The sequence below is a fragment of the Oncorhynchus mykiss genome, chromosome 18, assembly GCF_013265735.2.
Source record: "Oncorhynchus mykiss isolate Arlee chromosome 18, USDA_OmykA_1.1, whole genome shotgun sequence".
Classification (NCBI taxonomy): Eukaryota; Metazoa; Chordata; class Actinopteri; order Salmoniformes; family Salmonidae; genus Oncorhynchus; species Oncorhynchus mykiss.
The window spans coordinates 18786026-18903418 of NC_048582.1; the positions used below are offsets into that span (position 1 = coordinate 18786026).

The window sequence follows — 117393 nt, forward strand, 5'->3', positions numbered from 1 at the left end:
GTTCCAAAACCTCCATAAAAAAAAGCCAGACCACGGTTTGCAACTGCACATGGGGACAAAGATCGTACTTTTTGGAGAAATGTCCTCTGATCTGATGAAACAAAAATAGAACTGTTTGTCCATAATGACCATCGTTGTGTTTGGAGGAAAAATGGGGAGGCTTGCAAGCCGAAGAACACCATCCCAACCGTGAAGCACGGGGGTGGCAGCATCATGTTGTGAGGGTGCTTTTCTGCAGGAGGGACTGGTGCACTTCATAAAATAGATGGCATCATGAAGCAAGAAAATTATGTGAATATATTGAAGCAACATCTCAAGATATCAGTCAGGAAGTGAAAGCTTGGTCGCAAATGGGACTTCCAAGTTGTGGCAAAATGGCTTAAGGACAACAAAGTCAAGGTATTGGAGTGGCCATCACAAAGCCCTGACCTCAATCCTATAGAACAATTTGTGGGCAGAACTGAAAAAGCATGTGTGACCAAGGGGGCCTACAAACCTGACTCAGTTACACCAGCTCTGTCAGGAGGAATGGGCCAAAATGTACCCAATTTATTGTGGGAAGCTTGTGGAAGTCTACCCAAAACATTTGGCCCAAGTTAAACCATTTAAAGGCAATGCTACCAAGTACTAATTGAGTGTATGTAAACTTCTGACCCACTGGGAATGTGATGAAAGAAATAAAAGCTGAAATAAATCACTCTCTCTACTATTATTCTGACATTTAACATTCTTAAAATAAAGTGGTGATCCTAACTGACCTAAAACAGGGAATTGTTACTCGGATTAAATGTCAGGAATTGTGAAAAACTGAGTTTAAATGTATTTGGCTAAGATGTATGTAAACTTCCAATTTCAACTGTAGTTGGGTTCAAGACCAGAGAAACTGGAGAAATTATCCAGGTCCTCAATGAGCCCCTTCAAGGTTGAAGATTGAGGACCCAAGAGAACTTGAGTCAATAGCATACATTGTTATTTTTGTCTTTAATCCCTTGACTTTTAGGCCCTCAATTGTTTATGGTTCATTGAACAAGCATGGGAAACAGTGTTCAAACACTTTACAATGAATATCTGTGAAGTTCTTTGGATTTTTACAAATTATCTTTGAAAGACAGGTTCCTGAAAAAGGGACGTTTCTTTTTTTGCTGAGTTTATTTACTAAAAACATATATGGGTGATTGGAAATGATACAGACAATTACATTGATAGAAGCCACAATCTATCTGCAATATTAAAGTTACGGTTGCTATGACATCACTCACAAACACATCTTCCCGTCTTAAGTCAGGTTCATCATACACAAACACACACACACACACACACTTCTCCTCTCATAGATCCGCTCTCCACCGCAGTCAGGCCTTCCCACAATCCCCCAAGGGTTCGACTTATGACCCGAGAGAGGTGTATCCTGGGTAATGTTGTTTTCATAACTCCTACCACCCTGGCTCTACAAACACACAGGACCACGGAACATATGCACCACATTACACACACACACACACACACACACACACACACACACAGATCCGCTTCATCTGAAGCAGTCAGAACTAGTCTAGGTAGATAAATACTTCTCAATACCACACACAGACACCCCATGACTCCCTCTCCTAACAATGTGTTGATCAGTGTGGTCAGTTTATAGTAAAATGTGGATAATGGTTATCAAGGAGACCTTGACTAATAAGAAAAACAATGCTGTTTCCCCGTCATTTTACTGATTCGTTTATTTTCAGTTAAACCGATGCCGATTACAAATGAACTTCATGTTCGTACAACATCCTAATCTTTATGTAAGTCGTTTAATGTTAACAATTCAATGGCCATAATAAAATACACTGCTCAAAAAAATAAAGGGAACACTTAAACAACACAATGTAACTCCAAGTCAATCACACTTCTGTGAAATCAAACTGTCCACTTAGGAAGCAACACTGATTGACAATAAATGTCACATGCTGTTGTGCAAATGGAATAGACAACAGGTGGAAATGATAGGCAATTAGCAAGACACCCCCAATAAAGGAGTGGTTCTGCAGGTGGTGACCACAGACCACTTCTCAGTTTCTATGCTTCCTGGCTGATGTTTTGGTCACTTTTGAATGCTGGCGGTGCTTTCACTCTAGTGGTAGCATGAGACGGAGTCTACAACCCACACAAGTGGTTCAGGTAGTGCAGCTCATTCAGGATGGCACATCAATGCGAGCTGTGGCAAGAAGGTTTGCTGTGTCTGTCAGCGTAGTGTCCAGAGCATGGAGGAGCTACCAGGAGACAGGACAGTACATCAGGAGACGTGGAGGAGGCCGTAGGAGGGCAACAACCCAGCAGCAGGACCGCTACCTCCGCCTTTGTGCAAGGAGGAGCAGGAGGAGCACTGCCAGAGCCCTGCAAAATGACCTCCAGCAGGCCACAAATGTGCATGTGTCTGCTCAAACGGTCAGAAACAGACTCCATGAGGGTGGTATGAGGGCCCAACGTCCACAGGTGGGGGTTGTGCTTACAGCCCAACACCGTGCAGGACGTTTGGCATTTGCCAGAGAACACCAAGATTGGCAAATTCGCCACTGGCGCCCTGTGCTCTTCACAGATGAAAGCAGGTTCACACTGAGCACATGTGACAGACGTGACAGAATCTGGAGACGCTGTGGAGAACGTTCTGCTGCCTGCAACATCCTTCAGCATGACCGGTTTGGCGGTGGGTCAGTTATGGTGTGGGGTGGCATTTCTTTGGGGGGCCGCACAGCCCTCCATGTGCTCGCCAGAGGTGGCCTGACTGCCATTAGGTACCGAGATGAGATCCTCAGACCCCTTGTGAGACCATATGCTGGTGCGGTTGGCCCTGGGTTCCTCCTAATGCAAGACAATGCTAGACCTCATGTGGCTGGAGTGTGTCAACAGTTCCTGCAAGAGGAAGGCATTGATGCTATGGACTGGCCCGCCCGTTCCCCAGACCTGAATCCAATTGAGCACATCTGGGACATCATGTCTCGCTCCATCCACCAACCACAGACTGTCCAGGAGTTGGCGGATGCTTTAGTCCAGGTCTGGGAGGAGATCCCTCAGGAGACCATCCGCCACCTCAAGAGGAGCATGCCCAGGCGTTGTAGGGAGGTCATACAGGCACGTGGAGGCCACACACACTACTGAGCCTCATTTTGACTTGTTTTAAGGACATTACATCAAAGTTGGATCCGCCTGTAGTGTGGTTTTCCACTTTAATTTTGAGTGTGACTCCAAATCCAGACCTCCATGGGTTGATAAATTTGATTTCCATTGATTATTTTTGTGTGATTTTGTTGTCAGCACATTCAACTATGTAAAGAGAAGTATTTAATAAGAATAATTCATTCATTCAGATCTAGGATGTGTTATTTTAGTGTTCCCTTTATTTTTTTGAGCAGTGTATATGAAAGCAGCTGCCACTTCATTAAATCAGTTAGATGCAGTGTATCATAGCACACTGCGCTTTATTACGGGCGACAATTTTAGTATTCACCACTGCATGTAGGTTGCTACATTGCTATGTTTTCATTTATAAAAGCCCTTTTACAAAAAGGCCTACTGTACCTAACATCGTTACTAAACTTTAGACATACTAGTTGCTAGTCACCCAGTCTCAGCTAAGTCTGGAAATTAATTTGGTCTCAACTGAGTTCACTAAAAGCAGATTTATCTTTCTTGCACCTTATTTGTGGAACAATCTTCAAAATGTTGTTAAATTGTATGTTCTGTTGCTTCTAGGTCAATTGAGAAAACTGAGCACCATATTACTGATGAATGTGTTTTTTTTATGAGCAAGTTTTTCTTTCTACTTGCATTTTATGTAATTCAGGGCTCATCTGTAAGAGACCTTGGTCTCAGTATGACTCCCTGATAAAATAAAGGTAAAAGTTAGGTTAGGGTTAGGTTTTAAATCACATTTTCAAAAGTTAAATTGTAGAAATGGGCAGGGTTTATGACTGCGGCCATAGACGCTAGTAACGACCAAATTACAGCTCTTGATGTGTTTGTCACTGAATGACGTATGCCACATTCACGTGCTGGTAGGAATTAGGAAACTCTGAAATTTCATAGTGAGCAATTTCAAATAAGATTAAACCAGTCACATAGATGAAAGACCGCATCCATGCAAAGAATGTGGCAAATGCTACAGAATGAAGGCATGCTTGACCAGACATTCAAGTGTGCACTCAAGGAAACCAAATTACTGTAAAGTCTGTGGCAAATGTTTTGAAAGAAAGGAAAACTTGGCGAAACATACAGAGATACATACAAGAGAGAAATTACATTGCTGCAAAGACTGTGGCAAATGCGTCAACCAGAAACTAAACTTAACGACACACATGATATCTCACAGACTGGAGAAACCTTATATTGCTGCATAGACTGTGGGAAATGCTTCACTCAATCACAGGGCCTTAGAATTAATAAGACCATACACACATGGAAGAAATCATACAGGTGTCCAATATGCAATAAATGCTTTGCCTTCCATAGCCATTTAAAATACCATCAGACTGTTCACACAGGGGAGAAATGTTATAGTTGGCACCAACCATGGGTTGTGCCGTGGCGGAGATCTTAGTGGGCTATACTCAGCCTTGTCTCAGGATGGTAAGTTGGTGGTTGAAGATATCCCTCTAGTTGTGTGAGGGCTGTGCTTTGGCAAAGTGGGTGGGGTTATATCCTGCCAGTTTGGCCCTGTCCGGGGGTATCGTCGGATGGGTCTCCCGACCCCTCCTGTCTCAGCTTCCAGTATTTATGCTGCAGTAGTTTATGTGTCTGGGGGCTAGGGTCAGTCTGTTATATCTGGAGTATTTCTCCTGTCTTATCCGGTGTCCTGTGTGAATTTAAGTATGCTCTCTCTAATTCTCTCTCTTTCTTTCTTTCTTTCTCTCTCTCGGAGGACCTGAGCCCTAGGACCATGCCTCAGGACTACCTGGCCTAATGACTCCTTGCTGTCCCCAGTCCACCTGGCCGTGCTGCTGCCCCAGTTTCAACTGTTCTGCCTGCAGCTATGGAACCCTGACCTGTTCACCAGACGTGCTACCTGTCCCATACCTGCTGTTTTCAACTCTCTAGAGACAGCAGGAGCGGTAGAGATACTCAATGATCAGCTATGAAAAGCCAACTGACATTTACTCCTGAGCTATTATTATTTGACCCTGTTAGTCATTTATGAACATTTGAACATCTTGGCCATGTTCTGTTATAATCTCCACCCGGCACAGCCAGAAGAGGACTGGTCACCCCTCATAGCCTGGTTCCTCTCTAGGTTTCTTCCTAGGTTCTGGCCTTTCTAAGGAGTTTTTCCTAGCCACCGTGCTTCTACATCTGCATTGCTTGCTGTTTGGGGTTTTAGGCTGGGTTTCTGTACAGCACTTTGAGATATCAGCTGATGAAAGACGGGCTTTATAAATCAATTTGATTTGATAGTAGACAGAGTGGCAGTTGCTTCTTTTTCAAAGTAAACTTAAGACATATGAGATGCTTTCACAACAAATAGAAAACTGTCATTGTGTCATCATTTTCTGTATATTATTTTCTGTTTTCACACATCACAACATGAATACGTTAGGAATACATGAGTAAAGGTGCCAAGGTCTGAACTCAGTGGGCTCCTTGTTTGTATATATTTGAAAATGAAATAATTTGTAAAGTCTTCTCTTTTTACTTGTGACAACACAACACCATAGATGAAGCAAGAAGGTGACAACTTGATAGTGCCCCTGTGTTGAGGGAAAAGTGTCAGAACCAGATTTTTGTTGAGGGAAAAACATCAGAACCAGATTTCTAACAACATTCTACCTTCCACTTGCAGCGACCTACCCTCCAGGACACTGCTGGCTTCAGTTAGCCCACACCATTGTGTATTACTCATAATATTTAGTGATTTCTTAAGACTGCAACAAGACCTGCGACATTTGGGACACTGTCGTCTATATGTACAGAAAGCCCACCAAAACTGATATTTGTTTAAAATACAGTATTTAAATAGGTCACATCTGTTTTTGACTGAATTCATCAAAGTACATATCTTGCTTTATTAAAGTAGTTTTTTAATGGATGTCATATGAATGCCTCCGTTTCCGTTATTGTACATTATTACTATGATGGATAACATTGGACATGTTTGATCATATCTTTATTCTTTGGTGTGGTTGGTTGGTTAAAATACTGAGATCTACATCCTATTCCTAAACTGTTCGTCTTGTTAAATTAAAGTAAATCATATTTATTCAAGTACTTTTTTTTGTGGACAAAAAATATACGCTAATCTGTTCGCTATAACATTTAGCATTAGCAGTACAACTTTTATTGTGAAATTCATGGGAAAATACTACCGGAAGTTCAACCTGGTGTTGTTCTAATCTTCCTGCAACCGAGTTCACGACCGAACCGCCCATTGCACGTTAGAACCTTATGTACCTCAATGGTTAGAAATCATGTTTGCTTTTGTCAATTTGTGAGAAGCTCTTCAACTGTTGAAATATATTAAAATGGCTGATGAAGACAAGCTTCAGCCGTTAATGTTTCTTATGACCTATATGCTGATGAAGCGCCGAAGAGACATAAACAACGCGGATACACAGAGACTCAATGAGGTGAAGAGACGTATCCGCCACAGACAATACTTCTTCCAAAGACAGAGGCGAATGCTCATGGTACTGTAATCTGACAAAGCTAAACCAAGCCATTTATATTGAAGTTCATTGGACTGCGTTCCATACACGAATAGCTAAACGTACACGCATAAACAAAGCAATAAACTCTGTGTCACATAAGACGTTCAACCGTGTTTCTCAAAATTCTAATTTCGAAGTGGTTGTAAACGTCAAATTAAGAAGTGTTTAATGTTACGTTTAGGCATTAACGGTGAAGGTTTTGGATAGGCTTGAAACGAAAGTCTCAAAAGTAACTTTATATTGCTGGATTCAGACATGTAACATTTTGCACCAGATGCAGATACTTACCAGTCAACAATGACCTAGCAAAACGTAATTTAACAGCGCCCATAAGCAATAAATCACGAGAGCGTGTGGTATATGGCCAATCAGTGGCAATTTTAGCATGTAAATCTTGGAGGGGCAAACCCCACAACTCAACACAATACATTAATTGCACTATAACGGTGACAGACGGTGCCCACAAACTGTTAGGGCTTACAGTGCCTTCGGAAAGTATTCAGACTCCTTGACATTTTTCACATTTTGTTAGGTTACAGCCTTAATGTAAAATTGATAAAAAATAAAAAAAAGCTCATCAATCTACACACAATTACCGAAATTGACAAAGCAAAAACAAGTTTAGATTTTTTTTGCTATTTAATAAAAAAAAATAATATCACATTTACATAAGTACCCTTTACTCAATACTTTGTTGAAGCAGTGATTACAGCCTCAAGTCTTCTTGGGTATGACACTACAAGCTTGGCGCCTGTATTTAGGTTGTTTTTCCCATTCTCTGCAGATCCTCTCAAGCTCTGTCAAGTTGGAAAGTTGGAAGATTGGAAAATAACAAGTGACGAGCTTATTGTGCACCAATTATATGACCACTGTCTCGTTGGTTGACTGTATTTTAACCCAATGACCACTGATCGTCTTGAAATCTAGCTGGGTAGATAGCCAATGAGCTGAGGTAAGCGCCAATATGCAATGGTTGTGTGTTGGAAGACCAACCCATGTCGTAAACTCCAGCGTAAAGAGTAATTCGCTGTTGAAGTTTTATTCCGGAAGGAGCTACGCATTTTACGCACAGCGCTGTTTTTGGTAAACGCGCAGATTCAGCTGTTCATATATCAATCCGTATAGCGACTAAGTCAGGGAAAGCTAAATCTAAGTCTAGCTGTACAGATGTACACACAATTTTAGAAGAAATTGATCGGAAAAGTGAGACAGAGATTGTTGTAGGACGATTACTTTAGCGATTCCCAAGTGGAGGAATATTTTTTGAACTGAGAGGACAGCGTTGTAGCCACTGTGTATAATCTGTAAAGTGCCTGCAGAAGAGGAATAACGTCACCGTTTTGGACTGGTAAGTTCTTCTCATGCTAATGCCGTTGTTTGAAATTAATAATATAAAATATATTTGTGAAATGAAATAGCCTATTTGAGGCTGTTGAGGGGAGGGCAGGCCCACAACAATGGCCAAAGTGAAATGGAGACAGTATATACATCTGGTCTGTTGTAATATAATAAAGACAGTAGATCTAGCTGGTTTGTCATAATATAAGAGACAGTAGATCTAGCTGAAATGTCATAATATAAGAGACAGTAGATGTAGCAGGTCTATAATAATATATTCAACCTTATGTTCCCTGTACTCTCTCTCTATATATATATATATATATATATATATATATATATATATATATATATATATATATATATATATATATATATATATATATATATATATATATATATAATCTGTTTATTATAACTCGGCAGCACAATATAGTGTAGAGCTTTGGCAAAGTGGGTGATGTTATATCCTTCCTGTTCTGTCCGGGAGTCTCATCGGATGGGGCCACAGTGTCTCCTGCCCCTCCTGTCTCAGCCTCCAGTATTTATGCTGCAGTAGTTTGTGTCGGGGGGCTAGGGTCAGTCTGTTATATCTGGAGTACTTCTTCTGTCTTATCCGGTGTCCTGTGTGAATTTAAGTATGCTCTCTCTAATTCTCTCTTTCTCTCTCTCTGAGGACCTGAGCCCTAGGACCATGCGTCAGGACTACCTGGCATGATGACTCCTTGCTGTCCCCAGTCCACCTGGCCTTGCTGCTGTTCCAGTTTCAACTGTTCTGCCTGCGGCTATGGGACCCTAAACTGTTCATATTTACTCTTGAGGTGCTGTCCTGTTGCATCCTCTACAACTACTGTGATTATTATTATTTGACCCTGCGTGTCATCTATGAACGTTTGAAAATCTCGGCCATGTTCTGTTATAATCTCCACCCGGCACAGCCAGAAGAGGACTGGCCACCCTTCATAGCCTGGTTCCTCTCTAGGTTTCTTCCTAGGTTTTGGCCTTTATAGGGAGTCTTTCCTAGCCACCGTGCTTCTACACCTGCATTGCTTACTGTTTGGGGTTTTAGGCTGGGTTTCTGTACAACACTTTGAGATATTAGCTGATGTACGAAGGGCTATATAAATACATTTGATTTGATAGAGGACTGAGGGTCTTCCAAATATTGAAAGTGTGTAAATAGTTACCCATGTTATTTTGTAAATGTATATATTTTTTTCTCAATTTTTGGGGGTGTGTGTTAGAATACCATTTTGGCATTTTGTATATAGTTATTTGTATACCTTCACCAATTTGGCCACTTGGGTACATTTGGGCTACTTGTGTGGGACACCTGGGTGACTTCATGATAAATGTCATGTAAGCACACTCATTTTGGAAGTTATTCTGAAACTTTGCACAAGTGCTGTTGCCCTCTTATATTTTTCACTGAAAGTGTCCCCATCATCCTATCTGAATGTTTATTTTATCTTGTTCATTTTAAAGATGATAATACAACAATAAAAATAAACGTATGTTTTTTTTCATTGTATTATCTGAACCAGATCTATTGTGTTATATTCTCCTACATTCAATTCACATTTACAAAAACTCTAGACATACAATAAACCCCAGACAATACAAAAACTAGCGTACCCACCCTAGTCACACCCTGACCTAACCAAAAGAGAGAAAACATATCTCAGGTCAGGGCATTACAGTACCCCCCCCCCCCCCCCCCCCAAAGGTGTGGACTCCCGCCCGCAAACCTGAACCTATAAGGGAGGGTCCGGGTGGGCATCTGCCCTCGGTGGCGGCTCCGGTTCTGGACGCAGCCCCCCCTCTTTACGCTGATCCCTCCGCCTTTGTGGAACTGGACCGTGGATCATCGCCTTAGGCCCCGGACTGGGGACCGTCGTTGGAGGTTCCGGACTGTGGACCGTCGTTGGAGGTTCCGGACTTGAAACTGTCGCCAGAAACTCCGGACTGGAAGCTGTCGCAGGAAGCTCTGGACTGGGAACTGTCGCCGGAAGCTCTGGACTGTGGAGGCGCACTGGAGGCCTGATGCGTGGGACCGGTACTGGTGTTACCGGGCTGATGACACGCACCTCAGGGCGAGTGCGGGGAGGAGGCACAGGACATACTGGACTGTGGAGACGCACTGGAGGTCTGGAGCGTAGAGCTGGCATAACCCGTCCTGGCTGGATGTTTATTTTCGCCCTGCAAATGCGGGGCGCTGGCACAGGACGCACTGGGCTGTGCAGACGCACCGGAGACACAGTGCGCAGAGCCGGCGCAGGATATCCTGGTCCAAGGAGGCGTACTGGTGACCAGCAGCGCTGAGCCGGCACCATCCGTCCTCCATTTGTGGATAATGGCTCTCACGGTGGTTAGCTGGAGTCCCAAAGCTTTAGAAATGGCTTTGTAACCCTTTCCAGACTGATAGATGTCAATTACTTTGTTTCTCATCTGTTCCTGAATTTCTTTGGATCGTGGCAAGATGTCTTGTTTTTTTAGATCTTTTGGCTACTTCACCTTGTCAGACAGGTTCTATTTAAGTGATTTCTTGATTCAACAGGTCTGGCTGTAATCAGGCCTGGGTGTGGCTAGTGAAATTGAACTCAGCTTTCCAAAAAAATCTGATTAACCACAGTAAATTCATGATTTAACAAGGGGGGGGGCAATTACTTTTTCACATAGGGCCATGAAGGTTCGGATAGCTTTTTCCCTTAATACATTAAAGTATCACTTAAAGACTTCATTTTGTGTTTATTTGTGTTATCTTGGTGTAATATTAAAATTAGTTTGATAATCTGAAACATTTAAGTGTGACAAATGTGCAAAAATATAAGAAATCAGGAAGGGGGCAAATACTTTTTCACAGCACTGTATGTGAGAATGCTGTTGATCGACTACAGCTCAGCGTTCAATACCATAGTGCCCACGAAGCTCATAACTAAGCTAAGGACTCTGGGACTAAACACCTCCCTCTGCAACTGGATCTATATATGTGTGTGTGTATATATATAATTTATTTTGCTAAACAGTTGGGGCTCAAAACGGGCCCCACCTGCCAATAAGCATTCAGGGCTTAATAAACCACCCGGTTTATAATACTGATTTGTATCACTGGTAAAACAAAGACCCCCCCCCTCTCTTTCTCTCTCCAGATGCTGACAGCTCGAGACGTACGCTGCAGCTGTGACATCCGTACCCGACCCTGGACCAGCACGGAGTGCACTGATTGGTGGGAGCGGGTAGTGATGACTGAGTTCCAGCCCTCTGATTGGCTGGAGAAGTTCCGCATGAGCCGGGAGACTTTCTTCTTCCTTTGTGGCAAGCTGAAACCCCGCCTGGCTCGCCAGGACACCCACTTCCGCCGGGCGCTTCCGCTGGAGAAGCGTGTGGCGGTTGCCCTGTGGCGGCTGGCGTCCAACATTGAGTACCGCACCATCAGTGGGCTGTTTGGCGTGGGCAGCTCCACGGTGTGTAAGTGTGTGAGGGACGTTTGTCACGCCATCGTCACACTACTCCGGCCCGTCTACCTATGCTCGCCCAGCGTACAGGAAGTAGAAGACTCTGCACGTCACTTCCTATCTCGCTGGGGCTTCCCCCACTGCGTGGGCGCCGTGGCAACCCTCCACACTGCCATCCTCACGCCGTCCGCTAACGTGGCCAACTACGCCAACCCAGATGGGTGGCTCTCTGTGGTCTCCCAGGTAGGACAGGACCTCTGCTGCAATAAATAGCCCAGGCTTTTATTTGCTTCAATCGCTGAACACAGCCAGCTCTTATTAGAGACAAGCTTCTAAATGAGCCAAGCGTCTATTTTTGCTAAAAAAAATGTTGAAAATACGATCACGCCATTTATTGTGACCAGTATGACCAATATAAACATTAGAATAAGATCCTTCGCAGATCAGACTTGCAAAGACTAGGCTGCCTATCATAAACCCCCGATTTTGCGGTTCAGCACCATGGAGAGTGTGTGCCTATAACAATTAATTTAGGCACACATTTGCTGAAATTTGTGCCGATGCCCGGCTATTGAAAGGGTCAGGTGGCTATTTGAGACTCTGCATTTAATTGAAGTGTTACAGTATATGTTTGTGTCTGACTGCCTGTCTGTCTGTGAGATAGTAACATTCATCTGCCTGTCTGTGAGGTAGTAACAGTCGTCAGTCTGTCTGTGAGATAGTAACATTCATCTGCCTGTCTGTGAGGTAGTAACATTCATCTGCCTGTCTGTGAGGTAATAACATTCATCTGCCTGTCTGTGAGGTAGTAACAGTCGTCTGTCTGTCTGTGAGGTAGTAACATTCATCTGCCTGTCTGTGAGGTAGTAACATTCATCTGTCTGTCTGTGAGGTAGTAACACTCCTATCTGTCTGTTAGGTGGCTGTGAACGGGCTGGGTCAGTTCTGGGACGTCTGTGCTGGTTTCCCTGGCAGCACTGAGCCGACAGCCATCTTGCAGAACTCAGCACTTTGGGCGTCGGCCTCTGAGGGCATGCTGTCACCTGATCCACCCCCGAGCTTCATGGGAAAACCCCTGAGGTATCATTGATGTTATTATTTACCCTTTTAGATAGTGCTATCATTATTACTTGTATAAGTATGAGCAGTAATAGTAGTCCAGTGATACAATTACTATTGTTATGCCTCTGGTGACCTGTGTCCTACCAGCCTAATAGACTGAGAGCACATTGTCTTGTCCAGATATGTGTTGTTGGGGGAGCCAGGGTACCCCCTCCAGCCCTGGCTGATGAAGGCCTATTCCAAGAAGAAGAAGGAGGAGGATGATGTGGAGGAGGAGGAAGGGGGGCACGCGGAGGCCCAGAGGGCCTTCAACCAGGCAGGTTTTATTTTCAACAGCGCAAAACAGAATCACTCATGGATTAAACTCAAAGTAGTAACGTGTTAAAAAATAAAAATCCACAATTTCAGTGAACATTTCAGACGTTTTACACAGTTGTGAGCTAAATTGACACATTAGACTGTAGTAGACCCAGAGTTTTGCTGCAGTAAATAAAAAAATAGTTGATCAACGTTTAACCTGGTTACTTTGTCTCCTGCTGTAGCGATTTGTGCGGGCGTGGCGTGGGGCGGCAACGGCGCTTCTTCGCCTGCGGGCGCGCTGGCAATGCCTGAGCAAGAGGAACGACTGCAGCCTGGACGTGGTGCCCACCATGATCCTGGCCTGCTGCATCCTGCATAACGTGTGTGAGGCCCATGGAGATTTGTTCCGCGGGGAATGGCATGGCGAGGTGACCAAGGGTGAGAACCCCCAGCCTGGTCACACTGCGGGACACGCCCCCTCTCCCTCTGGAACTTCAGACCACCTCCAGGGTGAGGAGGTCAGAAAATTGTTCTGTCACTACTTCCAGCAATCACAACTACAACAACAGGACTAATGGAATGGACAGTGTTGTGATGGGGAAAGTATAGAATTCTCCACAAGATTCTCACGACTGTATACATAGCCCTGGCCAGCATTCCAGTTACTGTCCCTACAATCTCTATCAGCCTGTATTCATAAAGCATCTCAGAATAGTAGGTAGTGTTGATCTAAGATCAGCTTGGCCTTTTTAGATCATAGTGAACAAGATTATGGACAGGGGGGACCTGATCCTAGATCTGCACTCCTATTCTGAGATACTTTCTCTCGCTTTTTTTATTTTTTTATTTTTTTCTCTCTTTTTCTCTCTTTCCTCTCTGTTCTGTTACTGTTTTTTGGGGGGTTTTGTTCTCTCGTAGGTTGTTAGTGTGTCTAAATAGTTGTGTAGCTCAGTGTTCATGTGCATAAGGTGTATATAGTCATTATTTTTATTGATGCACAATACAAGTTACATTTTCTGTTCTGTCTGTCACTACATTTGTATCTACGGTTACACTGACATTGTTCTATGCCCTGATTTAAAAAAGAAAAAAATAGAACATTGTTCTAGCTACCTAGTACATACACTGCACTTTTTGTAGCTGTAAATAAGATATATTGTCTCCAATCTCCTACTCTTCCTCTACTGGAAGAAATCCTAGGGGAAACACTTCCAGCTAACGGAGCTGCCCTCTTAGCAGAGAATGTGGACATTCTTGTCTTTCTGAAAAATAACTTTCAAATAGAATGACTGTCATTGAATATAAGCTGAAGGTGAGCAGGCCTAAAATGCATTCGGAAAGTATTCAGATCTCTCTACTTTTGACACATTTTGTTACATTGCAGCCTTATTTAAAAATAAATATATAATAATTATTCTCATCAATCTACACACAATACCCCATAATGACAAAGCGAAAATGTTTTTTTCTGAATGTTTGTACATTTATTATGAATAAAAAACAGAAATACCTTACATAAGTATTCAGACCCTTTGCTATGAGACTTGAAATTGAGCTCCGGTGCATCCTGTTTCCATTGATCATCCTTGAGATGTTTCTACAACTTGATTGGAGTCCACCTGTGGTAAATTCAATTGATAAGACATGATTTGGAAAAGCACACAGTTGACTGTGCATGTCAGAGCAAAAACCAGGCCATGAGGTCGAAGGAATTGTCCGTAGAGCTCCGAGACAGGATTGTGTCGCGGCACAGATCTAGGGAAGAGTACCAAAAAATGTCTGCAGACTTGAAAGTCCCCAAGAACACAGTGGCCTCCATCATTCTTAAATTGAAGAAGTTTGGAACCACCAAGACTCTTCCCAGAGCTGACCACCCGGCCAAACTGAGCAATCGGGGGAGAAGGGCCTTGGTCAGGGAGGTGACCGAGAACCCGATGGTCACTCTGACAAAGCTCCAGAGTTCCTCTGTGGAGATAGGAGAACCTTCCAGAAGGACAACCATCTCTGGAGCACTCCAACAATCAGGCCTTTATGGTAGAGTGGCCATACGGAAGCAACACCTCATTAAAAGGCACATGACAGCCCACTTGGAGTTTGCCAAAAGGCACCTAAAGGACTCAGACCATGAGAAACAAGATTCTCTGATCTGATGAAACCAAGATGCAACTTTGGCCTGAAAGCCAAGCATCAAATCTGGAAGAAACCTGGCCCCATCCCTAAGGTGAAGCATGGTGGTGGCAGCATCATGCTGTGGGGATGTTTTTCAGCGGCAGGGACTGGGAGACTAGTCAGGATTGAGGGAAAGATGAACGGAGCAAAGTACAGAGAGATCCTTGATGAAAACCTGCTCCAGAGCACTCAGGGCATCAGACTGGGGCAAAGGTTCACCTTCCAACAGAACAGCAACCCTAGGCACACAGTCTCTGTATATCCTTGAGTGGCACAGCCAGAGCACGGAATTGAACCCGTATTGTGTGTAGATTGATGAAAGGAAAACATAATTAAATTCAATTTTTAATAAGGCTGTAACGTAGCAAAATGTGGAAAAAGTCAAGGGGCTTGAATACGTTCTGTATGTGCTGATGATTTGAATTGATTGTGGTCTACTGCAGTTAAATGTATGTTGTAATGAACATGATTTCCCTTCTGTGCCGAACACCCGTTATACCCCTAGACTAGACCTTTTTACAACATTTTAGTAATTATCAGACGCTCTTATCCAGAGCGACATACAATAGCAATTAGGGTTAAGTGCCTTGCTCAAGGGCAGATCAACATATTTTTCACCTAGTCGGTTCAGGGATTCTAACCAGCAACCTTTCTGTTACTGGTACAACTCTTAACTGCTAGGCTACCTTCCATCTTTAACCCAGCTGCAGACTGGCTTCACAGAGCGATAAATAAGGGGGATCCTCCCCACTGGCGTCGTGAAACTCAGGACCCCACTAGAACCAATGAGAGTTCTCCTGGTGCAGCCTGGCCCGCAGGCCGGGATTCGGGAGCACTGAGGTGTCGTAGCTCTCAGGGGCCCCGTCCCTGACGACGGTGTTGTCCAGCCTCTCTTGTTCTTATAAAGCACCACTGGTCCAGGAGCCTTCTGGAGATGTCCGTCCATCTGATCTGGGCTCTCCCTCTCTGTGTGCTCTTTGTTTCCAGCTTCAGCCTGACAGTTGTTGCTCATTACCTCAGCACCCTGCAGTCCACCGTACAGACAAATGAAATCCTCTCCACCGAATACAAAAATCAGCAGCAGTGCTATCCCTGCTGAGGCACCCCAGCTGACTCACATCTCTTTTGTAGCAGCTTTGGATTTCACCTGGCGTCATTCCAGGGAGTTCCCGGAATCTTTGGATCTCCCGTAGGAGGTTGTGTGTGACCTCATGGGTGTTCCGTGGGTTGTATGCAATTCCTTGTGCGTGGCTGTATGGATGGTTCTGTGTTATGTAGAGCTTGTCCACTCTGAATCCCATATAGCCTTCCTGTCTGACTCTGAATACAACTCGGTCTCTTGTTGTCCCTAGAATCCAGGGAGTTGTAGCAGCGTTTAGTGACATAAGCAAGAAGTGCGTTGTCGTGGTTGAGATCTCCCAGTGTGTCGTATTCATCCCCGTCTGGATAAGGTAACATACGTTCATAGTTGTAATAGTGATGAAAGCCGTAGTCTCCCCTGTCAACGTAGACTTTGGTTGGCCCTTCCCTCACTACGGCCATCACGCTGCTGCACTTTTAAAGCTCCTGCTGTTCATTAGATCTCTGATTAGATTGAGCAGATAAAAATTCCTCTTTCCAGGGTCAAAAGTGAAGTGTAGGCTGAAACGGTTGAACTAACCAGGCATATTTATGTCTTAAGTCACAAAACTTTGGCAAACACTCCTTCTTTAGATTTACTGGGTGGCAGGCTTTTACTCCAACCCTTCTCTAACAATCAGCGGCTCATCAGGACCTTTAGGTTTGGCCACCAATGGTGGAAAGAAACCAACTCGATGAGAGATTTCTGCGATAGTGTACTATGGGTATGCGGTTGAGTTACGTTCTCTTATCTCCCATTTCTCTAACCCCCTCAACCCCCAAACCTAGTGGCCTATCAGAGCCGAACTAGGTGCAACTCCTTTGCCCACGAGGCCCTGCATGATAGTCCTAGAGGGTTGCTACAATATAAACAAATATATAAAGACATATAAACTATATAGAAACTATAATACCGGTACCCTGAATGTCTTACCTTGTTTATGTCTGCAGCAGGCTTGTAGTGAAGTGAGCAGACTACTGACTGAGCCTATTGATTCTTTGTTGTTTGACTTTGTCCTCTCTTTAGCTGTAGCCTCCCTCTCAACCCTCAACAGGGTCGTCACTAGTTACCACCCCGCCTACTTCTAAAATGTATCTTCTGAATAAAATGTGATTTTAAACCTAACCTTAATCCCACTGCTAAACGTGTGCCTAACCTTAAATTATTACCAAAAATATAATTTTAGTTTTCAGGAATTTTTATGATATAACCTAACTACAGACTACAGATTTATACTTTGTGGCTGTGCTATCTAGTGGACACCCCTCAACAGTCGCCTCAGAATGGAAAGGGAATGTGGTCTACGCTTGGAAAGTGAAACTCAAACTCCCCTTTCTAGTGATGTGTATCCCATCATACCCAGGTCCCATACCCATCATTGTATCCCATCATATCCAGGTCCCATACCCATCATGGATGGCTTTATAAACACTGCATATTTCCCTTGGCCTTGATTCAAATGTGTGTGTGTTCCCTTGACTCAAATGTGTGGTTGATATTTTAAAGCTCCTGCTGTTATTTTCAATTTGTTATTTATCTCAGCTTTTTCAGGGACCTGAAAGCTCTCGAGGGCCTGCCCCGTTTGAGACTGTAATTATGCAATATGGCCACAAGATGTCATTACACTTCTTCAAAAGTTTTGCTCTCTACATTTGCTTTATTGTCGTGGTGGTTCTGTTTATTTATTTATTATGTTGTTGTTTTTTATATGCTGTAATGGTCTCCAAAGAAATTGTCATCAGTGTTCTAACCTATTAAAAATAGGGTACTGGGTGGTATCTTGCCCCCTGAGGGTAACTTCCCCCACCCCCTGTAATTCACATTAAGACCACAAGATGTCACCAAATTATTTTCCCAACACTTTTCCTGGCTGCCACTGCTCTTGCTCAGCACATTGTTTTTATTTATTTTATTTAACCTTTATTTAACTAGGCAAGTCCCTCTGTGTCATCACAACTTTGGGAGATATTTCAACTAAACGATTTTGAGGTAAGTTTCTCTATAATTGTTTTAATTTTGAAAAAGTTGTAGATATATTCTAATGAAGTTAGAACTATAATGTTTTTAATATACAAATAGGAACGGTTTAAGATAAATAATCCACTTGTTTAGAGAGAAAATGTAAATATTTTTTTTGTAAAGTAGTAATATGTTGGATGAGTGTGGGTAACTGACCCCTGGGGGCTAGTTACCCCTTTATGGTTATGGATGGGTTTCTACCTGTCATTTAGACAATGACTAGAACAGCTAGTGCTAGTTTATCCTAACTTGCTAACTAGCAACTTCACTATCAGTAAATGCTAGCCAGCTAGTTAGTTAGCATTAGCTGCTAGGAGTGCTAGCGAGCAACCTTACTACCAATTTTGCATTGTTTATCACTTATTTTGTACATGTTGCTGCTACTGTCTCTTATGATCGAAAAGAGCTTCTGGATATCAGAACAGCGATTACTCACCTCGAACTGGACAAATATTTTTTCTTTAATGAGTCCGACGCAAAGGATATACTGTTTCTCCGAGACCAGCCCCAAATAATTTGCGTGAGGAAAAGACAGAGGTACAGGGGGCGGCGATCGGGGTTCCTTGTGAGAATTCATCTGCAAGTGGGTACCCCGTCTCTAAATCAAATCAAATTTTATTTGTCACATGCGCCGAATACAACAATACAACACTAATGTAATCTGCCTAAATGACTATCGCCCCGTAGCACTCACGACGGTAGCCATGAAGTGCTTTGAAAGGCTGGACATGGATCACATCAACACCATCATCCTGGAAACCCTATACCCACTCCAATTTGCACACCGCCCTAACAGATCTACAGATGATGCAGTCTCAATCACACTCTACACGGCCCTTTCCCACCTGGACAAAAGGAACACCTATGTGAGAATGATGTTCATTGACTAAAGCTCAGCGTTCAACACCATAGTGCCCACAAAGCTCATCACTAAGCTAAGGACCCTGGGTCTAAACACCTCCCTCTGCAACTGGATCCTGGGCTTCCTGACAGGCCGCCCCCAGGTAATAAGGGTAGGCAACAACACATCCACCACGCTGATTATCAACACGGGGGCCACTCAGGGGTGTGTGCTTAGTCCCCTCCTGTACTCCCCAATCACCCACGACTGCGTGGCCAAGCACGACTCCAATACCATAATTAAGTTTGCTGACGACACAACGGTGGTAGGCCTGATCACCGACAACGATGAGATAGCCTATAAGGGAGGAGGTCAGGGACCTGGCAGTGTGGTGCCAAGACAACAACCTCTCTCAACGTGAGCAAGAGAAAGGAGATTATCGTGGACTACAGGAAAAGGAGGGCCAAAAGCATCCATTCACATCGACAGGGCTGTAGTGGAGCGGGTCGAGAGTTTCAAGTTCCTTGGCGTCAACATCACCAACAAACTATCATGGTTCAAACACATCAAGAAAGTCGTGAAGAAGGCCTTTCCCCCCTCGGGGACCTGATAAGATTTGGCATGTGTCCCTAGATCCTCAAAAAGTTATACAGCTGCACCATCGAGAGCATCCTGACCGGTTGCATCACCCTCTGGTATAGTAACTGCTCGGAATCTGACCGTAAGGCGCTACAGAGGGTAGTGCATACAGCCCAGTGCATCACTGTGGCCTACATGTACAAATTACCTTGAATAACCTGTACCCCTGCACATTGACCCGGTTCTGGTACCCGCCTGTATATAGCCTTGTTATTGTTATTTTATTGTGTTACTTTTTCTTACATTTTTTACTTTAGTTTATTTAGTAAATATTTTCTTAACTCTATTTCTTGAACTGCATTGTTAGTTAAGGGCTTTTTAAGTAAGCATTGCACAGTAAGGTCAATTTGGCTCCTGTGAGAAATATGATTTGATTTGATATAGCTTCATAGCTAACTACATTTTTAAGAGTGCATTTCAATTGGCATCTCTCCCCCTGTTTTTTTAGTCACAGGTGGGCTTATGAGTTGTGCTCCACTTTTACTGGGGATAGCTTTATTTGTGACCAATGTACAAATTAGAATTGTGCAATAGCAGAGCATAAGCGTTGCCACATCAATGTTACACTGAATTAATTAGTTATGAGTTGTTGTTATTAAATGTTATATTCCAATGTTATTAGTGATATTCCAATATTATATTCCAATTAGTATGTTTTTTTCTGAATTAACAACTATTGAAAAACCTTTTGCTACTGAATATCATTTTTAAAACTGTTGGGATTTAAAATCTTGCATTATTCAAATAATATGTAGTGTCATTGTACATAATGGATTGTACGGAAAAAGAACAGCAGAGAAAATTAATGTACAGGTGAATTAAAAAGAGGAACCTTGCATCAAATCTCCTCATAGTGCGGATATTAATGGTGACATGCAATGTGCAAATGTTGCTTTTTTGTATCGGCAATTAAGACTTGTTCTTGGGGGGGCTAGTTACCACCTAGTACCCTAACGTCCATAAACTCCATCTAATAGCGTGCATTTGCAGTGCAAACCCGAAGATCATGAGTGGGTGGGAACTGCGATATTAATCCGTTGATCCCAGTGCCATTGAAAAAACAATACCGGTAATCACCCTAAATAGATCTATTATGAACTCATAAGGAAATATGGCAAAAATCGTAATTATCTTTCGTTGAATTCTAGCTGTATTTTATGTGCCGTTCGTTGTATGATGCATAACTTGAGTGGTTCTCAGAATCCACATCCAGAATTAAAAGACGTCCCGCCCCTTTTCCTGCTCATGTAGCGTGCAAACCCACTGTCACTCACTTTGGTTGCCTAGTACCCTCCTGGCATCAATCTAGAGTGTGCCATGCCCACAGTTTTCAACAGAAACGCAACGATCTGCTAATAAATGGAACTGCTAGTTGCTAGCGAGTGATGGATCCATCTTCTTGAACGAAGGCCATCAATACGCATTTTGTTTTCTGTTTATTTAACTAGTGGCTGTGTTTTCATGGGAAATGTATTAGCAAGCTAACGTCAGATAGCTCGATAACTGCGCCAAAAATGATGCGAGATTCAATCGAATGTTGCACTGCTAGCTAGTCAGCCAAATCTGACTGGGGAATGGTCATTTCTCAGTTTGCCAGCATCACAGCTCTGACACATCACGAAGCCTTTCAGCTATCGAGACATAACGCTGGAAACTAGCTAACGTTTAGTTGGATAGAAAAAGAGGACGAACATTTGTTGGGAAGCGGTGACTGTGCCATTGCAAGACTGGTCATATGGATGCGTTGCCTTCGTGTGCATTTTATTGACAATTGTGGCTTGGCTCTAGCTAGGGGGCGGACAGCTCTGAGAAGGCGGACAGTTGGCTACGTTAGCTTGTTGGATGTCGCGGCAGTGCAGTTAGGTTCGTTCGTAGGGACGCACGAACCCAGTCAGTATCGCAATCGAGGCGGGTAATAGGGATAGTTAGCTAGCCAGGTAGCTAGCTAGTTGTCCAACTAACGTTAGCTAGCTAACGTGAGAAATCTAAATAAGGCTTGAAGCGCGCATCAACGGAGAGAGGCCCTCAACACACCCCCTCGCATCGACACTGCCCCCTCTTCGCCGATCCTCCCGTGATTTGCTGAGATCTGTACACGGGTGAAGTCGGACAGTTCTCGGTTGGGGACAACTTGACAGCGAGGCCCCTAGCTCCCCTCCCCCATTCCCATCCAAGACCCCTCAGTCCACCTCTTCGCAAGACATTAGTGAGGATCGGGAAATTAGATACCTAGCTAAAGTTAACCCATCCAACCGAAATCTGTCATCCAGCTAGTCCATTCTAACCCGCGGGTTGCCAAAACCAGGAGGGATGACTTTGGAGTCGATGATGGCTTGCTGCCTGAGCGAAGAGGCGAAGGAATCGAAACGAATCAATGCAGAGATAGACAAACAACTCCGGCGAGACAAGCGGGACTCGAGGAGAGAACTGAAATTGCTCCTTCTCGGTAACTCAAACTCATCCATATTTTGGGGATTCTTTGAACCATAGGTAGCTAGTTGCCGTTTTGTGAAATATCAATTTAGCTAACAAGATAGGTTAGCTAGCAAGCTTCAGGCCTCCACCCCCCCGCCTCCCCAAGTGAGCTAGCTAGCTAATGTTAGCTAACCAGTCAATATGTTTTAGTTAGTTAACGTTAGCTAGCTAGATATGTGTTTGGTTAGCAAACGAGTTTGTTAGCTAGTCAGATGGGTAGATAGCTAGCTACTTTCTGTTGCTAGCTAAATCACCAAGCCACTTTGCCAACATCTGGTCACTTTAGCTGTTGGTGTTGGTGCTACTAGTGCTTGCTAACCAACTAGCTACCTAACGTTGGCATCTAGCTATTTGCTGTCATTGCTTGCTTGCTAGCTAGCGAACTGTATCTTGCTTACCATCCACTCACCCCTGGTTTAACTAGTCAATTAGTCTATGAACGGTTAGTTAGCTAAGTGCTAGGCTTCAATTGAATTCTTAGAACGGGGGAATGGTTCGTAATCAAATCAAGTGGTTATGCTAACTTTGTATTATTAGACGAGTAACGTTAGTGTCACCATATTGTTATATCCAAGTTCTACTATTACTACAAGGACTGGAGAGGTCAATTTCAGAATGAATCTGATGGTGAAAATAATTTAAGCATATATGGTCATGTTAGTGGTACTGTATGGCAGAAAACAGATCCCTCCTGGCTATTTTTATGTTAACCCCAGCCAAATGAATGATCCATTGGAAGATGATAGACTGTAACAGTTGTACTGCTAAATAAAGAATACAGGTGAGCTGAAAAGGATGTCTAGGGGGTCACACATTACACAACCTGGCAGATGCAATTCCTATAGCTAGGCCTAGGCTCTATATGGGAAAGAGTTATGGTGTGCTCTCTGAATTAAATGTATATATATGAAACATTGGGTGCAGCTTCTCAACATCAGTCAGAAGCATGAAGATACTTGTGTGTGTGTGTGTCTGTGCTTTTACAGACCCCCATGATGAAGAGCATGGAGGCTAAATCAGCAGTAGCTCTTTTACATCTCCTGGCAGCAGAAGTTGTCCTAAGACAGGTCTCTAGGATCAGTTTGGCGTTCCTAAAAATAAATAACTGGCCTTAGATTGCCAGCATCTAACAGTCTTCTAGACATTAAAAAATGACATTGTGTTTCTATTGGACAAGTTCATTTCGAGTTGTAGACTACCTCTGTTTCAGAAACGTTTGCTCCCGTTTCACACTTACAAAACATATCCCAGGTTGTCTGACACGTGTGATTGCCCCTCTCTCCAGTCGTTTCCCTGTGGACCCTGGCTCAGTTCTGAGAAGTAGGCCAAACCACACAGAGACACACTATTCTATTGTAGGCTATTTAGTCATTTTTTTCCCTATTTTATCACACTATCCTACTGTATTGTATTCTTGACTTGAACCTGTGGGGAGCATATTAGGCCTAGGTCACGGAGAAAAAAAAAAATAACTGTCACACTGAACAAAAATATTAACGCAACATGTAAAGTGTTGGTTTCATGAGCTGAAATAAAAGATCTCTGAAATGTTTCATATGCACAAAAATCTTATTTCTCATTCTGTGCACAAATTTGTTAACATCTCTGGTAGTGACTATTTCTCATTTTGCCAAGATAATCCATCCACCTGACAGGTGTGGCATATCAAGAATCTAATTAAACAGCATGCTCATTACACAGGTGCACCTTGTACTGGGGGCAATAAAAGGCCCAATGCTACAGATGTCTCAAGTTTTGAGGGAGTGTGCAGTTGGCATGCTGACTGAAGGAATGTCCACCAGAGCTGTTGCCAGATAATTTAATGTTCATTTCTATACCATAAGCTGCCTCCAATGTCGTTTTAGAGAGTTTGACATTACATCTAACCGGCCTCACAACTGCAGACCACGTGTAACCACGCAAGCCGAGGACCTCCACATCCGGCTTCTTCAGCCACTTGGACAGCTGATGAAACTGGGTTTGCACAACCAAAGAATTTCTGCACAAACTGTCAGAAACCATCTCAGGGAAGCTCATCTGGGTTCTCGTCGTCCTCACCAGGGTCTTGACCTAACTGCAGTTCGGCATCGTAACTGACTTTAGTAGGCAAATTCTCACCTTTGATATGGCCACTCGCTGGAGAAGTGTGCTCTTCATGGATGAATCCCAGTTTTTTCAACTGTTCCCGGGCAGATATGCAGACAGTGGTGTGTGGGGCGAGCGGTTTGCTGATTTCAATGTCAGAGCTCCGTGGTAGCAGTGGGGTTGTGGTATAGGCAGGCATAAGCTATGGACAATGAACACAATTGCATTTAAGCAATGACAATTTGATTGCACAGAGATACCATGATGAGATCCTCATGCCATTCATCTGGCGTTATCACCTCATGTTTCAGCATGATAATGCATGGCCCAGTGTTGCAAGGATCTATACACAATTCCAGGAAGCTGAAAATGTCCCAGTTCTTCCATGGCCTGCATACTCACCAGACATGCCACCCGTTGAGCATGTTTGGGATGCTCTGGATTGGCGTGTACGACAGCGTGTTCCAGTTCCCGCCAATATCTAACAACTTCACACAGCCATTGAAGAGTGGGACAACATTCCACAGACCACAATCAACAGCCTGATCAACTCTATGTGAAGGAGATGTCATGCTGCATGAGGCAAATGGTCATGAAACCAGATTGGTTTTCTGATCCCCTTTTTTTTTTAAAGGTATCTGTGACCCACCGATGCATATCTGTATTCACAGTCATGTGAATTTCATAGATTAGGGCCTGATTAATTTATTTCCATTGATTTGATTTTCTTTGAACAGTAACTCAGTAAAAATCTTAATTCTTGCATATTGCGTTTTATATTTTTGGTGTATGTACACAGAGTAGGCGCTGTTGGATTACTGTTCCCCACTTCCATTTCTCAATTCTACTGCTTCAGAGTGGAGCACATAGATGATGGATGTGTGGGTTGGGACTGCTCACTTCATCAATACATCTCTGTTTATACCTACTGACTATTCCTACTCTTGTGATGCAATGCTGTGTGAGTCTAGGACCAGGGCTGGAACTAAAACCAGTGCTAGTTCTGCAGGAACTAAAGCATGTAAAGACCAGGCTAGCCCTCATCAGAGATCAGTGGAGAAGTCTACTTCCTGTATCAGATTCTTAGATTTTAGTCCGTCAGTGGGACTTCTGTGAGAGGCAGTGTGTGCCTGTGCCTCTGTGTGACCAGTCATGCAGTAAACAGACTATTCTAAGTGAGTTTAGGCTGTGTATTGGTGTCTGAGCAGGGATAAGGAGGTGTAAAGAAGGATTAGTCCAGGTCTATAATAGGCTTTGTTAAACATGGATAAAGCTTAGACTGATATGTCACTGACTCCTATTAGTCACACGTCTCACCAGAGCTATGCGTGGTTTTCCAGGTCAATCACCTTATTTTTAAATGCTCCATAGTTCTACACTCTCCTGTTCAATGCATGGTGTTACGAGTACCACAGTCCCAAGCTGTTGCATTTATCAGGAGTTGATTGTACATGCAAATACTGTGGTTTCCTATGGCTCGGTTGGTTGGAGTATGAAGTGCTTGTATGACCAGAGTTGAGTTTTGATGCCTGAAGATGGGACAGGCCATGGACACCTCACTCACTCTCTACCCCCCCCCCCCCCCCCAAATCTCCCCTGTAACATGTGCTGCTGAGGGCAATATCAGGCCATAGGACCAGCCATGGTCCACAGCTCTGGTGTTTTTCTCTACTTGGTCAAAACATAGAGGGCTCGGCTGGTGGCTGCTGTAGCTTGACTTGGGGCTTGCTGGCCTGGGCTGCTATTGCTGGGCTTGGGGCTGGCTGGCTGGGATCGGGGCTGCTGTAGCTTGACTTGGGGCTGACTGGATTGGGGGCTGCTGTAGCTTGACTTGGGGCCGGCTGGGCTGGCTGGCTGGGCTGGGGGCTACTGCAGCATGACTTGGGACTGGCTGGCTGTGGGCAGCTGTTGCCTGAATTGGGTCTGTGTTGGCTGGGCTGGGGGCTGCTGCAGCATGACTTGGAGCTTTGTTGGCTGGCTGGGCTGGTGGCTGCTGTAACCTGACTTGGGGCTGTGTTGGCTGGGCTGGGGGCTGCTGCAGCATGACTTGGAGCTTTGTTGGCTGGCTGGGCTGGTGGCTGCTGTAACCTGAATTGGGTCTGTGTTGGCTGGGCTGGGGGCTGCTGCAGCATGACTTGGAGCTTTGTTGGCTGGCTGGGCTGGTGGCTGCTGTAGCCTGACTTGGGGCTGTGTATCTGTGGCATGGGTGACCTGGGCTGTTGGCTAAATGATCTGCTGCCTACTAGTCACTTTCTTGCCCTGCTGCTTCTCCCCAAATGGGAGGGGTATCCATGTCGGGCTAGCAGGGCTTAGACTCTCCCAATGGAGAATAAGCTAGCTCAGATGAAGTTCGATTTGGGTGGTCACTCACTAGCCAGGGGCAGGTTGATGGGGTTTAGTTCTAAACCCTGGTGACGGTCAGAGCAGAAATAGCCTGCAGGAGAGAAGACTCAGGTGTTCGCTCATTATTGTGGTCATATAAGGGAATGTTGTCATGCTTCTTGAGCTAGTTTTGACAGCCGTGTGTGTGTGTGTGTGTGTGTGTGTGTGTGTGTGTGTGTGTGTTAAATCCCTCCATGCCAAGGGTCAGGTTTAGGGATAATGATTTGACTTGCAGTACATCAAATGACATAAATGCTATTACAAAAAAATTTCATTATTTTTTTAGTGGTCATTTTTTCACCTCCTAGGCCATCAACACGGTGTTCAGGTTCAACAAAATGTTTCTATGATCCTGACCCACTGTGACTGACTTGCCGGCTGTACACAGTCCGACGAATACACACACACACACACACACTCAGAAGCCAGCCTATAAATACTTTCCCAGGTGCTCACCTTGTTAATGAAGAGGATTTTAATTGAGTGTGTGTCCCACAGCCGCCAATCCTCATGGAACACCATGCACACACACAGCCCAAACGGGGTCATGCATTCCTCTCTGGAGATGTAGGGGGGTTATGAGGCAGAGTTCCAGACTAACTTTTATTCTGGTGGCACTGGTGCTCCCAACGTTTTCAGTTGATGGCACCAGCACCTGGTTTTTCACCACTGCTCAGCGATAATGACCTGAGTCTCATAATGTGCCTGCATTCCATACAGAACCTAATAATGACTAGCCGTCTTTTATATTAGCATGCCCTTGCAGATCTTGACATTCCGGTACATTTGCCAGTGGCACACCGGGCCAGTGCCAACTGAAATCTACTGGCCTGAATTAAAATAATACTGACTAGGGAAAGTGGATAATGCACACATAACATTTTAAATTATCTTTCGTTTGTGGGCTGAGCAAGTAGCCTGTAGTCTATAATGACCTACCCTCCATACACAAAGAAATTACATTTTAACTTGACAATATAATTTATATTGATTGTTTGGAGGGGGAAAAATGGTGCAAAGATTTTATTTTATTTAAAAAAAAAGGGTGTTACTGTTCCTATAAAATCCAGTTTTATCTTTTGGTAAATTCAGTTCTCGCAGTTTCAGCGACGAGACAAACTCGTAATCACAAAAATCGGGGAGAAAAAGGTGGGTAAAAATGGCAACAAAGTAAAGTTAATTCAAACCGTGCATGAATACTGAATTGCGCATCGTGAAAATTGAACCAAGACTTTTTGAATACCTGGTTTACTTACCCATTGCTGTTTTGAGAAGCTAATTGTGAACCAAAGACTAACGTGACCAGCTACATTTTGTTTTTCACTTGCACCATAGCGACCAATAAAACATTTGTCGTACTGCCAAGTCAAATGGTTGCAACTGCAAGTGTGTTTTTTTTTTTGTCGCAGTTTTGAGCCTTGTGAGGGTAGAGGGGAAAACTGTCCAATTTACTACCCCCTTGTCAGTCCCAAGGGGCCACAGTTCCGTTCTAGAAGCATGGTTTCGACTGCTCCTACAGGTTTGCTTCGGTACTGCAGTTTAACTGACACCCACCCCAGAAAGATAATTGCCACATAGAGAAGTCAGATTAGAAAATTCCTAATAAGCAGCTCTCGAATTTCCCGGCGGCATTGACAGACATGGCCGTAATGCCTCCTAAAAAAAATCCATGCCTTGCAGTCAAAGTGGCCATTGTGCCCTTGCGCTGAATACAATAATTATTATTCGCTTCTCCCAGCTACCAATTGCCATGCTCCGAAGCATCTCTCGCTCACATGTCTTTATCAGATAATTAAATTCTTATTAACCAATGCCTGTCACGTGATTGGGTCCTTCTCACCGGCGTTGCCGGTAGACTATAAATGAAGACGGACTCATCAGGGATGCAACCGCGGGCCATTCTTATCTGAATTCCGATGCACTGTTATCAGCAGTCTTCTTTACCACAATGCAAATGTCTATCCCTGGATTTGCAAACACTTACAGTGCCTTGCGAAAGTATTCGGCCCCCTTGAACTTTGCGACCTTTTGCCACATTTCAGGCTTCAAACATAAAGATATAAAACTGTCAACAACAAGTGGGACACAATCATGAAGTGGAACGACATTTATTGGATATTTCAAACTCTTTTAACAAATCAAAAACTGAAAAATTGGGCGTGCAAAATTATTCAGCCCCTTTACTTTCAGTGCAGCAAACTCTCTCCAGAAGTTCAGTGAGGATCTCTGAATGATCCAATGTTGACCTAAATGACTAATGATGATAAATACAATTCACCTGTGTGTAATCAAGTCTCTGTATGAATGCACCTGCACTGTGATAGTCTCAGAGGTCCGTTAAAAGCGCAGAGAGCATCATGAAGAACAAGGAACACACCAGGCAGGTCCGAGATACTGTTGTGAAGAAGTTTAAAGCCGGATTTGGATACAAAAAGATTTCCCAAGCTTTAAACATCTCAAGGAGCACTGTGCAAGCGATAATATTGAAATGAAGGAGTATCAGACCACTGCAAATCTACCAAGACCTGGCCGTCCCTCAACTTTCAGCTCATACAAGGAGAAGACTGATCAGAGATGCAGCCAAGAGGCCCATGATCACTCTGGATGAACTGCAGAGATCTACAGCTGAGGTGGGAGACTCTGTCCATAGGACAACAATCAGTCGTATATTGCAAAAATCTGGCCTTTATGGAAGAGTGGCAAGAAGAAAGCCATTTCTTAAAGATATCCATAAAAAGTGTCGTTTAAAGTTTGCCACAAGCCACCTGGGAGACACACCAAACATGTGGAAGAAGGTGCTCTGGTCAGATGAAACCAAAATTGAACTTTTTGGCAACAATGCAAAACGTTATGTTTGGCGTAAAAGCAACACAGCTCATCACCCTGAACACACCATCCCCACTGTCAAACATGGTGGTGGCAGCATCATGGTTTGGGCCTGCTTTTCTTCAGCAGGGACAGGGAAGATGGTTAAAATTGATGGGAAGATGGATGGAGCCAAATACAGGACCATTCTGGAAGAAAACCTGATGGAGTCTGCAAAAGACCTGAGACTGGGACCGAGATTTTTCTTCTAACAAGACAATGATCCAAAACATAAAGCAAAATCTACAATGGAATGGTTCAAAAATTAACATATCCAGGTGTTAGAATGGCCAAGTCAAAGTCCAGACCTGAATCCAATCGAGAATCTGTGGAAAGGACTGAAAACTGTTGTTCACAAATGCTCTCCATCCAACATCACTGAGCTCAAGCTGTTTTGCAAGGAGGAATGGGAAAAAATGTCAGTCTCTCGATGTGCAAAACTGATAGAGACATACCCCAAGCGACTTACAGCTGTAATCGCAGCAAAAGGTGGCGCTACAAAGTATTAACTTAAGGGGCTGAATAATTTTGCACGCCCAATTTTTCAGTTTTTGATTTGTTAAAAAAGTTTGAAATATCCAATAAATGTCGTTCCACTTCATGATTGTGTCCCACTTGTTGTTGATTCTTCACAAAAAAATACAGTTTTATATCTTTATGTTTGAAGCCTGAAATGTGGCAAAAGGTCGCAAAGTTCAAGGGGGCCGAATACTTTCGCAAGGCACTGTATATATATATATAATATATACGGTTGAAATTGGAAGTTTACATACACTTAGGTCGGGGTCATTAAAACTAGTTTTTCAGCCACTCCAGTTTCCTTTTAAACTATAGTTTTGGCAAGTCGGTTAGGACATCTACTTTGTGCATAACACACGTAATTTTCCCAACAATTATTTCCAGACAGATTATTTCACTTATAATTCACTGTATCACAATTCCAATTGGTCAGAAGTTTACATACACTAAGTTGACTGTGCCTTTAAACAGCTTGGAAAATTCCAGAAAATGATGTCATGGCTTTAGAAGATTCTGATGGGCTAATTGACATCATTTGAGTCAATTGGAGGTGTACCTTTGGATGTATTTCAAGGCCTACCTTCAAATTCAGTGCCTCTTTGCTTGACATCATGGAATGTAGACCTCCAAGTCTGGCTCATCCTTGGGAGCAATTTCCAAACGCCTGAAGGTACCAGGTTCATCTGTACAAACAATAGTACGCAAGTATAAACACCATGCAGCCGTCATACCGCTCAGGAAGGAGACGCGTTCTGTCTCCTAGAGATGAATGTACTTTGGTGCGAAAACCTTGTGAAGATGCTGGAGGAAACGGGTACAAAAGTATCTATATCCACAGTAAAACAAGTCCTATATCGACATAACCTGAAAGGCCACTCAGGAAGAAGCCACTGCTCCGCCATAAAAAAGCCAGACTAACGTTTGGAACGGCACATGGGAACAAAGATCATACTTTTTGAAGAAATGTCCTCTGGTCTGATGAAACAAAAATAGAACTGTTTGGCCATAATGACCATTGTTATGTTTGGAGGAAAAAGGGGGAGGCTTGCAAGCCAGCAAACACCATCCCAACCGTGAAGCATGGGGTGGCAGCATCATGTTGTGGGGGTGCTTTGCTGCAGTAGGGGCTGGTACACTTCCTAAAATAGATGGTATCATGAGGAAAGGAAATTATGTGGATATATTGACAACATCTCTAGACATCAGTCAGGAAGTTCAAGCTTGGTCGCAAATGGGTCTTCCAAATGGACAATGACCCCAAGCATACTTCCAAAGTTGTGGTAAAATGGCTTAAGGACAACAAAGTCAAGGTATTGGAGTGGCCATCACAAAGCCCTGGCCTCAATCCTATAGAAAATTTGTGGGCAGAACTGAAAAAGTGTGTGCGAGCAAGGAGGCCTACAAACCTGACTCAGTTACACCAGCTCTGTCAGGAGGAATGGGCCAAAATTCACCCAATTTATTGTGGAAAGCTTGTGGAAGGCTACCCAAAACGTTTGATCCAAGTTAAATAATTTAAAGGCAATGCTACCAAATACTAATTGAGTGTATGTAAACTTCTGACCCACTGGGAATGTGATGAAATAAATAAAAGCTGAAATAAATCATTCTCTCTACTATTATTCTGACATTTCACATTCTTAAAATATTGGTGATCCTAATTTACCTAAGACAGGAAATTGTTACTCTGATTAAATGTCAGGAATTGTGAAAAACTGAGTTTAAATGTATTTGTCTAAGGTGTATGTAGACTTCTGACTTTAACTGTGTGTGCGTGATATACACGCATGCATACACACGCGTAAATCACCAGGTAGGGCCTCATAAAAACGGAATCCAGATGTAGAAACGGAATAAAAAAAACTAAACAATTTTAGTTAAATTATTCCGAGGCACATCAACAAGATGCGTATGCCTAATGAACAGCAAAAGCACTAGCCTATGTCAATGTTCTATGCCCCAAAGTACAAAAGTTGAGAAATAAATATCCCACCATATATTTATCAAACATGACTGGCATTTAGCATATATATATATATACATATACATACACACATTTAAATGGACTATTTTGGTTAATGGCCTTGGTGCCCTAGCAGGTGGCCTTGGTGCCCTGGCACACTGGGTTCCTCTTGAATGCCAAAATGGCCTTGCCACTAAGAAATTCCAGGCCTGCTAATAAGACCCTTTTAGTCATCACATTTGTGCCATAAAAATCGGAATTAGTCAAATAATTGTAGCTGAGGCCGAATATTAAAAAATAAATGTAATTTAATTTAGCACTCACGGCCAAAGATATTATTGTTTTTATATTCATGCGATGTCTGACATATTTCTTGGATAACATGATGTTGCTGCTCGCACTGCTCTCTGTGTGCACTGAGTGGTAGTGCACATGGGATGCTGGTCTGTATAAACCAGATGCAACCCGGATATAGACTATCCATGAATTGGCGAACGTGATTAGATTACCTTGAAATTTAACGGGGCGTACATCTTGGATGCAGTCTCCAGTTCTTATACCCCAGTGGTCAGACCCCCACGTCTCTTTCTCCCCCCTTTTCTGTATCCCTCTTTCTCTGCACTCCCTCTCATCATTCCCTTTTTCTGTCTCTTTATATCCCCTCCCTTCCCCCTGTTGATGTCAGAACGGAACTGATTCGCTGGTACATACGTTTGTTCCCCCTTCTTACCCTAAGCTTGGGGATAAGTGTGGGTGTGTATGTGTTTAGGTAGGCCAACTAAGGGAAGTGGGGCGTTACAGCGTAGGTAACGTTGACTGGCCTGCGGCTGACCACAGGATCTCTCAACCTCAGTTGGTAGGCAGCTGGTGTGTGTTGTATGCCTTACGGCTGCCTTGGCTGCTACTCTGTGTGTGTGTGTGTGTGTGCGTTAAATACTGCCAGAGAGCTGCGTATACTTTGGGTCGCCCAGCAGGCATGCTCCTGTGTTTGTCTCTGTACTATGATTAGCTGAATAGTCCTTTATTTCTTCTCCTTTCTAAAGTAGTACACACACACCCACGTTTCCACAACAGGTTCAGGGTACACAAAAACATCATGGGGAAAAACAAATAAAAAAATCCCAAGACACTAAGAAATAGTTATTTAAAAAAAAAGTTGTGAGGCATAGTAGACGGAGCTTGGGCAGCATCGACACGGTCTATGATCACGTTCCCATCCCACAGAAATGAACTACACAGATACTCAACCACAGCTCACCACTGGTTAACCTCACCTAACCTGTTATCAGCAGTCTGCTTTACCACAATGCAAATGTCTACCTCTGGATTTGCAAACACACTTGTGTATATACACTGCTCAAAAAAAAATAAAGGGAACACTAAAATAACACATCCTAGATCTTATTAAATACTTTTTTCTTTACATAGTTGAATGTGCTGACAACAAAATCACACAAATTATCAATGGAAATCAAATTTATCAACCCATGGAGGTCTGGATTTGGAATCACACTCAAAATTAAAGTGGAAAACCACACTACAGGCTGATCCAACTTTGATGTAATGTCCTTAAAACAAGTCAAAATTAGGCTCAGTAGTGTGTGTGGCCTCCACGTGCCTGTATGACCTCCCTACAACGCCTGGGCATGCTCCTGATGAGGTGGCGGATGGTCTCCTGAGGAATATCCTCCCAGACCTGGACAAAAGCATCCGCCAACTCCTTGACAGTCTGTGGTGCAACGTGGCGTTGGTGGATGGAGCGAGACATGATGTCCCAGATGTGCTCAATTGGATTCAAGTCTGGGGAACGGGCGGGCCAGTCCATAGCATCAATGCCTTCCTCTTGCAGGAACTGTGCGGCCCCCCCAAAGAAATGCCACCCCACACCATGACTGACCCACCGCCAAACCGGTCATGCTGGAGGATGTTGCAGGCAGCAGAACGTTCTCCACGGCGTCTCCAGACTGTCACGTCTGCCACGTGCTCAGTGTGAACCTGCTTTCATCTGTGAAGAGCACAGGGCGCCAGTGGCGAATTTGCCAATCTTGGTGTTCTCTGGCAAATGCCAAACGTCCTGCACGGTGTTGGGCTGTAAGCACAACCCCCACCTGTGGACGTCGGGCCCTCATACCACCCTCATGGAGTCTGTTTCTGACCATTTGAGCAGACACTGGAGGTCGTTTTGCAGGGCTCTGGCAGTGCTCCTCCTTGCACAAAGGCGGAGGTAGCGGTCCTGCTGCTGGGTTGTTGCCCTCCTACGGCCTCCTCCACGTCTCCTGATGTACTGGCCTGTCTCCTGGTAGCGCCTCCATGCCCTGGACACTACGCTGACAGACACAGCAAACCTTCTTGCCACAGCTCGCATTGATCTATCATCCTGGATGAGCTGCACTACCTGAGCCACTTGTGTGGGTTGTAGACTCCGTCTCATGCTACCACTAGAGTGAAAGCACCGCCAGCATTCAAAAGTGACCAAAACATCAGCCAGGAAGCATAGGAACTGAGAAGTGGTCTGTGTCACCACCTGTAGAACCACTCCTTTATTGGGGGTGTCTTGCTAATTGCCTATAATTTCCACCTGTTGCCTATTCCATTTGCACAACAGCATGTGAAATTTGTTGTCAATCAGTGTTGCTTCCTAAGTGGACAGTTTGATTTCACAGAAGTGTGATTGACTTGGAGTTACATTGTGTTGTTTAAGTGTTCCCTTTATTAATTTTGAGCAGTGTGTTACACACACACACACGTAAGTCACCAGGTAGGGCCCTATAAAAACAGAATCCAGACTTAGAAACGGAATAAAAAAACAAACCGATTTTAGTTAAAATGATTTACTTGTATTGAACTTAGAAAAGTAGTTAAATTGCACTGAACTGTCAGCAGAGGAAATCCATTCTGAGATTTTACAGGTTGTCTGCATGTGCAGACTGTGGTCTGGTTTGTTGTGTTTCAGCGTCTTTACTATGTACAGTACCAGTCAAAAGTTTGGACACAACTACTCATTGAAGTTTTTTTTTAAATTTAGACTATTTTCTACATTGTAGAATAATAATTAAGACATCAAAACTATGAAATAACATACAGTTGAAGTCGTAAGTTTACATGCACAGCTTGGGAAGTTCCAGAAAATGATGTCATGGCTTTAGCCTATCAGAAGCTTCTAATTGACATCATTTGAGTCAATTGGAGGTGTACCTGTGGATTTATTTCAAGGCCTACCTTCAAACTCAGTGCCTCTTTGCTTGACATCATGGGAAAATCAAAAGAAATCAGCCAAGACCCCCCCCCCCCCAAAAAAAAAAAAAAGTTGTAGACCTCCACAAGTCTGGTTCATCCTTGGGAGCAATTTCCAAATGCCTGAAGGTACCACGTTCATCTGTACAAACAATAGTATGCAAGTATAAACACCATGGGACAACGCAGCCATCATACTTCTCCGGAAGGAGATGCGTTCTGTCTCCTAGAGATTAACGTACTTTGGTGCGAAAAGTGCAAATAAATCCTAGAACAACAGCAAAGGACCTTGTAAAGATGCTGGAGGAAACAGGTACAAAAGTATCTATATCCACAGGAAAACGAGTCCTAAATCAACAACCTGAAAGGCCACTCAGCAAGGAAAACCGCCATTAAAGAATGCCAGACTATGGTTTGCAACTGCACATTGGGACAAAGATTGTACTTTTTTGAGAAATGTCCTCTGATCTGATGAAACAAAAATAGAACTGTTTGGCCATAATGACCATGTGGGAAGCTTGGGGAAGGCCACCTGAAACGTTTGACACAAGTTAAACAATTTAAAGGCAATGCTACCAAACACTAATTGAGTGTATGTAAACTTCTGACGTACTGGGAATGTGATGAATGAAATAAAAGCTGAAATAAATAATTCTCTCTACTATTATTCCGACATTTCACATTCTTAAAATAAAGTGGTACAGGGAAACGGAATTTTTACTAGGATTAAATGCCAGGAATTGTGAAAAACTGAGATGAAATGTATTTGGCCAAGGTGTATGTAAAGTTCCGACTTCAACTGTATTTATACACACACACTACTCAAGTTCAACACAACGTCCAGATTTTTTTGCTGACCGTATTCAATCTTTCTGTTTCCCTGAGGAATTGTATGTTAAACAAACACATTCAACATTTGTGTGCATTTACCAACTCATTTTTCAAATGTGGTGTTTAGTGTCCGCTAAAAATCAGTACTGTTTGTGTGTGTTTCTGTTTGATGAGGTTTTTGCGCAAGGTTCCCTTATTACTCTGCTCTCTTGCCACCATCATATCTGATACCACATACCCCTCTCTTTACCAGACGTGTGTGTGTGTGTGTGTGTGTGTGTGGGCTGTGTGTTTCACCCTGCGCTGTAGCCTCGTGGGCGTTTTTCTAAGCGATGCTGTCTTTCTCGCGCTGCTGCCTGGAAAGACCCAAGTAGTGTCAGCTAGTAAAAGGTGTGTGAGTGTATATGTAACCGTTGCTCTGGTTCGCTCGCTCTCTCTCTGCCGACTGGGAAGGAAAGTGTTATCAAACCCAGTAGTGTGGTCTATTAAAAGGTGACCTCCGTTTTTCTAGGTCGCCACCAAAAAAGAATGGACAGATTCTAGTTCTGAATATCCCAAATGCTTGACAGGGAGGAGAATAAGCGAGTGAGGGACGGGAGAGGCGAAGGGGAAGGGGAGGTGGATGATAATGGGGGAGATGGATTTCCAGCCTCAGGGAGGAAGACAACGATTAGGGGCATGAGAGGAGAGATGGAGTAAGGGCGAGGCTGGGTGAAGAGAAGGGGAGGCGGGAGTGGGCTGGAGGAGAGGATGGAGACAGAGGCTGGTAGTGTGCTCTAGAGGAGAGGAAGCGACAGAACAGAAGCGAGATGGAGGGAGAGATCTTATGACAGGGTCACGAGAAATAAATCAGACCTCAGACTGATCTTTCACTAAGGACACGGGCCGTGTTCCAGTACTGTAACACAGCCTCTTCTCTCCTTGGGCTGCATCCCAAATACTGTGAAGGGGAAATACAAAACTGACCTTACATCAGCAGCATCTTTTATATATACAGTACCAGTCAAAAGTTTGGACACACCTACTCATTCCAGGTTTTTTCTTTATTTTGACTATTTTCTACCTTGTCAAAACTATGAAATAACACATGGAATCATGTAGTAACCAAACAAGTGTTAAACAAAACAACATATATTTGAGATTCTTCAAAGTAGCCACCCTTTGCCTTGATGACAGCTTTGCATTCTCTTAACCTGCTTCATGAGGCAGTCACCTGGAATGCAATTCTATTAACAGGTGTGCCTTTTTCAAAGTTAATTTGTGGATTTTCTTTCCTTAATGCGTTTGAGTCAATCAGTTGTGTTGTGACAAGGTAGGGGGGGTTTACAGAAGATAGCCCTATTTGGTAAAAGACCAAGTCCGTATTATGGCAAGAACAGCTCAAATAAGCAAAGAGAAACGACAGTCCATCATTACTTTAAGACATGAATGTCAATCAATCGGGAACATTTCAAGAACCTTGGAAGTTTCTTCAAGTGCAGTCGCAAAAACATCAGAGCTATGATGAAACTGGCTCTCATGAGGACCGCCACAGGAAAGGAAGACCCAGATTTACCTCTGCTGCAGAGGATGAGTTCATTAGAGTTAACTGCACCTCAGATTGCAGCCCAAATAAATGCTTCCCAGAGTTCAAGTAACAGACACACCTCAACATCAACTGTTCAGAGAAGACTGCGTGAATCAGGCCTTCATGGTCAAATTGCTGCAAAGAAACTACTACTAAAGGACACCAATAAGTAGAAGAGACTTGCTTGGGCAAAGAAACACGAGCAATGGACATTTGACCAGTGAAAATCTGTCCTTTGGTCTGATGAGTCCAAACTGTCTTTGTGAGATGCAGAGTAGGTGAACAGATGATCTCCACATGTGTGGTTCTCACTGTGACGAATGGAGGAAGTGGTGTAATAGTGTCAACAGAAGAGCACCCCCACACCATCAGTGATTTATTTAGAATTCAAGGCACACTTAATCAGCATGGCTACCACAGTGTTTTGCAGAGATACGCCATCCCATCTGGTTTGCGTTTAGTGGGACGATCATTTGTTTTTCAACAGGGCAATGACCCAACACACACCTCCAGGCTGTGTAAGGGCCTTTTGAACAAGGAGAGTGATTGAGTGCTGCATCAGATGACCTGGCGTCCACAATCACCCAACCTCAACCAAATTGAGATGGTTTGGGATGAGTAGGGCGCAGAGTGAAGGAAAAGCAGCCAACAAATGCTCAGCTTATGTGGGAACTCCTTCAAGACTGTTGGAAAAGCATTCCTCATGAACCTGGTTGAGAGAATGAGTGTGCAAAGTTGTCATCAAGACAAAGGGTGGCTACTTTGAAGAATCTAAACTATATTTTGATTTAACACTTTTTTAGGTTACTACATGATTCTATGTGTTATTTCATAGTTTTGATGTCTTTACTATTATTCCACAATGTAGAAATAAAGTAAAACCCCTAAATGAGTAGGCGTGTCCAAACTTTTGACTGGTACTGTATATATATATATATTTATTTTAACCTGTATTTAACTAGACAAGTCAGTTAAGAACAAAGTCTTATTTACAATGATGGCCTACCAAAAGGCCTACTGCGGGGACAGGGGCTTGGATTAAAAATATAGGACAAAACACACATCACGACGAGACACCACAACACTACATAGAGACCAAAGACCACGCCATAGCATGGCAGCTACACATGACAACACAGCATGGTTGCAACACCACATGACAACAACATGGTAGCAACACAACATGGCAGCAGCACAACGGTTGCGCAACAGTTGTCTAGAAACAGCCTCATCCTCCTCCTCAGTATTGTATCTAACAGACTGAAAAGAGGAGCAGAGCCCTTCTACATAGCAGCAGCGTGAGATGGAGAGAGAGAGCTTGAGGCGTAGTTATATTTACTATCCGCTACGAAAGAAAGAGGGGAAAAAATGCAGGAGGAGAGAATAGGGTTGCCATGGCAACCGGAATATGGCTGCTCTTCAAAAACCTTGAATGTAGGTGGTGGTGTTTCTTTCTCTCCATCTCTTTCTCCATCTCTTTCCGTTTGCAGATATAGCAGATCTGTGTTTAGGGATTGACGTGGCAGTAGCCTGGTGTTAGCCTGCCTCAGGGTATATGTGTATTTCTGTGCATATGGTGCAGAGAGGCTGAGCAATATGGGTTACCAGCAGCCCCCTTGGCTAGTGAGGGTTTAGCCAGCGAGGTGAAGTAAATCTAGCTAAAACGGTTACTTTGCCAAATGTGTGTGTTGTGAGTTCTCATAAAACCACTGCATCAGAAAATGAATTTCTGATCGGTTCAGATGGTACCTCGCCGTTTCTTTCCGTCTCGTTCGTACAAGACACGACCCAGGTGAGGACAGCTGGTGCCAGAAATCAATCAGTTAATTACCAGGGAGAGCAGAGTTGCAGCAGTACTGTAGGGGAACACCCCTCCTTTAAAGGGCAAGCGGCTCAAGTTGTTTAATCTCACCCAATGATATGGCTGATTATCGTCTTCCATAACTCCCCCCCCCCCCCCCCCCCCCCCCCCTCTCAGATGGCTGTAGTATCGGGACAAAGAACCTTTGACATATCTGAGAGCATAAACAGTTTAGCGTAATCAATTAGATCTGTTCCCAGTACTGTTTTGTAAGGCATGGTGTCTGGCTGGGCCCTGGAGAGGCTTGTGTTTGCTAAAGGAGATGAGGGTATGGCAGGGTCCCAAGTTTCTACTGGAAAGACGGGGGTCTACTTCTGACAGTCAAGTCATGTGACAGTTTTGTTTGAACCAATCCCCTGCCTCCCCTGGATTATATACGGAAAACAAAAATAGAATCGCAACTTGCAACAATTCCATTGATTTGTACTGTGTTACAGTTTATATGAGGAAATCGGTCAATTAAAATATATGAATTAGGCCCTAATCTATGGGATTTCACGACTGGTGACAGATACCTTCAAAAAAATAGTCCTCACAATGGTCCTCAGGATCTCTTCGCTGTATTTTTGTGCATTCAAATTGCCATCGATTTAAAATTGGTAGAGAAATCAACATTCAATTCTCTGACAACAGCTCTGGTGGACATTCCTGCAGTCAGTATGCCAATTGCACGCTTCATCAACCTGAGACATCTGTGGCATTGTGTTGTGACAACTGCACATTATATATTGGCCTTTGTATTGTCCCCAGCAAAATGTGCACCTGTGTAATGATCGTGCTGTTTAATCGGCTTCTTGATATGCCACACCTGTCAGGTGGATGGATTCTTTTGGCAAAGAAGAAATGTTCACTAACAGGGATGGAAACACATTTGTGCACAAAATTTGAGCGAGAGTTTTTGTGCGTATGGAATATTTCTGGGATCTATTATTTCAGCTCATGGAACATGGGACCAACACTTTACATGTTGCGTTTTTGTTGTTTTGTTGTCATTGGTTGGATAGAGCCTCATTTGAACCCATTCCTCTGTTTACGATTGTTACTCTTCTCACGGAAGTGTGCACTCATTCATTCCTCTTCATGGATTGGAAAGAACTGGTGAAAGAAGGAATGTTTAGGCAGTGGAAACTCCCTGTAGCCCATACCTACACCAAGCCAATGATTTTAAATTCATGAGGTTGGAGTGAGCAAGCAGTCCTTTGTGGAAACTGTGAGGGGAGTCTAACTGGGGGTCTTACAGTAGTAGGATTTCATAGTAACCCCAAACCGTCCTATGGTTTGTAGTTGACCATGGGGGTGAAAAGAGCCAGTGTGCGACTGGATACTGCAGTGCAGGCTGGGTTGAATGGAGCTCTGGGTGGTGCTGGTGGGGGTGTCGGTCTGAGGAGGATCATATGACTGTGGAGATCTGACAAACATCTGGTTCCTTCTGTTAGACGCTGTCTGCTGCTGTCGTAGCTGTTTGTGTTAAAGAACGACACTGTTGAAACGGATCTCACTGGATTCCCCTTCACCCTGGCACTCACAACACCCTCCCTCGCTTTCTCGCTCTCCCCCGCTCTCCGTCTCGCTCCCGCTCTCCATCTCGTTTGCGCTCTCCGTCTCGCTCGCGCTGGCTCTGTATACTATGCTCTCCAGTGATGTATTGAAGGTTTAACGCAATTTACACACTTTTTTTTTTATGAATAGCGTTTACACACCTATCCCGCTAAACTAGCGCACCTGTTGCACAGCACAGGGTGTCGGATGCATTTGCTGTTTTGTTTTGGTCGTGTTTCATATTATTTTGTGCCCAATAGGAATGAATGGTAAGTAATGTGTAGCCATTTTGGAGTCACTTTTATTGTAAATAAGAATAGAATGTTTTCTAAACATTTTAAAGTGGATGCTACCATGGTTACGGATAGTCCTGGATGAATCGTGAATAACGATGAGTGAAAGTTAGATGCACAAATATCATACCCCGAAGACATGCTAACCTCTCACCATTACAAGCATCCACATTTTAATGTAGAAGTGTAAGAAATTCATTTTTATTGTGCCCAATAAAATGTAATGGTAAATAATCTGAAACACAACCAAAACAAACAGCAAATGCATCAAACACATTTGTAGTCACAAGCTTCATGTAATCAATGCGTGCGAAGGATATGGGACCAAATGCAAAAATGTTGACTACTTTAATACACAAATGAATTTGTCCCAATACTTTTGGTCCCCTTAACTCCCCCTCGCCATTTATGTACAAAAATAGTTGTAGTTTCTAAACCGTTCACACAATATAGATGAAAATACCCTCAATAAAGTTCAGTCTGCACTTTTCGAATCCAACGTGCTGGAGTGCAGAGTCAAAACGAATACTTCTGGAGCTCACTGTAGGTGTGTGTGTCCAGGTATAGGAGAGAGTGGTGCTAACAGTGGTTGTTCTATGTGTGTGTCCAGGTACAGTAGAGTGTTGCTAACAGTGGTTGTTCTATGTGAGTGTCTGGTACAGGAGAGAGTGGGGCTAACAGTGGTTGTTCTATGTGAGTGTCTGGTACAGGAGAGAGTGGGGCTAACAGTGGTTGTTCTATGTGAGTGTCTGGTACAGGAGAGAGTGGTGCTAACAGTGGTTGTTCTATGTGTGTGACCAGGTACAGGAGAGAGTGGGAAGAGTACATTCATCAAGCAGATGAGGATCATCCACGGGGCGGGCTACACAGAGGAGGACAAGAGGGGTTTCATCAGGCTGGTGTACCAGAACATCTTCACCTCCATGCAGTCTATGATCAAAGCCACAGAGAACCTCAAGATCCCCTTCAAATACGAACAGAACCGGGTAGGAAGTACTAACGCAACCATTAAAAAAAACACTGCCATCCACACACACAACCAGAATAGGCTTGGTCAGAACGCATCTACAGTCACTCTCACTCACACAAACACTATCTAGTTCCAATGCGCTCACTCTTCCCTCCTCTCTCTGTCTCTCTCCCCTCCCTCCCCAGTCTAATGCCATGTTAGTGAAGGAGGTGGACATAGAGAAGATCTGTGGTTTCGACCAGCCCTACATCAGCGCCATCAAGACCCTGTGGGCCGACCCTGGGATACAGGAGGCCTACGACAGACGCAGGGAATACCAGCTATCAGACTCCACTAAATAGTATGTCTCTGTGTGTAAGAGGTTGTTCATGTGGGGGAGGGGTGGATGTGAGCGCACGTGGGTGTGTTGGGGTTAAGGCATTTGCGTGTGTGTGTGTGTGTGTGTGTGTGTGTGTGTGTGGTTCACTCTGGTGCCTCTCGACCGGTTGCCCCAACTCCAGAGAGCTGATGGCTAGAAATGAAGTGAGATACTGACTGTCACACACACAGTGCATTTGGAAAGTATTCAGACCCCTTCACTTTTTCCATGTTTAGTTACTTTACAGCCTTATTTTAAAATGCTAATTTATAGCTGTATTTGGGTTTCTCCCATTTTTGTTCTGCAGATCCTCTCACACACTGTCAGGTTGGATGGGGAGTGTTGATGCACAGCTATTTTCAGGTCTGTCCAGGGATGTTCGACCGGGTTCAAGTCCGGGCTCTGGCTGGGCAACTCAAGGACATTGAGATTTGTCCCGACGCCACGCAGCAGTGGCTTCGGGACACTCTTGGCTGTGTGCTTATGGTTGTTGTCCTGTTGGAAGGTGAACCTTCGCCCCAGTCTTAGGTCCTGAGCTCTCTGGAGCAGGTTTTCTTCAAGGATCTCTGTACTTTGCTCCGTTCATCTTTCCCTTGATCCTTACTAGTCCCCTTGTCCCTGCCGCATAAAAACATCCCCACAGCATGATGCTGCCACCACCATGCTTCACCCTAGATATGGTATTGGCCAGGTGATGAGCAGTGTCTGGTTTCCTCTAGACGTGACGCTTGGCATTCAGGCCAAAGAGTTCAATCGTGGTTTCATTAGACCAGAGAATCTTGTTTCTCATGGTCAAAGTCCTTTAGGTGCCTTTTGGCAAACTCCAAGTGGGCTGTCATGTGCCTTTTTACTTAGGCGTGGCTTCCGTTTGGCCACTTTACCATAAAGGCCTGGTTGGTGGAGTGCTGCAGAGATGGTTGTCCTTCTGGAAGGTTCTCCCATCTCCACAGAGGAACTCTGGAGCGCTGTTAGAGTGACCATCGGGTTCTTGGTCATCTCCCTGACCAAGGCCCTTCTCCCCCGATTGCTCAGTTTGGCCGGAGAGTCAGCATTAAAGAATAGTGAAGACCACTGTGTTCTTGGACCTTCAAAGCTGCAGACATTTTTTGGTACCCTTCCCCAAATTCCTGAGCTCAATTTTGAGTCTCATAGCAAAGTCAAATCAAATCAAATGTATTTATATAGCCCTTCTTACATCAGCCTGATATATCAAAGTGCTGTACAGAAACCCAGCCTAAAAACCCCAAACAGCAAGCAATGCAGGTGTAGAAGCACGGTGGCTAGGAAAAACTCCCTACAAAGGCCAAAACCTAGGAAGAAACCTAGAGAGGAACCAGGCTATGAGGGGTGGCCAGTCCTCTTCTGGCTGTGCCGGGTGGAGATTATAACAGAACATGGCCAAGATGTTCAAATGTTCATAGTAATAATAATCACAGTTGTTGTCGAGGGTGCAACAGGTCAGCACCTCAGGAGAAAATGTCAGTTGGCTTTTCATAGCCGATCATTCAGAGTATCTCTACCCCTCCTTCTGTCTCTAGAGAATTGAAAACAGCAGGTCTGGGACAGGTAGCACATGAACAGGTCAGGGTTCCATAGCCGCAGGCAGAACAGTTGAAACTGGAGCAGCAGCATGGCCAGGTGGACTGGGGACAGCAAGGGGTCATCGTGCCAGGTAGTCCTGAGGCATGGTCCTCGGGCTCAGGTCCTCTGAGAAAGAGAGAATTAGAGAGGGCATACTTAAATTCACACAGGACACCGGATAAGACAGGAGAAATACTCCAGATATAACAGACTGACCCTAGCGCCCCGACACATAAACTACTGCAGCATAAATACTGGAGGCTGAGACAGGAGGGGTCAGGAGACACTGTGGCCCCATCCGATGATACCCCCGGACAGGGCCAAAGGGTCTGTATACTTATGTAAATAAGTTATTTCTGTTTTTGACAAGCCTGTTTTTGCTTTGTCAAATGGGGTGTTGTGTGTAGATTGATTGAGGATTTTTTTTTTGTAACCCATTTTAGAATAAGGCTGTAACGTAACAAAAATGTGGGAAAAAATACTTTCTGAATGCACTGTACACACACACACACACACACACACACTACAGTTCATGCACTTCTCTCTCCACCCCTCACACTCAGCTAAATGAAAGCTTATGTTGAACATACACCATTGCTTTACCTTCTAAGAGGTGCTAGGAATAAATCTCCAGTACTTATTCAACAATAATACACTACTACACACGCATTTACCATTCTGTCTATTGCTTACATTTAAGTCAAGTCAAACCTTAGAAGAAATTGAATCGTGTGTGTGTGAGCGTAATGTTGATCTTTGATTCCTGGTTGGTTGCCTGTTAACGTTATGAGAGGACACCATCTCTGCTGACACCCGGCTAATTGGACATCAGGACCTTGATAAGCTGAATTGGGTGTGTTTGAGTTGGACTGGGCTGGAACGAACTCCTGCACACCCAAGGCATCTCTAGGGCCAGGGTTGAAGAATCGCTACCAACGCTGCCCCCTGTCAAAAACCCTGTTGTATTACAGCTAATCAGTCTCTTCTGCCCGTGTGTGTGTGTGTGTGTGTGTGTGTGTGAGAGAGGGAGAATTACATGCTGACCACAGTGCTCACGTCGTAAGCATGGCAAGATAAATGTACACAGACGTTATCATTGCACCCACACTGCTTGCGCACCTCAACGAGCGTCTCCATAGCCAGGCTCTAATATATAGAACTTGGTTCTATTTGTGACGCTTGACAAGCTGCAAGTCCCGCCTCTCCCAGCTCCTCATTGGTTTTTCGGATGATATACCCACAGAGTGATTGAAGGATGAACTGAGGTCCACAGTCCAGTTGGTGGTGGTAATGCACCTTAAAGTTGGTTGCACACCGCCATATAAAGTCAAAGGAGAAGAAGCCCGAAGGAGGAGAGATTACTAGAAACAAACTCTGTTTACCCTTTTATCTGTGGATTCATTGTCGGCGTAGAGGACCTTGTGCATTTCAGGTAAAATAACAACCCAATGTTTATATAATTATTTACGACCTGTCCCCCAAATTAATGTAGTTGGTTCAGAGTTTGTTTTGATATTTCAACCTGCGTGTCTTGATCGCGTCTGGTGTGGTTGGACAAAATCAACATGCGTGCAATGGCGCACAAACGAGCAGTCTGGTCAGCATGTTGGTGTGTATGTGCAGCCATCCAGTTTCTTTAGTGATAGACTGTGTGTCTGTGTGTATCTTCAGTTACCTTAGTGATATAGACCGCGTCACCGCGGAGGGATATGTTCCTACTCAGCAGGATGTGCTTCGTGTCCGGGTCCCCACCACGGGAATCATAGAGTACCCGTTTGACCTGGAGAACTGCATCTTCAGGTACCGTCACGGTACTGCAGCGAGGGACTGCTCCTTCTCTGCCTCTGCTGCTTCCACCGACGTCCTCACTATGTCACTGTCCTGCAACACACTGACACACACACACCCAGGTCCCCACATAGCAACTCTCTGAGACTGGGCCCACTCAGGACAACCCAACTGTTATGTAATCGTTGCAGAACCCCAAACTAGAAAGGATGTGAAATGGCATCAAAATGGCTTGTTAGCTTGATGCAAAAATTGCTACAACTAAACTAAGGCCTCAAGGTGTTTTATTGTGACGGTAAAGACCTGAAACGGACGTTCTCAGAGTTGCTTTGGGGGGTGAGTGGGTCTGTGTATTGGGCTCGGGGTGGTGTTGGAAGCCTAATACGGACCAACACCACTGTTCTTCTAGACTTGGTACGGTCGCCCAAGCCTTCCACACTGGACTGATCCACCTTCTCTGGATTGGTAGGGGTGTGTGGCGGTAATGCTAACTGTCTACCGTGCTTTATATGACTGTGGTCTGTCTCTTTCTGTCTCTCTCTCTTTCTCCCTCGGTTTGTAGCTATCTAACTGATCTGGACCGTATCTCAGACAACAACTATCTGCCCACACAGCAAGATGTTCTGAGGGTGCGAATCCCCACCACCGGCATCATAGAGTACCCCTTCGACTTGTCAAGCATCATTTTCAGGTAGACAATGCTAGTGTGCTAACTTTAGCCTAGCAAATGCATCACAGTCAGGTGGAGTTGCTAACATTAGCCTAGCAAATGCATTATTTTCAGGTAGACAATGCTAACGTGCTAACATGAGCCCAGCAAAAGCATCAGTCAGGTGGTGCAATTAACATCCGCTTTCAAAAAGCATCCTATTCAAGTAGAAGAGGCTAAGGTGCTAACATTGGCCTAGCAAATGCATCATTCAGGAAGGGGATGCTAGCATCAGTGCCCTTGTGCAGTCATGTTAACCAGTGAATCATCCCATGACCCTGCTCCGTTACTTCTTAAAATGCATCCTCCTTTTCTCAAAGTAATCACTGCTTTGGCATGAGCGCATCGGTGAAAGTTAGGGTCCCACTTTAAGCTTTCACCAATCCAGTCATGTCATGAATTAGTGGTTACTTTAAATTAAGGAAGAATGCATTTATTTATCAGTATTTGGACAGGGCATACCGATGTGTGCGTTCTTTTCACATGTCATACGTTCTGGTTGTTCCATAACTATCATTGAACTCTTCGATCAGCAGTGGACAGAGCTGTGTTTTATTGTAGGCTTGATCTCCACCATTATGGCCCGATCTCTCTCTCTCGCTCTCTCTCTCTCACACACACCCACCCAACCTCCTCCACTCAGACACATCCTCGTGAGTCCAAAGTCCTACATTCTGGCGCCCGTCTTTTTAAAATGGGTCACCCTCTTTCTCCTCTCCTCCCCTCTGTTCATCCTGGCAGAGGAAAAGAGGTCGTCCTCTCTCTCTCTCCCAGTGAAGGATGTTATTTTGGGCCTGAGGTCCTGCAGGGCTCTGATTGGCTCTTGGTCTCTGTGGACTGCAGTATCCCATGCTACAACAGGAGGGCGTTTCATCACAAATGAAATCGCATACATTCACTATCTGTTTAATTCAAAGACAGGACTATGCAAATCTAGGCCTCGAAGACCACAGTACTGCTGGTTGCCTTTTCCCTGGATGTTAAATCATTGATTAATATCGCTGACTTAGAACAAGTCTCACCTGGTCTGAATCAGTTCCTGGTACATAATGTAACTTGATCAGACAGACTAACATTTTACATGACTTACCTTTGCTTCTACTTGAATCGTTTAACACAGAAGAACACTTAACAAAACCTAAAAGACAACCTAGGAGGACAGTGGCAAAGAGAAACGGAAGGAAGAAACCTTGACATGCACACACTCTCACACACACACACTTCAGTCAGAACTACTCGGAGGACACTCCTGTCGTTCACCCAGCAAAGGAATCCCGCCATCAGAGGTGCCTTCTGTATCCCTCCATCTTCTTCCCTTTTTTTATTCTCATCCCTTCCTCAGTCTTCATCTGCTCCTCTTTCTCTGTTCCTAGTCCTCTCTCTACCTCCTCTCCCATTCTCCTCTTTCTCTGTTCCTAGTCCTCTCTCTACCTCCTCTCCCGTTCTCCTCTTTCTCTGTTCCTAGTCCTCTCTCTACCTCCTCTCCCGTTCTCCTCTTTCTCTGTTCCTAGTCCTCTCTCTACCTCCTCTCCCGTTCTCCTCTTTTTGTCTCACCTCCACCAGGGTTGCACAATTGCGCTTGGCTCATGCTTCAGGGACACGGACACACACACACACACACACACACACACTAGGGAACGGTGGGAGAGCTGGTTTGCTTTTTTTGCCCTCCCATCTTGCCACTGGGTGGACTAGGTAGAATTCTCCTCCATCCACTGATCCAGGATCTGATATACCTTCATCCCCCTTATGGTTAATGTTTTGAATTGGGGTAAGGTTATCTGATCCTAGATCAGAGGTTAGGGGCAACTTGAGAATGGTGATGGGCACCGCTCACTCTTTACTGATGATCCATTCACTAGGTAACACTTTATGCATAGATAAGGTTATAAACTGCCTATAACATAGGCCTACATAAACTAAATGATGTAATGATAATAAGCAGTTTAAAGTCAGATCTTCAAGAAGTAAAGTGTTACCTACATTTGTTTCCACACTGTGTTACATACAGTATCAGTCAAAAGTTTGGACACAATCATGTAGTAACCAACAAAGTGTTAAACATATATTTGAGATTATTCTAAGTAGCCACACTTTGCCTTGATGACAGCTTTGCAAACTCTTGGCATTCTCTCAACCAGCTTCATGAGGAATGCTTTTCCAGACCTCTTGGATTTCCCACATATGCTGAGCACTTGTTGGCTGATTTTCCTTCACTCTGCGGTCCAACTCATCCCTCGAGTGATTGTGGAGGCCAGGTCATCTGATGCAGCACTCCATCACTATCCTTGGTCAAATAGCCATTAGACAGCCTGGAGGTGTGTGTTGGGTAATCTCCTGTTGAAAAACAAATGATAGGCCCACTAAGCACAAACAGATGGGATGGTGTATCGCTGCAGAATGGTGTGGTAGCCATGCTGGTTAAATGTGCCTTGAATTTTAAATAAATCACCAGCAAAGTAACCCCACACCATCTTGCTTTCCTGTGGCGGTCCTCATGAGAGCCAGTTTCATCATAGCGCTTGATGGTTTTTGCGACTGCACTTAAAGAAACTTTCAAAGTTCTTGAAATCTTCTGCATTGACTGACCTTCATGTCTTAAAGTAATTATGGACTGTTGTTTCTCTTTGCTTATTGTAGTCGTTCTTGTCATAATGTGGACTTGGTCTTTTACCAAATAGGGCTATCTTCTATATACCACCCCTACCATGTCACAACACAACTGATTGTCTCAAACGCATTAAGAAGGAAAGAAATTCCACACGTTAACTTTAAACAAGGCACACCCGTTATATGAAATGCATTCCAGGTGACTACCTTATGAAGCTGGTTGAGAGAACGACCAAAGAGTGTGCAAAGCTGTCATCAAGGCAAAGGGTGGCTACTTTGAAGAATCTCCAATAGAAAATATATTTTGATTTGTTTAACATTTTTTGGGGTTACTACATGATTCCAGATGTGTTATTTCATAGTTTTGATGTCTTCTATTATTCCACAATGTAGAAAATAGTAAAAATAAAGAAAAACCCTGGAATAAGTAGGTGTGTTCAAACTTGACTGGTACTGTATTTCAGTTTATGATCTGTGTGTGTTTTCCACCGTAGGCTCTCCTTCTAACTGTGACCTCTCAGGGCCGTAGATGAGACAGAATTCAGCGAACAAACTATCCTCCATGTTGCCACCAAACGTTCTCGTTTAGATTCTCAGTGGAATGGGATTGTCTTGGAACGTTAGGTGCCAAAATGGCGGCCATTAGGATTCTACATCTCAAGTTTGCCACCACCCTTTTGTATATGTGTGTGGTTTTGGGCTCAGTCTTCATGTAGCTGTTGAATCCATCCATACACTACTGTATGTAGAGTTAAATCACAGACATAGAAAATCAATGAGGACCAACCCTTTTGCATGGATGGATTCAGGAAGCCATTTTAGAGTTTTTCTTATTAGTTGTTCTTTTAGTTGTTCCACAAACACAACAACACTGTTTAACGTCTCTTCTCTCTTGTCCTCTGTGTCCTGGCACCTCTCCTCGCTCCGTCCATGCTCCAGGATGGTGGATGTAGGGGGTCAAAGGTCAGAGAGGAGGAAGTGGATCCACTGTTTTGAGAATGTCACTTCCATCATGTTCCTGGTGGCCCTCAGCGAGTACGACCAAGTCCTGGTGGAGTCTGACAACGAGGTGTGTACACACACACACTAGGGAAAGGTGGGAGAGATGGCTCGCCTTTTTGCCCTCCCGGTTTCCAATAGTGAAACATTGGTGGACTAGGTAGAATTTGACTCTATCCAGTGATCCAGGATCTGATATGCCTTAATGGTTCATTTTTGGAGTTGGGGTTAGGTAATCTGATCCTAGATCTGTGGTTATCATGTCAAAGATACCACACACTCGCCGCACACATCACAGCACACACACACATCAAACTCCCTTACTAACTGTCCTCTGTTCCTCTGTCAGAACCGTATGGAGGAGAGTAAGGCGTTGTTTAGGACCATCATCACCTACCCCTGGTTCCAGAACTCCTCAGTCATCCTGTTCCTCAACAAGAAGGATCTGCTGGAGGAGAAGATCTCATACTCCCACCTGGTCGATTACTTCCCTGAGTTTGATGGTGTGTGTGTGTCTGTCTACAGTTACCTTCGTGATATACCGTGTGTCTGATGGTTTCTGACTACCGTGATGCGGGATTGACTGTGTGTGTGTGTGTGCTCGTGTCTGTGCCGCCCCAGGTCCCCAGCGAGATGCCCAGGCAGGCCGGGAGTTTATCCTGAAGATGTTTGTGGACCTGAACCCGGATAGCGACAAGATCATCTACTCACACTTCACCTGCGCCACGGACACCGAGAACATCCGCTTCGTCTTCGCTGCCGTCAAAGACACCATCCTGCAGCTCAACCTCAAAGAATACAACCTGGTCTGAGAGACTCTTGCACACACACGCACACACTCTTCCCAGTTGCACAGCTTAGCCTACACACACACACACACACACACACACACGGACACCTATGAAGCTTACACACACCTACATGTCTAGTTGATCTTTCCCCTCCTGCTTTTCACTCCAGCGATTTTAAGACCCCTCTCTTCCAATATCTCTCCTCCCATTCGCTCTCTCATTCCTTCCCTCTTTCTACCCTTTTGCCATAAGCCTGTCCTCTCCCTCGTTCTCAGCAGCTTGTCAGTCTCCTCTTCTCCACACCACACATACACACACGCCATGCAGTATACAGTGACTACGGGAGGGGACAGTGTGTGTGTGTGTGTGTGTGTGTGTGTGTGTCTGCGTGTTTGTGTGTGAGAAGGTGAGAAGGTGAGGAAGAGGACCAGTGTGGTCAGTGAACTGTGGGTCTTTATCCCTTGAACCATCAGTCAACTGGCCTGAGATCACATCCTCTGATTTGGTGGAAGGAGTGACCCAAACGCAAGGCAAAAAAACACCTGAGAGGGTGATGTTTTACACTCTATAAGGGAGGGGATAAAGACTGGGAGTGGGGTGGAGACGATGAGGTAACAAAGGAAGCCACTAGGACCCGAGCAGGAAGTGATGTCACACACAAATGAGGAGTCAGACCAAGGATTCTGTTTGCACCTCGCATCGATGAATGTATACTCCCGAGTGATCGTTGCAAACGCAAAAAAATATATATAATTAAATATGTTATAAAGTAATTACATATGTAGACAAAATACACTAAGACTGAAAGCACCAGAAGGAGTGGAAAAAGCTAATTGATTAAATATGTGTATCGCTGAGCTTTTTTACAAATAGTTTTTAATAATAGTAACTTGTTGCTACGTCAACTTCTATCTGACGACTAAGAAGTGGTTTGAAAAGTTTTAGAAGCGGTTAACAAAACAAAATCTCGTATTTAAAAAATTTGCAAAATTGCCAAAATATCACAAAAACAAGATGGTAACCAGAAACTGACTCTAATTTTATCCTTTACAGACGACTGTGGTTGTTCATGTTTAGGTTTGATCACATCGCTTCCCTCCTTCACTGGTATACTGACTGATACACCGGAACCTTCCGTTTGACATCCGCAGTACCATGTTCTGTTTGATACACGCTACATTAAGATTACCGAACATCCAAAACTCGCTACTATGTTCTGATTGGACAGTCGCTGAGGGGGAGGGAGTCATGAATGGATGATGTCATCAGCATACGGTACATCAGTCTGAAAGAATGACATCACGTGTTAAGTTGCCCGGCGACCCAAATAGATGTGCTCTGGAGATTCTGGGCAATCCATCCCCACAAATGACACGGTGGCATCCATTATCCCAGACACACAGGAAGCTTTACGTTGTTTACTTTTTTTTACTGTATAGACACTTTTGTTTGTTGATGAGCGGTGGTTGTTGATTGGTGGGAGCGGGGGACGTATGATCCTGCCTCCCAAATGGACAGCGCACTCTGAAGTCTACAAAAAGTTATTGTTTGTGTATATTTCTGTTTGTAAATACATGTACACAGAAATGCTCCTGTACAAAAACACTCTGTGGTACAAAAAATCTTTGGCAAAAAAAAAACACAAAAAAAAGAAAATCCACTTTTTTCGATAGTGTACTGTTTTTGTTTTCCTATGAATTTGCTAGTATTTATACTGTGATTCTGGATTTCTTTGATGATTGATAATCAGTTGATTATAAGAGGACTACACACACAGAGGGCTGCAGTGAGAGGAAAGGAACAGTCTCAGAACAGAGGTTCTAAACCATCAGGAGCCTTCTAGTCTAGAACCTTTAGAACATTCTAGATCCTCGGCTCTCCTCTGCAGCTTCTCCCTACTAACACTAGAGCAGATTAGTTATTCACAATATGTTGACTAAAGACATGATATTAAAAGAGTAACTAAATAAAGATTTTTTTTTTTTTTTTTTTTATTTAATAATTTATGGAACCAGGTTTGAAGGTGTTGATAATTTGACTGCTTTTGTTTCTATCATGTTGAAATGCGGTCGGGGCTAGACTTGAGTCTAATCTGCTGTAACAAAACAAACGTCTACTATAGTATGTACTAAATCTCTGCTTTCTTTTTTTCTCTTAAGACAATTCCAGATGTACTTTGCCATTCTATCTATATCCATGTTAAATTCTTTGGTTTTCTTCTCACATTAAGTCACTTTGTTTCGTTTCATTGATGAAAACTTGTATTTCTCCTCTTGGGTTTCTAATAGGCACAGCTCTGTAACTGCATACATAGGAAATGTACCATATGAACGTAGGTGAATTTTTATAACCAGTGATTGGAGACCAGTACGGTCTATGCTTGCTCTGTCGTTGTAATTTAAACACAGTTTGCGTTGTCGTTGGTTTGAGTTGTTTTAGTTCAAGTTCCGAGGCTTGCTTTGATAGAACCAGTGACGTTGCAGATCTACTTTTTAACCTCTTTCTACAGGCAACTTTTCTTCATTATTCTCATTAAGGGCTATCGCCATGCATCAGACAGGCAGGCAGATGGGGGAGACGGGGCTCAATTCGGTTTTCAATTCATGAAGTGAGTGGAAATTCGATGAGTGAATTCACAAATCCTAGAAAGCGATGGGCAGTAGAGGACATGGGTACACTGTTGCATTCTGTCCTCAAGGGCTGCAGTTTTGCTGTGGTTTTTTTCTGTTGCCTTCTAACCAAAAATGGATTTCTACCTGTGAAATCAGGTGTTTGCAATCGCTAGCCGATTGGTAACATTCATTGATCAAGCAAATGCCGGGGAGAAATGAAAACCAGCAGGAATGTGGACTTCGAAGCACTGGGTTGTGCAGCCCTGGTTTTAGGTTCACAGTCAACGAAGCCATTCACTCATGAGTGTTTGTGGGGATCATTTTGTTTCAACAAGGACTGTGTGTGAATACAGCTGTGGTAGGATACATGACCAACACTATCATTAGAAGGTAAATTTTTGTACTTTTTATTTCTCTGGATCAACAGTGGATCAGACAAGCTTCCAGCTCCGAATGAGGGAATCTCTCAAGCCCCAAGTTCCCTACTTCACTGTTTGATGTGTTATCATCAGGGGTGTGATCCTGGATCAGCTTACCCTCCCTCAATGCTAACCTTAAAGACCCAGTGCAGTCAATTGTGATTTTCCTGTATTTTGTATAGATTTCCACACTGACGTTGGAATAATCTTGTGAAATTGGTGATAATGCTATTTTAGTGTAAGAGCTGTTTGAAAAGACCGCCTGAAATTTCTGCCTGTTTTGGTGGGATGAGGTTTTGATTTGTCTGTTCGATATCACCATGCGGTAAATTAGTTAATAAACCAATCAAGTTTCAAACCTCTCTGCCAATAACAGCTAGTTTTCAGTTTTCCCCATGCCACTCACACCACTTCGACAGTCCTAGCAAAATTCATGCTTGATAAATTACTCTTGCTAAAAAGCTATTTTTGTTCGTTTTCACTCAAAATGCTTCAAAAATAATAAAAGTAAGGTACTTAATTGTTACCCAGAAATTACTTGATTTTGAGGTAAAAAAACAATAATTTAAAAACGTCTGCATTGGGCCTTTATCCATTAGGGGGGATGCAAAAGTGACCTTAGATCAGTGTTAAGGGGAACTTTCCTTCTATTGTTCTACTGTTAGTTTTACCATCTGGGGGTGTGCTTTGTGCTTGTTGAGGAGATTTTACACATTGTCAATAGACACTCCTACAGTAGAGGCAGGGTGGTAAACCAGGTGTTAAAATGCTATTCCAAGTTAAAGCATAGCTGCACAACACATAGCTCTAGCACACCTGTGCAGGATTTTGTTCCATACCAGCACTAACACCCCAGTCAACTGATTGAGAACTAATCGTGGTTTTGGATTTAGACCGCAACTAGTTGAACCAAGTGTGTTAGTGTTGTACTGGAACTAAAGCCTGCACACTGCAGCCAGTATTAGAGGATGTTATCCAAGTATGACATGCAGTATTTAATTCAGTGTTGACCTGCCCACAAACAATGTGTTGAATACAACTCGCATAGCAAACAGACAAGCACTTGGGCTCCTGTACTGCCTCCACAATGAAGGGTGAAAACAGCCCTAACTACAATCATCTAACTTGGTGATTAATCAGTTATATTTATAGGAAACACTACTAATCTCTTGTTTACCACTTTCTGTGGGTTAATTGGTTGGCACTCCTGAAGTGTCTGCACATTAGGGCCCATAGTTTTTCCTAGGCTTTAACTAGGACCCAGAGTTTTACCTGGTCAGATTAACATGGACATGGTGCATATTGAGAATTTAGCTTGACTTATTTCCTTTCAATCTTTTTTGTAAGATTAAAAAAACATTACCGGAACACTATTGTATTTTGGACCACTTGATTTATTTTTTAATCTAAGGAAACCTGAGGGTTAAATGTTTTAGTTGGTGTATAAAAGATACAATGCTGTTTTTGTTTCTTTATTTTGTATGTAACCCAAATGTAAATTATGTATTATATTGTGTGCCAACCCAACTCTCTCTAGAGCCAGGCTCTCTCTCTCTCTCTTAAGTGCCAACGCTGACATCATCATCAGGGAACAGCCATCTTGGATGGTCCCATTTTTAAGAACACCAGAGACCTAAACACGTGGCGACTACGCCACCCCTAACAAAAACTATAAGTACACATTTTTTGTGTAATTATATAATTGCATGTATTGTTTAGTGTTGGGAGGAAGTGAGGCCTCGGAAAAATGTATTGGCTGATGCAGAGATCTTGATGAAAGGGTGAAATCGGTTATTGATTGATCGGTTGGTTATGTATTATTGATTTGCAATACTCTCGCCATATTTCTTTTTTTGTTGTGTGTTTTCATGCATTTGTTTCAACCACTGTTGCCTGATCCTCATTCAAACATGAACATGATTTATTACGATCATCGCCGCCTTCTAAGAGAGAACATAATGACAAGGTATCTGTTTTAAATTTAAATAAATTTGTTCGTATACTTGCTGATGGTGTGTGTGTGGTTCATGACTAGTCTGGCATATTCCATGTCTAGAAACAACCCAAGCACTTCTCCTCTAGCCACTATGCACTTCTGTAGTTCTCAGAGGATTTGATAAGTAGGCCTTCAAGTGCCTATGGTTCTGAACAATAGGGGTTGTTTCTGGACCTGGCCCTTGTTCCATCAAAGAGTGTCTATACAATATGGCTCTTGGGTCTATACAGAGGTTTTCCGTCCTCTCTTGGTGTTTTTGAAATGCTGTCATCTCTCAGAATTGTCAGTTGTCATTCTGTGACTTCTGATAGTGAAATAGATGGAGTGTCACAGAATAGAAATAATCAGTGATGGACATATTTCATCTACATTATGAGGATCATGATACCGAAGTTATGGTAATGGGGTTATTATACATTAAATGAGCAGGCTATTGAGTGAGTGTTAGGCTATGGGTGTTAGGGAACCACCACATCACACTTGCGTGCATCATCGGAGGACAGTTCTACACACCTTCCACCGGGGGCACACGGCAGCAGCAATACTTCCGCAAACTGTAATTTTATACATTTGACATCTAAAATGGGCCTTCGGAGCGCCACCTCATTCTCTCATCACATGCAACGCCCGCTCATCGATGACTCGTACATTTTGTAGCGCAAGGGGTGGTTTCAGCTAGTAGTGAAGGCTTGTGTGTGGACATTAGCTAGCTAGCCAGCTATCGGTAGCTAGCTAACATATTGTGGAATTGAAGACGCTTTTCAAGAACAGATTTTCGACACGATTGCCCCACTTGACAGTAGCTAGAATATCTACGAGGAATTGGACAATATACAAATCTGCTACCTATATTTACGTTGGTTCGCATGTCTCTGCTCAGATTTGCTAGCTAGTTAGTTAGCTAACAAGAAAGGATATTGCTGCGACTTTGTCAACATCTACCTAGCCCAGATTTATTTTAAGATTCTTCGTAATCGGTGCCATATTTAATTTTTCACGTCTTGATGTTCAGCCTTTGTTGGTGCAATTTGTTAATTTTTAGCCAGGAACCAAATCAAAACCAACGCTAGCTAGCCAACAGCGTTGGATAAAAAACAATCACGGCGCGAGACCGGGTAACTGGTGTCCTAGATAACGTTAAGATAAATACATAGCCAGCTAACATTAACGTAGCTGTCTAAAAAACAAGAAAGGGAAGACGTTATAGTTGTCCAAAAACGGGGTCTAGATATTTTTATCCTGGTTGCTGAGGAACACCGATAAATCCATTGACATGATGTTTCCACAATCAAGACACTCGGTAAGTAGCTAACGTTAGCATTACTAGCTAGATGATAGCTAAATTCGAGCTATTCTAGCTAGCCACATAAGCAATTAAGCTTTATCCATGTAAGAATAAAGGGGAATATATACGATGGCCGTGGTATGTTTTCATTTGTGTTGTTGATGATGGATTCAATCGCTTGTCTGTCACGCGCCCCCGGCATTTGTTTACATTCCAGGCTAGCTCCCACTAAGCTAGCTAACGTTAGCTAACCAATATTACTAACTACAGCGGTTTTCATTAAGCTTTGTGAATGGATTTTTACATTTTAGCCAGTCTATATTACTATACTAACCGTTTTCCACTCATTAGTAATGTGACATATTTGAACAGGGATATCTCAGCTAGCTAGGTAAAGTGACATGTGCTAATAAAACGTAGCCTAGCCAACGTTGCTAGCTAGATAACTTTTTTATTGTCAGTCTTTTAGTCAAACCTAACACCTTAAGGGCATGCGGAATTCAGTCAGTTAATTCATACAATAATAATTAAAAGGTACCCTTGATTGAGGATTCAATGGATGTCTTTAATTTGGATCCTTGATTACATTTTAGTCTCAAGGACTTCCAGCCACTATGCCATTTGGGATCACTACAGAAGTGGATGTAATATACAATAAAATACGCCATTTAGCAGACTATTTTATTCAAAGCGACTTAGTCGTGCCCACATTTTATGTATGTGTGGCCCAGGGAATCGAGCCCACAACCCTGGCGATGCAAGTGCCATGCTCTACCAACTGAAATATACGGGATGTTGTGGCTATATAATTTAGGCCTAAAGGTTTTCAAATTAATACTGGTGTGCTAATGATGATGATAGTGGGTGGGAAATAAGAATGTACACAGTTTATGGTTGAGCCTATTTCTGTGCTTCTTCTTTCTCTTTTAGTGTCCTACTACCCCTTAGGCCGGGATTGTAGTTCACACTATCAGGGTTTGTCCCTGCATAAACCTGTCCTCTCTCAATTCTAGTAGTGACCAGCCCCTCCTGGAGCGTGTGTATGCTCTACTGGGTGCGCAGGCTTTTGCTCCAGCCCTACTAATCACCTCATCAGGAGGACCTTTGATTAGCTAAACCAAGTGTGTTTGTGTAGGGGCTGGAGCAGAAGCATTCACAGCCAGTAAGTCTCCAGGATGGTAGTTGTAGAGCCCTGGTGTAATTTGGGTGGTGGCCTCCTTCCACCAGTCTGAAGTAGTAAGGCCTTGATGAGAAGCTTAACACTGGATTATGGCTCTGACTCAGCCTGGGGTCATTCTTGTTAGTTGGCCACCTCTGGAAACTCATCTAACACTGACCATACTCACAGACTCACACATCCTCTCAGCCTGCGCTAATATTACCCCCCCCCCCCCCCCCCCCCCACCCACCCCAGCCCCCGGTAAAAGCCTAGAAAAAAACCCTGCTGTAAGGTTAATCTCAGAGGTCAATCCCTCTGTTACTAAACAAACAATAACACCCCCATCTGTCTCACACACAGTCACAAACCGTGCCTGTTCCCTTTCTATCACACACCCAGGTGTACGCCCCTTCTGATAAACATACAGTCCCACATACAGGGGGAGTGAAGAAATGCACACGTCAGTGAGAGGGGTAGGGGATGGAAACGCAGCTCTCACTGATTGTTGATATCTTGTTGATTGTCTAACTGTTTGTTGTTGTCTTGGGGATTCTGACTGTTGTATGTTTGTTATTGTTGTCCCCCAGGCTTCCTCCCAGTCCTCCCAGCCTCTCAAGTTCACCACCTCTGACTCCTGCGACCGCATCAAGGACGAGTTTCAGTTCCTACAAGCACAATACCATAGGTAACACTGAAACACACACATGCTCAGTCACACACTGAAAGTACCCACCTACACACACCTACAAACACTCATGTCACACACACTGCATGCACTCAGATTCCAACATGCACTCACTCATATATATAGACATGTTCCTTACCAAATGTTGTCATATATCCAATCAGCTTGAAGATGGAGTGTGACAAGCTAGCTAGTGAGAAGTCAGAGATGCAGCGTCATTACATCATGGTGAGTGACATCATCACCTCTTCTTTTACTTTTAGCCAACCTAGGATACACGTTGGCCATTACTACAATTCTCTCAGATATACAGTACCAGTCAAAGGTTTGGACACCTACTCATTCCAGAGTTTTTATTTTATTTTTACTATTTTCTACATTGTAGAATAATAATAGTGAAGACATCAAAACTATGAAATAACCCACATGGAATCATGTAGTAACCAAAAACGGGTTAAACAAATCAAAATATATTTGAGATTCTTCAAAGTAGCCACCCTTTGCCTTGATGACAGCTTTGCACACTCTTGGTAGTCACCTGGAATGCATTTCAATTAACAGGTGTGCCTTGTTAAATGTTAATTTTTATGGAATTTCTTTCCTTAATGCGTTTGAGCCAATCAGAGAAAAAAGAGAAACGACAGTCCATCATTACTTTAAGACATGTAGGTCAGTCAATCTGGAAAATTTCAAGAACTTTGACAGTTTATTCGGGTGCAGTCACAAAAACCATCAAGCACTGTGATGAAACTGGCCACAGGAAAAGAATACCCAGAGTTACCTCTGCCTGCGGAGGATTACAGAGTTCAAGTACAGACACATCTCCACATCAACTGTTCAGAGGAAACTGTGAATCAGCCCTTCATGGTCGAATTGCTGCAAAGAAACCACTACTAAAGGACACCAATAAGAAGAGACTTGCTTGGGCCAAGAAACACAAGCAATGAACATTAGACCGGTGGAAATCTGTCCTTTGGTCTGATGAGTCCCATTTGGGGATTTTTGGTTCCAACCACCGTGTCTTTGTGAGACGCAGAGTAGGTGAACGGTGAACGGATGATCTCCGCATGTGTGGTTCCCAGCATGAAGCACGGAGGAGGTGGTGTGGGGGTGCTTCTCTGGTGACATTGTCTGTGATTTGTTTAGAATTTAAGGCACACTTAACCAGCATGTCTACCACAGCATTCTGCAGCGATACGCCATCCCATCTGGTTTGAACTTAGTAGGACTATATTTTGTTTTTCAACAGGATAATGACCCAACACACCTCCAGGCTGTGTAAGGGCTATTTGAACAAGAAGGAGAGCTGCATCAGATGACCTGGCTTCCACAATCACCCGACCTCAACCCAATTGAGATGTTTTGGGATGAGTTGGACCATCCAACAGGTGTTCAGCATATGTGGAAACTATTGGAAAAGCATTCCTCATGAAGCTGGTTGAGAAAAGGGTGGCTACTTTGAAGAATCTTGAATATATTTTTATTTGTTTAACCCGTTTTTTGGTTACTACATGATAACCCAGTGGGTTATTTCATAGTTTTGATGTCTTCACTATTCTACAGTGTAGAGAATCGTAAAAATAAAGAACCCATTGAATGAGTAGGTGTGTCCAAATTTTTGATTGGTACTGTACACAAGTATATTGAGGGCTAGGGATTGATTTGGAATTCTGCAGTATGTTAGTGTTAAGTCACAAACTCCCAAATCTTCTTTTTGCAGTACTACGAGATGTCTTATGGACTGAACATTGAAATGCACAAACAGGTAACTTATTTTCTCTCTCACTCTCTCTCCCCCCTCTCTCTTCCCCCTTCTCTCTCTCTGGTACTGTGTTGTATGGTAAAGCCAGTGTTGTATTCTGACCATAGAGATCTTTAGAGGTCTTTCCCATTATGGCGTCTGTGAGAGCATTGGCACCATTGAGGCCATCTCCATTTTGAAGTAGTACATTTTCTTATTCTACTACTTCTGAGTTGGTAAACAAACTGAAAGGGTGCACACAGCCACCAAGACTGTGTTGTTTGAAACGGTATAAAGCCAAGGTTGGCGATTTACTGCCACCTGCAGTTATGGAATGTTTGCTCAAGAGTATCATTCATTGGCTGATCCCTCCTGATGACCTGGATGGAATTATGTGGAATCATTCCTTAACCCATAGGAAGTACCACTCAGTTAACTACTTCAAAATGGTGAGTGTCTTCAATGGCGCTGCCCATGCTAAAACGGGCTTTGGGCACTAGAAACCTCTATCTCTATGATTCTGACTGTCGGTCTGTCTCTTCTCCCCAGGCTGAGATCGTGAAGAGACTAAACGGGATCTGTGCTCAGGTTCTCCCCTACCTATCTCAAGAGGTATTACACTCTCCTCTCTACACATACTTTTCCTTAGGATAACATAATCCCATATCAACGTGCTGTACAATGTCAATTTATTTAATTCTGTACAATAGCTAAATGTGTTTGGATGTGTGTGTTGCAGCATCAGCAGCAGGTCCTAGGGGCCATAGAGAGAGCCAAGCAGGTCACTCCTCCTGAGATGAACTCTATCATACGGGTAGGCTGGTGTGTGTGTGTGTTAACCGTGCATATGTGACTTGTGAATGAATATGTGTGTGTATATAACCATGTGTATCTGTCTGTGCGTTTAGCAGCAGCTCCAGGTGCACCAGTTGTCTCAGCTTCAGGGCTTGGGCCTCCCCACGATGGCCCCTCTCCCCATGGGTCTGTCTGCTCCCAGCCTCCCCCCAACCTCCAGCGCCGGACTGATGTCCCTGTCCTCCATCCTGGCCTCTCACTCCCACTCACAGGCAGCACATGCACAGGTAACACACACACACACCTACCATGGGCAACACACACCTCCAGGGCTCTACAGTGTGACCATTTCACTCGCATATGTGACAAAAAAATAAATATGCGCTAAACGGTCAAAGTGATGCATCCAAGTGGGGACTTGTACCCCCAGAACCAATACTGCCGTGGTTGTAGTGTTTCTGCTATTTTATGGTTGGTAATCACACGAAGAACTACCAATACCATAATGCAACACGCAGCTCAATGAGCCAATCGTAGCCTAATGTTGTCCGAGGCGGGAACTACCTCAGTAGGCTGGAAACGCAAGCCTTTGAATAGCTAGCTACCTTGAGAGGATCTGCATTCACTTCTGTCAGGAGAAGGATGAAGAGGATCACATTTTATTTTAAAGGTGTACCATGAGGAAATCGCTCCGCTTGGTTGCAAAAATGTTAACCGTTCGCCTCATTTCAGTTTGTGACAAAACACGCAAGTAGTGTACAGAATCATTGTACAATCTAATATATATTCTGTGAAATATATTTTCCAAAACCAAACATTATATTTTCACTGTTTTGAAGCTGGTGTACAAAACTGAACATGAAAGACGCAAAAAAGAAACTTAAGAATGGGAATCATAGAAATAGTGGACATAGAATGGATCTACCGCTTCTTCGAGTTGCTTTCAATGAGAATGTCAGGTCTATAACTCCACATTTCTATGTGAATTTGGTCAGGTCACCCAAAAAGTTACATATTGCAGCTTTAAGTGACAAGATCAACAACAGGAGCCCAATGTGTCTGCCAGTGATACTGTAGTGGCTGAACCCATGGTTGTCGAGCCACCAGCAACACAAGAAGACGAAGCTTTCGCTTGCACAAATAGTGATGTTAGCGCCGACGTTGCTCTGCTAGCCAGTGTCACTGCCAGCGGGAAGCATACAAGTACATCGAACAGTGAGGAAAAAGCTTGGAGAGTTTGGAGGTGAATGAAAACTTATGTTTTGCAAGTATTGTAAGGCCGAACCAATACTTGCAAGGCAGCATTCTAGCTTTGTGGTGGGGAAACCTCACTTAAAGGGAAATGTAAAAGAACTTCAAATTCATCACCTCCAGCTCCCTCCCGACACCACCATATGTGAAAATAATGCTTTTTTGAATGTTTGTAGTCAAAATGACAGAGGAAGATTAGTGTTTCCAATGACATCAACCAATTCTTAGACAATTTAGTATGGAATGCCTACTTATAATTGGAACCAATTAGGAGTAGACATTCCATACTAAATTGTCTAAGAATTGGTTGATGTCATTAGAAAGACTTATCTTTCTTTTGTAGTCTTTTTGACTGCAAAACATAGTGTTATTTTCACATATGTTGATGTAGTGCCTGAGATGGTGAAACGGAGAGACACTGTTAAACACAGTGTCAAAAAGCACATCTCATCGAGACCAACAAACAACACTTTAGTCGGCTGTGAATAGGCAGGTAACGCGCACGCACCCCCTAGCAGGTAACGCGCAGGTAACACACGCACGCACCACCCTAGCAGGTAACACACACGTGCACCCCCCTAGCAGGTAACACACACGCGCACCCCCCTAGCAGGTAACACACACGCGCACCCCCCTAGCAGGTAACACACACGCGCACCCCCCTAGCAGGTAACACACACGCGCACCCCCCTAGCAGGTAACACACACACGCCCCTAGCAGGTAACACACACGCGCACCCCCCTAGCAGGTAACACACACACGCCCCTAGCAGGTAACACACACACGCCCCTACAGGTAACCCACACATGACAGTTCACGGCTCTCTTCCACTCCTTGTGTTTTGTTCTCTGGTCTCCTCCCCACCAGGCTCAGGCCCAGCTGGCTAAAGAAGACAAGGCCAGAGACGCAGCAGAGAGAGAACAGAGGGAAGAGGACGGAGACAAGTCCGACTGATGGTGGAGCGTGGATGGGAAGGAGTGGAGAGCGGGGCGAGGGTGAGACAAGTTGGACTGATGGACAACCAGGAGTGGATCTACTGTGGGGGGGGGGGGGGGGGGGGGGGGGGGTGAGTTGAGTGTTCATACAGTAGGTGTCACCCTGTGGTTCAGGTCTTCGGAGTTACTCTCTGGGCCTCCACTCCATCGCTTCCTTATCCTTCTTTTTCATCTTCTATTATCATCAAATCAGTTCGTCACCAAGCCTGTTGGACAGGTCTCCTCTGTCTGACTCCTTCCTCTTTTCCTTTCCTCTCCTCTGTTCACTATTGCTGCTGACAACCCATTGCCAACAGATACTACCCTGACCTCTAACCCAGAGATGTGGACTCGAGTCACGTGACTTGGACATTTTATGACTTGACATTTTATCAAGCGCCCCACTCTCCACTGTCCTGCGGTATTTATTTAGCAAACGTGATAACACGTCACTCCCAACAAACAAAAGCAAGAACTCTTAACCCGAAATGTTACAGCAGCCTACACCTAAACTGTATGGGAGGAAAACGAGATGACTTCTCAGTCTGATCAACTAGGCTACTGATAACAACCAGGTGGTAATGTTATGTAGCCTATTTTATAGACCATTTATTTGTGTTAGGAGAAAATGTAACTGTGATCAAATTTGGTTTAAGCTAAATTCAAACTTGGACTGGCTAGGCTGCCTTGACCTTTTCAATCTAAAACTATTAACTGAAATTAATCAAACACTACTGATTTTCATGGACTGTGTGAGGTACTTTTGAATTAAAGTTGCAGAGGCCTACACGATGCAAACCTGCATAAAGCAAGCCCTGTGAGTTGTATTGTCCAATTGCAATTGTTGTGTCTGTAGAGGAAACCCCTGTTAGTCTAGTTTTTAAATATAATTCATGTGAACAAGTACAGGGTTGCTGCAGTTTGACAGGGGTTTTCATCCCTAGGGCCAGGAGTAAAAAAAATAAAAATAATCTTGGGTCCCACTCACATCATTGTCCATATAAAAACCATTTTACAACTGATTAATGACTGTCATACCCTATAAAGTCTTTATACCTGGTTAGGTTACCAGATTAGGGAAAGGTCCAAGCCCCAGGTGAAACTAACCACTCTGGGACCTGTGGTGCCACCTCTGCATCTGGATCAGTCCCAAAAAATCGTTGCGTTCAGTTTTTAAAACACGTTGGTCCTAAATCATTGCAGTTGCATTGAAATTGGCATAAAACACTTAACCGTTGACTTGAGGACTCTAAACCCAAAATTAGGAACTTGTGACTTGACTTGACCTGAGCTGTGGGACTTGACTTGAGACTTGCCCGTTATTTCTTGGGACTTGATTCAAAGCTTAAAACTTAAAACTTGCAAATTTGTGACTTGGTCCCATCTTAGCTCTAACCCTTTAACCCCTGACCTCTGTTCCTTTTCTCCTAGTAGAAGTTGCCCTTAAGCTCAGATTTAAACGATCAAAACATTACTGACCTTTGATCAGTGTCTACGGATGACTTCCTCCTGTAGGTCTCTGCTGATTTACTGCTAACTCTGCTCACTGATCTCACAGACAGTGTTCTGAAAGGACCACTGGAATAAGACAGTCGAGTGTAAAAGTCATAGGAGCTAGAGCGAGTGTGTGTGTGTGTGTGTGTGCAAACTTACGTTTTATTGTTATGAACCACCTTTTGTATTCTCCCTCCCGCCCCTGTCTGTCCACTCTCTTAACTGACCAAGTCTATGGTCCAGTCCCAAATCAACCCCTAGCCCCTAAGCACTTCCCCCTAGACAGAGGAAGTGTCCGAAGGGTAAGGGTTGATCCTGGACGAGGCCTAAATCTAACGGGACCTAAACTTCACATCAATCATGTGCTCATTCAGATCAGATCCTATTGGTAGAAGGGGAGAGGAATAAATTTGCATATGTCGTTCTGTTGGTTAGCATAGCACTTGGAGCTAGAATGTGTGGTTAGCGAGCATGGTGCCAAACCGTTGAACACAGCTGTAGCGCACTAACCTATTACCTACCCTCAGACGCATAACTGTCTTTCTAATTCAAGGCGATAAGTTTTAGTTCTTCTCCAGGACAGTAGGTGGCAGCAATGCCACACCAAAGCCAAACCAGACCCAGGGCTGTATTCAATCAAACCCCAGTATTTACACAGACTTTATTCCCCCCAATAGGTTAATTAAAATCACAGGACCCTAAATACCTACTACTACTGCCAGGTAGACTCTCCTCACAGGTAGATGCTTCAAGTTTTCCGAATAAGAAGTGTGTTTTCGGGCAGTAGTTTGTAAACCAAGACACTGTAAACTTTGCTATTGCAGGTTTGATTGAATTTAGAGCAAAACCCGGACATGAATGGTTTGTGTGTTTCTGTTGTGAAGGGCCCATTTATATATCAATATACATATATACTTTTTTAAGCATTTTTGTATGTTTCAAAGCTGCTTTTGGTGTGTATGCGTGTGATGGAAGACGCCGTGTCAGTGCAGCGTGTGTATTATGTGATGTGCTATGGAAAGAGGTACTACCCAATATCCCCCCCCCCCCCCCCTCCTCCTCCTCCTCCTGCCCCCTTGACAATGCTGAGGAAATGTTGCCTCCTTGTTGAGCTTTGTAAATGTAATTTTTAAAACTCTTTAATTTGTCGTTATATGTGAAACTTCATAAGTGTGTACTTGGCGATAATGTGTGTCATCTGTGTTATGAAAAACCAATACTTATAGCTTCATTTAAAATAAAAGACGTGGCGGGGAAAAGTCACATCTAATGTAAACCAACCAAACAGAAACATTGACTACACAACATGACTGAAAGAAGCGCTCGGCAGTAAGGAAATGTCTATGGTGCCTTACAAATAAATGACTCAACGGAGAGACTGTTTCTAGTGGTTTTTGTATTTGTGTGTTTGCATACAAGAATGCCTGTGGGTATACTACAAAGCAGTATCGATGAGTTAGCCAGATAACTTTGATAAACAACCAGAAATCATTTCTGGTTTATTAAAAAAGCTTAAATTAACTAAGTTAAGAGGTTTTGACCCCTTGGATTTCTTCACTTTTAATTGTTAAATGGGGATTACATTTGTTAGGTCATTTTGTCAACCGTCTGTCTACACAGTACTTTGTCAAAGTGGAATAATTTTTTTTTTTTTTAAGATTCATTAAAAAAATAATGACATATAGTCATTAAGTTGCATAAGTATTCAGCTCCCTGAGTCAATACATGTTAGAAACACCATTGGCATCGATTAGAGCTGTGAGTCTTCTTCGGTAAGTCTCTTAAGAGATTTCTACACCTGCATTGTGCAATATTTGCCTATTATTCTTTAAATTCTTCATGCTCAATCAAGATGTTGCGGATCATAGCTAGACAGGAATGATCAACTCTTGCCCTAGATTTAAGGAGATTTAAGTCAACTGACTTGGTATGTTATTGTCCTGCTGAATTCCTCTCCCATTCTCTGATGTGACACAGGTTTTCCTCTAGGATTTTGCGTGTGCAATCCCATTTCTTTTTATCCTGAAAAACTCCCCAGTATTTTCCAATGACAAGCATACCGATACCATGATGCAGCCACCACCATACTTGAAGGTAAGGAGGCAGTTACTCAGTGTTGTGCTGGCTTTACATTTAGACCTTTGCTGTGTTTCTTTGCCGTGTTACATTAGTGCCTTGTTGCATACAAGATGCATGCATTTGTATTCTGTATATTTCTGTTCTTTTCACTCAATGTTTTTCTCCCATCACAGCCATTGAAGCAGTTGTAAAATCACCAATGGCCTCATGGTAACATCCCTGAGCAGTTTAATTCCTGTCCTGGAGCTCAATTCAGAAGGACGACTATCTTTTGATGTATCTGGGTGGTTTAATACATAATCCACAGCATAATTATGAACTACACTATGGTTAAAGAGATTCAGTGTCTGATTTATTGTTAGCCATCTATCAATCACTGCCCTTCTTGATGAGGCTTTCGAAAAGCTCCCTGGTCTCTGTGCATGAAATTCAACACTTAACTGCAGGACCTTACAGATGTCGTATGTATGGGAGACAGAGGAAGGTATAGTCATACTCAACCCCTATTATTTCACACTGAGTGAGTCCATCTAACAAGTGATTTGTTAAGCCAAATTTGACTCCTGAACTAATTTAGGCTTACCTAAACAAAGGGTCTGAATGCTTATGCAACCACTATATTTTAGTTAATCATTTGTTATCCGCTTTGACATTAGTCTTTTACATAGATTGTTGACAAAAAAATGACATTTTAATCCCACTTTGTAACAAAATGTGAAAATTCCAAGGTGTCTGAATAGTTTTGCAAGGTACTGTGTTTTTGGTTGAGTCAATTACAGTGCCTTCCAAAAGTATTCAGTATTAATTTTTTTCTCACCCATCTACACACACTACCCCATAATGACAAAGGGAAAACATGTTTTTAGAGCTTTTTACAAATTTATTGAAATTAAAATACAGAAATATCTAATTTACATAAGTATTCACACCCCTCAGGTGCATCCAATTTCCTTCGATCATCCTTGCAATGTCGTTACAACTTAGAGTCCACCTGTGGCCAATTCAATTGTTTGGGCATGAGTTAGAAACACCTGTCTATGTAAGGTCACCCATTTGACAGCGCTTGTCAGAGCAGAAATATAACAAATATGGAAGTAGCCAATGGGTAGCTGGCTGTCCCAATGACCACTCTGACAGAACTACAGAGTTCCTTGGCTGAGATGGGAGAACCTGCCAGAAGGACAACTGTCTCTACAGCACTTCACACATCTGGGCTTCATGTGAGAGTGGCCAGATGGAAGCGCCTCCTGAGAAAAAGGCACATAACGAAACACCTGGAGTTTACAGAAAGGCAGGTGAAAGACGGAGCATAAAGCAAAGGATTCTGTGGTCCGATGAGACAAATTTAACTATTTGGCCTGAATGTAAAGCTCTATGTCTGGAGATCCAGGCACAGCTCATCACCCATTTTAACACCATCCCTACCATTAACCATGGTGGTGGCAGCATCAGGCTATGGGGATGTTTTTCAGAGGCAGGGACTGGTAAGGATAAAGAGAACAAACACAGGCAAATCCTTGACGAGAACCTGTTTCAGAGTGCAAATGACAGACTGGGGGTGAGGATTTACATTAACAGGACAATGACCCAAAGAATACAACCAAATCCACGCTGGAATGGCTTCAGAACAAGAATGTGAAATCAGAGTGGCTCAGCCAAAGCCCAGGCTTGAAAATCTGTGGAAAGACTTGATTGCTGTTCACCATCGCGCCCCATCTAACTTAACAGAGCTTGAGAAAATCCCCAAATCCAGATGTGCAAAGCTGATAGACATACCCAAGAGGACTCCGAGATGTAATCGCCAACAAAGGTGCTTGCTTCTACAAAGTATTGACTCAGGTGTGTGAGTACTTATGTAGTAATTGAGATATTTCTGTATTTCATTTTTCGATAAATTTGCAAATGTTTCTTAAAGCATGTTTTCACTTTGTCACAAAGTATTGTGTGTAGAAGGGTGAGAAACAGTTTAATCCATGTGTGGATGATGTGTGTTTTATTTATTTTTGTTTTGTTTGGGAAAGAAAGGAAATGGTTGCATATCCCAGAACCAATGTATTGCTGTGAGAGAACTTTCAATGTTGTTCAGATGATTCACATTACTTTTTATAATGAATTATATGTCTTATTTAGTTATTTATTGTCCTATCATGGTGAAACTGTTTTTAAATAAATTGTATATCTAATTTATTTATTTATGATCCTATATTGATGGAACGGTCCACAAACCTATATCCTAGACACGCACCTGAATGACCCAGGTACTAAGGAGATGTCTCTAACTGTTTTATGGACCTGCTGTAAGCGGTCTGTATGCAGCCAAAATGCAGTCAGAGACCTAGAGCAGCACTGCCCCCTCAATATTCTGAGCCTGCTTGGCAGGGTTGGTCTTGCAATGCCAAAGCCCAATAAAGGGAGAGCATACTATACGAGGAAATTCTCAAAGCTGCTAATGATGACCTTGTACCTAGCCGGTGGGGTGCCCCCATCCAGGCAGTGGCAGTGCTGGCAACACTAGCTGTAGAAACCCATGGGGAGAGGGTCACACTCGGACATTCAGAGAGGGGGTATATTATTGTGGCCCCGGTGGCACAAAATCAAAAGTCTGACTGCATGGAGATGCTTGGGAATATGGTCAATACGGTGGACCGTATTGTGGGTGTTTCAGGGAAAAGGTGTACGTTTGACCTCAATCATCTAGGACGTGACAATGGTTCATAAAATCTCTCAATTTCTGCCCATTTTTTTGCACAGTCTTGCAGGCCTTCTCATTCAGCTGCAACTGTTTATGCATTCGTAAATCAAGACCTTCCTTGAGTTGGCCTCTGGGATGGTGCAACTGTTGAGAATGTGAGCCTATGGTTGTGTGGGGGGAAAGGGTTGAGTGTGTGTGTGGGTGTATGTGCGTATCCCACAACTGTTGCGAAGGAGTAAAAGATGTTAGAGACAATATAGGATGATTCACAATAATTGTTTGCTAATATAATAATTGCTTGTATTAATGTCATTTTGGTAATGGTGAGACTGATGAGGTAAAATCCTTTGCATAAATTGCCTACATTACTACAAATATTAATAGCTAATTATGGAAAATAAAAAACAGGACTTTTAATATATATAGATATAGATGGCTATATATAATAAAAAAAAAGGTGAGGGCGATGGAAATGCATTTGACGGTTGATCTACTTCTGTTCTGTAAATGGCACTGTGTGCTCTTTTCGAAGGATGAATCCCAGTCTTTTCAGGGCTATGGGATACAGGGGGTCGGGGGTGGTCTGCCAGGCATTGGGATGACAACCCAACTCGGGATGAGGAGGGCTTTTAGCGGGTGGAATAATGGGGACCAATTGGAAGTTTACTTAGTAGCAATGCAAATATCATGGTACAGCTATATAGACAATCATCATGTTACTTTTTAATGGTACGTTTACAAACATATATTTTAATAAATAGCATTGAAAGTGGTAAAATAAGTATAGCCAGTTACACCATCACCCTCAGGCACTTAAGGAAATCATGAATGTCATGGATATATGGAGACTTAAATACCCTGACCTAGTGAGAGATACATGGCGGAGGATTAATCAAGCTAGTCGTCTTGACTACTTTCTTATGCAAATTCTCTCTGGCACCAAAAGTTTAAAAAGTGTTGATAGGGGACAGAATGCGGTCGGATCATCACATAATTGGCATATAATATACTCTTACAGAATTTCCACGTGGGCGAGGATATTGGAAATTTAATCAAAGCCTACTGGATGATAAATTGTTTAGAACTTGGACAGAAGAATTTATAACATAACTTTTTCAGACATAACATAGCAGATCCCCTTATTGTATGGTACACTTTTAAATGTGCCTTTAGAGGCCATGCAATTCAGTACTCATCTATAAAACAAAAGCTATTTAGATCAAGAGTCCATAAATAAAAAGGAAATTGAAGGACTAACAGTACAGTTAGACAGCAATAAAAACGGTACCATAAAGGCACAGAATAAGTTAGAGGAAAAACAAAAAGAAATGGAGGAACTTATTCAAGAAAGATCCAGTGTAATATATTATAATAATAAAGCAAACTGGATGGAATATGGGGAAAAATGCACCAAATTATTTTTCAATCTTCAATATAGAAATGCGACCAAATATTTTTATTGAAACTTGTTACAAATGGAGTCATGCATGATTCACCAAATGATATTTTGAAAGAGGAAGTAAAGTACTTTAAGATTATGTTTTCATTTCAGGCTCCTCCATGTCCACTAACTGAAACTAATTGTATGGATGTTTTTCCTAATAATAATGTAAAATTATCATCTGTACAGAAAGACTCATGGGAAGGCCAAATTACAGAGGAGGAATTTATTGATGCAATTAAAGCCTTTAAGGCTGGGAAAACTCCAGGGCTGGATGGCATACCAGTGGAAGTATACAAAACTTGTTTTGATATACTCAGAGGACCATTATTAGCATGTTTTAACCACTCCTATATAAATGGTAGATTATCAGACATGCAACAAGAAGGTCTGATATCATTATTACTGAAACAGGACCCAAGTGGTATATGTAAAGATCCAGTCCATTTAAAAACATTGGAGACCTCTTACACTTCAGTGTTGTGATGCAAAAATCCTAGCAAAATGCTTGGCGCATAGAATTTAAAAAGTATTGTCAGATCTTATTCATCCTAATCAGACAGGTTTCAATTGGCTGATACATTGGAGATAATATAAGACAAGTACTGGAAACAATAGGATACTGTGAAATATTGGGGACACCGGGTCTGGTTTTCATAGATGATTTTGAAAAGGCTTTTGATAAAGTAAAACTGGAGTTTATATATAAATGCCTAGAATATTTCAATTTTAGGGAATCTCTTATAAAATGGGTTAATGTTATGTATAGTAACCCTAGGTGTAAATAATGGCTACATCTCAGAAAGTTTAAAACTATCTAGAGGAGTCAAACAAGGTTGTCCACTATCGGCATATCTATTTATCATTGCCATCGAAATGTTAGCTGTTAAAATTAGATCAAACAATAATATTAAGGGATTAGAAATCCTTGGTTTAAAACTAAGGTGTCATTGTAGGCTGATGATTAGAATCTCTTCATGGCCTCAAAGGATCTAGATACTTTTGCTATCCTCTCTGGATTAAAACCAAATTATGATAAGTAATATTACGTATTGGATCACAAAAAAAAAAAAATCACATTTTACATTACCGTGTAGTTTACCAATTAAATGGTCTTACGGAGATGTGGATATACTCGGTATTCAAATCCCAAAAGAAAGAAATGATCTCACTCCAATACATTTTTATAGAAAGTTAGCAAAAAAAGATAAGATCTTGCTACCATGGAAATGAAAATACCTGTCTATTTGTGGAATAATCACCCTAATTAACTCTTTAGTCATATCACAGTTTACCTATTTGCTTATGGTTTTGCCTACACCTAGTGACCTGCTTTTTAAATTATATTTACAAAAAATATTACATTTCATTTGGAACGGCAAGCCAGACAAAATTAAAAGGGCCTATTTATATAACGAATATGAATCCGGAGGGCAGAAATTAAATATTAAAGCATTAGACCTCTCACTAAAGGCATCAGTTATACAAAAGTTATATTTAAATCCAAACTGGTTATCTAGTAAATTGGTAGGAATGTCTCATCCTATGTTCAAGAATGGCCTTTCCCCCTTTATTCAGACTACACCTGCTCACTTTTGGTTGTTTGAAAAGGAAATCATCTCCAAAAGATCGTTATTTTTTAAATAAGCCTTAGAAAGTTGGTTGCAATTTCAGTTTAATCCACCTGAAAAGACAGAACAAATAATACAACAAATATTGTGGTTAACCTCAAATTTACTAATTGGTAAAAAAAAATACGTTTAAAGTATTTTTCGAAGAAATAAAAAAAATAAAAAGTAAAGGTATAATTTTAGTGAATGATATCATAAATGGGACTGGTGGAGTTGTCACATATGCAGCTAACACAGACATATGGAAATGTCTGCTCTACCCAAAATTACAACCAATTAATTGCAGCATTACCACAAAAATGGAAGTAAAGGGGGGGAAAGTAAGGAACTTGTATGTCGACCCTGTATTAAATAACATATTGTTAAAGAAAAGTGTGATAAATAAAAACATATCATTTTCATTTAAAGGACCACAACTGACAGCTGTGCCATATAAATTGCAAAATAGTTGGGAAGAGATTTTCAATGTACCCATTCCATGGCACATGGTTTATGAATTGATACGCAAAACAACGCCGGATTCAAAACTTCAAATTTTTCAATTTAAATGACTATACAAAATTCTTGCAACCAATAGAATGTTATATATCTGGGGGATACAATCTTCCCAGCACTGCAGATTTTGCTGTGAGGAGGCAGAGTCATCAGATCATCTATTTTGGTATTGTCCATATGTAGCTCGTTTTTGGTCACAGGTCCAGGAATGGCTGAAGAATTGAAACATTTGCCTAGAACTAACGCTGCAGATAGCAATACTGGGTGATTTGAAAAGCCATAGTCAAATCAATCAATAATATAATAATTATTTTAGCAACATTTTTATTTTTCCTTTAAAATCTGTAGAAGCTATGAGAATAGAAAGGTTCAGTACTTTTGTGAAGCATCACAGCACAGTTGAAAAATATATGGCAAATAGAAATCAAAAATGGATGGTGTTAGAGATAGATGGGAGAGGTTGAATGGAGCTGAAGGGTGGGACTAATAACAATATAACCAATGTAAAACATACGTGGTCTGTAAAATGTATATAGGTTCAGAAATGTTGTGAAATAGCACAGTTACAAATACAAATCAAACTGGATGGACATCAGAAATAGAGGAAGGACTAAAAACAAACAAAATATAACTATTGTAAAATCGATTGTCTGTAAAATGTCTATAAGATGTATAAACTGAAGGTAGTAGCCTAAGTGTTTGTTAGTTTACTCCAATTGGGGGAAGGGTGGTAGGGTTTGCGGGGAATAATAAAGGTATATTCTTTAAAAAGTATGGATGTCTATATAGGTACGTGTATATGTATGCATACGTGTATGTATATGAATATATATTTACCAAAAAAATATGGGGGATTGGAAATGATGCAGACAATTACATTGATGGAAGCAACAATCTTTTCGCAATATTAAACAGATCCACCCCTTAAATTATTTTTTTAATCCATATTGAATTCAGGCTTTAACACAATTTAGAATAAGTCAAAGGGTATGAATATTTTCTGAAGGCACTGTAGTCCATTCCCATTTCAAACCTTTTTCTTAAATAAATAAAGCTCTGGATATGTAGACAAATTAGCTGGCTAACTCATTGATTCTGCTTGTAGTATAACCCTATGGAGTTTGTTTTCTAACTGACGAGTTATCCCACAAATCAGACAAGTCTGGACAGGCCTGCAGCATCCTGGGAGTTCCACTTGTCAACAGGATAGTGTTTCACCTGAGTACATCCAAGTACATATCACTGTGGCAATACTGTTTTTATTTTTTTAGGTTAGGATAATTATGTAGGCAGGTTAGGAGAACTAACATGGCATGTTAGAATAATTAACTTGGCAGGTTAGGAGAATGAGGGTAAAGGTTAGGCTTAGCTAAAATGCAACCGTTTTCCCCAATGTGACAACTAGAAGGCGCTGCACTGGTAGTACAAACCATCAGTACCATAACACCGGCTGTTCTTACGAGGAAGCGCATAGTGTATACGGCGAAATGGTTTGCGAAGAAAAAAACTAAACAAATATAATCATGCGCAGGGCTTTATAGCAACCGTGGTTGAGGTACAGGGAATTTATACCTGCACCCTTTTCAGCAACTACTCCCTCATTAGGCTACAGAATCAACTAGCACACACACTCACTTTAATAACAAAAATCAGTCTGATGCACAAAGGAGATATTAGTTTGTCTTTATGCATCAACTACAAAAAAGCAATACAGAGAAATAAAATAAAACAAATTGAAATAAAGCTATGACAACATGTGCAATGTCTTCATCACTGGGTCTGGTGTGCCATCACCCCAACAAACATTGGGAAAGTCCTAGTGAATCACGGATGAATCCATGAAGTTGAAGGCGTCAACATGCATTCATTCCATCCGTTTAGCCATCCCTCCATTCTTTCAATCATCCCTCTCTACCCATCCCTCCACAGCAGTAACTCTGTGGTTCTGCATGCACTTTCGTCTCAGCAGGAGTTGTCAGATTATAAAGGAAAGACACTTCTGTAAATCAAGTTCCCTTTTCCATCAAGAAGAAATACATACATTTGATTGCAGCTACAGTTTGTTACAGACAAGCTTATGAAGGATTACAGTGTGGATACAAACACAATAAAATACACTACATGGCCAAAAGTAGGTTGACACCCCTTCAAACTAGTGGATTTGGCTATTTCAGCCACACTCGTTGCTGACAGGTGTATAAATTGAACACCCAGCCATGCAATCTCCATAGACAAACAATGGCCCGTAGTGAAAAGCTCCGTGACTTTCAACGTGGCACCGTCATAGGATGCCACCATTTCAACAAGTCAGTTCGTCAAATTTCTGCTCTGCTAGAGATGCCCCAGTCAACTGTAAGTGCTGTTATTGTGAGTGGCAACGTCTAGGAGTAACAATGGCTCAGCAACGAAGTGGTAGGCCACAAGCTCACAGAACGGGACCGCTTGTCTTCGGTTGCAACATTCACTACCGCGGTCCAAACTGCCTCGGGAAACAACATCAGCACAAAAACTGTTAGTCTGGAGCTTCATGAAATGAGTTTCCATGGCTGAGCAGCCGCACAAGCCTAACATGCTGACTACACTGCTCGCGTCTGGTGTGCGAACATTGCAAATTAAATTTTGAATTTTCAATTATTGCGCCCGCACCAGCGAGCATTTGCGTTGCCAGGGGCTAAAATAGAAATCAGTTCTATTTCTGACGCAGATCACACTGAAAGTCCTGCCTCTCCCATCTCCTCATTGGTTATACCTACATGGGTGACTGAAAGACAAATGAGGTCAGTGGCGGTAATGCACCTAATTTATGAAAGTTGCCAATCGCAATATAAAGTCAAGAGAAGAAAAAGGCTGGAAGGAAGAGACTAGAAATGATTTGGTTGAATGAGGGTGTGGATTAATTGGCGGAGTAAAGGACCTTGTGCATTTCAGGTAAAATAACAACTTAATATTTATATCCCAGGACAAATTAGCTAGCAACAGCAAGCTAGCTAATTAGGACAAATTAGCCAGCAAGTGCAAGCTAACTAGCCATAAATGTTTAATGCTTTTTGACCTGTCCCCAAATTAATATAATTGGTTCAGAGTTTGTTTTGATATTTTAACCTGCGTGTCGTGATCGCGTTTGGTGGGGGAGACTAAATAAATGTTTGCACGATGGTGCACGCGCGCAGCCGGTTTGGGTTCTGTGTAAGATCACCATGTGCAATGTCAAGCGTCAGCTGGAGTGGTGTAAAGCTCGCAATTGGACTCGATCAGTGGATATGTGTTCTCTGGAGTGATAAATCACGCTTCACCATCTGACAGTCCGACGGATGAATCTGGGATTGACAGATGCCAGGAGAATGCTACATGCCCCAATGCATAGTGCCAACTGTAAAGGTTGGTGAAGGATGAATAGTTGTCTGGGGCTGTTTTCTTTTTCATTCCAGTGAAGGGAAATCAATAACATTCTAGACGATTCTGTGCTTCCAACATTGTGGCAACAGTTGGGGAAGGCCCTTTCCTGTTTCAGCATGACAATGCCCCCATGCACAAAGCGTCGAGATCGTTGTGGAAGAAATTGACTGGCCTGCACAGAGCCCTGACCTCAACCCCATCGGACAGCTTTGGGATTAATTGGAACACCGACTGCGAACCGGGCATAATCGCCAAACATCAGTGCCCAACCTGACTAATGCTGGTGACTGAATGGAAGCAAGTCCCCATAGCAATGATCCAACACCTAGTGGAAAGCCTTCCCAGAAGATTGGAGGCTGTTATTACAGCAAAGCGGGGACCAACTCCATATTAATGCCCATGATTTTGGAATGAGATGTTGGACGAGCAGTTGTCCACATACTTTTGGTCATATAGCGTATATATTAACCCTTTGCAGAAGTGTAATGTGTTTTTCAGAGAACATCTCAGTGAGTGACTCAATCATTGACACACTGACGATTGTCAACATCAACATTTCAAAGGCAGCACATGGCATCATGATCTCACAGGACCTGTGTTGCCATGCGAGAAGGCAGGTTATACACAGCTTTATATATAATAAACTGGTGTGACTAATACAAGTTGCGTCAATAACATTTAAAAAAACATCACAGTGGGCTAGTAGTGGTATTACAATCTTACAGATACGACAGAAATAAACAGTTAGAAAGTAATTATCTATGCAACACTGTTTTACATTCCATATACTGTACATATACTGTCTTCTACAGACATGTTAGGTATCAGTAGGCCTAACACTGAACTCCACAGACCATTGGCCTTCCCCCCTCCTGGAGAACTACAGGATGAGCACACTAACCCACCTGATTCAGCTAATCAAGGTCTTAACGACTAGTTAAATCAGGTAGGTTGGTGGTGGGCGGGAACAAAAGCCTGCAGCCCAGTAGCTCCCCAGCACGAGGCTTGGAGACCGCTGTCTTGATGGAAGACGTGTGAGAGGATTAGTAGCTCCAGTGTAGGTAAAAGGGATCAAAGCATTACAAACACACAAAAAACTCCTTTACAAATACAAACTAGACTAGCGGGTGGGTTAAAAGAGAACTACAGGACACTCAAATAAACTACAAATCCCAAGAAGACAACCTGGTTGATGCTGCTGCACAGGAAATATAAATCATAAATTTAAAAAAATAAAAAAGTTGTTTCAGTGTTTCCTGTTAGCATAATTGAAATCTAGGGAACTACACAATAATTCTTTGTCTCTGTTAAAAAACTCTCATCCTCCATACTTTTAGTACATTGTATTCAAATAAAATACAAAGTTAAATGCATGTGCATGTGAGTGGTTATACACATCTTCTCATATGCACCAGTGGTGGCTGGTGGGAGAAGCTATCGGAGGACAGGGTCATTGTAATGCTGGACCGGAATAAACAGAGTCAAACATGTGGTTTCCATATGCTTGAGGTGTTTGATACGTTCCATTTATTCCAGTCCAGCCAATACAATGAGCCTACACTGATATACACACTTCTCTCACACAGACAGACACACGGCCGGGGCGTAGGCATGGGTGGGCCCACTGGGAGCAAAAAACTATTTTCTTTCTAGATATATATATATTTTTAAGTACTGCTCTTTCCTTGTCAGTGTTCCAAATGGGAAATTATTTGTAGAGCCCAACCGATAAAATCGGTTGACCGATATTAAATCGGCCGATATTTTTATCTGCCTTTATTCCACAGATAAAGTGCCCATATTATATACATAGAATAAACAAATATGTCTGCTCCATTTTCAATGATTGCCTAAAGAGGGCACTCTACCAGCTGCTCATTGAACATCATTCAGCCCTAGTCCACAATGTGAGGGAAAGTAGACATGGTGGTTTGTAGCTTGAGTAGCTTGCCACAGCCAGCATGAGTAAATAATCAAAAGTACACTTCACCAAGCAAGCAGCCCTGTCCTCATCACATTCTCACTTTGTTAACGTTAGCTGGCTAGCTAACCAGCAAGGTAGTTAGCTTAGCTATCTAGCCAGCAATCTGTGCTACGTATGTGCCAACACTGGACTGGCGCCAAAGTGAATACTCGTCCTTGATACAAAAAGAAGACCGATACTATCAGGGCCTATTATGTTAGCTAGTGGGCTAATTTAGTTAGTTTTTCTGAAATATGCAATCTGCAAAAAACAAGACAGTTGGCGCAGGTCTATCATTCAGGCCATGTGCTCGCATTCATTATGAGATAAGTAGCTAATGTTAGCTAGCTCGCGAAATTAGAACGTGTGACAAAAACCAGCGCAGCAAGAATTTGCATGCATAAACATTTTCAGTCATCAGCGCATGCCATTTGCAGTTGAAATGTATAGCCAATACCTTTTGTATTGAATAACAGTGTTATGTAAATATGGTTTCTTTAAGAAAGCATTGTCGTAATGAACAGCTAGCGTGTGCTTGTCGTAACGTACTCTCATTGCAAGGTGGACCATAAAGTGTTTGTTTACATGACCACTCTTATGGTGGTTTAGCACAAACACTTTTTCATACCTCTTTTCCACTGCCATAGACATTTTTAAGTTGCACCTAAGAAGGTCAACTAAACAAGCTTTGTATTCACTGTCGAATTTATAGAGAACATAATTGCTTTTTGGTGGATCCTGTAAACCACAAATAAAATGTTCTTAAATAATGTTAACTATAATATTTAGTTAAGAAATTATCATTTAGAGTATCTGTTGATCCTTTGAAGCACAATTTGGTCTGTTTTTCATTCAACCTCTAAAAAACCAATATATCGACAGATATCAGTAATCTGTGACTTTTCCCTCCCTCAAAATCGGTATCGGACCCAAAAATCCAATATGGGGTCGGGCTCTAAATTATTTGTCGTCTTTTTACCTAAACATGCAAACATCATCAGATAGAATTCATAGACAGCTATAAAACGGTACATTTATCTCTTGGCCACATGGCAACATTGCAGGAAGTTAGTTAACAAAACATTTGAATTTTTAAAAATTGCCCACCCAAATTTCTGCAGGCCTACCCACCAACAAATTCCTGTCGCCGCCACTTCCCCACGGTTGCCATGATTGTTGTGTAGAGGTTGTTGTGTAGTTGTTAGTCTGTGTTCAGGCTGTAGTAGTTGTATAGTTGTAGTGGTTGTTGTGTAGTTGTGTGTCTGGGTCCAGGCCAGGTTTGGCCTCTAGGTGTTCGTCTTCATCCGTCTCTGATCGAGGGCAGCGAGGAGGGGGGCGGAGCTTAAAGAAATCAGAGACGTAGCAAACCTGAGAGAAAATAATAGTTTAAAGTCAGCAGTGCTGAGCGATTAGTGCCTTTTGAGGTCGGTTCTGTTTCAGGTCGATTCTGAAAAAATAATTACGTTTTAGATTTTGGTCACAATTTTATTTGAAACATTAAATGCATTGTGGGTTAAATGCTGTAACACTGAATAAAACAAAAGTCCCATGAGGGTAGTGACTGCCCATTACTTATTATTATCATCACTTATTAACATTACTTGAATAAAATATCTCAGTTGTTGTGAATATTACATTTGTTTTATTTGATGACTTTATTATTTCATTCCAAGTCATCTCTATAGAGCTGCTGCCTACGGTTTCTGACAAAATCACTGTTTTAGTAGTTCATCAAAGTAATTTATTTATTTACCTTTATTTAACTAGGCAAGTCAGTTAAGAACAAATTCTTATTTTCAATGACGGCCTAGACAAATAGTGGGTTAACTGCCTGTTCAGGGGAAGCTCTGGGGTTTGAACTTGCGACCTTCCGGTTACTAGTCCAACCCTCTAACCACTAGGCTACCCTGCCGCCCCAATACTTTTATGACTGCTGAATACCAACTATCAGTCACTTAGATCATGTATATTCTGTAAACTACAACTCCCTACTACATCGCACAGTTCAGGCTTGATCTAATTTATCTCTAGAGTAACTGTGCAATGTGCACATTGAGCTCACAGAAAAAACAGAATGGAATTAAAATAATTGAACTGACATCGGTCAATTAGTTGTTCCAAAACCAAAGAACTACAGACATTTCGCTTTAACTGCTCAGCACATGTACAAACACACACACACACACACCTCCTACACACACTCACGTTGAGCACAGCGATGAGAGTTCCCTGCAGCAGTCCCACCAGTACGTCGCTCCAGTGGTGTTTGTAGTCGCTAACCCGTGTGTATCCAACGTACAACGCAAACGCCACGAGGAAGAACTGCACTGTGGGTCTGACCAGACGAGTCCACTTCCCCTGCATACGTGCTTGCACATACAACTACACACACACACACACACACACATTAATCGTCATCTCACGTGTGTATGAAACTCACACAAATAAAAAACACTCACTGCTAGAAACAGCATGCTGTACATCCCGAAGGCAGAGTGTCCGGAGTAAAACGACAATCTGGAAAACAGAGGAGAGAAACATGTTGACATTGCATCACATAGCAAGAGAAGAAAGACAGACAGAAATATACACACCTGGATTCAGTGACGTTTCGAGGGTTGCCAGTACAGTTGAGTTGCAGCATGTACCCAGAACAAACAGTGGGATTACACACAGACAGGAAGTTAGGGCGTGGCCTGCCGATGGTGAACTTGGCCAGGTCAGTCAGTGATTGGCTCACAGCTGCTCCAAACAGGAAGGTTCCCACCACCTAGTAGAGGCATAGCACAGGCCAATTTAACCACTTTCCCGAACCAATGAAATTGGGAAGAGGCAGCTAGCCAATCCGAGCTAAGACCACATATTGTCAGTCCAAAACTATGACCCGTGTTCCAACTGACCTTGTAGAGAGCTGACATGTACTGGTTAAAGTTAGAGTTGGAGTGGAGACGCTTGGAGTACACCAGGTACGCTTCTCCTGTAGTTATCTATGGAGAGAGAGAGGTAAACTCGTACCATAGCAGAGGTACACTCGTACCATAGCAGAGGTAAACTCGTACCATAGCAGAGGTACACTCGTACCATAGCAGAGGTAAACTCGTACCATAGCAGAGGTACACTCGTACCATAGCAGAGGTACACTCGTACCATAGCAGAGGTACACTCGTACCATAGCAGAGGTACACTCGTACCAGGTAAACTCGTACCATAGCAGAGGTAAACTCGTACCATAGCAGAGGTACACTCGTACCATAGCAGAGGTACACTCGTACCATAGCAGAGGTACACTCGTACCATAGCAGAGGTACACTCGTACCAGGTAAACTCGTACCATAGCAGAGGTAAACTCGTACCATAGCAGAGGTAAACTCGTACCATAGCAGAGGTAAACTCGTACCATAGCCTGCCATAACCATCAAGTTGTTCATCAAACTTACTATGACTATGGAGGAGGGGATGGTGACTGCAGCCATTGCCCTGTGGGAGATGGTGTCTCTTCTGTAAGGATATCTGATGCTCTCGTCATCACAGTAGATACCCCTCTGGTACGGGCTGAACATTAGCGTCAAGACCGCTGACGGAAGGGCCGCTGGGAAGGGGGGAGAGTGATAGGAAGGGTAGAGGGAGAGAGAGGAGGGGTGTCGGAGTGGGTCAAGGGAGACAGTATCAACATGGTGCTGAACTTGTCTCTGTATAGGCCTAGGTGAGATTGAGGTTCAAGAAGCAGCTCAACAGGCTCTGACAGACATGTTTAAATCTATCAGCTGGACAGGAACTGTGAACAATACATGGGCATGTGAAGGCACATTGAGGCACTTATTGGTCAGCAGTATATCAGTGACCTCTGTCCCCTGGGGAGGAAGCTGCTAACTAACACCACACACACGCCATCCAAAGATTGTATAGTACAGTATGACGATGCTTAGAAACTGCCTCTATAATAGAAATCCACAATCACGCTTGTAGGCGATGTCATGGCAACGTTGGCTAGCTAAGCTCGTCTCGCTCCGAACTGCGCATGAGCAGGCCGTCAAATCAAAAGCCCTCCTTAGATATCCAGTTATTTTACACCAAAATGAAAACATGTCAGTTTGTCACTTCCACACAAGGTTGGGGTAACATGTTCAGCTACCTAAGACACCTAGGTCGATTTAGAGAATATTAGCAGCAAAGGGAGTATTTTTCACTTCTCCCATTGACTTCCCAAACCCCTGTCTGGTCTGTCGAGTCTGATTCACGAAGCTTCCTGGAAGTTTTGCGTCGGTGGGTCTCTGGGTTTAGATACTCTGTGTGCACTCTAATGGTAATGCACCCACACACATCCATCACCATAGATATGCCTAACAGTGTAACAGCCTTAAACTTTCACCACTGAGCCCTGCTGACAAGGGCATGGGAGCCAACTATCGGACGCGACACACACATGCGCGCGCGCGCACACACACACACACACACACACACACAATGAATGTCCCATTCTCTATTTATTTATACACAAAGTTACCATGAGAAATTCCCTTAAACTGATCTCTCACGGAAGAGACCATGGACTTTTCTTTTAACCTTTCTCCTCTCTTTCCCGGACTCAAACCTTTCTCCCCCTGCTCTCACCCTCTCTTTCTTTCACTCCCTCGCTCTCTCCCCATAGTTCAGTGACTCACAGACCAGAGCAGAGACCGGCACCAGGATAGACTATAAAACTGTCTCAACTGACAACACAATAGTGTGCAAACACACACACTCAAATCTGACAGGACAATGGTTTTATACACCCTCGTGATTTTTTCCCCTGTTTTTATGAACCCTGTCACTAGACAACATGCTCCCCTGATGCAAACTGAACTTCCACCAGTCATATACTGAACAAAAATATAAAACGCAACATGCAACAATTTCAAATATTTTACTGAGTAACAGTTCATAGAAGGAAACCAGTCAATTGAAATACATTCATTAGGCCCTGATCTATGGATTTCACATGACTGGGCAAGGGAACAGCCATGGGAGGGCATAGGCCCACCCACTTGGGAGATTTTTTACGTGCTTCAGCACTCGGTAGTCCCATTCTGTGTGCTTGTGGCCTACCACTTTGCGGCTGAGCCGTTGTTGCTCCCAGACGTTTCCACTTCACAATAACAGCACTTACAGTTGACCGGGGCTGCTCTAGCTTGTTGGAAAGGTGGCGTCCTATGACGGTGCCACATTGAAAGTCACTGAGCTCTTCAGTAATGCCATTTTACTGACAATGTTTGTCTATGGGTATAATAAAGTGCATTTGAAAATTATTCAGAGCCCTTGGCTTTTTCCACATTGATACATTACAGCCGTATTCTAAAAATGGATACAATTATTTCCTCATCAATGTACACACAATACCCCATATTGACAAAGCATAAAACAGGTATTTTTTCATTTTTTTGCAAATGTATTAAATATAAAACAATGAAATATCACAGTTACATAAGTATTCAGATCCTTTACTCAGTACTTTGTTGAAGCACCTTTGGCAGTGATAAGAGCCTTAAGTCTTCTTGGGTATGATGCTACAAGCACACCTGTATTTGGGGAGTTTCTCACATTCTTCTCTGCAGATCCTCTCAAGCTCTATCAGGTTGAATGGGGAGTGTCGCTGCACAGCTATTTTTAGGTCTCCCCAGGGATGGGGTTCAAGTCAGGGATCTGGCTGGGCTACTCAAGGACATTCAGAGACTTGTCGCGAAGCCACTCCTGCATTGTCTTGGTTGTGTGCTTAGGGTCGTTGTCCTGTTGGAAGGTGAACCTTCACACTGGAGCAGGTTTTCTTTAAGGATCTCTCTGTACTATGCTCCATTCATCTTTCCCTCGATCCTGACTAGTCTACCACTCCCTGCCGCTGAAAAACATCCTCACAGCATGCTGCCACCACCATGCTTCACCGTAGGAATGGTGCCAGGTTTCCTCCAGACGTGACACTTGGCATTCAGACCAAAGTGTTCAATCTTGGTTTCATCAGACCAGAGATTCTGACTCTAAGCGGGCTGTCATGTGCCTTTCACTGAGGAGTGGCTTCCGTCTGGCCACTCTACTGTAAAGGCCTGATTAGTGGAGTGCTGCAGAGATGTTTGTTCTTCTGAAAGGTTCTCCCATCTCCACAGAAGAACTCTTTAGCTCTGTCAGAGTGACCATCGGGTTCTTGGTCACCTCCCTGACCAAGGCCCTTCTCCCCTGATTGCTCAGTTTGGCCGGGCGGCCGGCTCTAGGAAGTGTCTTGGTGGATCCAAACCTCTTCCATTTAAGAATGATGGAGGCCACGGTGTTCTTGGGGACCTTCAATGCTGCAGACATTTTTTGTACCCTTCCCCAGGTCTGTGCCTCGACACAATCCTGTCTAGGGGCTCTATGGAAAATTCCTTCGACCTCATGGCTTGATTTTTTTCTCTGACATGCTGTGAGACAGGTATGTGCCAGGTGTGTGCCTTTGCAAATCATGTCCAATCAAATGAATTTGACACAGGTGGACTCCAATGAAGTTGTAGAATCATCTCAAGGATGATCAATGGAAACAGGATGCACCTGAGCTCAATTTCAACTCATAGCGAAGGGTCTAAACACATAAGGTTATAAGGCACTTAAGGTTTTTATTTTATTTTATTACATTTGCACAAAAAAATCAAAAAACCTGTTTTTGCTTTGTCATTCTGGGTATGGTGTGGATTGATGAAAAACATGAAATGTAATCCATTTTAGAATAAGGCTGTAACATAAAAATGTGGAAAGGGGGAAGTTGTCTGAATAATTTCCGTATTATGCAGACTTAGCTTGTCGCCTGCATTCTTGCCTTTGGGACAACGACTCAAATTGTTTGGACGGAGACATGAGCATCTCGTCATTATATACAGATCTCTGGTTTCATCCACTTGCGAATTAGAAAGGGAAATTGGCAGGTGCACAGCGCACTGTTCAGATTCTGGCTTCCCCTAAACTAAATGGATGTTTTGCCAAAATTATAATTACTCCTGTCTAAATAAAATCATTGAAAATACTTTACCAGACAGCTTGACTTAGCTGATCATTAACTTAAAAAAAAAAAAAACATTTAAACAACAGTGTATTGTTTCACATCACAAGTGCATAGGCCTATGCCTATTTCGGAAGCAAGCTATTTGGGCAGCGAGTGTGGCAATAGGCTTAGCGTAAAGCATCTAGAATGTGTCTTTGAGTATAATTTAAAATGTTGAGACAAGAAGAAAGGGAGTGTTGCGGAGATCTGAGCGTCTTTCTCCAGAATGCATGCAATCAACTCTCCAGAATTGTGTGAATTGTTTGCCCTTCAATTGTTTATTACATATATAACCACTAGGCCTAGTACCTGTACCATTAATCCCTGTCATTTGTTTACATTCATTTATGTTAATGCATGTATTGGTCATTTACCATTCTCATTCTCCAAATGGAACCGTTGTTTGCAGATTTCACAATCTGCTACACTTGTGAGAAACAAGTTTTGGTTTATTTCATAACCATCATTTTTGTTTTCTCAATTTTTTCATTGTCTTTTGTTTTGAGTGCTCTGTGAGCAATGCTGATTTTCTGTCCTGATAATGTTGAGGCAGGGAGCCTGAGCACACCAACATGCTGAATTGATACAATGTTACAATTCATTACCCATAGCACAAATCAAGACAGATAGGCACAGCCAGAAGAGGACTGGCCACACCTCAGAGCCTGGTTCCTCGCTACGTTTCTTCCTAGGTTCTGGCCTTTCTAGGGAGTTTTTCCTAGCCACCGTGCTTCTACACCTGCATTGCCTGCTGTTTGGGGTTTTAGGCTGGGTTTCTGTACAGCACTTTGTGACATCTGCTGATGTAAAAATGGCTTTATGTGACTGATTGATTGATTGAATGGGAGGCAGACAGGCAGAGTAGAGATTAATGCAATTGAAATAACCTGAATGTTCACCAGGATATTTTCTACTGTTTTTGTCAGCTTTAGGCTTATGTATTTTACTTAGTTGATGATGGAAGTTACAGGGGCTCCCGAGTGGCGCAGTGTTCTGCATCTCCGTCCATCTCCACTGCAGTACCTGGTTCGAATCCAGGCTGCATCACATCCGGCCGTTATTGGGCGTCACATAGAGCGACACACAATTGGCCCAGCGTCGTCAGGGGTAGGCCTCATTGTAAATAAGAATTTGTTCTCTCTTAGTTCCATACGCTCATTTGTATTATTTAAATTAAGATTGTGATTAACCCATGTGACAATTTTGAGAAACTAAAAAAGTTATTATTGAATTGAAACTGTTCCACGAAAATGTACACAGTATTAAAATAATCAGAACTGGTAGAAACGGTAGGATAACTTGTAAGCTTCCCCAAACTTGAAACTCACAAGCTGTCTTTATCATAACACCCATTACCAAAATGTGTGAAGGCACAAGTGCTTGCACACTGGAGGTCCCATGGTAAAAAACGGTCCCGCCTCTAAAAATCAAATGCCAGTCCAACTGATTCGTTCTGGCGCCTGCCCTGTTCACATTGTCACTCATCAGCGGCATATGAACAGCGTGACTACTTTGTCAACCTTAATTCCGCTAGGTCAAGCATGCACTCAGCCACTTTGAAGTTTACTAAGTAGTATTTACTTTGAAGTCATGTCGACTCTGTAGGGTTCTAGGATAACAGTTAGATAAGACAGCTCTCTGGAGTGTAGTGGTTAGGGTGAGGATGAAGTGTGCATGTGTGTGTAGCACTCTGCTGCGGTGTCAGACGTATAATTGTAGTAATCTCCAGTTTTATTTCAGTAAGGTTGCTACAGTGTTATTGTAGCCCAGGGTTGAGTTGAACCAAGATTGTTCCTCTCTCCAGAGAGTAAGCTGAGCTGGATTTGATAAAACAAGGAAGGAGAAAGGGGAGTGTGTGAATAAATAGATGAAAGATTGTCTTAATAGTGTTGGTTTTCAATGTGGTAACAGTGAATCTGGAACTGATTTTGAACTATTCAACCCTGCTGAATGGTAACCGAACTGGTGACGACCCGTACCTGGGATCCAGTGGTACTGGAGCTGTTTTAATGAACCCAAAGGAAAACGGATTCAAGCATTCTCTTCGGTATCTTCGGAAGAGGTTCGTTTGTAGCACACATCTTGACCTTCCTCAGAGATGTAGAAAGAACAGCGATGTGGCACAGACTCAGAGGGCTGGGCGTTTGTGTGTCCAGTGGCAGATATAGGAAGCAGAGTCCATAGTCCGTCTTCTTGAACCCCCCCCCCCCCCGCCCCACACAGTTATCTTGGCCGAGGGGGTTGGTCTTCAGTAACAGAATGGGCAACGTGGTCAGAGAGAAAGAAGAAGAGGGGATAACATTGTTTCACATTCTCATTTGGCTGGATAGAAAGTTCCAGATGCCTCCCAGAGAAAACAAACATGGAGGAATGTCTGGTGAGATATGACACATGATCAACTTCCTCCTGACCTCTGACCTCACAGGAAGGAGGAACCTAAGAAGTGTTCCTGTCATTCTACAGACTAGACGCCAAAAAACGTACACAACTCCACTGTCCTACTAGTCACACCCAACAGCTACAACACACACACACACACACACACACACACACACAAATTGATAAAATCTAGACAATAGAGAGATTCCAATAGGGAGACAGAGTACTGATCCTCTTCCTGCTCTATGGCTGTAGTACTCCCGCTGTACTGTCAGAATCCTGGTTATTTTCCACACAGGAAAAGTCAATACCCCCCCCTCTCTCTCACACACACACATAGTTGGCACAGAGAGATGGTGTGTGTGTGTGAGAGAGAGAGTCAGTAAAACAGCGGCAGAGTATCTTCTCTAACTCTAGTTGTGCGCAAAACCCAGAAAATCAAATAGGTAAATAACAAACTCACCCAACAACAGTTGGTATCAGTCTATAGTTTGATGCAGATGCTCTTCTAACCCCAAGCGACATAAATAACAGTAAGAACTTAGAGCCATGGCAGCTGTTTTAGGTCTCATGTTCACTTCCACAGAAAGTTTGATGACCCAATGTTTTTAAAGGACTGTGACCCCCCCCCCCCCCCCCATCACAGCAAACTTCTGGGAAGAAAGTGAAAAACATTGACACAGTGTGAAACTATATTCATTTAGATTCCTTAGAATGACCCGTAGAATGAACATGATCATTGTCTGCCAATCAGATTCTTCCAGAGGGTGTGTACAGGTCTTACAACAGTAATCTGTCCCATTCACACAATCACCAGTCAATATTGAATGATCTAAAGGTCCTTATGAAATGATGGATACGTCAGGCCATTTGTTATGCATATAACAGCAGATTGCTTGGTTTGGGTGGCGTTTGGGTGGTATTTTTGTTAAAAGAGTGTGTCGCAGAAATAACTCAATGTGCCTGTGTGTGTATAAAGTTTATTTGTCTGCAGTGATAACAAGGCAAAGGAGAGGAGAAAATAGTTAAACAGAGAAAGAAAGAGGATAGAGAGTGAGTAAAAGAGGGATGGGAGAATGAGAGAGAAAGAGGGATGGGAGAAAGAGAGAAAGAGGGATGGGAGAATGAGAGGGAGAGAAAGAGGGATGGGAGAATGAGAGGGAGAGAAAGAGGGATGTGAGAATGAGAGGGAGAGAGAGGGATGTGAGAATGAGAGGGAGAGAGAGGGATGTGAGAATGAGAGAGGGAGAGAAAGAGGGATGGGAGAATGAGGGAGAGAAAGAGGGATGGGAGAATGAGAGGGAGAGAAAGAAAGAGGATAGAGAGAGTGAGTAAAAGAGGGATGGGAGAATGAGAGAGAAAGAAAGAGGATAGAGAGAGTGAGTAAAAGAGGGATGGGAGAATGAGAGAGGGAGAGAAAGAGGGAAGGGAGAATGAGAGACGGAGAGAGAGGGATGGGAGAATGAGAGAGGGAGAGAAAGAGGGATGGGAGAATGAGAGAGGGAGAGAAAGAGAGATGGGTGAATGAGAGAGGGAGAGAAAGAGGGATGGGAGAATGAGAGAGGGAGAGAAAGAGGGATGGAAGAATGAGAGAGGGAGAGAAAGAGAGATGGGAGAATGAGGGAGTGAAAGAGGGATGGGAGAATGAGAGAAAGAGGGATGGGAGAATGAGAGAAAGAGGGATGGGAGAATGAGAGAGGGAGAGAAAGAGGGATGGGTGAATGAGAGAGGGAGAGAAAGAGGGATGGGAGAATGAGAGAGGGAGAAAAAGAGAGATGGGTGAATGAGAGAGGGAGAGAAAGAGGGATGGAAGAATGAGAGAGGGAGAGAAAGAGAGATGGGAGAATGAGGGAGTGAAAGAGGGATGGGAGAATGAGAGGGAGAGAAAGAAAGAGGATAGAGAGAGTGAGTAAAAGAGGGATGGGAGAATGAGAGAGGGAGAGAAAGAAAGAGGATAGAGAGAGTGAGTAAAAGAGGGATGGGAGAATGAGAGAGGGAGAGAAAGAGGGAAGGGAGAATGAGAGACGGAGAGAGAGGGATGGGAGAATGAGAGAGGGAGAGAAAGAGGGATGGGAGAATGAGAGAGGGAGAGAAAGAGAGATGGGTGAATGAGAGAGGGAGAGAAAGAGGGATGGGAGAATGAGAGAGGGAGAGAAAGAGGGATGGGAGAATGAGAGAGGGAGAGAAAGAGAGATGGGTGAATGAGAGAGGGAGAGAAAGAAAGAGGATTGAGGAAAAGCTTTGTCAGATCAGATCCAGTTTGTCGACTAGGCACATTCCTACTATATTAATGACACAGTGAGGAAGCTGGGCTATGGCCTACGAACACACACACGCCAACAAAACACAAGTATGCACACGCACACTAATAAAAACAACCCTGTATCACTCTTATCTGAACTGGGAATAAAAAAAATCCCAATAGTTTTCTTGTCACTAAATGTAGACTGATTACTGAGAGAGAGAGAGGGTGGAGGCAGGAGAGATGAAAGAAAAATAAGCAACTGGAGAGATTGAGGGAGGAAATATTGAAAGACGAAAAGAGAAAGAGTCTGTCAACAAATATGGTTCCTGTCATCTTTTTAAATGTATTTTTTTAACCTTTATTTAACTAGGCAAGTCAGTTAAATATTTACAATGACGGCCAAACCCTAACCCGGACGACGCTGGGTCAATTGTGCGCCGCCCTATGGTACTCCCAATCGCGGCCAGTTGTGATACAGCCTGGAATCGAACCAGGGCCTGCAGTGAAGCTTATATCACTGAGAATCAGTGCCTTAGATCGCTGCTTCACTCGGGAATGTCAGACCCCAGGTCCAGACACACAGCCCTCTGAGACTGTCAACAAACATGGTTATGCCAGGAGGTGATGTCGTCTGTTAACAGCTTAACTGTTAAACAACCCTACTCTCTCACTCACTAAATACCATGAGAGAAAGAGAGCAAGGGAGTGGGGGAGGAAGACAAAGAGTGGGGGAGGAAGACAAAGAGTGGGGGATAGGGTGAAGAAATGGATGAAGAGGGAAAGATGTGGAGGGAGTGGGAGATAGAGGGGGTAGGAGACTGTCCACCCAAATGTCTATTCTAAACTACAGATCCTGTAGTATTGAGAGTCCAGTACAAGTCCGAACATGCACACCCTGGCCCCACACACAAATGCAGCAATCACACTGGAAGCAATAGGGAAAAGCCCAACAAGCAGGACACTTTCCATGGAAGACCAGTCAGAAGAACAAGTGTACACACACGCACACACACACACACACTTACAGATCTTTTTTTTAAATGGTCATCATAAATTAATTGTAACTGTGAAATTGTAAACTTAAAATCATAGTAAATGTGATTATGCAATTTGTGTTACTAACCCATGCGGACGGATGACTAGCCTACAATCTACAGTACTTGAATCAATACAGATCAGTGTTACACCACTCCACCAGGCACTGTGACCACCTGTAATGTGCTGACAGACAATGATAGAATCCATTAAACAAGCTATAACACGAGCAATGCGGACTCTCTTCCTATTACAATACTATTGCGGTGTGTCTGTCTGTGTGTGTAACACACAACACATGTTCTTATGACTGGCCTGTAATGGAAAGTGTCCGGCATGCTGGGCTTTGGCCTGTGGCTTGTGTGTGTGTGTAGCCTGCCTAAACATTGTTTACAAAGTCCCCCACCGTCTCAGTCTTGTTCAGCATTTACCCAATAAACAATTATACATAAACAACTATTTTATTGATGTATCGGTGGCTAGTGCTACCCTATTGCATTGCGCATGTGTAGACGGCAGAGAGAGCGAGTTGTGTCCTTGGTTATTACAACAAATCATGTTATATCAGCCATGTTGTTGGAGAGAGAGAAATAGGGCACTCACCGATAACCACACAGAAAACATCAACTAGAATCAGCATATTTTTCTTGGGAACTGGTAGCTCCATCTTCACGCTTCTACTCTCTCCGAAGAAGAATGATCAAAACTGCAAACGTTATTGGGAGAAGTTTAGTTGCAGAGGTAAGAGAAAAATAGTGTGAACAATCAGATGTGCTTGTTCTTCCGGATTTCTCTCCCGTAGCCTACCTGGCCTACCTGTTTAGGCCTACGCTCTATAGGTGAGTCGGGGAAAGACGCAACTGTAGTATACACCACACACACAGTGTCCAGCGCTGTCAACACACGGACATGTGTGGGTCGCGCATTGTCCAAAAGCAAGCAGAGATAACGGAAGAAAAAAAACTTCGGAAATCGTTTCCTTTACGGAAAGTTGAGAATGGGCTCTTTCCCCAACTAAAGGCGCGTGTGCGTTTACACTCCCCAGAGCTGACGTCAGAACTCTTGTGAAAAGAAAAGTGAACCAGACCGCAGGGTGGAGTCAAAGGATGAAGAGATTGTTTTTGTTGAAGAGATGAAGAGATAAAGCAGTGTTGCAGCAACATCCAGAAAAAAAATGAGAAAAGATGCAAGATAATTGAGATGTGTCATGGAAGATGTAGGTTTTCTGATAATGTATAAATAAACTACTTTTACCCCCCCATATCAATCAATCACATGTATTTATAAAGCCATTTTTACATCAGCCAATGTCACAAAGTGCTATAAAGAAACCCAGCCTAAAACCCCAAACAGCAAGCAATGCAGATGTAGAAGCGCGTGGCTAGGAAAAACTCCCTAGAAAGGCAGGAACCTAGGAAGAAACGTAGCGAGGAACCAGGCTCTAAGGGGTGGCCAGTCCTCTTCTGGCTGTGCCGGGTGGAGATTATAACAGTACATGGCCAAGATGTTAAAACATTCATAGATGACCAGCAGGGTCAAATAATAATAATCACAGTGGTTGTAAAGGGTGCAACAGGTCAGCACCTCAGTAGTAACTGTCAGTTGGCTTTTCATAGCCGATCATTCAGAGTTAGAGACAGCAGGTGAGGTAGAAAGAGAGAGTTGAAAACAGCAGGTCTGGGACAAGGTAGCATGTCTCGTGAACAGGTCAGGGTTCCATAGCCGCAGGCAGAACAGTTGAAACTGGAGCAGCAGCACAACCAGGTGGACTGGGGACAGCAAGGAGTCATCAGACCATGTAGTCCTGAGGCATGGTCCTAGGGCTCAGGTCCTCCAAAAGAAGAGAGAAAGGGAGAGAGAATTAGAGGGAGCATACTTAAATTCACACAGGACACCGGATATCAGGAGAAATACTTCAGATTTAACAGACTGACCCTAGCCCCCCGACACAAACTATTGCAGCATAAATTAGTAATTGTTTTTGTTGCCTCAGGGCAACGCTGTGCCATAAAGGTAGGCTAAAACACAAAGGAAAATCAGATACAGAACATGTATTAAGTGAAATATAGTAGAAGCAAGCACTCTTTTCCTATGAAAATACAAGTTGGGCATAACCTAGTATTTCACTGCCTATCCAACCAGATTCTGGGGTCCATTCTTCTTCACTGTCACTGTCCTCAAGCTGACTGTCCTCACTATCAGAGGGTATGATCTAACTGATCCATTAGGCTCCCTTTGCTCATCGAATGTCCCTGTGTCCATTGCCTGTAAACGTCAGTGGTTATGTTGTAAAAAACATTGACCAAGGCCATCATTTTACATCAAATTACATGTATTTCATTGAGCATGATATTGCAATGAAAAGTAGCCGAACTGCAAAGTAAAAGATGGAAAAACTCAACTTTAAAAAAATTAAACATAGAAATATTGCACATAGAACAGATATACCACTTTTTAGACTTGCTTTCAATGAAAATGGCAGATCTAGAACTCATATTTCTATGTACATTTTGTTGGGTCACCTAAAAAAATACGTTGCAGCTTTAAACATGCAAAATAATTAAATGTATCTGGGCCTCCCGAGTGGCGCAGTGGTCTAAGGCACTGCATCGCAGTGCTAGCTGTGCCACTAGAGATTCTGGGTTTGAGTCTAGGCTATGTCGGGGGCCGGCCGCGACAGGTAGACCCATGGGGCAGGGCATAATTGGCCCAGTGTCGTCTGGACCAGGTGAGGGTTTGGCTGGCAGGGATGTCCTTCTCCCATCGTGCACAGTACATGGTTGCCAGATGTACAGTGTTTCCTCTGACACATTGGTGTGACTGGCTCCTGGGTTAAGTGGGCATTCTGTCAAGAAGCAGTGCAGCCTAGTTGGGTTGTCTTTTGGAGGACGTACGGCTCTCAACCTTTGCCTCTCCTGAGTCTGTATGGGATATCTGTATTGTAGCGATGAGACAAGACTGTAACTACCAATTGGATACCATGAAATTGGGAGAAAAAGGGGTACATTTAATGTATCTTACCATGTGCTCACATGTGTTTTTGTTCTATTTCCTGAAAGAAGTTCCCTGCCCAAATTGATACATCATACTGCCTCATTGGATTGTTGAATTTAAAACAATTCACATGGGAGGTTGTAAGGGGCAAAATGGTTTTCTGTTCCAGGAGGGAAACAACAGTTGAAGTCGGAAGTTTACACACACCTTAGCCAAATACATTTAAACTCAGTTTTTCACAATTCCTGACATGTAATCCTAGTAAAAATTCCCTGTCTTAAGTCAGTTAGGATCACCACTTTATTTTAAGAATGTGAAATGTCAGAATAATGGAAGATAATGATTTATTTCAGTTTTTATATCTTTCATCACTTTCCCACTGGGTCAGAAGTTTACATACACTCAATTAGTATTTGGTAGCATTGCCTGTGAATTGTTTAACTTGGGTCAAAAGTTTCAGGTGGCCTTCCACAAGCTTCCCACATTAAGTTGGGTGAATTTTAGCCCATTCCTCCTGATAGAACTGAGTCAGGTTTGTAGGCCTCTTTGCTCGCACACGCTTTTTCAGTTCTGCCCACAAATGTTCTATAGGATTGAGGTCAGGGCTTTGTGATGGCCACTCCAATACCTTGACTTTGTTGTCCTTAAGCCATTTTGCCACAACTTTGGAAGTATGCTTGGGGTCATTGTCCATTTGGAAGACCCATTTGCGACCAAGCTTTAACTTTAACTGATGTCTTGAGACTTCCTGACTGATGTTGCTTCAATATATCCACATAATTTCCCTCTCTCATGATGCCATCTATTTTGGGAAGTGCACCAGTCCCTCCTGCAGCAAAGCACCCCCACAACATGATGCTACCACCACTGTGCTTCACGGTTGGGATGGTGTTCTCAGGCTTGCAAGCCTCCCCCTTTTTCCTCCAAACATAACAATGGTCATTATGGCGAAACAATTCTATTTTTGTTTCTTCAGACCAGAGGACATTTCTCCAAAAAGTACGATCTTTGTCCCCATGTGCAGTTTCAAACTGTGGTCTGGCATTTTTATGGCGGTTTTGGAGCAGTGGCTTCTTCCTTGCTGAGCGGCCTTTCAGTTCATGTTGACATAGGACTCGTTTTACTGTGGATATAGATACTTTTGTACCTGTTTCCTCCAGTATCTTCACAAGGTCCTTTGCTGTTGTTCTGGGATTGATTTGCACTTTTCGCACCAAAGTATGTTCATCTCTAGGAAACAGAACGTGTCTCCTTCCTGAGTGGTATGGCAGCTACGTGGTCCCATGGTGTTTATACTTGTGTACTATTGTTTGTACAGATGAACGTGCTACCTTCAGGCCTTTGTATATTGCTCCCAAGGATGAACCAGACTTGTGGAGGTCTATAACTTTTTGGTGGAGGTCTTGGCTGAAATCTTTTGATTTTCCCATGATGTCAAGCAAAGAGGCACTGAGTTTGAAGGTAGGCCTTGAAATACATCCACAGGTACACCTCTAATTGACTCAAATTATGTCAATTAGCCTATCATGACATCATTTTCTGGAAATTTCCAAGCTGTTTAAAGGCATAGTCAACTTAGTGTATGTAAACTTCTGACCCACTGGAATTGAGATACAGTGAATTATAAGTGAAATAATCTGTCTCTGAACAATTATTGGAAAAATGACATGCCAAAACTATAGTTTGTTAACAAGAAATGTGTGGAGTGGTTGAAAAACAAGTTTTAATGACTCCAACCTAAGTGTATGTAAACTTCTGACTTCAACTGTATGTGCAGTAGAGGGTTAACAGGAGAGGGAATATTCATTAAAGATATTACATCCTTTTTCAGGTTTCCTTCATCTGTCACATACTACAATTACACAGTAAAATATATAAGATACCCTTTTACATTCAGGTGGTTCTCTTTATGTTTAATGTGCGTTGTAATATTCTAGGTCCGTGACAACTCCCCTTTGGTGATAGTAAAAGTCACTTCAGTTCAGTAGAATGTTCAGCACGCTGTTGAACGTCGCAGCACTAAACAATCCACCTTCTAAAAGCCAGTGGTCCCGTTGGACCAGAACAAAGACCCAGCAACATGCCTCAATGAGATCATAGAGGGTCTTTATTATGAAGCAGTGGTGATCAGGGACATAGACATGCTGTACAGGAGACAGAGTATCTGAAGAAGAGGCGGCTGGAGGTACTGTAGAGGTGTGAGATGAGATGCATTCGTCTATTTGCCCTTGCATTTCCGCGGCAGGGGCAGACAAAGCTCCTGTAATAAACAAACAGACAAACTAATGACATTTTTCTTAAATGATTTAAATAAATGAGTAAATGAGAGAAACACAGCTCACCTGTAGGCGCGGCGAGGCGCTAGCGGAGCGTGCAGCTAGGGTAACCGTGTACGGGTTGTAGCCTTGGAACAGCGCCTTCCGCTGGTTGGGCCGTGAAAGGACCTGCACCCTCTCACTGGCTACTGCCTTCCTCACTGGCCCAGGTACTGGCCAGATGACTGGACGGTCCTGGGCATACTGGGGGTGGTCAGACTTAGGGACTGGGAGAGGGGAGGTGGGATGGGGAGGACGAAGGAGACGGAGAGAGTAATGGAGAGAGAGTGTGTGTGTGTGCGAGACAGTTGTAGATAGAGTAGCGACAATTTACAGGCTAAAAATGAACACCACATTTACTTTGCAATGTAGTTGGGTGGCCGTTACTAAACGTTACTTTCTGAGGTAAATACGAGGTATCCTAAGTGTCTTACGGGCAAGGAGCTGTAGTCGGGAGGAGGTTGCAGCTGGGTGGGGGGGTGCCAGTGAGGTCTTGGACAAATGGGGCGAATAGAGACCATGCCTCCGCTTGGGACAGGCCAACTGGCAGACCCTAGGACTGGCTACTGCAGTCTGCACCGCTCTGCTCAGCTAGAGAGAGAGACACACACAAAGAGAGGAAACAAGAGAGATAGATATATGCAGAGAGAGACACAGATAGAGGGTTATACATTGAGGTGTGTGTGTGGTACTCACGGAGGCCAGTAGGGGGCGGTCAGGTTCCCAGCCTATGGTGGGGAGGCGGGGCAAAGCCAGAGAACACAGTCTATTGGATGGATAGGCACTCAAAGCTGCTACACTGACCTCCCATTGGGGAGATAACCTGGAGAGTGAGGAGGAGAGTCATCATGCATTATTATACACATCATTAGCATACTGTACAACATTATGAAGTGTTACCTGCTCTGTTCAAACCCAGAATTAAGCCGCTTCCTGCCACACAGCTGGGACCAGTGGGGAGTCAACTCTACAACAAAAACAATAACATTAAAAAGGTGATTATAAAGTAAATTATCCACAACACAAACATCATAGAGCGTTTGACTAGTAACCGAAAGGTTGCAAGATCGAATCCCCGAACTGACAAGGTAAAAATCTGTCGTTCTGCCCCTGAACAAGGCAGTTAACCCACTGTTCCTAGGCCGTCATTGAAAATAATAATTTGTTCCTAACTAACTTGCCTAGTTAAATAAAGGTCAAATAAAGGTCAAATAAATAGAGACAGAAAGAGAGAGTGAAAAAGGGATGGGGACAGAAAGAGATCTTACCAAACGTGGGGGTGGAGCCATTTCTTTCAGGTGGGAGTTCATCTAGCCAGTAGACTGACCGTCTGGAAGGAAAATAATCAGTCAGTCAGTCAGTCAGTCAGTCAGTGTGTGTGTGTGTTTGTGTGGCAGTACCGGTCAGGGAATCGGAGCAGACTGGGTTTGGGCTGAGCGAGTTGCACCATCCGGGTAGCCATGGATATGTGAGCTGCTGAAGCAGAACACAAAAATGACTGTTTATTGCACAGGAGGTTGGTGGCACCTTAATTTGGGATGACAGGCTCGTGGTAATGGCTGGAGTGGAATAGGTGGAATGGTGTCAAATACATAAAATATGGTTTCCATGTGTAAGATACCATTCCATTAGCTCCTTTCCAGCCATTATTATGTGCCTTGCTCCCCTCAGCAGCCTCCACAGGTTTATTGTACTTTCCTTTAAATGTCTCTGAACACAGTGCACACACACACACACACACACCATTTCTTCATTGGGAGACAAGTGCAAAGTCAAAGGGGTAACAATAACACCTCATTATGACATGGAAATAGCCAAACAATGGCATAAACATGACATAAGAGCTGACATGACCACTAGTAAGACAATCATTTGAACCTTCTCGCAAATATGCTGTCAACTATGCACTGGATGCGAAGTTGACAACGACTTTACTTACTACTACAGTAGGAAAAATTAACCTCGAACAATGATAACATAGGCTAGTGAGTCAGTTTATGAGTACACCATATTAATTAGATACGGTTTTATAAAGTAAACGCAATATCCACGATTAGCAGCTCAAAATATGTGCACACATTATCACGTTATTTTATCACGTCGCCTACCTGCCGCTGCCTCGCGATCAACTTGGGGTGTGTTCGTAAATTCGCTCTGGAGTGCCAGAGTGCGCTCTGTGCGTCCGTAAATTTAGAGAAATGTCAGATTGTTCGTTCGAAAATTCAGAGCGCACAGTTGACGCTCTGGCCGAGGATTAGGGTTGATCCGAGCGTTCTGACCTCACAACGGCAGTCGAGCACCCAAGATAACTGGCTAAAGTTGGCTAGCTTGCTAGTTACTTCCAGACATAAATGAGAGAACACGTCACTCTACCCAGTTAACTCGCGCTAGCAGAGCAGGTTAAGCTGTTTTCATGTCATCTAGAGAGTTGGTGACTGTAACTGCGCTGCTGGCAACAATTTAATAACGTTTTTTCCTGATACCTGTACTATCCAACAGGTGTTGTGCGTTCAGAAATTCATTAGCTAGTTATTGTGTTCTGGTACTGAAATCAGAGTAGGGGTGCGCTTGTATATTCATTGTGGCAATCTACTCAGATTTCAGAGCACTCTCGGGTGCGTTCGTAAATGAACTCTGGTTATCTACTCCAATTTCAGAGCACTCTCGTTTGTGCCAGAACGCTGAATAACTGATGAATTTACGAACGTGCAACACCCATCGAAAATTACCGGTCGGTAGAAGTTGGCAAAAAAACTATGAAATTGTTGCCAGCAGCACAGTTAGTCACAAACGCTCTAGATAACATGAAAAAAAGCCTAATCTGCTCTGCTATGGCGAGTACAATGGTTAGAGTTAGGTGTTCTTTCATTTGTGTCTTGAAGTAGCTAGCAATTTAGCCACCTTTAGCCAGTTAGCTTGGGTGCTTGACTGCTAGCCAAAGCGTCCAGTGGGCGCTCTGAACGCTCCGAGAGGGAAACAAATTTATGAACGTCCAGGTGCAGTCTGAGCGCACTATGGCACTCCATATTGAATTTACGAACACACCCTAAATAACCAGCCAAGTGAATTTACGAACGCACCCTTGATGTTTATCCTTGCTTACGCTGATACTGACGCCTGGTGGTTGCTATGGTGACGCCGGTATCCACATCGTCGGCCATGTCACACACTGTGATGTGAAAGGCTTTTTATAAATATTTTATTGATTTTATTTGGATCTCTTTTAGTCCCCATTTGGACTAATCTTCCAAGAGTCCTTAAACATAATGAAGACATTATTGAACCAATATACACAGGCAGTTAGGAAAGCTAAGGCTAGCTTTTTTAAACCGAAATTTGCATCTTGCAGTACAAACTCAAAAAAGTTCTGGGACACTGTAAAGTCCATGGAGAATAAGAGCACCTCATCCCAACTACCCACTGCTCTGAGGCTAGGAAACACTGTTACAACCGACAAATCCACAATAATTGAGAATTTCAATAAGCATTTCTCTACGGCTGGCCATGCTTTCCACCTGGCTACCCCTACCCCAGTCAACTGCCAGGCACCCTCCACAGCAACCCGCCTAAGCCCCCACCATTTCTCCTTCACCCATATCCAGATAGCTGATGCTCTGAAAGAGCTGCAAAATCTGGACCCCTACAAATCAACCGGGCTAGACAATCTGGACCCTCTCTTTCATAAATTATCTGCCGAAATTGTTGCAACCCCTATTACTAGCCTGTTCAACCTCTCTTTTGTGTCGTCTGAGTTTCCCAAAAATTGGAAAGCTGCTGCGGTCATCCCCCTCTTCATAGGGGGAGACACTCTAGACCCAAACTGCTACAGACCTATATCTATCCTACCCTGCATCTCTAAGGTCTTCGAAAGCCAAGTTAACAAACAGATTACTGACCATTTTGAATGACCATCCGCTATACAATCTGGTTTCCGAGCTGGTCATGGGTGCACCTCAGCCACACTCAAGGTCCTTAACGATATCATAACCGCCATCGATAAGAGACATTACTGTACAGCCGTCTTCATCGACCTGGCCAAGGCTTTCGACTCTGTCAAACACCACATTCTTATTGGCAGACTCAACAGCCTTGGTTTCTCAAATGATTGCCTCGCCTGGTTCACCAACTACTTCTCTGATAGAGCTCAGTGTGTCAAATCGGAGGGCCTGTTGTCCGGACCTCTGGCAGTCTCTATGGGGGTGCCACAGGGTTAAATTCTCTGGCCGACTCTCTTCTCTGTATACATCAATGATTTCACTCTTGCTGCTTGTGATTCTATAATCCACCTCTACGCAGACGACACCATTCTGTATACTTATGGCCCTTCTTTGGACACTGTGTTAACTAACCTCCAGACGAGCTTCAATGCCATAGAACTCTCCTTCCGTGGCCTCCAACTGCTCTTAAACGCAAATAAAACTAAATGCATGCTATTCAACCGATCATTGCCCGCACCTGCCCGCCCATCCAGCATCACTACTCTGGATGGCTCTGACTTAGAACACGTGGATAACTACAAATACCTAGGTGTCTGGCTAGACTGTAAACTCTCCTTCCAGACTCACATTAAGCATCTCCAATCAAAAACTAAATCTAGAATCGGCTTCCTATTTCGCAACAAAGCTTCCTTCACTCATGCTGCCAAACATACCCTCGTAAAACTGACCATCCTACCGAATCTTGACTTCGGCGATGTCATCTATAAAATAGCCTCCAACACTCTACTCAGCAAACTGGATGTAGTCTATCACAGTGCCATCCGTTTTGTCACCAAAGCCCCATATACAGTGGGGCAAAAAAGTATTTAGTCAGCCACCAATTGTGCAAGTTCTCCCACTTAAAAATATTTTCATCATAGGTACACTTCAACTATGACAGAAATAAAATCCAGAAAATCACATTGTAGGAGTTTTAATTTATTTATTTGCAAATTATGGTGGAAAATAAGTATTTGGTCAATAACAAAAGTTTATCTCAATACTTTGTTATATACCCTTTGTTGGCAATGACAGAGGTCAGACATTTTCTGTAAGTCTTCACAAGGTTTTCACACACTGTTGCTGGTATTTTGGCCCATTCCTCCATGCAGATCTCCTCTAGAGCAGTGATGTTTTGGGGCTGTTGCTGGGCAACATGGACTTTCAACTCCCTCCAAAGATTTTCTATGGGATTGAGATCTGGAGACTGGCTAGGCCACTCCAGGACCTTGAAATGCTTCTTACGAAGCCACTCCTTCGTTGCCCGGGCGGTGTGTTTGGGATCATTGTCATGCTGAAAGACCCAGCCAAGTTTCATATTCAATGCCCTTGCTGATGGTAGGCTTTGTTACTTTGGTCCCAGCTCTCTGCAGGTCATTCACTAGGTCCCCCCGTGTGGTTCTGGGATTTTTGGTCACTGTTCTTGTGATCATTTTGACCCCATGGGGGGAGATCTTGCGTGGAGCCTGGTGCAGGTCTACAATTTTGTTTCTGGTGTCTTTTGACAGCTCTTTGGTCTTGGCCATAGTGGAGTTTGGAGTGTGACTGTTTGAGGTTGTGGACAGGTGTCTTTTATACTGATAACAAGTTCAAACAGGTGCCATTAATACAGGTAACGAGTGGAGGACAGAGGAGCCTCTTAAAGAAGAAGTTACAGGTCTATGAGAGCCAGAAATCTTGCTTGTTTGTAGGTGACCAAATACTTATTTTCCACCATAATTTGCAAATAAATTCATTAAAAATCCTACAATGTGATTTTCTGGATTTTTTTCCTCATTTTGTCTGTCATAGTTGAAGTGTACCTATGATGAAAATTACAGGCCTCTCTCATCTTTTTTTAGGAGAACTTGCACAATTGGTGGCTGACTAAATACTTTTTTGCCCCACTATACTACCCACCACTGCGACCTGTACGCTCTCGTTGGCTGGCCCTCGCTTCATACTCGTCGCCAAACCCACTGGCTACAGGTTATCTTCAAGTCTCTGCTAGGTAAAGCCCCACCCTATCTCAGCTCGCTGGTCACCATAGCAGCACCCAGCACCCCAAAGCCAATTCCTCCTTTGGTCGCCTTTCCTTCCAGTTCTCTGCTGCCATTGACTGGAACGAACTGCAAAAATCACTGAAGCTGGAGATTCCCGTCTCCCTCACTAGCTTTAAGAACCAGCTGTCAGAGCAGCTCACAGATCACTGCACCTGTTCATAGCCCATCTGTATACAGCCCATTTATCTACCTCATTCCCATACTGTATTTATTTATTTTGCTCCTTTTGCACCACATTAGCTCTACTTGCACATCCATCTTTTGCACATCGGTGTTTAATTGCCATATTGTAATTACTTTGCCACCATGGCCTATTTATTGCCTTAACTCCCTTATTTGACATTATTTGCACTCACTGTATTATTGACTGTATGTTTTGTTCATTCCATGTGTAACTCTATGTTGTTGTATGTGTCGAACTGCTATGCTTTATCTTTGCCAGGTCCCAGTTGCAAATGAGAACTTGTTCTCAACTAGCCTACCTGGTTAAATAAAAGGTGAAATTAAAAATAAAAAAATAAATAATTCCAATTTAAATGCATACCAATTAGAACGAAGCAATGATATTAGTATGGACAATGGAAAGTAGCAAATATATTTATCTTAACAACCCTTATTCCTTCCCCCTACCTGTGTATGTGGTTAGACTTTCAACACAGTTTTTTAAAAACAAAATTACACTTTATTTTCATAGAACATGAGAAAATCTTACAAACAGAACCACAGTAACAAACCTACCTATTATTATTTAGCTTTCATGATCAAAGTCCAAAAAAACATTCACACTTTAACACACAACTACACCAGTGTACAAAACATTAGGAGCACCTGCTCTTCCAATTACACACTGACTAGGTGAAAGCTATGATCCCTTATTGATGTCACCTGTGCGTATGAAGGGGAAGAGACCGGTTAAAGGAGGATTTTTACACCTATAGACAATTCAGACATGGATTGTGTGTGTGCGCCATTCAGAGTGTGAATGGGCAAGACAAAATATTGAAGTGCCTTTGAACGGGGTATGGTAGTACGCGCTCCGGATTGAGTGTGTCAAGAACTGCAATGCTGCTGGGTTTTTCACACGCAACAGTTTCCAGTGTGTATCAAAAATGGTCCACCACTCAAAGGACATCCAGCCAACAAGACAACTGTGGGAAGCATTGGAGTCAACATGGGCCAGTATCCCTGTGGAACGCTTTCGACACCTTGTAGTCCATGACCCGGGGAACTGAGGCTGTTCTGCGGGCGAAAGGGGGTGCAACTCAATATCAGGAAGGTATTCCTAATATTTTGTACACTCAGGTGTAAAACACCAACATTCATACATATAAGGACTGAAATAGCTTTCAAGCACACATTTATATAATAGCTTTCCACTATAGCGATGTAGCAGTCTACTGTATAACACTCTTGGATGAAACTCCCACCCTGGTACAGCTAGCTAATCAATGTGCGATACAGATGATCAATAATATTCTACTGACATACAGTAACCTGCTGTTACAGCATTTGCCTTTGGCCATATACAGTTGAAGTCGGAAGTTTACATACACTTAGGTTGGAGTCATTAAAACTTGTTTTTCAACTACTCCACACATTTCTTGTTAACAAACTATAGTTTTGGCAAGTCTGTTAGGATATCTACTTTGTGCATGACAAGTAATTTTTCCAACAATTGTTTACAGATAGATTATTTCACTGTATCTCAATTCCAGTGGGTCAGAAGTTTACATACACTAAGTTGACTGTGCCTTTAAATAGCATGGACAATTCCAGAAAACATTGTCATGGCTACAGAAGCTTCTGATAGGCTAATTGACATAATTTGAGTCAATTGGAGGTGTACTTGTGGATGTATTTCAAGGCCTACCTTCAAACTCAGTGCCTCTTTGCTTGACATCATGGGAAAATCAAAAGATTTCAGCCAAGACCTCCACCAAAAAGTTATAGACCTCCACAAGTCTGGTTCATCCTTGGGAGCAATTTACAAACGTCTGAAGGTACCATGTTCATCTATACAAACAATAGTACCCAAATATAAACACCATGGGACCACGCAGCCGTCATACCGCTCAGGAAGGGGACACGTTCTGTCTCCTAGAGATGAACATACTTTGGTGCGAAAAGTGCAAATCAATCCCAGAACAACAGCAAAGGACCTTGTGAAGATACTGGAGGTACAAAAGTATCTATATCCACAGTAAAATGAGTCCTCTATCGACAACCTGAAAGGTCACTCAGCAAGGAAGAAGCCATTGCTCCAAAACCGCCATAAAAAAGCCAGACTACGGTTTGCAACTGCACATGGGGAGAAATTACCTCTGGTCTGATGAAACAACTTATTGTGTGAAGCTTGTGGAAGGCAACCCTAAATGTTTGACCCAAGTTAAACCATTTTAAGGCAATGTTACCAAATACTAATTGAGTGTATGTAAACTTCTGACCCACTGGGAATGTGGTGAAATAAAATAATTCTCTACTATTATTCTGACATTTCACATTCTTAAAATAAAGTGGTGATCCTAACTGACCTAAGACAGGGCATTTCTACTAGGATTAAATGTCAGGAATTGTGAAAAACTGAGTTTAAATGTATTTGGCTAAGGTGTATGTAAACTTCCAACTTCAACTGTAATAGTTTAACCATTGTGGTTTCCGCCAGAACCATGTTGACGCTCTAAGAATAACATCACACAATTCCACAGCAGCCATGTTAGCATTTCCGCAGACGACAACACCATCTGTATTAGTATCATAAATAGCCATGTCCCACTCTATTGCCTATATATAGCACTACTTTTGATCAGAGTGCACTAAAGTAGTGCACTACATAGGGAATAGGGTGCCAGTTGGGATGCAGATAATGAGTGGAGAAGGGTCAGAGGGTCTGTACTATGACAGGGTAGAGCAGAGACAGGTGTTCAGCTCCTCTGATAGGTAGTTTGTGCATGGTGTAGTAGTGGATGACCTCTGGTACAGAGGAGAATGGAGGACTGTTCTCTCCCAGGACGTAACGACTCTCTGAACTCCGAGTGAACTTCATATGCATGAAGCCCTGACAACTCCTGAAAGAGAGCGAAATAGAGATCAGCGTTATAAAATCCTTAACACCTTATTAGGGCCTAGATAAATATGGAAAACCCATGGAAAACAGATTTATGATGATGTGATTGGAATAATGTAGAACATTAGTAGAATGAGAGAGGGAGAGTGTGTAAAGGTACCTGAGGGAGAGAGAGTAGTCTTGTGGGCAGGCCTGGCTCTTCCTCACCAGGTAGGAACTCTCTTTGCACAACGTCAGTAGAGTCTCTGCCTCCACACGACTCACAGAACCGTGGTACCACCTGCAAGGGGGACATATTACTGTGTGACGCATAGCAAGGGACACAAAACAGTGTGACACATGGCCAGGGGGAGCTTCTTGAATTATCCTGAGTCAGCGGTTGAGGGAAGGAACTTACACCTGTCTCTCCAGGGGCAGGCAGGGGTCCACTCTCTCACCCAGGACAGGGGTGGTGTCACCAGGCCTCAGAAGGCTAGCTGCGCCCCCTGGGGCTGTGGGGCTGGTCCTGGGTAGTCTGGCCTGGTCTGACTGGGCTAACGACTTCTCCCACTCTGCCCCCTCAAACTTCACTACAAATGGAGAGTTTTATTAGCCAACTACTTAAATACCTGGGCAACAGGTAGCTTAGCAGTTAAGAGCATTGAGCCCGGTCACTGGTTCAAATCCCGAGCAGACGAGGTGAAAAAGTGTGCCCTTGAGCAAGGCACTGAACTCTAATTGCTCCTGTAAATCACTCTGGATAAGAGTGTCGGCTAAATGGCTAAAATGTAAAACTGCAGCATCTACTGAGTGCCTCCTACACCAGAATAGATCAGAGCACTGGTCTACTTGCTAGAGCTTTAGAGATTTACGTGTTTTAGAGCCCAACAATTCAGTGATGCTTTCCTCTATTAGATATCTACCTGCTAGAGCTTTGGAGAGGTTGTCCTTCTTCCATTCCCAGGGCTGGTCGTACTCCTCTGCTGGTCTCTCATCGTCCTGGGGCAGCCTGCTCTCTCTGACCTCTCTCTGGAAGAGGAGGAGGAGAGGATGTAGGAGGATGATGAAATCAAAACAGAGAAGAAGAAGAAGATTGTTACCGTTTCGTTCCTGAGGAACTCTCTCCCCTGCTGCTGCGGTGGCGCCCCCCGGTGGCGATGTCGAGTCCTCTCATCGTAGGGGTCATCATAGAGTTGATCTCCGATCCCAGCCCCTGACCTTCCATTGCCCACTCCTGGCCGGCCCCGCTGGAGCTCTACACACACAATCAATAAATTAACTATAAGTCTATGCATCTCAGTAGTATGTCAGTCATTTTAGACAGCCAGGCGTGAAGTCCAAGGTGTGGGTGTGTAGGCAACAGCTAAAAGGAGCCGACCTGTGATGACCCTCTGGGCTTCAAAGGGTTCCATGTAGCTGCTGCTGTGCCCTGGACGGAGACTGAGACCTAGGATAGGGTTAGGGCTGAAGGCTACCAGGGTAGGACTGGTGATGGGGCTGAGGTCCAAGGTAAGGTGTGGGTTAGGGTTAGGCTCCCAATCTGTTCTAAGCCGAGGAACTGGTCTGGCATCAAACGGGTCTGAGTAGTCGGTGTCGGAGTCCCCTACTACTGTAGGAGCAGAGGGAAGCACCTGAAGAGAGTGATGGAGGGTGGGTGGGATAGTGAGGAAAAAGGGTAAACAAAAATATTTAAAGAGTCAAAGCCATAAATGAAGAGAATCATGTGGATACAAAGAACATGAAAGAGGGAGAAGATCAAAAACAACAACTGTCATTCCATACCGGTTCTTGGTGGATGGTGACGGGGCTGACGGGGACCTTACTGCGACGGAATTCCTGAGAGTCCACCTTGATCAGCCTGTGTTTGGGAGACACCACCTTCACCTGGAATACATTATAACAACCTTAAAAGACCTGTAATAACATGGTCATAACACCTGTAAAGCCATGTGTTTGATACTGTTAGAGCCATCGCATTCCAGCAATTACATTGAGTCAGCCCTCCTATATCTCCGTCAACCAGCCGCCTCTGCTGTAATAACACGGTCATAACACAACATGTTCATGCCCTATAAGATAACATTGCCCACCTCTGCATCGTTGGGAAGGACAGAAGCCAAGGCGGGAAACGCATGCAGGCTTACTGTCCCCCTACAGCCACCGTAGCAGCCATTTTGTGATTTCTCTGCGCTCTGGTATGGGTCTTCAAAGTCCAGGTCTTTCTGGGCTCTGTAGGCCCTCAGGATCTCACTCTCTGTGTTGTCAGGATGCGGAAGCTGGGGGGCGTCACGACGGCTGCCGAAGTTCAGGTAGTCCTTTAACCACTTTGCCATGGGTCTGAGGGAAGGAGAATAAAGGAGAATATTACATCATATCTAACTAACACTGTCAACACTTCCAATAATGTGCTTACCGTGACAATGGAATCAGTCAAAACAACACACACTGGCATTCAGTGGATGCTCATCAGACTGGGTGTGAGAGGGAATATGGGAATAAAACACTGGGTCTGGCAGTCAGTCATTGGACAATGTAAGTGATCAGGGTAGGTCAGACAATTTATCTAAGAGGAATATTAACGTTCTAATGTAACTAATGACATAACTTGATTGGTATGGGCAGTGGGCATGAAAGGAGGAGGAAAGACTGGCCTGATAGACCTGAGCAGGAAAAACTCTGGGCCCTAGTTATTTAAAGGCCAAACATATTGAGCAAAAGAAAGGAATCTTTCAATCACACTAGCTACCTATGTAATCTTTGCTTTGTGACAGGAGGATCGGAACTAGATAAAGCTAAGTAGCTGAACTGGAATGCATTCATCAAACTAACGTTTGAGAGAGTAGTAACTGTTTGTTATCTGGCTAGATATAGTACTGTATTTCCAGATCCGTCTATTTACAAGAAGGCTATATTTTGTTTGAATCTGGAAAGCGACAGACAAGCTAGTCAGGGATCTACCTTCGAATGTTTGGCTATTGGCTGGCTAGCTATAATCAGCTGCTGTTAGCTAGCTAGACATGTTTGGTGCAGCATAGCTAACCTTAGCTAATGCAGCTTATATTTGCATAATATAAAAACGATACTGTCATTACTTACGTTTTGATGGAAATCGGGGCCGTTAGCCAATGACGTATTTAATTGTGTGTCCACCCCCAATGAATTCACAGAAATGTCATTGTAGCTTGCTAACGTTAGCTTGTTAACTTCCCTCGGCTTGAGCTGAAAAAAAGTTCGCCTGCCACCAACGTAAATTAACTACGCTACGTCAGTCAGTTTAAAACAAAGATTAAATGCATTTTGTAGAATATTATTTCAGTTAGCAAGCTAGCTAGCTAGTTGGCTAACGTTACAATTTCTATCTAGCTTAACTAATTCGACTATTTTAGTCCGAAATGGTTATCTAACTGAGCTATAATAAGAAGGGTTAACGTTAGCTAGCTACAAGAAAGTATTATTCGGTGGGGTTTAACGGCGGTTGGCATCCAATATTAATGGCCTATTACCGCCACCAAATGGACTGGAGTATAAATCCATTATATTTTGCAATACAAAAAACCCTTCACTCATTATTAAGAACCCACCACCCAATTTCACTATTTTGAACCCATCTTATCCTATACCAGGCATGGCCTGGGAGGACGGGACACCATTCAACACACTCTCTTCTGCTTTAAAATCTCGTAAACCAAAGTACGTCTCTGAGGCTGCCACCACAACAACTATTTTCTGTGATTTTACATTCTATTCCTGCAGGACAGTTGACAACCATAGCAATAAACACAAAAGCCAACCTTACTGAAGCACATTGCATTTGTAGGCCTATCACTCTGTACTGGCAAAATTCTACTACTCACCTGGAGCCTCTTAGATCCCTTACCCTTGACACATCTTCCTCTACTTTCTTCACTGCCTCAGCATATGACACCTTCTGTACAACTCTGATCATGGCAACTTCAACCTGCCTCTGGACACTTCTGATCCCCAGGAACATGAGCACCCCTACAGTTAGCCCTAATTTGGACTAAAGGAGCCTAACGTTACTCATTAGTCCAAGGACCTTACATTTTCTGTTTAATTGGTGAATTGGCTCTGGAAACCAAAACAGACAAATACTCCATCTAAACGTGAATCGATTCTCAATTGCAGTATTGTTCTAGAAACATAAATCCCTCTACTTTCAAATTACCTCAAAATAATATCACAAAACATACACTTAATGTCCACTTAACCAGTTAGATTAGATGCTTTTATTAGTCACACACACAGGGTCGCATTTGTAATTGCGGGGTACAGTGAAATGCTCACTTTTGTGTCTAGGTATACAGACGAGGAGGCATACAAAGGTATGTCAATTGGTATTGGTATGTTATGCAGATCACATTTACCATCCTCCCCCCTTACCTCTTCAATGAATATCCCATAAGCCTCTACATTATAACCAAGGTATGTGTATGGAAAGCATTATCAAAAGTTATTTTATTTTACATTCAGCATATTCTTATAGCCTACATATTCTTACCTCTTTGTTGATTGATATCCATTAAATTGTGTCCATTTTCTGTTTTAGAAAGATTTGCACATATATGTAAAGATAGTTGGTATCATCACAAAAAAGATATATATTTAGATCATACAAGGGAAAAACCTGCAAGAACCCCCACCAAGTAAGGAGGTTCTACCATGAACCCGACCCCCTATGGGGTTCCTGGAAGAACCTTTTGATGGGCCGTTTTGAGTTCCAAGAACCCTAAGGGCGTAGGTAGCATTTGTACTGTTGAACCATACCATTGTCCCTGGTCACCTTGGTGTGTTTAAAAGCAGTTTATTTAACACAGTTGCAGCTGACAGTAATTTTCAGTGAACACACATTTGTGGCATCTGTCTTCTGTTGACACACAGGTGTTCGGAGACACAAATAGCTAATTAGCCTTTATGCTAGTCTTTATGCTTCCAAAACCATACCACAAGCAATGCATGTTAATGTTCAGACCGAGTGTTGCAGTTCTTAACAAAACTCCCTCCTAAAGAAGACTCCTTCATCCAATGACTTATGTGTAATGTAATGGAACACATAGTCATACTGCTTTATCGATGCTACAAAATCCTTTGTCCCATGCCCTCCTGCACACTTCTCACATATAGGAATCTCCCTTCTACACACTGCTGCAAGCTCGGCACCTGAAACACCGTAGTGGGTTCGGCACAAAAGCTCTTACGGGATAACTGATATAGCCTAACATGACTTTGTTGGGTAACGACTCAGAATTAAAACTCAAAAAGGCAGTGACTCCTCTGTTTCACCATTCTCACGACCGGGTCTGCGTTGCACCAAACGGTGGGTGTCACAGACACCGGGAATCATCTATTAGTTTCTCCACCTTATCCCAGTAATCACTCCTTTCAATGGCACTGTTTCTTAGAGCAAAGCAAGTAACAGGTCTTGTCCCCAGCTCCCTCTGGGTGGAAGAAACACAAAAAAATAATCACAAGTCCACTTTGGGTTACCTTCACTGATTCAGCAGTACCCAATTCCATTTTCATCCAACCAGAAACCACATGTGTCCACTTTCTCCAAAAATGTCACTCCTACTGGGCCAGAATCATCTTCATCATGACAATCAGTGTGAGGCTCGGGCTCAGAGATCTTTACCACATAGTGATAGTGACGTGTGAGCGAAACTGAGAATGAATGGGCCAACATTTAATATTGTTCTTACTGACAACCCGCCCCCCCAAAAAAAACTTTGGCTTACATTTATACTATTTAACGCAGGCTGTCTGAATATTTTTACTAAATGTATATATTTTCTATTCACTTAAAAAAAGTGTTTTTAGGAATAAACAAAAACTCCACTTACAGGGCACGTGCATGCCAAGCCCCTTTCGGAAATGTACCCTACCATCCCGGCAGATGGCAATGTTGATCTGGCATTGGTAGTTTCATCTTTCATTCCAAACGCATTAGTAGCCAGCAATACATTTGAACCGCCCCATCCACATCTGCTTCCACAGAGACACGGCACGATGCAAGCTTGTCACAATGAATGTGCAGGAAGAGAGTTGACGTGCTGTACAGCATTGGAGACAGGGGCCAAATCTAACTTTCCATGCCAGATGAGGTGGAAGAGAAGGAGGACATCGGAATGTAGTAGTTCCCCAGGACAAGTGGGGAGTTAGACTGGACTGTGTGCAAGAGAGAACCGTTTATTTTATTGTTGCCATTGTTACAATCACTTGATTGTTGTTGAGTCAAGTCCACACCAGTGCCTGTTTAGCAACAAATTTAGTGTGATAACTTGAAGTTCAATCAAGGAGCATTTTAGGAAAAGTTATCTGCTTCTGACACATTGATTTCATGTTCTAAACTCACAAAAGCAGCCTACTACAGCAGACAATTTAAGTCTCTGGGTAAATTCACTTGTAGATGGTTATCAAGTAAACTCTTTGTGGCAGGTAGCCTAGTGGTTAGAGCGTTGGTCCAGTAACCGAAAGGTTGCTAGATCGAATCCCTGAGCTGACAAGGTACAACATCTGTCATTCTGCCCTTGAACAAGGCAGTTAACCCACTGTTCCTAGGCTGTCTTTGTAAATAAGAATTTGTTCTTTAACTGACTTGGCTAGATAAATAAAAGGTTCCATAGAAATACAATTGTTTATCTGCAATACAGGCCTATATTTACATTCTCCACACCCAGTGTCTCTACTGGACCGGTTCAGAGACCCTTGCCCTATAACACACAACTTAAAAATAAACATTTTTTAAAACTTAGCTTGGACCTAAAGTACATTTTTATGACTCCAGAAAACTCAGACATTGTATTCAACAACAACAACAAAAAATCTGATTGGGTAGGGCACAAGAGAAAATAGTTTAGAATGTGCCACAGTGCAAGAAAACATTTAGAGAACCACTGATTTAGAGGTAAATGAGTATATAATGAAAAGCCAAAACATGACTTACACCTTTACAAAGTTGGAGGGTAGTTGGTAGACGGACATTTCAAAATATATTTTCTAAAATCACAGGTGAAAACTAATTACATTGGGGTAGGGGTCACAACGCAGAATGATACAATTCAGCCCTTTAACTCTCCTATATACCCTGAAACAAATACAGTAGTTTTAAATCATCACAGGCATCAAATTGCTTACCCCTTTCTTACACCTAATAACCATCCTTATGTTGTGATCTTGAAAATCCAAAACTGTTCTGGGTTGTGTGGAAGAGGTGAATTGCCCAACAACATATCAACACATTTCCATATCACGAAGTTCAGACACCGACTGAGCATTTTGGTGAGCCAAAGCATCGCCAGCCTTTCTCTCATTCACTGTTGTTGCTGTCATCACTGTCGGAATACGTCCCCAGGAGACTGAGCGACGACGACCCATTCTGTGCTGTGATTGGCTTAGTAGCCTCCATCAGTACAGTAGCAGCTGCCTTTGAAACTGCAAAGCAGGAAGTACCGAGGTTAGAATGACAAAGTCTACACCCCTTCGTCATTGATTGGTCAACAGTAAAGATTATTCAATAAAGTCTTTGTTGTCGTTCAAATGTTTTCATTGAGAAATACTGCACCAAACATATTAGTTGGATTTAAAATTGCACGCCTAAGATCTCCTTGGCAAAATGACTTTGGTCGCCAGCTGTACGGTGTTTCCTCCGACACATTGGTGCAGCTGGATTTGCGGGTTAAGCGAGCAGTGTGTCAAGAAGCAGTGCGGCTTGGCGGGGTCGTGTTTTGGAGGACGCATGAATCTCGACCTTCGCCTCTCCCAAGTCCATACGGGAGCTGCAGCGATGGGACAAGACTAACTACCAATTGGATATCACGAAATTGTGGATAAAGTTTAAAAAAAAAATGTTTTAAACTATGCCAGATTTGTTGAGTTCTATTTTGAGGAAGTGTACACTGGCTACAACGTCTCAAAATGCACAAAGTACTGTTACTGATTTTTTTTCTAGTTTTTCAAGCAAAGGTCTTTTAAAGGAGTATGTAAGCACACTAGTTCGGCTAGGCGCCTGCAGAACAGGAAATCACCCCATTGTATACGGAGTCATTTCGATATTGCAGCTTCTGTCAAAGCCTCCATAGCTCACCTGTCTGTGTGTTAGAGCCTGCAGGATTTACTGTGGTACCAGGTTTGGGGACAGAGGTCACTGGTTTCTTCCTCACCACCAGTGTTCCCAGTACCCCTCCACCTCCCAGCCCCCCCACACTTCTCTCCCAGCTCTCCACCTTGGCCTTCTTCACCCCCCCCACTGACAGGCCCTGCAGAAACAACACACAGGACATAAGTAGGCATGTTGGTTAACATGTATTGTGAGGCCTGTGTGTGTTTGGTCTGTGTGTGTTACCTGTGGGTCAGTGAGTCTGTCTGTGGTGAGGATGTCAGTAGGTCTGTCTGTGCTGGGTTTCTTTGGTCTGCTGCTGCTCTCCTGGTCTGAGTCAGAGTCGGAGTCTCTTAACCTCTTCACTAGAGCTCTCTCTAGCATCTCCCTGTAACACATACACAACCATTTTGTTATTTTGCTATATTTGCACCATTTCTCAAAAAAATTGCTTAACAATTTCCCTCTTTCTTCTCATCAACCTTCCTCTCTGTCTGTACTCACCGTGTCTCCCTCTCGTCCTCCTCCTTCTCCTGCTCTTTGGTCCTCTGCTCCAGCTCTTTGTATGTTCCCAGCATTCCTTCGAAGTCCACCGAAGCCTGTCTCTGGTTCAACTCCTTGAGCTCCTGAAGATTCTCCAGAACCTCCATCTCCATCTTAGAGTCCCGCGTACGGTTCTCCAACACCTAGAACATCATCAGTACGGCTCTTCAACACAACATCAGTACTGTTCTCTACAAACCTGGTAGAGAAAATATCATCAGTCTGTCAGGTTCTCCAGCACTGTTTCTAGAGATATACCTTCATAGGGTTGTTCAACTCTTCCTCCTCTCTGTCCTTAGTTATCTTCTTCTCCTCCTCCTCTAGAAGTTTCTCTGCCTGGAAGTTCCTTGTGGCACCGTGTTCCATGGCATAGTCTGTGTTCTCTGGATCAGTCTATAGACAACACACACTGGGTGAGTACACAAACTGTTCTAAGACGTAGTTGATGTTTTATGGATTAGTCTACAGACACACACACAGAAACAGATTTACCTTAAAGGTGATCTCAGCCAGGCATCGTGTACACTTGATGTAGAAGCGGAAGATGGGCAGTCCCATGTAGAGCTCATTCATCACAGTCTCCTTACGGGCGTTGAACTTCTTCCCCTTGTAAATGTACTCCCCACAAGTCTTACACCTGCAAGAAACACACGCATGGACAGGGTCAGGGCACACACACCTCATGGTACCTGTTTCCGGGCAGGGTTGTAGAGTGTTAACATACCTCATGTTGAAGGGAGCCATCAGCCGGACCACATACTGCCTGTCTTTAGGGAGCTTAAGTTTGGGTATTTTAGCCGGGTCGAAGTCTGGCGGGTAGTATTTCTACAGGAGAGCGAGCACAGTCAGTCAGCAGTGTAATTTAACTACGAAATATCTGATTCACATTGCCTTTATCAGTCAATAGCTACAACGAGAGTAAAACATAGAATAATTAGACAAACACAATTCACAAAGAGATGAAAACATTCAAAGTTTACAGTGAGAGCCTATTCTAAATCAGTATATCCTCATAAGCAAAGATAGACAGGAAACATAACTAGTTAGTTAGCTACAATGAGTACGACTACTAGCTATATAGCTAGCTAAGCGTATTGAGCTAACTACTACTATTGTGTAACTAGGTGTCATGATAAGCATAGAACAGTTTTTGCTTCAATGGCCAAGACTGATTAGCAACACGCAGCTTGCTGCTAGCTAGCAAACATTGCATTCGCTAAACAACTGCCCGTTTTCAGCGAATCGAGAAGAAATCAAGACATAGCAAACAAGAATTATGCATACGTTTAACACTTTTCTTTCTGACATTCTTAATTGGAAATAATAGCGAACTGTAGCGACGAAATGGAAGGATAAACTGTGATGATGTTAGCTAAACAGATCGCTAGCTTGCTGTTAATGCGATGTCTGAGCAGAGCAGAAAATAACTTCCGCTTCCAGTCTAGGTCCAGTCTTCACAATAAAAGTCGCTCATGTCGAAAAGCACGCATTTAATATTAATAAATATATAAATATAATTTTATGATTTATATTTTAATTAAAAACAATGATTGTGTCCATGAAAGTGGGGTTGAGTCCCTACCACAGTATCTAAGGAATAGAGTGTCAACATGGATCTGCATCACAGCAATATAAGTTATGGATTAAATTTGCCATCACAAGAGAGGGTTTCAGAATGACATCCATTGAAAAAAAACATATTTTTTTTTTGTGAACTGAGGAACCGGGACTTGAACCTGAGTTGCTCTCGTGAAAGGCAATCACGCTACCGCATCTTTCCAACAGGGTTAACCAACTTAGTTGGATTTGTAAGGTGGCTCATTAGAGAGGATTCTTTCAATATACATGTTGTTTATAGCAGTGAATAAAAACAAATATTTGAAATGGCTCATTGTGATAAGGCCTTTATTTCCTGTGATAACTTTAGGATGTCTCCTCAGTCTCCTCAGTATGAGATCTCATGTTATATAGCATGAAAGCTAATGAGCAACTGAAACATTTTCCAGTGTTTTTTTACAGCAATACAATTAATTTCCTGTATTTAACATCATGTGCTTGGTCAATTTTGTTAAACATTTTTTTATTTAACTAGGCAAGTCAGTTATGAACAAATTCTTATTTACAATGAAGGCCTACACTGGCCAAACCCAGATGTTGGGCCAATTGTGCACCACCCTATGGGACTCTTAATCTCAGGCTGGTTGTAATACAGCCTTGAATTGAGCTCAGGCTCAAGCACTGAGATGCAGTGCCTTAGACCGCTACGCCACTTGGTAGCCCCAATAGGAGAGGTTCAGCATGAAAAATTGTTTATATTTTCACAATCTAAACGTAAATATTTTGGCCAAACTGGTGGCAGTTGAAGAGTTAATTGCAAACTACGTCATTTAGATTTTTTTTACCCCTTCGGAGGACAAATATATTTTTTTGCTACATATACATACATTTTACCTATACATTTTACATACATATGTCATTGTAGATTCAAATGTTTTTTTCATTAATTATGT

The 117393-nt window shown here is 43.1% G+C and overlaps 7 protein-coding genes across 18 annotated transcripts; 3 read left to right on the forward strand and 4 right to left on the reverse strand.

The window, feature by feature from the left end:
- Positions 1-6371: 6371 nt before the first annotated feature.
- On the forward strand, positions 6372-13858 carry LOC110495734 (protein ALP1-like). Of its 2 annotated transcripts, none has more exons than XM_021571131.2 (5): positions 6372-6665; positions 11174-11722; positions 12399-12559; positions 12722-12857; positions 13084-13858. In XM_021571131.2, the coding sequence occupies exons 1-5, from the start codon at positions 6501-6503 to the stop codon at positions 13414-13416; spliced, it is 1344 nt and encodes a 447-aa protein (XP_021426806.2). In that variant the 5' UTR covers positions 6372-6500; the 3' UTR covers positions 13417-13858. The 2 variants fall into 2 exon arrangements, with proteins under 2 accessions (XP_021426806.2, XP_036808048.1); XM_036952153.1 differs by having other exon boundaries at positions 6372-6605.
- Positions 13859-20932: 7074 nt separating this feature from the next.
- Positions 20933-56087, forward strand: LOC110495735 (guanine nucleotide-binding protein subunit alpha-11). Of its 2 annotated transcripts, none has more exons than XM_021571132.2 (7): positions 20933-22075; positions 42045-42229; positions 42399-42553; positions 46503-46631; positions 50199-50328; positions 50608-50761; positions 50880-56087. In XM_021571132.2, exons 1-7 carry the CDS (start codon positions 21940-21942, stop codon positions 51068-51070), a joined length of 1080 nt encoding a protein of 359 aa, XP_021426807.1. In that variant the 5' UTR covers positions 20933-21939; the 3' UTR covers positions 51071-56087. The 2 variants fall into 2 exon arrangements, with proteins under 2 accessions (XP_021426807.1, XP_021426808.1); XM_021571133.2 differs by lacking the exon at positions 46503-46631 and adding an exon at positions 45824-45952 and having other exon boundaries at positions 21797-22075.
- A 423-nt stretch (positions 56088-56510) lies between these two features.
- Positions 56511-66837, forward strand: LOC110495737 (TLE family member 5). 4 transcript variants are annotated; one of them, XM_036952154.1, is made up of 8 exons: positions 56511-56632; positions 59108-59205; positions 59370-59433; positions 60926-60970; positions 61496-61558; positions 61686-61760; positions 61855-62028; positions 63861-66837. In XM_036952154.1, the coding sequence occupies exons 1-8, from the start codon at positions 56528-56530 to the stop codon at positions 63945-63947; spliced, it is 711 nt and encodes a 236-aa protein (XP_036808049.1). In that variant the 5' UTR covers positions 56511-56527; the 3' UTR covers positions 63948-66837. The 4 variants fall into 4 exon arrangements, with proteins under 4 accessions (XP_036808049.1, XP_036808050.1, XP_036808051.1 ...); XM_036952155.1 differs by having other exon boundaries at positions 61858-62028; XM_036952156.1 differs by lacking the exon at positions 56511-56632 and adding an exon at positions 56650-57376.
- A 10673-nt stretch (positions 66838-77510) lies between these two features.
- On the reverse strand, positions 77511-92919 carry LOC110495738 (phospholipid phosphatase 2). Of its 3 annotated transcripts, none has more exons than XM_021571135.2 (8): positions 92673-92919; positions 92460-92562; positions 82596-82747; positions 82059-82145; positions 81753-81928; positions 81618-81675; positions 81364-81540; positions 77511-80526 (listed from the first exon to the last, which is right to left on the reverse strand). In XM_021571135.2, the coding sequence occupies exons 2-8, from the start codon at positions 92521-92523 to the stop codon at positions 80371-80373; spliced, it is 870 nt and encodes a 289-aa protein (XP_021426810.2). In that variant the 5' UTR covers positions 92524-92562; positions 92673-92919; the 3' UTR covers positions 77511-80370. The 3 variants fall into 3 exon arrangements, with proteins under 3 accessions (XP_021426810.2, XP_021426811.2, XP_021426812.2); XM_021571136.2 differs by having other exon boundaries at positions 92664-92919; XM_021571137.2 differs by lacking the exons at positions 92460-92562; positions 92673-92919 and adding an exon at positions 88177-88368.
- A 4020-nt stretch (positions 92920-96939) lies between these two features.
- Positions 96940-100195, reverse strand: LOC110495742 (testicular haploid expressed gene protein). 3 transcript variants are annotated; one of them, XM_036952158.1, is made up of 8 exons: positions 99539-100195; positions 98566-98641; positions 98434-98495; positions 98066-98132; positions 97862-97988; positions 97600-97756; positions 97193-97392; positions 96940-97110 (listed from the first exon to the last, which is right to left on the reverse strand). In XM_036952158.1, the coding sequence occupies exons 2-8, from the start codon at positions 98625-98627 to the stop codon at positions 97069-97071; spliced, it is 717 nt and encodes a 238-aa protein (XP_036808053.1). In that variant the 5' UTR covers positions 98628-98641; positions 99539-100195; the 3' UTR covers positions 96940-97068. The 3 variants fall into 3 exon arrangements, with proteins under 3 accessions (XP_036808053.1, XP_021426818.2, XP_021426817.2); XM_021571143.2 differs by having other exon boundaries at positions 98566-98638; positions 99274-100194; XM_021571142.2 differs by having other exon boundaries at positions 99274-100194.
- Positions 100196-105695: 5500 nt separating this feature from the next.
- LOC110495739 (SH2 domain-containing adapter protein F) lies at positions 105696-110253 on the reverse strand. 3 transcript variants are annotated; one of them, XM_036952159.1, is made up of 9 exons: positions 110082-110253; positions 108318-108564; positions 108010-108111; positions 107606-107858; positions 107328-107482; positions 107151-107256; positions 106646-106817; positions 106409-106528; positions 105696-106249 (listed from the first exon to the last, which is right to left on the reverse strand). In XM_036952159.1, the coding sequence occupies exons 1-9, from the start codon at positions 110216-110218 to the stop codon at positions 106063-106065; spliced, it is 1479 nt and encodes a 492-aa protein (XP_036808054.1). In that variant the 5' UTR covers positions 110219-110253; the 3' UTR covers positions 105696-106062. The 3 variants fall into 3 exon arrangements, with proteins under 3 accessions (XP_036808054.1, XP_021426814.1, XP_036808055.1); XM_021571139.2 differs by lacking the exon at positions 110082-110253 and adding an exon at positions 109324-109720; XM_036952160.1 differs by lacking the exon at positions 110082-110253 and adding an exon at positions 108641-108658.
- A 2158-nt stretch (positions 110254-112411) lies between these two features.
- LOC110495741 (splicing factor YJU2) lies at positions 112412-116329 on the reverse strand. Its single transcript, XM_021571141.2, has 8 exons — positions 116168-116329; positions 115608-115708; positions 115376-115520; positions 115142-115276; positions 114845-115026; positions 114587-114728; positions 114329-114500; positions 112412-113676 (listed from the first exon to the last, which is right to left on the reverse strand). The coding sequence occupies exons 1-8, from the start codon at positions 116189-116191 to the stop codon at positions 113552-113554; spliced, it is 1026 nt and encodes a 341-aa protein (XP_021426816.2). The 5' UTR covers positions 116192-116329; the 3' UTR covers positions 112412-113551.
- Between the last annotated feature and the right edge of the window lie 1064 nt (positions 116330-117393).

What these genes read in the sequence shown, in the direction of transcription:
- LOC110495741 (XM_021571141.2), bottom strand. Translation starts at nt 116,191, where the DNA reads ATGTCAGAAAGAAAAGTGTTAAAC. An exon ending in GAGGACGAGAGGGAGACACG is followed by an intron (nt 114,729 to 114,844) that starts GTGAGTACAGAC and finishes TATGTGTTACAG; the next exon opens with GGAGATGCTAGAGAGAGCTC. An exon ending in AGGCTCTAACACACAGACAG is followed by an intron (nt 113,677 to 114,328) that starts GTGAGCTATGGA and finishes CCTGCTTTGCAG; the next exon opens with TTTCAAAGGCAGCTGCTACT.
- LOC110495734 (XM_021571131.2), top strand. Translation starts at nt 6,501, where the DNA reads ATGGCTGATGAAGACAAGCTTCAGCCGTTAATGTTTCTTATGACCTAT. An exon ending in GGCTCTCTGTGGTCTCCCAG is followed by an intron (nt 11,723 to 12,398) that starts GTAGGACAGGAC and finishes TCTGTCTGTTAG; the next exon opens with GTGGCTGTGAACGGGCTGGG. An exon ending in CCCAGAGGGCCTTCAACCAG is followed by an intron (nt 12,858 to 13,083) that starts GCAGGTTTTATT and finishes CTCCTGCTGTAG; the next exon opens with CGATTTGTGCGGGCGTGGCG.
- LOC110495738 (XM_021571135.2), bottom strand. Translation starts at nt 92,523, where the DNA reads ATGGAGCTACCAGTTCCCAAGAAAAATATGCTGATTCTAGTTGATGTT. An exon ending in TGTTTTCTGTGTGGTTATCG is followed by an intron (nt 82,748 to 92,459) that starts GTGAGTGCCCTA and finishes CCCCCTTCCCAG; the next exon opens with CGGCCCTTCCGTCAGCGGTC. An exon ending in TCCCCTCCTCCATAGTCATA is followed by an intron (nt 82,146 to 82,595) that starts GTAAGTTTGATG and finishes CTCTCTCCATAG; the next exon opens with ATAACTACAGGAGAAGCGTA.
- LOC110495737 (XM_036952154.1), top strand. Translation starts at nt 56,528, where the DNA reads ATGGGTGTTAGGGAACCACCACATCACACTTGCGTGCATCATCGGAGG. An exon ending in CAGCAATACTTCCGCAAACT is followed by an intron (nt 56,633 to 59,107) that starts GTAATTTTATAC and finishes GTTGTCCCCCAG; the next exon opens with GCTTCCTCCCAGTCCTCCCA. An exon ending in CACAGGCAGCACATGCACAG is followed by an intron (nt 62,029 to 63,860) that starts GTAACACACACA and finishes CCTCCCCACCAG; the next exon opens with GCTCAGGCCCAGCTGGCTAA.
- LOC110495735 (XM_021571132.2), top strand. Translation starts at nt 21,940, where the DNA reads ATGACTTTGGAGTCGATGATGGCTTGCTGCCTGAGCGAAGAGGCGAAG. An exon ending in ACTGAAATTGCTCCTTCTCG is followed by an intron (nt 22,076 to 42,044) that starts GTAACTCAAACT and finishes GTGTGTGACCAG; the next exon opens with GTACAGGAGAGAGTGGGAAG. An exon ending in TGGTGGAGTCTGACAACGAG is followed by an intron (nt 50,329 to 50,607) that starts GTGTGTACACAC and finishes TTCCTCTGTCAG; the next exon opens with AACCGTATGGAGGAGAGTAA.
- LOC110495739 (XM_036952159.1), bottom strand. Translation starts at nt 110,218, where the DNA reads ATGTTCCTGGGGATCAGAAGTGTCCAGAGGCAGGTTGAAGTTGCCATG. An exon ending in AGGGATCTAAGAGGCTCCAG is followed by an intron (nt 108,565 to 110,081) that starts GTGAGTAGTAGA and finishes TCCTTCCCTCAG; the next exon opens with ACCCATGGCAAAGTGGTTAA. An exon ending in CTGCCCCTGGAGAGACAGGT is followed by an intron (nt 106,529 to 106,645) that starts GTAAGTTCCTTC and finishes TCCCCCTTGCAG; the next exon opens with GTGGTACCACGGTTCTGTGA.
- LOC110495742 (XM_036952158.1), bottom strand. Translation starts at nt 98,627, where the DNA reads ATGGCTACCCGGATGGTGCAACTCGCTCAGCCCAAACCCAGTCTGCTC. An exon ending in ACCGCCCCCTACTGGCCTCC is followed by an intron (nt 97,757 to 97,861) that starts GTGAGTACCACA and finishes CTCTCTCTCTAG; the next exon opens with CTGAGCAGAGCGGTGCAGAC. An exon ending in GCGCCTCGCCGCGCCTACAG is followed by an intron (nt 97,111 to 97,192) that starts GTGAGCTGTGTT and finishes TGTTTATTACAG; the next exon opens with GAGCTTTGTCTGCCCCTGCC.